Source organism: Anomaloglossus baeobatrachus, chromosome 9, assembly GCF_048569485.1.
Source record: "Anomaloglossus baeobatrachus isolate aAnoBae1 chromosome 9, aAnoBae1.hap1, whole genome shotgun sequence".
Taxonomy (NCBI): domain Eukaryota; kingdom Metazoa; phylum Chordata; class Amphibia; order Anura; family Aromobatidae; genus Anomaloglossus; species Anomaloglossus baeobatrachus.
Genome location: NC_134361.1, coordinates 11654449 through 11798627, shown reverse-complemented (window position 1 = coordinate 11798627; position 144179 = coordinate 11654449).

Here is a 144179-nt window from a genome sequence, read left to right as displayed (position 1 = left end):
CAACATCATTAGCCTCAGCATCATCATAAGCATCAGCCTCAGCATCAGCATCAGCATTATCAGCATCAGCATCATCAGCCTCTGCAACAGCGTCATCAGCAGCCTCAGCATCATCAACCTCAGCTCATCGTAATCATCAGCATCAGCATCAGCATCATCAGCATTATCAGCATCAGAAACAGCGTCATCATCAGCCTCAGCATCATCAGCATCAGTATCAGCATCATCAGCCTCAGCATCATCAGCATCAGCAACAGCGTCATCATCAGCCTCAGCATCATCAGCATCAGTATCAGCATCATCAGCCTCAGCATCATCAGCATCAGCAACAGCGTCATCATCAGCCTCAGCATCATCAGCATCAGTATCAGCATCATCAGCCTCAGCATCATCAGCATCAGCAACAGCGTCATCATCAGCCTCAGCATCATCAGCATCAGTATCAGCATCATCAGCCTCAGCATCATCAGCATCAGCAACAGCGTCATCATCAGCCTCAGCAACAGCGTCATCATAAGCCTCAGCATCATCAGCATCAGTGTCAGCCTCAGCATAAGCATCATCAGCCTCAGCAACAGCGTCATCATCAGCGTCAGCATCATCAGCATAAGCATCAGTGTCAGTGTCAGCATCATCATCATCAGCCTCAGCATTATCTCTACAGCAAATATAACGATCTCCTCTGAATGTGGGTTCACAGCCAACATTCACAGGATTTTGATGACAGACACAGGGGTCATCAGCTGACCTCTGGCTGTCATAACAACCCATTGGCACCCTGCAATCACGTAATGGGGTGCTGATGGGCAGGATAAGTCATGCACTTACTGTCAGCATGTGTTAATTGATGCTGTCAGAGACTGATAGAGGCATTTAACTGGTTAACAGCAGCAGGTGGATTTCAAACCCACCCGCGGTTGTTAGAGGCACTTGATGGCTTATCAGACGCGGGCACCACATTTGAGCTTGCATCAAAGGCAGGGACACGGCAGATGATATATATGTAAATCATCATTCGTGAAGGGGCTAAAATGTATCAACTCTAATGATTTATTATTTGACTTAGTGATTTGCTCCTCTGCAGCGCCCTCATCCTTTACTGTACCCCCATAAAGTTCCCACACGGCACAAATATGGTATCATTGTCAGCCGTCCGTTATCAGGACGTAATATCCAGTCTTTATTGCTCTTACATCCTCAGACAGCCAGAGCGGCATAATTAGTAGTAACGAGATGTGTCAGTTATTAGACAGCGGGGCTTTGCTCTTCTTTGGTATTTAATATTGCACTTAACACTTTAGAAACTGAAATCCCTGTAAATGTAAAATCGGGTGACGTGAGCTCCTCTGTCCCAGCCGAGATCCAAAATCCAACGCAATGAAGATCGGGGAAATCGTCACATTACTTTGTTTCCTTTCTCTGTTTTTCGTGGTTGACGATGATTCTATTTTTTATGGTTACATTCAACAATCCTCCTTCCGCCGCGGCGCGGTAATGTCAGCCGCGGCGCGGTAATGTCAGCCGCTCTGTGAGAGCTTTCACAGGCTTTCTTGGTGCGAAATTCCCTTCACCTTTGGACAATTGCCTATAATGAGCCGGCACTTATAGTTATTCTCCGTATATATAAAAGAACAGTTTGCAATAATATATTGTAATAACAGATGGACGACGGTGTACACAGCACTTAGAGGAGAAGTAATGGCCTCCAAATAGGTCGTATGTAGGAGGGCGTCATGTCATTTATATTTATATAGAAGGGGAAAAGTCATTTACTTCTGGTACATACAGTACCGCTCTTTATATACCTGGATCCAAAGCAGAGGAGGATTTCTGAAATCTGCACTTCACATATTTTGTTTTCCAGTCGATAATGAAGAAAAAGAAAAATTAATGGCCGAATTGATAATATGAGATGAATGCAAACTAGGAAAAGTCACAAAGTGATCTGGAATGTCAAAGCCATAGCTAACAATAAAATATAGAAATCAGTAATGGTGGAATGTGCACGGCACTACTGGGTACTGGATGGAGCATTAGTGTGCTGGACACTGCTGGGTACTGGATGGAGCATTAGTGTGCTGGGCACTGCTGGGTACTGGATCGAGCATTAGTGTGCTGGCCACTGCTGGGTACTGGATGGAGCATTAGTGTGCTGGGCACTGCTGAGTACTGGATCGAGCATTAGTGTGCTGGGCACTGCTGGGTACTGGATCGAGCATTAGTGTGCTGGGCACTGCTGGGTACTGGATCGAGCATTAGTGTGCTGGGCACTGCTGAGTACTGGATCGAGCATTATTGTGCACGGAACTGCTGGGTATTGGATTGAGCATTAGCTTGCTCGGCCGCATAGGATTATCAGGTCTATATAAGCCCCAGAGATGCCATGTTTGCTGCACTCTACACTGAAATAGTGTAGGAACTAGGAAGAGATTCTGCTGGAGGGACAGTGTGTTATATCGTGGCAGTGCCTCCTGGTACAACAGTGAAAACAGTCTTTTTCAGGGCTAATTGAAAGCTGTTCTATTCTCCAATAATACCATTCTTATTCTGCAATTAGTGTAGGGCGAGCTGCTGGAGTAGGGGTAGTGTATAAGAGGCCTGTAGGCAGGGATTCTAGCCTTACAGACCACGAGCAGCTCTGGCTGTATATTTCTAATCCTTACCTAACTGTCCCTGTACAATAGCATAGATAAAGAGATCTATAGAGAAAGTATTTCTAAAGATCCTTCATGATATGCTAATGAGGCCAGAGACTAATCACAAGGGCATTAGTTTGTGTGCTTAACCCACCCTTTTAGCATGTTTGTACATCCACAGGGGCTATGTGGGGACATTATTCTGTATGGAGGGCTATGTGGGGCCCATTATTCTGTATGGAGGACTATGTGGGGCCCATTATTCTGTATGGAGGGCTATGTGGGGCACATTATTCTGTATGGAGGGCTATGTGGGGCCCATTATTCTGTATGGAGGGCTATGTGGGGCACATTATTCTGTATGGAGGGCTATGTGGGGCCCATTATTCTGTATGGAGGGCTATGTGGGGCACATTATTCTGTATGGAGGGCTATGTGGGGCACATTATTCTGTATGGAGGACTATGTGGAGCCCATTATTCTGTATGGAGCGCTATGTGGGGCCCATTATTCTGTATGGAGGGCTATGTGGGGCCCATTATTCTGTATGGAGGGCTATGTGGGGCCCATTATTCTGTATGGAGGGCTATGTGGGGCTCATTATTCTGTATGGAGGGCTATGTGGGGCCCATTATTCTGTATGGAGGGCTATGTGGGGCACATTATTCTGTATGGAGGGCTATGTGGGGCACATTATTCTGTATGGAGGGCTATGTGGGGCCCATTATTCTGTATGGAGCGCTATGTGGGGCCCATTATTCTGTATGGAGGGCTATGTGGGGCCCATTATTCTGTATGGAGGGCTATGTGGGGCCCATTATTCTGTATGGAGGGCTATGTGGGGCTCATTATTCTGTATGGAGGGCTATGTGGGGCCCATTATTCTGTATGGAGGGCTATGTGGGGCACATTATTCTGTATGGAGGGCTATGTGGGGCCCATTATTCTGTATGGAGGGCTATGTGGGGCACATTATTCTGTATGGAGGGCTATGTGGGGCCCATTATTCTGTATGGAGGGCTATGTGGGGCACATTATTCTGTATGGAGGGCTATGTGGGGCCATTATTCTGTATGGAGGGCTATGTGGGGCTCATTATTCTGTATGGAGGGCTATGTGGGGAACATTATTCTTTATGGAGGGCTATGTGGGGCCCATTATTCTGTATGGAGGGCTATGTGGGGCACATTATTCTGTATGGAGGACAATGTGGGGCCATTATTCTGTATGGAGGGCTATGTGGGGCACATTATTCTGTATGGAGGGCTATGTGGGGCCCATTATTCTGTATGGAGGGCTATGTGGGGCACATTATTCTGTATGGAGGACTATGTTGGGCCCATTATTCTGTATGGAGGGCTATGTGGGGTCATTATTCTGTATGGAGGGCTATGTGGGGTCATTATTCTGTATGGAGGACTATGTGGAGCACATTATTCTGTATGGAGGACTATGTGGGCCCATTATTCTGTATGGAGGACTATGTGAGCCCATTATTCTGTATGGAGGGCTATGTGGGGCTCATTATTCTGTATGGAGGGCTATGTGGGGCTCATTATTCTGTATGGAGGGCTATGTGGGGCCATTATTCTGTATGGAGGGCTATGTGGGGCCCATTATTCTGTATGGAGGGGTATGTGGGGCCCATTATTCTGTATGGAAGGCTATGTGGGACCCATTATTCTGTATGGAGGGCTATTTGGGGCCCATTATTCTGTATGGAGGGCTATGTGGGGCCCATTATTCTGTATGGAAGGCTATGTGGCACCCATTATTCTGTATGGAGGACTATGTGGGGCCCATTATTCTGTATGGAGGGCTATTTGGGGCCCATTATTCTGTATGGAGGGCTATGCGGGGCGCATTATTCTATATGGAGGGCTATGTGGGGCGCATTATTCTGTATGGAGGGCTATGTGGGACCCATTATTCTGTATGGAGGGCTATGTGGGGCCCATTATTCTGTATGGAGGGCTATGTGGGGCACATTATTATGTATGGAGGGTTATGTGGGGCCCATTATTCTGTATGGAGGGCTATGCGGGGCGCATTATTCTATATGGAGGGCTATGTGGGGCACATTATTCTGTATGGAGGGCTATGTTGGGCCCATTAATCTGTATGGAGGGCTATGCGGGGCGCATTATTCTATATGGAGGGCCATGTGGGGCGCATTATTCTGTATGGAGGGCTATGTGGGACCCATTATTCTGTATGGAGGGCTATGTGGGGCCCATTATTCTGTATGGAGGGCTATGTGGGGCACATTATTATGTATGGAGGGTTATGTGGGGCCCATTATTCTGTATGGAGGGCTATGCGGGGCGCATTATTCTATATGGAGAGCTATGTGGGGCACATTATTCTGTATGGAGGGCTATGTTGGGCCCATTAATCTGTATGGAGGGCTATGCGGGGCGCATTATTCTATATGGAGGGCTATGTGGGGCGCATTATTCTCTATGGAGGGCTATGTGGGACCCATTATTCTGTATGGAGGGCTATGTGGGGCCCATTATTCTGTATGGAGGGCTATGTGGGGCCCATTATTCTGTATGGAGGGCTATGCGGGGCGCATTATTCTATATGGAGGGCTATATGGGACCCATTATTCTGTATGGAGGGCTATGTGGGGCCCATTATTCTGTATGGAGGGCTATGTGGGGCCCATTATTCTGTATGGAGGGCTATGTGGGGCACATTATTCTGTATGGAGGGTTATGTGGGGCACATAATTCTGTATGGAGGGCTATGTGGGGTCCATTATTCTATATGGAGGGCTATGTGGGGCCATTATTCTTTATGGAGGGCTATGTGGAGCTCATTATTCTGTATGGAGGGCTATATGGGACCCATTATTCTGTATGGAGCGCTATGTGGGGCCCATTATTCTGTATGGAGGGCTATATGTGGCCCATTATTCTGTATGGAGGGCTATGTGGGGCCCATTATTCTGTATGGAGGGCTATGTGTGGCCCATTATTCTTTATGGAGGGCTATGTGTGGCCCGTTATTCTTTATGGAGGGCTATGTGGGGCCCATTATTCTGTATGGAGGGCTATGTGGGGCCCATTATTCTGTATGGAGGGCTATGTGGGGCCCATTATTCTGTATGGAGGGCTATGTGGGGCCCATTATTCTTTATGGAGGGCTATGTGTGGCCCATTATTCTTTATGGAGAGCTATGTGGGGCCCATTATTCTGTATGGAGGGCTATGTGGGGCCCATTATTCTGTATGGAGGGCTATGTGGGGCCCATTATTCTGTATGGAGGGCTATGTGGGGCCCATTATTCTGTATGGAGGGCTATATGTGGCCCATTATTCTGTATGGAGGGCTATGTGTGGCCCATTATTCTTTATGGAGGGCTATGTGTGGCCCATTATTCTGTATGAAGGGCTATGTGGGGCCCATTATTCTTTATGGAGGGCTATGTGTGGCCCATTATTCTGTATGGAGGGCTATGAGTGGCCCATTATTCTTTATGGAGAGCTATGTGGGTCCCATTATTCTGTATGGAGGGCTATGTGGGGCCCATTATTCTGTATGGAGGGCTATGTGGGGCCCATTATTCTGTATGGAGGGCTATGTGGGGCCCATTTTTCTGTATGGAGGGCTATATGTGGCCCATTATTCTGTATGGAGGGCTATGTGTGGCCCATTATTCTTTATGGAGGGCTATGTGGGTCCCATTATTCTGTATGGAGGGCTATGTGGGGCCCATTATTCTGAATGGAGGGCTATGTGGGGCCCATTATTCTTTATGGAGGGCTATGTGTGGCCCATTATTCTGTATGGAGGGCTATGTGGGGCCCATTATTCTGAATGGAGGGCTATGTGGGGCCCATTATTCTGTATGGAGGGCTATGTGGGGCCCATTATTCTGTATGGAGGGCTATGTGGGGCCCATTATTCTGTATGGAGGTCTATGTGGGGCCCATTATTCTGTATGGAGGGTTATGTGGGGCCCATTATTCTGTATGGAGGGCTATGTGGGGCCCATTATTCTGTATGGAGGGCTATGGGGGGCCATATAATTGGTTATGTACGTTTATTATCAGTCTGTTAAAGAGGAATAATACTCTGACAACATTGTTTTCAGTAGGGACTTGGGAGTCAGAGGTGTGTTGAAGCATCCTCCCCATGCTGTTCCCTTTCCATTTTAGCTGTTCTTTCATCCATGTCATTGATTTTTCAGGCCCCTGTCAGGCCTCCCGGGGGCTGCCGGAAAAATGCTTGAGTTTCCCATTGACTTCTATTATGCTCATTACTCAAAGCCAGCACCTTAGTATTAGAAATTGGTCAACCTGAGTAACGAGCACCCGAGCAATTTAATGCATAACAGAAACATAACATGTGCATCATCTGAGTGCGCCGGATACACTTGTTATTGAACTTTAATCCTGTTACAGTTGCAAGAAACTTTTAACGTTTTCCAAACAGGTTTCAGCATCAGAAAGAAACAAACAAGTCACAATCTGATACACCAGTGACATCGGGATATCATCACTGGAAATTTGCATCAAAAGAGCTTCAGTTTCCTGCGGGTCCAATCACACAAATCTGGAAAGTCACAGATTCTCTCTATATTTCTTTACATTTGTAGCAAAACTGTCACTAAGATGAGGCACGTTGCACATCAGCGGTAACACGGCACGGAAATGATATAAGCTATTTCTATAAAGAAATCAATCAGAAAATCATCTGTTACTTATATAAGTGAATGTGAAAAGAATTCTACAAACTACATGAAATTATCGGACGTCACCTGATGCTTCCTCTGTCGCTGGAGAATATCGCCTGTGATAAAACATGTCACAGTGACCGCGATCTAAACAGAATGTCAACCCTTATAAATAAAACTGAGAAGTATCGTAGACACATTATTATCAGAGACTCCGCGTGTTCTTAATAATGGCAGTAACAGAACAAAGAAAAGCAAAAGATTCTAGGGAAATGATAATCTTTAGGAGACAATATTATAGCAGTTATATTCTTGTACATAGGGGCAGTATTATAGTAGTTATATTCTTGTATATAGGGGGCAGTATTATAGTAGTTATATTCTTGTATATACGGGGCAGTATTATAGTAGTTATATTCTTGTACATAGGGGCAGTATTATAGTAGTTATATTCTTGTACATAGGGACAGTATTATAGTAGTTATATTCTTGTACATAGGGGCAGTATTATAGTAGTTATATTCTTGTATATAGGGGGCAGTATTATAGCAGTTATATTCTTGTATATAGGGGCAGTATTATAGTAGTTGTATTCTTGTACATAGGGGCAGTATTATAGTAGTTATATTCTTGTACATAGGGACAGTATTATAGTAGTTATATTCTTGTACATAGGGGCAGTATTATAGTAGTTATATTCTTGTATATAGGGGGCAGTATTATAGCAGTTATATTCTTGTATATAGGGGCAGTATTATAGTAGTTGTATTCTTGTACATAGGGGCAGTATTATAGTAGTTATATTCTTGTACATAGGGAGCAGTATTATAGTAGTTATATTCTTGTACCTAGAGGCAGTATTATAGTAGTTATATTCTTGTACATAGGGACAGTATTATAGTAGTTATATTCTTGTACATAGGGGCAGTATTATAGTAGTTATATTCTTGTATATAGGGGGCAGTATTATAGTAGTTATATTCTTGTACATAGGGGCAGTATTATAGTAGTTATATTCTTGTACATAGGGGCAGTATTATAGTAGTTATATTCTTGTATATAGGGGCAGTATTATAGTAGTTGTATTCTTGTACATAGGGGCAGTATTATAGTAGTTATATTCTTGTACATAGGGAGCAGTATTATAGTAGTTATATTCTTGTACCTAGAGGCAGTATTATAGTAGTTATATTCTTGTACATAGGGACAGTATTATAGTAGTTATATGCTTGTACATAGGGACAGTATTATAATAGTTATATTCTTGTATATAGGGGGCAGTATTATAGTAGTTATATTCTTGTACATGGGGAGCAGTATTATAGTAGTTATATTCTTGTACATAGGGACAGTATTATAGTAGTTATATTCTTGTATATAGGGGGCAGTATTATAGTAGTTATATTCTTGTACATAGGGACAGTATTATAGTAGTTATATTCTTGTATATAGGGGCAGTATTATAGTAGTTATATTCTTGTACATAGGGGGCAGTATTATAGTAGTTATATTCTTGTACATAGGGGGCAGTATTATAGTAGATATATTCTTGTACATAGGGGCAGTATTATAGTAGTTATATTCTTGTACATAGGGGGCAGTATTATAGTAGTTATATTCTTGTACATAGGGGGCAGTATTATAGTAGTTATATTCTTGTACATAGGGACAGTATTATAGTAGTTATATTCTTGTACATAGGGGGCAGTATTATAGTAGTTATATTCTTGTACATAGGGGGAAGTATTATAGTAGTTATATTCTTGTACATAGGGGGCAGTATTATAGTAGTTATATTCTTGTACATAGGGGCAGTATTATAGTAGTTATTTTCTTGTACATAGGGGGCAGTATTATAGTAGTTATATTCTTGTACATAGGGGGCAGTATTATAGTAGTTATATTCTTGTACATAGGGGGCAGTATTATAGTAGTTATATTCTTGTACATAGGGACAGTATTATAGTAGTTATATTCTTGTACATAGGGGGCAGTATTATAGTAGTTATATTCTTGTGCATAGGGGCAGTATTATAGTAGTTATATTCTTGTACATAGGGACAGTATTATAGTAGTTATATTCTTGTACATAGGGGGCAGTATTATAGTAGTTATATTCTTGTATATAGGGAGCAGTATTATAGTAGTTATATTCTTGTACATAGGAGAAGTATTATAGTAGTTATATTCTTGTACATAGGGGGCAGTATTATAGTAGTTATATTCTTGTACATAGGGGGCAGTATTATAGTAGTTATATTCTTGTACATAGGGGGCAGTATTATAGTAGTTATATTCTTGTACATAGGGGCAGTATTATAGTAGTTATATTCTTGTACATAGGGGCAGTATTATAGTAGTTATATTCTTGTACATAGGGGGCAGTATTATAGCAGTTATATTCTTGTACATAGGGGGCAGTATTATAGTAGTTATATTCTCGTACATAGGGGCAGTATTATAGTAGTTATATTCTTGTACATAGGTGCAAGTATTATAGTAGTTATATTCTTGTACATAGGGGGCAGTATTATAGCAGTTATATTCTTGTACATAGGGGGCAGTATTATAGTAGTTATATTCTTGTACATAGGGGGCAGTATTATAGCAGTTATATTCTTGTACATAGGGGGCAGTATTATAGTAGTTATATTCTCGTACATAGGGGCAGTATTATAGTAGTTATATTCTTGTACATAGGTGCAAGTATTATAGTAGTTATATTCTTGTACATAGGGGGCAGTATTATAGCAGTTATATTCTTGTACATAGGGGGCAGTATTATAGTAGTTATATTCTTGTACATAGGTGCAGTATATTATATTAGTGATATCGATGACATATTGATGGTACACTGATTGAATACACTGATGACACTTGCACTGGTTGTTCAGGTATGTGTTTCATACGCATGTGTGAATGAGGCCTAAGATTGTGCAACAATTCACTATATACCTCTCACTTACATTTTACAATGTTTCTTTTCCATAGGACATACGGTAAATGCTTTCGCACCTTTCACCCATCCATAAAGTAAAGCAGCGCGTCCTGACAACACGCGTCTATCTGAGCGCATTGTATCTTCTGCTCAGTGATATAGACCGCACTGATTGAGCCGTTGTATCCATGTATTTAAATGTAGGTCAAAACCAGAACAAAGAGTTTTGCAAGTGGCAGGCGGCCAGACAGAAATTACTGCTGCGGAGGTGATGTGGAAATGTGTGATATTTAAATTGGGTCAACATCATGTAAAGAGTTAACGTTTCTGCTCATGTCGTGCCGGAATCTCTAGAACGCCAATATTCTCTTTTTATTGGATTTATTAAACTATATACTATATATTTTTATATATAAACTATATTATTTTTTTAAGGCAAAAATTGACCAGCAGAATCAGAACCTTGCAAAAACAAAAATCACCCCTGAATCACTTCACATTTCTGCATTCTGTGGTAGGTTATAGATATGAGCAAATTAATTCAATGACAATCACATTTGTGTAAATTTTTAGGAATTCCCTGAACATTGCAAAATTCCAATTCAAATCATGCGAATTACCAAAAATCCCTGCATCTATTTTACACTTTGCAGAAGATTGCATCAGCCAATAATGGTTCTCATAATGTTGGGCGTGACCTGGCAGGTTTACCCATAATGCCTTTCATCTATGGGTTCACATGGTATAGGACAGCCAATCACGAGAGACTGCTATAGCCTGTATAAAAGCTGAAGCAGGGAATGCAGCTGCCATTGTGTGGTGAATCTGGGTATTGAAAGTATATCACAGCTTAAACATAGAGAAAAGAAGAGAAAGCCGTAAAATGCACTGGAGAAACTGAGCAGACAGTGTGTGACAGCACCGCAGTGAGGATGGTTTAGAGCATTTTTACAATAAAGAAGCTGAAGGGGGTTGGAACCACTTCTAGGACACCTCAGAGATACACATATCTCTTCAGGATGAACCTGTAGATGTTCAGGTTCAGAGAGTCCAGACGGATTTTTTTTTAAAAAAAAAAAAAATCATTCCGAACCAGACTTGAACCCGAATATCTACCTGGATGCCGAACCCCATATAAGTCTATGGGGACCCAAAGATTGTGCTGTAAAATGGTGGTGGAAAGGGTTAAAGGGATTAGAGCAGGAGTGTTATACTTACACTATTTCCAGGTCCGCTCATTAACCTTCATACATATTCACTGCTTCCCGCACCCACCATCAGTCGCAGCTGATGTGATTGGTTGCAGTCAGACCGCGCCCCCATCCTGTGATTGTTTGGAATCACACACTCTGTTTGCGTCCCTATAGCGTAAAAATAAATAAATTGTCATACGGTCCCCCTATATTGTGATACCCAGAACAGATAAAGCATATGGCTACAGGCTGCAGCCCCCAACCATGCTCTTATCTTGGTAGTGTATCAAAATAGGAGTGACATATGCTGATTTTTTTTTTTTAATTATTTAAATAAATAATTTTAAAAAAGTTGAGCTGTCCCCCCAAAGTTTGATACTCAGCCAAGATAAAGCCAACAAAAGGGGGCTTGTATTCCCAGGCTGGGGAGGCCCATGGTTATTGGGCCCTCACCAGCCTACAAATAGCAACCTGAGTTGCCCAGAAGTGTCCTATCCTTTAGATGTGACTGACAATTACAGCACTTTATCAGCTCATCCCGATTGCTCTGGTGCGGTAGCAATCGGGGTAATATAAGGGGTTAATGACAGCTCACAGCTGCCACTAAGCCTTAGATAAGTAATGGAAGGCATCTATGAGACACCCCCCCCATTATTAATACTGTAAGTGAAGATAAATAAACACAAACACAAAAAAATCCTTAATTTAAAATAAAATACACCCCCTTCTTCAATTTATTATCCCCAAACACCCAGTTCCGACATAATCCACATGAGCTCCCACGACGATCCTGGCTCTGCTACATACTGAAGCTGCAGAGCACAGACACATAAAAAAACGTAACCACACGCTGTAGCTTCAGTCAAAGACAGACTGAACCGCAGCTGTGATCGATGAAGTCACTCAGTGTATTTGTAGTCACAGCTGTAGGTTCCCACGGTACCCCACCTGTGACCGCAGATAAACTGAGCTCAGGTGACCTCGTTGAACTCAGTGACCTCACCTCAGGTGAACTCATTCAGTTCAATGAGACCTGCATTTCCTGGCAGGAAACCAATTTTTTGCCAAGAGATGCAGATATGGTGCTGAAATTTATACACCAAACTCCTGCACCAAATCTGCATCTTGTAGTAAAAAATCGCATCACAACACGATGTAGTGTTGAAGCAGTATTTTGACAGGAGATGCAGATTTGGTGCTGAAATTTATACAGTAAATGACTGCATCAAATCTACATCTTCTGGCAAAAAAACACATCACAATGTGATGCAGTGCTCAGGCGATAGTTTGCTAGGAGATGCACATTCAGTGTTGACATTTATACACCAAATTACTGCACCAAATTTGCATCTTCTGGTAAAAATATGCATCTAAATCCGCTGCGGTTTTGAAGTACTTTTTTGCCAGGAGATGCAAATTTGCTGCAGACATTTCAGCACCGAATGTGCATCTCCTGGTAAAAACCACGCTGCAAATATCGCTGTCTTTAGAATGATATTGAGACTTTACGTGCAATTTTTACCCCGTCTAAAGCTGGGGTCACACTAAACGACAGCGACAACGACGTCGCTGTTACGTCACCATTTTCTGTGGCGTAGCAGCGACCTTGTAAGTCGCTGTTATGATCGCTGCTTAGCTGCCAAACACAGCAGCCAAAGCAGCGATCATAACGACACGCGTCGCTGTTCTGCAACATGTGCAGAGAGCAGGGAGCCGCGCACACTGAGCGCTGGCTCCCTGGTCTCCTAGCTACAGTACACATCGGGTTAATTACATGATGTGTACTGCAGCTAAATGTGCAGAGAGCAGGAGCCGGCGCTGGTGTGACGCCCTGGACAAGTTAGGTTAGGCACATCAAAGCTAGACCAGAAACCCTTATTGCCCTCCCCAGGGGCTGATGTCCACACCAAGGGGTGGAGCCAGGCGGTTGGTCTCCACCCACCAAGGAGTTCACAGCCCTGGAGGAGGGAAAACACAGGCAGAAAAAGAGTTAGAGTTTGGAGGAAGAAGTCGGAGGGAGAGTTGAGCTCAGGCAGAGCTTGAGTGATAGAGGAGCAAGTGTGAGGAGAAAAGTGACAGCAACAGAGCCTGAAGTGAGTTCGGGTGTGTGCCCCGGACAGAGACAGCAAGGTTAGCAGACGGCGGTGACCGTCTGCAGGAGTGGCCTATCGGAGGTGCTGTGAGGACCGTGGAGGGGTGGTGACCCGGCCGTACCGGACCGGTACACAAGGAGAAGCCAGCATCATTGGCAGGGGCCTTTCGGATCCCGGCAAGGCTTGGAGTCGCCGTGAATTTGCCAAATCCGTCAGTGAAGGGGACCTCCGGGTTTCCAAACAACTAAGTCCCGATTGAAGGCAACAGTCCAACCGTATGAGAGAGACACCGCCACCGCCAAGGCACCAGTTTCTCAGAGCCAGCGCCTGCGGGCAAAGAGGGGCTCCTCCGGCCCATATCCAAGTCGGGGAGCGGGTTACCGGTGGGAATCCATCGCAACCAACAGAAGTACTAGGTGCAGGGAAGGAGACAGTCACCGTTAACTACCGGCCCGGGGAAAAGCAACAGCAGCCGTCTGTGGGAACCGTCTTTCCAGCCGTGTGTTTTACCGAGAACTGTGTCAACGTCTCAGGCTGAGTGAGTACCACCGTGCCGTGCGGCACAGCGCTGCCCCCTGCGACCCTGCACCTCACCAGGCCCTGCACCCGCCTGCCATCCACCCCTACCCCATCACCGGGCCCCGGGACAACCAACCCCCTACCCACGGAGGGGAGAAATAACAACAAAGCTGCTCCCTGTCACCGCTCCCGGGATCCCCGTCCAGAGCAGCGGTGGTGTCCACACAATCACCACAACCGTGGGTGGCGTCACGGACAATATCCCCAAAACCCAAACCACCCCTTTTCACTCACGGGTGAGGAGCGCCGCTCGAGTCCCCGGGATCCGGCCCATCGCTCGAGCCGCCGAGCAGCAGCGGCCGCAGCAGCAGCGGCAGCCGGACCCGAGCAGTGGGAGAGCGCAACGTCCCCTCCTCCGCCCGCGACACTGGCAGCGTGAGAGCGGCGGAGGCTGGTAACGAAGGTAAATATCGGGTAACCACCTTGGTTACCCGATGTTTACCTTGGTTACAGCTTACCGCAGCTGCCAGATGCCGGCTCCTGCTCCCTGCTCGCTTAATTTCGTCGCTCTCTCGCTGTCACACACAGCGATCTGTGCGTCACAGCGGGAGAGCGACGACCAAAAAATGAAGCTGGACATTCAGCAAGGAGCGGCGACCTCACAGCAGGGGCCAGCTCGTTGCTGGATGTCACACACAGCGACAGCGACGGGACGTCGCTGCAACGTCACAGAAAATGGTGATGTAGCAGCGACGTCGTTGTCGCTGTGTGTGACACCACCTTAATAAGGGCTTTAGCTCAGTTTTTCTATGATTGTTTGCTAATTCTGATAAGGACACACTTGCCCAAATTCCAAGCAATCATTGGAAACAATCTATGCGATTACCTCTTACCACCTTTATTGAAGGCTCCAATGCATTTGTTGCACTCTTTGTTATCCGCACTCTTCATGAGAATGAAGGGAAAATAATAGAAGACTAGTTCTTAGGTACTTAGCTCTTTCTGTTTTTTTCAAGGTACTGTCAGTGTAGTTAATTTAGGATTAGACTGAAATAATCTGATTTGTAATTCACTCAGGTTTCTCTATTTGGTAAGACAGAGCTCTGAACAGAATGAGAGAGGCATGGAAGTAACCTATCTGCGGTATAACACTTTATACACTGTCAGGAAGATCGGATAGAAATCCCACCACTACCAACAATAGTCACAACTATTGATGGACGAAGCAATGGCTACTGATACTACAAGGCAGGTTCTTGGGCGCCTTCACACTGAACGTATAGTATATACACATCCGATTCTACCCTTGACCAGCCCCTGTCCAGGGACGATCCAAAACATGGGTACACATATATAAATATATACATCAGCATGGTCACCGCCAAGCTCCACAATAACCAAAGAAAATCTAGCTGCCACCATCAACCATTTATACAGGCTGATTGGACACCCGCTAATGGTAATGTGTGGCTTCACGAGGCTTCAGGCTTGCGATTTATAGAGCAAGAGAAACAAAGCTATTGTATCTTATATATTTAATCAAACAAATAGGCAATGCTTCTAAAAATACACAAGAGATTTACAAAGTGGACAGGACAATACAGTATCATAAAAATATAATGGATTTGTGATGCCCTGGCCTATCAGGTCGTCACAGGGTATTGTGCAATCTGCCCTTCTGCATAATATCCATCTCCTCCTTGGTTACGAATCCCTGACCTTTGGTGTTGCTAAGAACAAGTTACTCAAAATCCTAAAAACACTCTGCACCACACCCATCAGACACACCATTGGGTAGCCTGAAGGGAATAGGGCCGCCCACTTTTGGGGTTGGAAGGGTGGGTCAGGAGTGTCAGGAGACAGTCAGTCAGTGAGTGTGTAGTGTTGGAGGTGAAAGTGTGAGGAGGTCAGGAGCTAGGCTCCTTGTATACTAGGTGGCAGACGTTAGTCTAGGCCTGGTAGGAGCTGGACCCTGGTCACAGGGGATCGTGACAAGGGGCACGGACTGTCAAGGAAGACAGCTGGGTGCCTTGTGCCATCACGGGGCGGGGGCCAGGGCACGACGGGGTACGTGGACCCCAGGCCAGGAAGCAGCTTCAGGCGTCCTCGTAATTGACCCGACGGGGACGGAGCCTTCAAGATCCGTTCTCCACCCACTCCAAAATCAGGGTACTAGCGCAACGAAAGGGATAGGACTTTCCCACTGCCTAGTCCAGAAGATCCCAAGTGTCAACTCTGAGAGCAAGCTCACTCCGTTAGCCATACGGGTGAGCGGGACATGTTTAGTTCCAAGTTGAAAGGGACCAACTACAGAAAGTGTGTCAAGGTTAAAGTCACAGTCTAACAAGTAACACTAACGGGCACGGGATCCAGGCGTGCTCCCTCCCTGCTGCTGTGGCATCAAGAACTTTGGTTTACTACAGTTGTCGGCATCAGCATTATTGGACTGATTGAGTACGCAATTAACCCTTACCGGCCCGATGACACTTCCCTAACACAATCACCGAGTCCTGGGGCATCCCCCCTACCCGTGGAGGGGTTAAACACCTGGCTGCCCACACCTTCGCAACCGGGTACTCCCAGGCGCAGCGGTGGTACTTTACCCTTACCACACACCATGGGTGGCGTCACGAACTTTACACACCGTCCCCTGTACATATCTCCCCTGAATTGGAGTGGCCGCACGACCACCGGGTCTGGAGACCCCTTGAGCCACCGCGGATCCGGATCCAAGCAGCCCGGCTGCTGACGTGGGGGTGGCACAGATGAACAAAAGGAAGTTACTAGACCAGGACTGGCGCAAATCTTATGGAGCACTCAGTTTAAAAAATGGTGCAGTTCATTCAGCACGCTGTATCTCCCAGCAATGAACATGGGTTTTACCAGCTATCAACCTCTCCCACCTCTCTCCTGGTGACTTCAGATGGGGGAGTCAATAAATTAGATGTAGTTCAGGTATCAATATTTATGAGATCCCAGCAGAAAAGATATCTGCCCCCCCTCCTGGATATCCCAAGTGAGAGATAATAATACCATGTTAACTATCACAGTTTTAGCACTCTACACATATGAGACATGGCGCATGCAACTTTGTCCACCTGACCCATATTTTTTCTGGTCTAATAGGCGGCTGCACTGCACCATGATACCGAACATATGTCTCCCATATCTATAGAATGTGTACTCATCACTAAATGATCCAATATTCATATCTTTTAACATGGAACAACAAAGTCTTGGACATCGGCCATGTTGCTCTATTGTTGCTTTGAAGTTAGTAAGAGCCTAATTACAAAGACAGAAAAGTGTCACCGCACAAATCTGTGTTCCATATTCATACTGACCATATCAAACGAGGAGCCTACATTACAGACCCTCTGTTCAGCAGGGGAGGGTCATTGAATAAACAGGCAGATGAGATCATCAACTCTTCCTCCCAAGACCCTGATTCATAGTATAGCCGTGCTCCTATGCTCGATATCTGGGTGACTAGTGATAGGTGAACCCTGAGCATGGTCTATTTTACTGTTTAGATTCAGCCACCCGGATAAAAATAAAAAAATGTAAAAAAATGTTAAAAGGAAGCAGAATAGGGATTAGAGAAGGACAGTTATACTTACCAAGTCTCCGCGCAGCTGTCACATTGCTTCTGGATCCACTCTTTAGCTCTCATGCATATTCACTACTTACCCCTCCCACCCTCTGAGACAGCATCTGTAATTAGTTGTAGTCAGACTGCCGGCATCTGTGATTGGTTGTGGAGTGTAAACATAAATAAATAACTGGAAAAGATGGCGTAGGGTCCCCTGTATATTGATACCCAGAGCAGATAAAGAAAACAGGTGGAGGCTGCAGCCCCCAACTGTGTGTCTTATCTTGGCTGTGTATCAAAATACAAGGGACCCCATGCAGCTTTTTTATTAATAATTTAAATAAAAATAAAAAATAAAAATGGCGTGTGGTTTTACCCATTTTGATACCTAGTAGGATAAAGCCTGACAGCTGGGGGCTGGTATAATCAGGCTGGGGAGGCCCATGGTTATCGGCTTTATAACTAAAAATAGCAGCACACAGATGACCTAGAATTGTCACATCTATTAAATGTGCAAATTCTGGGGCTTTACTCGGCTCATCCTGATTGTCCTGGTGTGATGGCAATCAGGGTAATATAAGGGGTTAATGACAGTTGTGGTTTGTCAAAAAATCACAGCTGTCATCAAGCCTGAGGCTAGTAAAGGGAAGGGGACTATGAAAGAGATCCCCCATTACTAGATCTGTAAATCAAGAGAAATAAACACAATACACAGAGAAAAATCCTTTACTTAAAAAAATAAATAAATAAATCACCCTCTTTCTCAAATTTATTAAGCTCCCCCCCCAAACACCTCTGCAGGTCCAATCTAATCCACATGAGGTCCCACGACAATACCGATGATCCTGCTACATCCTGAGGTTACAGTGCATGATCAAATTAGAAAATGTGATCTCTCACTGCAGTGTCAGGAACACATTGATGGAGAGCAGATATGAGCGGTGATGTCATTGAGTTAAACTGAAGTCAGAGCTGGTAGTTCCCATGGTACCCCAGCTGTGACCTCAGATGAACTAACCTTAGGTAAACTCATTGAACTCAGTGACCTCACTTCAGGTGCAGTCATAGAACTCAATGCCGGATTACCAGATTTGTTTATATGCTCACATTTAGTATTTGGCTACATACATTTCTATACCAAATTTGCATAACTTGGCAGACAAATGTATGCAATTTCAGTGCTTTTTTGCCAGGAGATGCAGATTTGATGCAGAAATGTCTGCAACCAAATACTCAATGGGCAGACATTGCATAATCTGACACTGAGTTTAGTAAGTTCACCTGAATTCACAGCTGGGGTTATCAAGGTACCTCAGCTGTGACCTCAGGTGAACTGACCTCTGGTGAACTCATTGAACTCAGGGACCTCACCTCACGTGAAGTCATTGAACTCAATATCAAATTACCGGATTGGGCAAAGTATATTTGACACTCTTCTTCCTGCTCCAGAAAGGCTTCTGCTGCTGACTGGAGGACACAGTCAGGAAACATAGAGTCACAGCTCTAATCTTGCCCCCTAGTATTGGGTTTTTGTGACCACCAACTAAGTCTTTGCATTGTGATGCCTATGCCGGCAGACTCGGATACCGTGCATATAAACATTTTTTTGGGTGGTAGGTGGCACAAAGGTGGCAGTATTACTTTTTGAGGGGACATAAATGCTTTCTATCAGGGGCATTATTTCTATTGTGGGGGACTCAGTGGACATTATTACTGGTCCCGATGCTTGTCGAGCCTCTAGTGCTGGAAACTTGTCTGCCGGTGCCTAGAGAACACATTGTATCGGGGCAATGACCTTGGTGCCCTGAGGGGTCTTCTCACAGGTCTCGGTTCCTTGTAAACTTTGTTTCCTTGGCTGATCCAGTTCCTCGGGAGACTTGGGGGGGCGGCAGAGTTGCTGATACAGTATGCCATCGCTGTCTCACTCATCACAGCAAATTAGTTTCTTTGTTTTAGAACTAATCATAAATGAGACGCCAGATGTTGGCATCTTTTGTATGAAAATCTAAGCCGACTCTAGTGTAGATTAAATAATTTTCTTTCCTTTTGGGACTCATTTAAATCTTGCAAAAGGGGAAATTATGCTTTTGAAAAGCTAATTCTGTGTTTGCGAACACGGCGTAGAGGGAAACGGAGGGGGAGGGCCAGGCGCTTGCACTAATTTTTCAGCTAATGTATACAAAATAGCAAATTCCTTTTATTCGCAATACGTTTTACTTTAAGCTTCGCGTTTAGACAAATTTACGTTTTGAACTGAAGCAAAACGAGCGGTAATTGTTAGAATTTGTCAATTTTTGCAAGTTAATATCAGAATGTATTCAGACTGTTAATTGGTTTTATTATAAAGGCTTGCCAGAGAAGCCGGGCTTACCGGATGATATAGTGGGGAAGGATACGCCATATCATGGAGTCAGGAATCAGCAGTCATTAGACGGCTTCTCCCTAATGTGACGGCTCTTGTATTCTCAAGTCAATGTTCCATTCAAGGCATTTACGGCAATAAGCTGCAAGTTTACAGATTGTTTGATAATAGCCATCCTTCATACTTAGATCTGCTCTTCTTCTTTGCTGGTCCTTTCATTGATGCATACAGTAAACTTCATACTGAGCGTGACTCTGCTCTCCCCATCAGGGGCAATACTCAAGCAATCAATATTAAAGCAAAATGAGCCAATGAGCCACCCTTCCCTCTGATTACAAATAATGTGAGCAAATTTGCACACTATCTATTGTATATCCTGCAGGTAATATAGGGGCACTGCGCTGAGCGGCAAAAGTGAAGAATGCCAATGCTCTCATACCTGATCATGTTACTGTGTCTAATACAAACTAATGATAAGCATCACTCCCCAAACCTTAAAAGGGTGGTTCAGTAATAAAGTGCTCAATATTAACAGTGCTCAGTGATAATAATGCTCAGTGATAGAGTACAAAATGATGATTGATCAGTGTTAGAGTGCTCAATATTAAGAGTGCTTAGTGATAGAGTGCTCAGCGATTAGAATGCCCAGCGATAGAATGTTCGGTGATAAAGTGCTTAGTAATAAGAATGCTCAGTGATAGAGTGCTCAATAATAAGAGTTATTTGTGATAATTGTGCTCAGTGTTAGAGTGTTCAGTGATAAACAAGTAGTCATAGAGTGCTCGGTGACACAGTATTCAGTGATAAAGTGCTCAGTGACAGAATACTCAGCAATACACTTCTCAGTTATACAATGCTCAGAAATACAGTACTCAGTGACAGACTGCTCAGTAATACAGTGCTCAGTGTTAGAGTGCTCAATATTAAGAGTGTTTTGTGATAATAGTGTTCAGTGATAAGAGTGCCCAGTGATAGAGTGCTTGGTGATAGAGTGTTCAGTAATAAAGTGATCAGTAATAATAATGCTCAGTTATAAGTGTGCCCAGGATAGAGTGCTCAGTGATAAGAGTGCTCAATAATAAGACTGCTTAGTGATAATAGTGCTCAGTGTTAGAGTGCTCAGTGATACAGTACTCAGTGATAAAGTGTTCAGTGGGAAATCTCAGAGAGAGAATGCTCAGTGATACAATGTTCAGAATTAAAGTACTCAGCGATCAAGTGCTCAGTAATACAGAGCTCAGTGGTAGAGTGCTAAATGACAAACTGCTCATTGAGAAGAGCGTTAAGCATTTAGACTGCTCAGTGATGAGTGCTCAGTGATAGAGTGATCACTGACAGAGTGCTCAATGATTATTGTCGCCGGTAAAGTGCCCACTTATAGCTAGCTGAATGATCGATTGTTCACGCATACAGAGCTCACTGATAAGTTGTGCCCATGCCACAGAGCATCAGTGGTAATAAAATGATGTGATAGATGGCCATACAGCATAGTCGCTCCATTGTCAGTGTTCCTGGGTCCATGGTAAGGCAGCATACAGATGGTGTGAGTATTTCTCTCTGATCTTCTGTTTAGTTTTCTCTTAAAATCACAATAAATTCTCACTCTTACTAAACCATTAGACAGCGAATTATTATTTGATGTATAATTAACCTCCCAACTTCCCCATTCACAAGGACGCTTGGATTGGCTGATCTTTCATTTGTTGTCAATGGAGAATTAAGTAAAACCTTTTGCCAGAAACCTTTGGCTCTTCAAGACCCTTCAGTTCCCCAAAGACCCCTCTGTCACGACAAGATCCTTCTGGCCACTCTGGACGCCTTTGTCCCCCAGATATCTCCTTCCAGTCACCTCCAGACTCCTATGTCTTCTCCTTCTCCTGAGGTGGTGGCTTATCTCCCAATTCTCATCGTCACATGATTTGGACAAAATTAACACAAAATAAAGAAGAATCCAGTATGTAGTAAGAAGATCCCGTGCCCATCGGTCCATCTAACTTCTGTATCCGAGATTCCGTTGTCACGCTGTACTGTGAGGCAGTGTAGCTTCAGAGAGCAGTTAGCAAGCAAACCACCAGAGGGCAGTAGAGTAGTCAGTGAGCCAGGTCAGCAGCAGGAGGTCTCGTGAATAGTACAGGGATAATCAAATCGTGGTCAGGAGATCGCCAAGGGTCGTTAGCCAGGACATCATGTATACAGCCAAGGGAGAGACGGAGCCGAAGTCGGGAACAAAGATACAGGTCAGATGCCGAGAAGTTTTAGAAACATACAAGGGTGGAGGGGATGCAGATCAGGATCGGGATAAGGCAGACAGGGCTAGGGGAATGGGCAGACAAGACCAGGTAGTCAGGGAATGGGACGGACAGACGGATGGAGCAAGGAACGGACAGGACAAGGTAGCAGGGAGGCAGAACAGATCAGGTACTCACAGGAGCCAGGAACACACGCTGCTGAGCATAAACTATCACTGGCACTGAACCGGAGGCGCAGTGCCAGGATATAGCGTCCTGACATCCGGGACAAGGCCAGATGGGATTAACCCCTCACATGACCTGTAACCCTGAGCTACAAAACCAGTCATGAGTCAACCGCGGCTGACAGAGACATGGATCATGACATCTGTGGTATAAAATATTGTATCAATTTATGTTACATTTTATCCACTCGCCACTGTGGTCAGATTTAGTGTGAAAAATAAGTTTCCAACATATTCCATGTCTTTCTAAGAAACCTGACCGATAATTTCCACAATCTCATGTCTTCGATCATCATCTAAAATTAATAAAAGACCTCCAGAAATAACCCCAAATCCCACAAATGAAGAGAACTAATGAGTGGTTCTAATTTCTATCTAGGTATAGTCTGCCTCACGCCTGATACAACAATCAATTATTCACTGCCATGGTTGAGGTTATAATTGGATAGATATGTAAAGCAGTCTGCAAATGTGATTGCCATCAGAATGAGCTCGGGCACAGATGGCTTGTCAATGCTTTGACCATAACTGTTAACTATTGTAAAATATTAATGTTATGTGTATATCGATGCGCTACACATGGACAAAAGTGACTGCTGCAAAATGAGGCATTGAAGTAGGACATTGTCCAAGGGAACGGGATTAACTCCTCATTGCCTGGGACAAATGCATACCTAGGCCTTGATTGGTTGTGAGCACCACTCAGGATGACATCACATGTGACACAGTGACGAAAACTGGGGCAAAATTGGGCAGTTTGACTCTCCACCCACACACAGCCAGCCATAAACAGAGCATTTCTGACAGAGGGGGGGCGGGGGATTTTTTTGGACAAGCTACATCTGAAAACAATGTTTTTATCTCCAGTGGGAGCCGTTCAGAGGCTGCAAGAGCTTTGTGTTTGATGTCTCACGAATGACACATCCGAGCACCCACAATATTCGGCTGATAACCGAGTGCACCCGAGCACCCCAATGCTAGATTAAGTATCCAGGAGTGGCGAGCACGCTCGCTCATCATTATTCCAGATGAAACATTCCCCAAGTGTCTACATCACATTGCATTTATACCAAGTAACATTTTACTCACTGAGTAGAAATGCAACTGGTTTTACTTTTTTTGTCATGGGAGTCAGATATTGTGGGGTGTTCCCGGTATACGGAGGGTCTTGTGGGGTGTTCCTGGTATACGGAGGGTCTTATGGGGTGTTCCCAGTATACGGAGGGTCTTGTGGGGTGTTCCCGGTATACGGCAGGTCTTGTGGGGTGTTCCCGGTATACGGCGGGTCTTGTGCGGTGTTCCCAATATACGAAGGGTCTTGTGGGGTGTTCCCAATATACAAAAGCTCTTGTGGGGTGTTCCTGGTATATGGCAGCTTTTGTGGGATGTTCCCGGTATACAGTGGGTCTTGTAGAGTGTTCTCAGTATACAGAGGGTTTTGTGGGGTGTTCTCGGTATACGGCAGATCTTGTGAAGTGTTCCCGGTATACGGCAGGTCTTGTGAAGTGTTCCCGGTATACGGCAGGTCTTGTGAAGTGTTCCCGGTATACGGCAGGTCTTGTGAAGTGTTCCCGGTATACGGCAGGTCTTGTGGGGTGTTCTCAGTATACAGCAGGTCTTGTGGTGTATTCTTGGTATATGGCAGGTCTTGTGGGATGTTCTCGGTATACTGAGAGTGTTGTGGGATATTCTCGGTATACGGCAGGTCTTGTGGGGTGTTCTTGGTATACGGCATGTCTTGTGGGGTGTGCTCGGTATATGGCATATCTTGTGGTGTATTCTTGGTATATGGCAGATCTTGTGGTGTATTCTTGGTATACAGGATGTCTTTTGGGGTATTCTTGGTATATGGCAGTTCTTGTGGGGTGTTCTTGGTATACGGCATATCTTGTGGGCTGTTTCCGGTATACGGCAGGTCTTGTGGGGTGTGCTTGGTATACGGCAGGTCTTCTGTTGTATTCTTGGTATACGACAGGTCTTTTGGGGTATTCTTGGTATATGGCAGGTCTTGTGGGGTGTTCTTGGTATATGGCAGGTCTTGTGGGCTGTTTCCGGTATATGGCAGGTCTTGTGGGGTGTTCTTAGTATATGGCAGGTCTTGTGGGCTGTTTCGGGTATATGGCAGGTCTTGTGGGGTGTTCTTGGTATATGGCAGGTCTTGTGGGCTGTTTCCGGTATATGGCAGGTCTTGTGGGGTGTTCTTGGTATATGGCAGGTCTTGTGGGCTGTTTCCGGTATATGGCAGGTCTTCGAAGGTGTCTAAGTTTAAGTATTAGCACTCAAGAATAAAAATTGTGCTCAGAAGGAATGAAGCACACCAGACATAGAAAAATCTTCAGCACTGGAAATACGATACTTGAAACGTTTTGTCACTTGATGAATTTATTACAACACCTACATGAACGGACGACAGAAATTCCCAACATTTTGGCTAAACTGCCTTTATCAAGGGTGTCTGTGATATTGATACTGGTATCCCGGAGGGGGTAATGCTGTGGTGTAGGTGTGTGACAGCAGTAGACGGGGGTATGTTGGATATTACAGCTGAGTTCAGGCTGACGTATTTCACAATCCGTATACTGACCACAATGCCCCGACTGACCATGTGTGTCCAACGTGAACTGAGACATTGCGGTCAGTTGTCCGGGCATTGCGGTCAGTTATTTGGACATTGCGGTCAGTTATTTGGACATTGCGGTCAGTTATTTGGACATTGTGGTCGGTTATTTGGACATAGCAGTCAGTTATTTGGACATTGTGGTCAGTTGTCTGGACATTGCGTTCAGTTATTTGGACATTGCAGTTAGTTGTCCGAACATAGCGGTCAGTTATTTGGACATTGCGGTCAGTTGTCCAGACATAGCGGTCAGTTATTTGGACATTGCGGTCAGTTGTCCGGACATAGCGGTCAGTTATCTGGACATTGCGGTTAGTTGTCTGGACATAGCGGTCAGTTGTCTGGACATAGCGGTCAGTGTTTCGGACATTGCGATTAGTTGTCCGGACATAGCGGTCAGATCTTTGGACATTGCGGTGAGTTATTTGGACATTGTGGTCAGTTATTTGGACATTGCGGTCAGTTGTCTGGACATTGCAGTTAGTTGTCCGGACATAGCGGTCAGTTATCTGGACATTGCGGTTAGTTGTCTGGACATAGCGGTCAGATCTTTGGACATTGCGGTGAGTTATTTGGACATTGTGGTCAGTTATTTGGACATTGCGGTCAGTTGTCTGGACATTGTGGTCGGTTATTTGGATATAGCGGTCAGTTATCTGGACATTGCAGTTAGTTGTCCGGACGTTGCGGTCAGTTATCTGGACATTGCGGTTAGTTGTCCGGACATAGCGGTCAGTGTTTCGGACATTGCGGTTAGTTGTCTGGACATTGTGGTCAGTTGTCCGGACGTTGCGGTCAGTTATTTGGACATTGCAGTTAGTTGTCCGGACGTTGCGGTCAGTTGTCCGGACGTTGCGGTCAGTTATCTGGACATTGCGGTTAGTTGTCCGGACATAGCGGTCAGTGTTTCGGACATTGCGGTTAGTTGTCCAGACGTTGCGGTCAGTGTTTGGGACATTGCGGTTAGTTGTCTGGACATTCCGCTTTACCCCCGAGGAGACAGCATTATTGTGGGGTGAGTTACTATTGTGGCCGATCGGTGAATATAACGAGGCAGGTTGCAGACTATAACTTTGCAGTGACTTTCGGGAAGTTTAATAATCATATTCTGCGGAGCAGGAGGAGATGGAAATGACCTGTGTGACGAGGGAGCTCTGGACATTCACCCATGCGGTTATGTTCGGCCCAGATCTCTGACTTCTCACAAAGCATCTTTGTAGCCGGTTAATGTGCGTTGGTCTGGCATTGTTCTCGCTGTTTGACTGCGGCTTCCAGATTTGCATGTTTGGCAGAGGCTCCGCTCTGGGGGAAAGTGTTGATTCTGTGTCTGTAAATGAGTGTATTTAGTTTCAGATAAACATGCTAATTTAAAAGGGTTTTAATTCCCACTCCCAGAAAATGCACCTTGTGATGGGGCCTACGTGGCTTTGCCGCACCTGGAGTGGCTGCACTTCTACGCGTCTGCCCGGTATTCTATTACTGGGACCGAAGAACAATGGATAATTGTAGAGAATGCGGAGATATTCCCAGCCGCCGACACCAGCATCCACCGAGACCTGCCGGATACTAATACACTGCATAATATATCACAAAAACCGGGAAGTGAAACAATGCGGATGAGATGGAGAGATGGATGGATGGATGGATGGATGGATGGATGGATGGATGGGGATAAACTGTTTATATTGTGCTGAGTGGTAGTCACTTCCTCATACCTGGAACCAAGGCCTCATCCCACCCATCCACAAGAATGGGGACAGGTATGACCCTGACAACTACAGAGGCATATGTGTCAGCAGCAACTTGGGAAAACGGTTCTTTATCATCCTGAACAAGAGGATCCTCAGTTTCCCTGAGCACAATGTCCTCCGCAAGAGCCAAGCAGGATTCATGCCAAACCACTGCACCACGGTCCACATCTACACCCCGCGCAGTCTCACTCAGAGCCACGTCGACAATACTAAGTACGGGAAGATATACGCCTGTTTCGCGGACTTTAAAAAGACCTTTGACTCAGAAAGAGAACTATGATAAGCCATGGACTTCCATATCCCCCACCCTAGTTATGCCCCCTCAGTCCCCACCCTGGTTGTGGCCCCATCCATCCTTCCTACAGTCCCCACCCTGGATGTGCCCCACATCCATCCTTCCTACAGTCCCCACCCTGGTTGTGGCCCCATCCATCCTTCCTACAGTCCTTACCCTAGATGTGCCCCCCATCCATCCTTCCTATAGTCCCCACCCTGGTTGTGCCCCCATCCATCCTTCCTACAGTCCTCACCCTGGATATGCCCCCCATCCATCCTTCCTACAGTCCCCACCCTGGTTGTGCCCCCATCCATCCTTCCTACAGTCCCCACCCTGGTTGTGGCCCCATCCATCCTTCCTACACCCCACACTGTATGTGGCCCCATCCATCCTTCCTACACTCCTCACCCTGGTTGTGGCCCCATCCATCCTTCCTACAGTCCTCACCCTGGTTGTGGCCCCATCCATCCTTCCTACAGTCCTCACCCTAGATGTGCCCCCCATCCATCCTTCCTACAGTCCCCACCCTGGTTGTGGCCCCATCCATCCTTCCTACAGTCCCCACCCTGGATGTGCCCCACATCCATCCTTCCTACAGTCCCCACCCTGGTTGTGGCCCCATCCATCCTTCCTACAGTCCTTACCCTAGATGTGCCCCCCATCCATCCTTCCTATAGTCCCCACCCTGGTTGTGCCCCCATCCATCCTTCCTACAGTCCTCACCCTGGATATGCCCCCCATCCATCCTTCCTACAGTCCCCACCCTGGTTGTGCCCCCATCCATCCTTCCTACAGTCCCCACCCTGGTTGTGGCCCCATCCATCCTTCCTACACCCCACACTGTATGTGGCCCCATCCATCCTTCCTACACTCCTCACCCTGGTTGTGGCCCCATCCATCCTTCCTACAGTCCTCACCCTGGTTGTGGCCCCATCCATCCTTCCTACAGTCCTCACCCTAGATGTGCCCCCCATCCATCCTTCCTACAGTCCCCACCCTGGTTGTGGCCCCATCCATCCTTCCTACAGTCCCCACCCTGGATGTGCCCCACATCCATCCTTCCTACAGTCCCCACCCTGGTTGTGGCCCCATCCATCCTTCCTACAGTCCTTACCCTAGATGTGCCCCCCATCCATCCTTCCTATAGTCCCCACCCTGGTTGTGCCCCCATCCATCCTTCCTACAGTCCTCACCCTGGATATGCCCCCCATCCATCCTTCCTACAGTCCCCACCCTGGTTGTGCCCCCATCCATCCTTCCTACAGTCCCCACCCTGGTTGTGGCCCCATCCATCCTTCCTACACCCCACACTGTATGTGGCCCCATCCATCCTTCCTACACTCCTCACCCTGGTTGTGGCCCCATCCATCCTTCCTACAGTCCTCACCCTGGTTGTGGCCCCATCCATCCTTCCTACAGTCCTCACCCTAGATGTGCCCCCCATCCATCCTTCCTACAGTCCCCACCCTGGTTGTGGCCCCATCCATCCTTCCTACAGTCCCCACCCTGGATGTGCCCCACATCCATCCTTCCTACAGTCCCCACCCTGGTTGTGGCCCCATCCATCCTTCCTACAGTCCTTACCCTAGATGTGCCCCCCATCCATCCTTCCCATAGTCCCCACCCTGGTTGTGCCCCCATCCATCCTTCCTACAGTCCTCACCCTGGATATGCCCCCCATCCATCCTTCCTACAGTCCCCACCCTGGTTGTGGCCCCATCCATCCTTCCTACAGTCCCCACCCTGGTTGTGGCCCCATCCATCCTTCCTACACCCCACACTGTATGTGGCCCCATCCATCCTTCCTACACTCCTCACCCTGGTTGTGGCCCCATCCATCCTTCCTACAGTCCTCACCCTGGTTGTGGCCCCATCCATCCTTCCTACAGTCCTCACCCTAGATGTGCCCCCCATCCATCCTTCCTATAGTCCCCACCCTGGTTGTGCCCCCATCCATCCTTCCTACAGTCCCCACCCTGGATTCGCCCCCCCATCCATCCTTCCTACAGTCCCCACCCTGGTTGTGGCCCCATCCATCCTTCCTACAGTCCTCACCCTGGTTGTGCCCCCCCATTCATCCTTCCTTCAGTACCCACCCTGGATATGTCCCCCATCCATCCTTCCTACAGTCCCCTCCCTGGATATGCCCCCCATCCATCCTTCCTACAGTCCCCACCCTGGTTGTGGCCCCCATCCATCCTTCCTACAATCCCCTCCCTGGATATGCCCCCCATCCATCCTTCCTACAGTCCCCACCCTGGTTGTGCCCCCATCCATCCTTCCTACAGTCCCCACCCTGGTTGTGGCCCCATCCATCCTTCCTACAGTCCCCTCCCTGGATATGCCCCCCATCCATCCTTCCTACAGTCCCCACCCTGGATGCGCCCCCCCATCCATCCTTCCTATAGTCCCCACCCTGGTTGTGGCCCCATCCATCCTTCCTACAGTCCTCACCCTGGTTGTGCCCCCCATTCATCCTTCCTTCAGTCCCCACCCTGGATATGCCCCCCATCCATCCTTCCTACAGTCCCCTCCCTGGATATGCCCCCCATCCATCCTTCCTACAGTCCCTACCCAACATCCCCACAGTCCCTATCCTTACTGTACACTTGTTTTGGCATAACTAATGTGTATTTAGTCCTGATCATAAAGCTTCTTTGAATTTGAAGCTTCTTTGAATTTGATAGATTGAAAATAGATCAATAGATCGGCACAATGGCTCAGTGGTTAGCATTGTATAGTGGCTCAGTGGTTAGCACTGCAGTCTTGCAGCGCTGGGGTCCTGGGTTCAAAGCCCATCAAGGACAAAATCTGCAAGTAATTTGTGTGTTCTCCCTGTGTCTGCATGAGTTTATATACTGCAAAGTAAATGCACAGTTGAACACAATGTCATACTTGTGATAACTGTTTAGATTGTTTGGGGTATTAGCTCTCTGCTATCTCTGCTATTGTAAAACAAAATATGGGGAGATATTGTGACTTGTGCCGGGTGATTCATTGTTTGCATAGTTAGAGATCTACAAATTCCGGTCACACCTAGCGAGGGCTGCTGAGCGGGCGAGGCTGCAATTTGAGTGCTGGCTGCAAAGTAAGTGCATAGCATAGTTGAACACAATTTCATAGTTTGACACAACAGCATAGTTTGGTGTTACCTTTCTAGTTTTCCATTATTTTTATCTGTACAGTTTATCTCCATTTAGTATGAGCTCCATGTATAATGCTACCAGGTGTGAGTCTTATGAGATGTATGCATGCCTTGAACAGCCGTTCGAGGGTGAATATGTCTGCACTCAACGTCAGCATGTTATATACTTGGAAGCCCAGGTAACTGATCTAAATATGCAGCTTGCAACACTACAAACCTGGAGAGGAGTTTAGAGCTCACTGAGCTTTCTCTGGCTGAGGCCAGTACTATGGAGGAGTGTGGAGGTGGGAAAGATCAGGACCCCGAGGTAGGTAGCTGGGAAACAGAAGAAGGGGTAGGGGGAAAAGTATAAGGGAACCCAATCCTGACCTGGCACAACCTAGTAAATATGCCTGTTTGGCTGATATTAGGAATACAGGCCCAGGACTAGGATCACTACAGCAGGACGTTGCTCCAAGCCACCAAAAAAATGGCTGCTGTAGAAAGGAGGGAACTGTGACGACCTGGACTCTGTCAATGCTTAGCATGGGTTAACTTTCTTAACATTCAGCCAGACATGAAGACAGTTTATTTATAGACGGGGGATAAGCCCTCATTGTTTTTACAAGACTCTTGTTGACTCATGTAATTGTTTTGGCCACTGAAGGCCAGACACCCAGAAAACTCAATTATGAGAACTTCCCATTGTATTACTAAGTGAATTGCTAGATGTGATGTAATTTACCTGTCTCACCCTTGTCTCTGGATATTTGAATACAGCTTGAAATTCATCCAATAAGAGAAGTAACCTTGTACAACCAATCCGATAAGGGCACAGTATATACTAAGGGAAGGCGATGGCTATAAAAAGGGACTTCTTTAAGTCACCAGTTGTTGATGGATGTTGCATGATCTAGTCTAAGCTCTTAGGAGCTGGTTAGGGGATCAGAACCAGAATGCCTTGTGGACTCGGTCTAGGGACTTTGGCTCCGACTAGAGGATCACTTGGGTACATAGCTTCAATCTAGGGACTTCGATTCCGATTGGAGACCATATCCACAGTCTAGGGATTTCGACTCCGGCTGCCAGGATTATATCACATCATCCCACCAGAGACTACGTAAGGAAGGAACCCAGGTTGGGACAATTTGGTCACCTGGCTACAGACTTTGCAGACCTCAGCCAGCTTCCTAAATCTGGCGTTATTCCATTCTCGGTTGGTGCCCACCGAAAGCAGGGTGCTGCTGGATTGGAGTAAGTAGCCCTGGAAGCTCTGAGGCACGGACATTCTAAATCCCTGGTGAGCCAGCGGAAGGGTGAGACTCTGTTGCCAGTTACATTTGTGTGTTTTGCTGGTTATGTGCCGTTAATTGTTTGGGGATCCAATAAAGTCTTACTATTGTGATTCCCTCACCCTGTGTTGTCTGAGTAGTGTTCCCCCCACGGTTAAGGAGGTCGGCGTTCAGTTGGGATGAGCCCTGGGCCATGCTGTCTTTCTAAAGGTGGCCAGACCAGTGGACGAGAGCACCTACTGACCCCCGTGTCTCCACGGGAAATAGGGGAGGAGGATAGGCCAGAGAGATGGCAGTAAGGGGCTCTATAATTAGGGGACAGACAGGTGGTGGTGGTATAAATAGGTGGACACATAGGGTCATCTGTCACCAAGACCGTGAATGTCGAACAATGTGTTGTCTGCGGAGTGATCATCTTCAGCATATTGTGGATCGGATAGACAGATTGCTCGGTGGGGCTGGGGAAAACCCAGTGGTCATGGTGCACATTGTACTAATGACAAAGTTAGAGGCAGGTGGAAGGTCCTAAAAAAACAATTACAGGGAACTAGGAGAGAAGCTGAAGTCCAGGACCTCCAAGGTGGTGTTTTCAGAAATACTACTGGAGCCATGAGCTCTACGGTAGGGACGGGCTGCACCTCAATGGGGAAGGTGCAGCTGTGCTGGGGGAGAAAATGGTCAGATGGATGGAGGAGCTTTTAAACTAGGATCTGGGGCAGGGAGGGTAGTGGAGCAAAAAAGGGAATAGAGCAGACAGAGAGAGTGAGACAGTAGGCATTTAGGTTTAGGTGTGGCAGGCACATTCAGGGGAACTTGGGAGGCTAGGAGTAAGAAATGTGCTTAAAGTATTAAATGTCTACTGGCAAATGCAAGACGTTTTGCAAACAAAATGAATGAATTGGAGACTCTTATGTCAACCATGGAATACAATGTGGTTGGCATTACGGAAACCTGGCTGGATGAGATCCATGACTGGGTGACAAACGTAGAGGGTTATACTACATTCAGGAAGGACAGAAAAGACAAAAAAGGTGGAGGGTTGTGTATATTTATCAAATCTAACTTAAGACCTGTGCTCAATGGAGCGCTGCAACATTGTAGAGTCAGTATGGGTAAATGTACATGGGGAGGGCAATAAGGGAAAGCTGCTAAATGGAGTTTGCTATAAGCCTCCTAACATACCTGACCAGGTAGAGGATGAAATGCTGCAACAAATGGAAAAGGCAGAGAATAATAATAATAATAATAATAATAATAATAATATTAATAATCGGGTCCTTATTATGGGAGATTTCAACTATCCAGACATTCAGTGGACAGAGAATCTGCGGGTTGTGCTTAAAGTTGTAAGTTCTTATCTACAATTCAAGACAATTATGTCTCTCAGATGGTAGATGAACCGACCAGGGGAGATAATTTGCAGGATCTGGTCCTATCACATCCCTCAGATGTACAGGTCCAGGAGCACTTGGGCAGTAGTGACTATAATATGGGAAGTTTTAATGTAACATTCGATAGAACATTTGAAATGGGAAAAGCTAAAACCTGGAATTTTAGGAAAGCTGATTTCAACAAAGTAAGGTAAGAGATTAATCATGTAGATTGGGACTATGTTATGGTAATTGGGGATACCGAACATAAATGGGGTAAGTTTAAGGATATACTACTAGAGTCCTGTAAAAAACTTATACCCTCTGGTAATAAAATGCCCAGGAATAAAAAGAAACCACTATGGATAAATAAGACTGTACAAAGTATAATAAAACAAAAACAAAGGGCACTCAAAATCTTGAAGGCTGAGAATACAGAAATCGCATTTCAGGAGTATAAAGATCTCAATAGGAAATGTAAAAAAGAAATCAAGCAGCAAAATTAGCTACTGAAACAAAAATCACTAAAATAAACCCCAGAATTTTATAAATACATCAATGCCAAAAGGAAAAAAGGGATGGTATCAGCCCCATAAAAGATTACAACATGATAATTGTAGAGGACAAAGGAAAGGCTGAGATATTAAACAGGCACTTTTCATCTGTGTTCACCAAGGAACTGACTGTTCCAGTGATCATTCAACAAGGAAAAAAATCACATTCCCCCTGATATAACTGATTTAACACTAGATGTGTCTCAGTAAATTAAACATTGACAAATCCCCTGGACAAGATGGCATGATTCCACGGATATTGAGTGAATTAAGCTCAGTAATTGACGGACTGTTGTATCCTATCTTCTTAGACTCTCTTGTAACAGGGTTGGTACCTCAGGATTGCAGAATAGCTAACATGGTACCGATATTTAAGAAAGGTAAGAGGGTTGATCCAGGCAACTATTAAAACTTATTTGCTACTATGACATCATTTTGTGCTTTGTCCCTCAACTGTGACATCACTATATGTATTATCCCTGTACTGTGACATCGCTGTGTGTATTATCTCTGTACTGTGACATCACTGTGTGTATTATCCCTGTACTGTGACAACACTGTGTATATTATCCCTGTACTGTGACATCACTGTGTGTATTATCCCTATACTGTGACATCACTGTGTGTATTATCTCTGTACTGTGACATCACTGTGTGTATTATCCCTGTACTGTGACAACACTGTGTATATTATCCCTGTACTGTGACATCACTGTGTGTATTATCCCTATACTGTGACATCAATTTGTGCATTATCCCTGTACTGTGACATCACTGTGTGTATTATCCCTATACTGTGACATCACTGTGTGTATTATCCCTGTACTGTGACATTGCTGTGTGTATTATCCCTGTACTGTGACATCACTGTTTGTATTATCCCTGTACTGTGACATCACTGTTTGTATTATCCCTGTACTGTGACATCACTGTTTGTATTATCCCTGTACTGTGACATCACTGTGTGTATTACCCCTGTACTGTGACATCACTTTGTGTATTATCCCTGTACTGTGACATCACTGTGTGTATTATCCCTGTACTGTGACATCACTGTGTGCATTATCTCTGTACTGTGACATCACTGTGTATATTATCCCTGTACTGTAACATCACTGTGTGTACTATCCCTGTACTGTGACATCACTGTGTGTATTATCCCTGTACTGTGAAATCGCTGTGTGTATTATCTCTGTACTGTGACATCACTGTGTGTATTACCCCTGTACTGTGACATCACTGTGTGTATTACCCCTGTACTGTGACATCACTGTGTGTATTATCCCTGTACTGTGACATCACTGTGTGCATTATCCCTGTACTGTGACATCACTGTGTGTATTATCCCTGTACTGTGCCATCACTGTGTGTATTACCCCTGTACTGTAACATCACTGTGTGTATTATCCCTGTACTGTGACATCACTGTGTGCATTATACCTGTACTGTGACATCACTGTTTGTATTATCCCTGTACTGTGACATCACTGTGTGTATTATCCCTGTGCTGTGACATCACTGTTTGTATTATCCCTGTACTGTGACATCACTGTGTGTATTACCCCTGTACTGTGACATCAGTGTGTGTATTATCCCTGTACTGTAACATCACTGTGTGCATTATCCCTGTACTGTGACATCACTGTGTGTATTACCCCTGTACTGTGACATCACTGTGTATATTATCCCTGTACTGTAACATCACTGTGTGCATTACCCCTGTACTGTGACATCACTGTGTGTATTACCCCTGTACTGTGACATCACTGTGTGTATTATCCCTGTACTGTAACATCACTGTGTGCATTACCCCTGTACTGTGACATCACTGTGTGTATTATCCCTGTACTGTGACATCACTGTGTGTATTATCCCTGTACTGTGACATCACTGTTTGTATTATCCCTGTGCTGTGACATCACTGTGTATATTATCCCTGTGTTGTGACATCACTGTTTGTATTATTCCTGTACTGTGACATCACTGTGTGTATTATCCCTGTACTGTGACATCACTGTGTCTATTATCCCTGTACTGTGACATCACTGTGTGTATTATCCCTGTACTGTGACATCTCTGTGTGTGTTACCCCTGTACTGTGACATCATTGTGTGCATTATCCCTGTGTTGTGACATCACTGTGTGTAATATCCCTGTACTGTGACATCACTGTGTGTATTATCCCTGTACTGTGACATCACTGTGTCTATTATCCCTGTACTGTGACATCACTGTGTCTATTATCCCTGTACTGTGACATCACTGTGTGTATTATCCCTGTACTGTGACATCACTGTGTCTATTATCCCTGTACTGTGACATCACTGTGTGCATTATCCCTGTACTGTGACATCACTGTGTGTATTACCCCTGTACTCTGACATCGCTGTGTGTATTACCCCTGTACTGTGACATCGCTGTGTGTAATTTCTCACAGTACATGGAATATCACTGTTTTTTTATTCTATTGTTTTCTACTCTATTCTATTCAATTCTATATTATTGTTTATTATTATTTATTGTTATTGGTTGTTATTATTATTATTAGTAGTAGTAATATTTATGAATATTTATAGTTCTACTGATGATAATTTTCTAATAAATATGTAAAGAATGTGGATTTTTTCCAAGCTCGGTTAATTGCTACTTTTCGGTGAGAGCAGATTTCTGAATTATTTAGGTTGTCACATCTCCTGCGTTTTGTTTGTCATTACTCTGTTGATTTTTCAGGAAGCAAAAAAAAAAAAAAATAATAAAAAAAATTCTTTTTCAGAGCTCACTTCAGACTGATTGTTTTCCAAAGAGCATCAGTGTCACAAATGAATGCATTGTGTGTACAAACAATGCGGCTTAAAAGAAGCTTTGGTTCTGGAGCAGGACAATGTTATCACCGCACTCTGCATTGCAGAAGGAATTGCCTTCTTACATACACAAAAAGCGAGAACTATTAAACGCGTTTTACTTTGAACCTTCTGTTGGTTGAAGGTTATCTCCGGCGACAACATCCTCTGAAGTTAATGGATATTTTGTTGTGCTAAATTAATTGCACATTTTAGACTAATTTTTGACTCCTTGGTGAAGCGTTTTAGTTAATTGTCGCATTCAAAGTTGAAGAACTAAGCTTTTAATATGCGAGTATTCAGAAATGAAAGCCGGCAAACACAGTCAGGTCTCATTTACTTAGAAAATGGAATATTTGGCTATTTCCCAAATGTGCAGATATAGCAGACGCCAGTCGTGGGGCCCCCTGTACCTGCAGATAGTGCCCCGGTGTCACATTGTATCCCTTATAGCTGAGGACTGATGTTACATATATTAGTGTCGGTGCTGCAGGCGGCATTGTCTGCAACATTAGCTGTTATTATGTTCACACTGAACATATTGTGTTCTTAGTTATTGTGTTATTTGCTCTTTGCAAATTTACCTCATTAGACTTTATCTGTATTTATCAGTTTTCTCTTAGCTGGAAAGTAGATACTCACTGCTACATTGTCTCCCATAAACAGCACACAGCAAAGTAGATACTCACTGCTACATTGTCTCCCATAAACAGCACACTTGTCTATAGGTAACACATGTTCTGAAGAAATAGCAGCAGCATGGAGGACATTATTCAGCAGGACTGGGCAGTGTAGCTGTGAATCCAGCACTGGGGTGAGATAAACACTTACTAGAAAGATCAGCAGCCTTTGGGACATGGTACAACAGTGTATCTGTGAATCTTGCATTGGAATGATATAAAATTGTTGCTAGAAAGCAGCAGAATGGAGGACATTAAATAGTACTGGGCAGTGTAGCTGTGAATCCAGCACTTGGGTGTGATAAAACACTTACTAGAAAGATTATCAGCCTTTGGGACATGATACAACAGTGCATATATGAATCTTGCAATTGAATGACATAAAATCGCTGCTAGAAAGCAGCTGTATGGAAGACATTAAATAGTACTGAGCAGGGTAGCGGTGAATCCAGCACTGTGGTGAGATACAACACTTACTAGAAAGAGCAGCAGCTTGCAGGACATGATAAAACAGTGTATCTGTGATACTTGCATGGAAACTAATAAAATTGTTGCTAGAAAGCAGCCGTATGGAGAACATTAAATAGTACTGGGCAGTGTAGCGGTGAATCCAGCACTGTGGTGAGATACAACACTTACTAGAAAGATCAGCGGCTTGCAGGACATGATACAACAGTGTATCTGTGATACTTGCATGGAAACTAATAAAATTGTTGCTAGAAAGCAGCCGTATGGAGAACATTAAATAGTACTGGGCAGTGTAGTTGTGAATGCAGCACTGGGGTGAGATAAAACACTTACTAGAAAGATTATCAGCCTGTGAAACATGATGCAACAGTGTATCTGTGAATCTTGCATTGGAATGATATAAAACTATTACTAGAAAGCAGCAGCATGGAGGGCGTTAAAGAGTACTGGGCAGTGTAGCTGTGAATCCAGCACTTCCCAGCAGCAGCACAGGGAGGGCTTTCTGCCTTTCCCTCACACTTTGCCTCTTACTTTGCTCCTTCTTTTCTACACGCAGCTGTAATTTAATCCTTCAGTGCGTCTGGACTAAGACAGAGTTTATTTTTTATTTTTTTCAGGAGGAATTTTAATCTAAGAGGCAGGGCTGGGAGGAGAAGTGGCTTCTAAGTGGAGAAAGAAGCAGAAATCTCTGATGAGATCTAATACAACGTTTCTTATGTTCGCCTGCTCTGTTGATTTGGGCAAAGTTTCTTTATAAGACAGTGACAGTATAGTTTTGGAAAAGTCGTATATTTCATACGACTATTGGTAAAATCCTCCAAAGTGGGACTCAAGCATTGAAAAACATTGCAGACACTTCCTAATCCCCCGTAAACCGCTCATTGTCTCGCTGAGACAGGTCATGTTCAATATTGGATTCAGCTGGACATCGACCATCAAAGGCTTCTTACATCTGCAGGGATTGTCAGCCACATTTCCACGGGATGTGAAGATTTGCAATTACTTTTTGTTTTCCAGTAACTGACTAGAAGAATAAGAGTGAAAAATATAATATAATATAGCCTCTAAAAAAAGAGGACACTCTATAGACGAGAGAGGGCGATCTCAGGAGCCGCTGCACCTAAAAATCTCAAAGACATTAACAATAGAAATAGTTCATGAATTTTTACATCTTTTCTTTTTCTCCTTGTTGTTATTCCAGGGTTTTCTCTTTTCCAGCCCGTCACAGAACACAGTCACTCAGACCTACACTGCAGCTGCATCTCCCTCCTCCCCTCCGCTCCTCGTCTTCTATTTACTTCTATACATTAGATCAACTCTTCAGGGACTAAATAGATTTGTGGAACTTTTCAGAGATCCCGCAGAGAGAGAAAGTGATTCCACAGAAGTAAAGGATACTGGAAAACAAGGAGCAGGAAACCATTTAAAGTCTTCAAGTTAGAAGTAATGGAAGGAGGAAAAGCAGGTGAGAAGGAAGGGAACGACTCTGAAATTGGGATTGCTCGATGACTGGGTCCGAGAGTCTTCAAGACATCAGGTCATGGATGTTTCTGACATACGGCAGGTCTTGGCCAGTATTCCTGATATACCAAATGTCTGGTGTGGTCTTCACACTATGTTTTAGGTTTTGTAGGGTGTTTATGAGTCTTATGCATTACTGATCTTTGGAGGGTCTGGTTGGGTGTCCGCTGTATGCATCAGATTATGTGGGGCGTTTCCAGTATTTGGAGGGACTTGTTGTGACTGAGAGTTACTGATATAGGTCAGGTCTTGTACAGTGCTCCCAGTGTACGGCAGGTCTTGAGAAGTGTTCCTGGTATACAGAGGGTCTTCTGGGGTGTTCTTAGTATGCAAAGCATCTTGTGGGGTTTACCCAGTATACAGCAGATCTTTTGGGGTGTTCTCAGTATACAGAAGGTCTTGTTGGATGTTCCTAGTATACAGAAGGTCTTGTTGGATGTTCCTAGTATACAGCAGGTCTTGCAGCGTGTTCCTGGTATATGGCAGGTCTTTTGGGGTGTACTCAATACATAGAGGGTGTCGTTGGATGTTCCCAGTATAAAGTAGGCGTGGTGGGGTGTTCTTGGTATACAACAGATTTTGTGGGGTCTTCCTGGTATGTGGAGGATCTTATGGGGTGTTCAAAGTATACAGAGGGTCCTGTTGGAAGTTCCCGGTATACGGAAGGTCTTGTGGTGTGTCCTCACTATATAGAGGGCCATGTTGGATGTTCTCGGTATACAGTAGGTCTTGTGGGGTGTTCTCGGTATACAGAGGATCTTATTGGGTGTTCTCAGTATATAGAGGGTCATGTTGGATGTTTCTAGTATACGGCAGGTCTTGTTGTGTTCTTGGCATATGATAAGTTTTGTGTTGTACTACTGGGGGTGTTCCTGGTAAACGGCAGATCTTGTGGGGTATTCCCTGTATACGGAGGCTCTTGTGGGGTGTTCTTAGTATATAGAGGGTTGTGTAGGATGTTCCCAGTATGCGGAGGGTCTTGTGGTCTATCCTCAGTATACAGTAGGTATTGTGGGGAGTTCTCAGTATTTAGAGGGTCTTGTGGGGTGTTCTTAGTATATTGAGGTTCTTCTTGTTGAATGCTCCCAGTATGCGGAGGGTCTTGTGCTTTATCTTTAGTATACAGAGGGTCTTGTTGGATGTTTCTGGTATACAGTAGGTCTTGTGGGGTGTTCTCAGTATTTGGTAGGTCTTTGTGGGGTATTCCCGGTATATTGAGGGTCATGTTGGATCCTCTCTGTATATGGTAGGTCTTGTGGTGTATCCTCAGTATACAGAGGGTCTTGTTGGATGTTTCCGGTATACGGTAGGTCTTGTGGGGTGTTCTCAGTATTTGGTAGGTCTTTGTGGGGTATTCCCGGTGTATTGAGGGTCATGTTGCATCCTCCCGGTATATGGTAGGTCTTGTGGTGTATCCTCAGTATACAGAGGGTCTTGTGGTGTATCCTCAGTATACAGAGGGTCTTGTTGGATGTTTCCGGTAGACGGCAGGTCTCATATTTTTAGCATATGATACCTTTTGTGTGGTATTCCTGGGGGTGTTCCTGGTATATGACGGGGGGTTAGTTCCCACCTAAAATGGACCAAGGAAAGGGGAATGGTGACACGATCATGGGCCCTGGGGTTCATTCACACTGGTAAGACTCGAGGGGTTGCAGTTATATTCTATATTTCTTGCCATGGAATAAAGTATTCATTTCCTGAAATAACCTGATTAATAATATTAGCACAGCCCTGGTTTTATGAATGTTGTTCCCTGGCTATTTCGCAGGTCATAAAATGTGTCTTTTCATCATTTTCTTGGCTTAACAACAAAGTCTCTTTCAAATGTGCTGCATTTTCATAGAAAATAATATATCCAAAATGTCATCTGCACAAAACAACTGGCCCCGAATGAATAGCGCACCGCGGCACATGTGGGAATATCCGGGGAAGTTTTTCTGATGAAATCAATAACACTTTAATATGAAGTAAATGTCACAAAAAAGTTTATTTCATCACCTGTTCCACAAAACTTCACGTCAGGAAAAAGTCTGGGAAATAATTGTTCTTTTAAAGAAGACTCCCCCTCCCCCCCCCGCTGTGTCCTATAATCCCGGTCAAGATGACATTGACCACAAGGAGGAAAAGACTAATAATGGACAGACCTAAGATTCACATGGATCACAGTACAGGCCCATGACCAGCCGACCTGCAGTCATCAGAGGTCCCAAAGTCTCCAAAAGTCATCCCTGTCCTTAAGGAAGAATAGCTACACTACTCACAAACAGTTATGGATATTTGCCTTTCGGGTGAAATTTATGGAAAGTGTAAAGTTCCCGCTACAGTGATATTTTATCATGACAGTCGGGCATGGAAGTAGAAGCAACAATGGAGATTTCCTCATCTCAAAAATGTATTGAAACAAAAGCCAACATTGGTGGTTATACCCTTCAAATGTCAATGTCTCAATAACTAGTCCTGTGGCCTTCAGCATCAATTCCAGCTGACGACGACACCTCCTGCTTGTCACCAGTGGAGTTATTGTCTGCGGAGGCCGACATCTCACTCTTCTTGAATGGTGGCCCTCAGGTAATTGAGGTTCTGGGGTACAGAGTTACGGGCTCTACATGATGACTCAGCTGATTCCATGGGTTTTCTATGGGATTCTGGTCTAGGAAAAGTGCAGCTGCTCCATTTGAGGTCCCTCAGTCTCCAGCAGCCATTTCCTAATGATGTGACCTCGATAAGCTGGAGCATTGTCCTCCATGAAGATATTTGGCCTGTGTTGTTCCTGCAGAGGCACAAGGACTGGATTAACAATGTTATTGCAGTAGTCAGGGCTGTCACTGTACCATTCACACAGTGTAGGGTGTTCTGTACTGGCGAGAAACACCGGCCCACACTGTAACCACCACCACCAAAGTCTCATCTGGTGACAACAGTGGCTGATGGACAGCGCTCTCCTTGACATCTCCAACATCATTCGTGGCCGTCATTTCTGCTCAGCGTGAATCAAATTTCATCAGTGACCAGCACTGAGGCTGCTGGTCCATCATCCAGCGTAGATGACGCCTGTGCCTGGTGCTGCAGTCAGGTACCTTGCAGGTCATCTACCATGCAGACTACACTGATGTAAACAGTTTTGAATGGTCTAATGTGGCCCTTGGGCACCTCTCACCTCCATTAAATGTGCCTGGAGTTGTGTAACATTCATCATCTGGATCTAAAAGGCATTGCTCAAAATGAAGCGGTCATCAGTGTGGGATGTGACCAGAGGACGTCTACTTCTCTGTCTCTCTGACTCTTCCACTCTCTCTGTGTCTCTGTACAACCTGCTGATGACACTCTGTGATGCTTTAAGTTCAGTGGCAACGTCTCTGCTTTTCTCTGACTCTTCCAGTCTCTCTGTGTCTCTGTACAACCTGCTGGTGACACTCTGACCCTCTAAGCTCAGTGGCCACTTCTCTGCCTTTCTGTGGTCTCTCTGTATCTCTGTACAACCTGCTGGTGACACTCTGACCCTCTAAGCTCAGTGGCCACTTCTATGCCTTTCTGTGACTCTTCCAGTCTCTCTGTATCTCTGTACAATCTGCTGGTGACACTCTGTGATGCTTTAAGCTCAGTGGTCACTTCTGTCTGAGAACATCCTGCTTGAGCACACTTTAAATAGTCTGCAGGAGGAGGTGGGGGTCACAGAGGAGGAGGAGGAAGTAGAGGAAGATGAGGAAGGGATACCATTTCCTGTAAGGTCCGGACATTCGTTGAACAGGTGGGTGTCACGGGAGCGTAGAGCCCATCAATTGAGGTGGGCTCAAGGTAACAAAGTGTAGTGAAGGTGCAGGAGACAAGGAACAAATGGAGGAGGAAGAGGTGATGGGCGCAGAAAACTCCGGAGACAAAGAAGATATTGGTCCCGTCTCATTTGTCCGTGGTTGGTGGGAGAGGACAACGGAGGCAAACTTGAGCGTCACCCTGCCTCCAACACAACATGGACTTGACCGCATGGAAGCGTTCGACACATGAGCGCCTTCTTGCTTCACTATTTACAACATGATGTCCATATCATTACTATTAGAAATAGTGCTGACTACTGGGTCGCCACTCTGTTAGATTCACGGTACAAGAGTCAATTTAGCAAGATATTTTCCCCCCAGGAAAGGGACGCGCGGATCCTAGAGTATAGAAACAAGCTTGTAGACCATCTTGACAGTAGTTTTACACAAGACAGCAGTGAGGCACACAGCGTGTGTCGCGGGCGGGGAGGACGCCGCTGCTGCGCTCCCACTAACGCTCGGGTCAGGCGCTGCTGCGGCTGCTGCTGTTCGGTGGCTCAAGCGGTGGGCCGGATCCGGGGACTCGAGCGGCGCTCCTTGCTCGTGAGTGAAAGGGGTGGTTGGTTTGGGGGATTTAGTCCGTGACGCCACCCACAGGTTGTGGTGAAGATGGGCACCACCGCTGATGGTGACGGGGATCCCGGGAGCAATGGTAGGGAGCAGCTGGGATGTTGTTTTCCCCCTCCGTGGGTAGGGGTTGGTGGTCCCAGGGCCCGGTGATGTGACGGGGAGGCTGGGTTGGTGAGGTGCAGGGTTGCAGGGACAGCGCTGCGCGGTGCCGGATGGCACAGGTGTACTCACTCAGAAAGAAACGTACAAAGTCCTCGGTAAACCAAACGGCTGGATGGACGGGTCCCACAGTCGGCTGCTGTGTCTCTCCCCGGACAGGTAATGGCGGCTGTCTTTCCCTGCACCTTGATGTTCTCGTTTGACTACTATGGATCCCCAACGGTAGTCCGCTCCCCGGTGTATGGGTACCGGAGGAGCCCATTTGCCCGCAGGCGCTGGTCCTCGGGTCTCTAGCCTTAGGCGGTAGCTGTATACCCTCACGGTGTGGGTGGTTGCCTTCTATCGGGTCTTTGTCTGTTAGGAAACCCCTGGGGTTCCGGTCACATTCGGATTTGACTATTGTTGGCGGCTCCAAGCCTGGTCGGGGTCCGATGGCCCTGCCTGTGTGTGCTAGCTTCACTTCGCTCCCCGGTCGGTACCGGCGGGCCAACGCCCGACCCCGGTCTTACGGTTCCACGTTGCTTCACCACTCCTGTAGACGGCCACCACCGTCTGCCAATCTTGCTGTCAGTGCCTGGGCCACAAACCCAGACACTCAAGCGCTTGCTCCTCTCACTTCAAACTCCAACACTACTCAGCCATTTTTCCCGCCACCAGGCCTGTGAACTCCTCGGTGGGTGGGGCCAACCGCTTGGCTCCGCCCCACCTGGTGTGGACATCAGACACTGGAGGGAGGCAACAAGGGTTTTGTGTTTGGCTAGTGTCACTGTCTAATGGGGGCGGGGTGTTTGAGTGTTATTTGTGACGACCTGGCTAGGCCAGGGCGCCACACGTGCATCGCAGTTCTAGAATTCCAACCACAGGAACGTTGCGTGGTCAATGCAAAAACATTAGCAGCAGCAAGAAGCAATTTCTGTGACTTGTGAAACACATTTTTTACACCATTGCATTCACCAGAAAAACAGAGCAGACGTCAGACACACAGTGAGAGGGGGTGCAGGAGTATCTAGAGCTCAACATCAATGCCATAAGGGGGTGCAGGAGTATCTAGAGCTCAACATCGATGCCATGAGGGGGATTGGACCCTTTTGCATTTTTGTATTTAAAAATGGAACACTGGCCTGATCTCGCCAGTCACGCCTTGGTAGTTTTGGCCTGCCCGGCCGGCAGCATTCTCTCAGAACATGTATTCAGCATTGCCGGCAGTGTTATGGCAGATAAGCGCATCCAGCTGTCCCCTGAAAGCTTAGACCGCCTAAAGATGAACAAGCCGTGAATATCCAGGGACTTTGCCACCCCAGTCCCAGACTGTGCAGACTAGGCGATGATGTACTGTCAGGCTTCTGTGACCAAGAGGCCTACGCCTGTCCATCATGTATCTCATAATTTTGCCCACTCATCACTAGTTATGAGTACCGAGCACACGAGCATGGTAGTGCCCACTCAACACTAGTTATGAGTACCGAGCACCCGAGCATGGTAGTGCCCGCTCATCACTAGTTACCAGTACTGAGCACCTGAGCATGGTAGTGCCCGCTCATCACTAGTTACCAGTACTGAGCACCCGAGCATGGTAGTGCCCGCTCATCACTAGTTACCAGTACCGAGCACCTGAGCATGGTAGTGCCCGCTCATCACTAGTTACCAGTACTGAGCACCTGAGCATGGTAGTGCCCACTCATCACTAGTTACCAGTACTGAGCACCCGAGCATGGTAGTGCTCGCTCATCACTAGTTACCAGTACTGAGCACCCGAGCATGGTAGTGCCCGCTCATCACTAGTTACCAGTACTGAGCACCTGAGCATGGTAGTGCCCGCTCATCACTAGTTACCAGTACAGAGCACCTGAGCATGGTAGTACCCGCTCATCACTAGTTACCAGTACTGAGCACCTGAGCATGGTAGTGCCCGCTCATCACTAGTTACCAGTACTGAGCACATGAGCATGGTAGTGCCTGCTCATCACTAGTTACCAGTACTGAGCACCTGAGCATGGTAGTGCCCGCTCATCACTAGTTACCAGTACTGAGCACCCGAGCATGGTAGTGCCCGCTCATCACTAGTTACCAGTACTGAGCACCTGAGCATGGTAGTGCCCACTCATCACTAGTTACCAGTACAGAGCACCCGAGCATGGTAGTGCTCGCTCATCACTAGTTACCAGTACAGGGCACCTGAGCATGGTAGAGCCCGCTCATCACTAGTTACCAGTGCTGAGCACCTGAGCATCGTAGTGCCCGCTCATCACTAGTTACCAGTACAGAGCACCTGAGCATGGTAGTGCTCGCTCATCACTAGTTACCAGTACAGAGCATCTGAGCATGGTAGTGCCCTCTCATCACTAGTTACGAGTACTGAGCACCCGAGCATGGTAGTGCCTGCTCATCACTAGTTACCAGTACAGAGCACCTGAGCATGGTAGTGCCCGCTCATCACTAGTTACCAGTACAGAGCACCTGAGCATGGTAGTGCTCGCTCATCACTAGTTACCAGTACAGAGCACCTGAGCATGGTAGTGCCCGCTCATCACTAGTTACAAGTACTGAGCACCCGAGCATGGTAGTGCCCGCTCATCACTAGTTCCCAGTACTGAGCACCCGAGCATGGTAGTGCCTGCTCATCACTAGTTACCAGTACCGAGCACCCGAGCATGGTAGTGCCCGCTCATCACTAGTTACAAGTACTGAGCACCCGAGCATGGTAGTGCCCACTCATTAATAGTTACAAGTACTGAGCACCCGAGCATGGTAGTGCTCGCTCATCACTAGTTACGAGTACTAAGCACCCGAGCATGGTAGTGCCCGCTCATCACTAGTTACGAGTAAAGAGCACCTGAGCATGGTAGTGCCCGCTCATCACTAGTTACGAGTACAAAGCACCCGAGCATGGTAGTGCCCGCTCATCACTAGTTACCAGTACTGAGCACCCGAGCATGGTAGTGCCCGCTCATCACTAGTTACAAGTACTGAGCACCCGAGCATGGTAGTGCCCGCTCATCACTAGTTCCCAGTACTGAGCACCCGAGCATGGTAGTGCCTGCTCATCACTAGTTACCAGTACCGAGCACCCGAGCATGGTAGTGCCCGCTCATCACTAGTTACAAGTACTGAGCACCCGAGCATGGTAGTGCCCGCTCACCACTAGTTACGAGTATTGAGCACCTGAGCATGGTAGTGCCCGCTCATCACTAGTTACCAGTACTGAGCACCCGAGCATGGTACTGCCTGCTCATCACTAGTTACAAGTACTGAGCACCCGAGCATGGTAGTGCCCGCTCATCACTAGTTACAAATACTGAGCACCTGAGCATGGTAGTGCTCGCTCATCACTAGTTACGTACTGAGCACCCGAGCATGGTAGTGCCCGCTCATCACTAGTTACGAGTACTGAGCACCCGAGCATGGTAGTGTCCGCTCATCACTAGTTACCAGTACTGAGCACCCGAGCATGGTAGTACCCGCTCATCACTAGTTACGTACTGAGCACCCGAGCATGGTAGTGCCTGTTTATCACTAGTTACGAGTACTGAGCACCCGAGCATGGTAGTGCCCGCTCATCACTAGTTACGAGTTCTGAGCACCCGAGCATGGTAGTGCCCGCTCATCACTAGTTACCAGTACTGAGCACCCGAGCATGGTAGTGCCCACTCATCACTAGTTACCAGTACTGAGCACCCGAGCATGGTAGTGCCCGCTCATCACTAGTTCCCAGTACTGAGCACCCGAGCATGGTAGTGCCTGCTCATCACTAGTTACCAGTACCGAGCACCCGAGCATGGTAGTGCCCGCTCATCACTAGTTACAAGTACTGAGCACCCGAGCATGGTAGTGCCCACTCATTAATAGTTACAAGTACTGAGCACCCGAGCATGGTAGTGCTCGCTCATCACTAGTTACGAGTACTAAGCACCCGAGCATGGTAGTGCCCGCTCATCACTAGTTACGAGTAAAGAGCACCTGAGCATGGTAGTGCCCGCTCATCACTAGTTACGAGTACAAAGCACCCGAGCATGGTAGTGCCCGCTCATCACTAGTTACCAGTACTGAGCACCCGAGCATGGTAGTGCCCGCTCATCACTAGTTACAAGTACTGAGCACCCGAGCATGGTAGTGCCCGCTCATCACTAGTTCCCAGTACTGAGCACCCGAGCATGGTAGTGCCTGCTCATCACTAGTTACCAGTACCGAGCACCCGAGCATGGTAGTGCCCGCTCATCACTAGTTACAAGTACTGAGCACCCGAGCATGGTAGTGCCCGCTCACCACTAGTTACGAGTATTGAGCACCTGAGCATGGTAGTGCCCGCTCATCACTAGTTACCAGTACTGAGCACCCGAGCATGGTACTGCCTGCTCATCACTAGTTACAAGTACTGAGCACCCGAGCATGGTAGTGCCCGCTCATCACTAGTTACAAATACTGAGCACCTGAGCATGGTAGTGCTCGCTCATCACTAGTTACGTACTGAGCACCCGAGCATGGTAGTGCCCGCTCATCACTAGTTACGAGTACTGAGCACCCGAGCATGGTAGTGTCCGCTCATCACTAGTTACCAGTACTGAGCACCCGAGCATGGTAGTGCCCGCTCATCACTAGTTACCAGTACTGAGCACCTGAGCATGGTAGTGCCCGCTCATCACTAGTTACCAGTACTGAGCACCTGAGCATGGTAGTGCCCGCTCATCACTAGTTACCAGTACTGAGCACCCGAGCATGGTAGTACCCGCTCATCACTAGTTACGTACTGAGCACCCGAGCATGGTAGTGCCTGTTTATCACTAGTTACGAGTACTGAGCACCCGAGCATGGTAGTGCCCGCTCATCACTAGTTACGAGTTCTGAGCACCCGAGCATGGTAGTGCCCGCTCATCACTAGTTACCAGTACTGAGCACCCGAGCATGGTAGTGCCTGCTCATCACTAGTTACGAGTACTGAGCACCCGAGCATGGTAGTGCCCGCTCATCACTAGTTACCAGTACTGAGCACCCGAGCATGGTAGTGCCCGCTCATCACTAGTTACCAGTACTGAGCACCTGAGCATGGTAGTGCCCGCTCATCACTAGTTACAAGTACTGAGCACCTGAGCATGGTAGTGCCCGCTCATCACTAGTTACGAGTATTGAGCACCTGAGCATGGTAGTGCCCGCTCATCACTAGTTACTAGTACTGAGCACCCGAGCATGGTAGTGCCCGCTCATCACTAGTTACCAGTACTGAGCACCCGAGCATGGTAGTGCCCGCTCATCACTAGTCTTTAACACACATTTTGACAGCATGGTATGCTTCTATCATGTGGTCATATAGAATGTCACACGTCGTACCATCAGAACGTTTGTCTGCAGCAAGAAAAAAAAAACAGTGAAGGGTGAATCAGAGACCGATGCCAAATGCAACCTAGGAAGCCATTTTTGTTGGATTTGCACAAATTGAATTCTACAATTACTGTATCTCTAGAATGCACCTATTTTGGGAAATTCTCCTTGAATTTGATTAATGTAGAATCCGTTCACTCTTTGTTATTGATCTTTCCAATCAAGAGATAACAAAGCAAAGGTGATAAATCTTGCTGCATCGGAATCTGAACTATGAACGTCACCATGGAGAAATCTCCTTTGTATCTTTAGTTGTTGAACAAGACAAGATCCGCCATCTCTGGCTTCCATTTTTTTTTAGAAAATGGATTGTGAGTCTATAAATAGAGAGAATGGGAAGTTATCTCCTCCAAAGTCAACTTTGTGAACTCATTTTGTAGATCTCAGTGAATTCCCCTCTGTATAGATGTCCCCGACCGCGAGATGTGGGGACTGGTTACAGCAACAATCCGAGTATTTTGGTTTCTGGGTGGAGGAATGAAAGAGATGGAAGAAAAGCGGCATTGAGCTAAGCACATTCTGCTCCCGTGAAGCGCGGTCACATGCAGACAGGAGACGAGATGTTGTTTTGTTATCCTTTAGGTTGAAAGATTTAGAAGTTGCAAGAGAAATACATAACTGCTGCCCCCGAGGGATCCGCGGCGCATCAAAAAGAAATGAACTCAGCAGCTGACGTTCAGGACCGAGGAGGAAAACTGGAAACATTGTGATGTGGGAGAGTCGGGAGGTGAAAACTGCCCCATCATCTCCGGCTCCTACTGAGACTGGTCCCACACGATGGCTGCACCGGGCACCGCGATCAGGGAGGCCGCCACATTCTGGATCCATGGTGCAGGCGGTCAGTGATGAGAGCCCATTACACCTCCAATATAATATCAAGGGATTCGGAGACGGTCATTCTATCTGGACAGGTAGTCACAATATTGGCTAATGTGCAAGGTGGTGGTCGATTTCCTGCCCCTGAAGACAACAAATGTGTTCTTACAAATATATACAGTATGTGATAAGATATAAAGCAATATTCTGTAGGAATGCATAAGATGTATAAGATGTAGCAGAGTAGAGAATGTTACTATGTGTTACGGGGGGACCTCCTGGTGTAGGAATAGATGAAGATATACCACTAGCAGTGGTCAGGGTCCACCGTGCAGTGACGGCAGAACTGCAGCTGGGGGCACAAGGCCCTACTGAAACCCCGCAGTACCCCGGTCACTAAGGTACTGTATGTTACCGGTCACACAGAGGCACCAGCAGATGTAGAGACTCTGCCCCGTCACAGAGGAGCGGTGCATGCAGTAACCCGGTCACTAAGGTACTGTATGTTACAGGTCACACAGAGGCACCAGCAGATGTAGAGACTCTGCCCCGTCACAGAGGAGCTGTGCACGCAGTACCCCGGTCACTAAGGTACTGTATGTTACCGGTCACACAGAGGCACCAGCAGATGTAGAGGCTCTGCCCCGTCACAGAGGAGCTGTGCATGCAGTAACCCGGTCACTAAGGTACTGTATGTTACCGGTCACACAGAGGCACCAGCAGATGTAGAGACTCTGCCCCGTCACAGAGGAGCTGTGCATGCAGTAACCCGGTCACTAAGGTCCTGTATGTTACAGGTCACACAGAGGCACCAGCAGATGTAGAGGCTCTGCCCCGTCACAGAGGAGCTGTGCATGCAGTAACCCGGTCACTAAGGTACTGTATGTTACCGGTCACACAGAGGCACCAGCAGATGTAGAGGCTCTGCCCCGTCACAGAGGAGCGGTGCATGCAGTAACCCGGTCACTAAGGTACTGTATGTTACCGGTCACACAGAGGCACCAGCAGATGTAGAGACTCTGCCCCGTCACAGAGGAGCGGTACATGCAGTAACCCGGTCACTAAGGTCCTGTATGTTACAGGTCACACAGAGGCACCAGCAGATGTAGAGGCTCTGCCCCGTCACAGAGGAGCGGTGCATGCAGTAACCCGGTCACTAAGGTCCTGTATGTTACCGGTCACACAGAGGCACCAGCAGATGTAGAGGCTCTGCCCCGTCACAGAGGAGCGGTGCATGCAGTAACCCGGTCACTAAGGTACTGTATGCTACCGGTCACACAGAGGCACCAGCAGATGTAGAGACTCTGCCCCGTCACAGAGGAGCATTGCATGCAGTAACCTGGTCACTAAGGTACTGTATGTTACCGGTCACACAGAGGCACCAGCAGATGTAGAGACTCTGCCCCGTCACAGAGGAGCGGTGCATGCAGTAACCTGGTCACTAAGGTACTGTATGTTACCGGTCACACAGAGGCACCAGCAGATGTAGAGGCTCTGCCCCGTCACAGAGGAGCGGTGCATGCAGTAACCCGGTCACTAAGGTACTGTATGTTACCGGTCACACAGAGGCACCAGCAGATGTAGAGACTCTGCCCCGTCACAGAGGAGCGGTGCATGCAGTAACCCGGTCACTAAGGTACTGTATGTTACAGGTCACACAGAGGCACCAGCAGATGTAGAGGCTCTGCCCCGTCACAGAGGAGCGGTGCATGCAGTAACCCGGTCACTAAGGTGCTGTATGTTACCGGTCACACAGAGGCACCAGCAGATGTAGAGACTCTGCCCCGTCACAGAGGAGCGGTGCATGCAGTAACCCGGTCACTAAGGTACTGTATGCTACCGGTCACACAGAAGCACCAGCAGATGTAGAGACTCTGCCCCGTCACAGAGGAGCGGTGCATGCAGTAACCCGGTCACTAAGGTACTGTATGTTACCGGTCACACAGAGGCACCAGCAGATGTAGAGGCTCTGCCCCGTCACAGAGGAGCGGTGCATGCAGTAACCTGGTCACTAAGGTACTGTATGTTACCGGTCACACAGAGGCACCAGCAGATGTAGAGACTCTGCCCCGTCACAGAGGAGCGGTGCATGCAGTAACCTGGTCACTAAGGTACTGTATGTTACCGGTCACACAGAGGCACCAGCAGATGTAGAGGCTCTGCCCCGTCACAGAGGAGCGGTGCATGCAGTAACCCGGTCACTAAGGTACTGTATGTTACCGGTCACACAGAGGCACCAGCAGATGTAGAGACTCTGCCCCGTCACAGAGGAGCGGTGCATGCAGTAACCCGGTCACTAAGGTACTGTATGTTACAGGTCACACAGAGGCACCAGCAGATGTAGAGGCTCCGCCCCGTCACAGAGGATCTGTGCATGCAGTAACCCGGTCACTAAGGTACTGTATGCTACCGGTCACACAGAGGCACCAGCAGATGTAGAGGCTCTGCCCCGTGACAGAGGAGCGGTGCATGCAGTAACCCGGTCACTAAGGTACTGTATGTTACCGGTCACACAGAGGCACCAGCAGATGTAGAGGGTCTGCCCCGTCACAGAGGAGCGGTGCATGCAGTAACCCGGTCACTAAGGTACTGTATGTTACAGGTCACACAGAGGCACCAGCAGATGTAGAGACTCTGCCCCGTCACAGAGGAGCGGTGCATGCAGTAACCCGGTCACTAAGGTACTGTATGTTACCGGTCACACAGAGGCACCAGCAGATGTAGAGACTCTGCCCCGTGACAGAGGAGCGGTGCATGCAGTAACCCGGTCACTAAGGTACTGTATGTTACCGGTCACACAGAGGCACCAGCAGATGTAGAGACTCTGCCCCGTCACAGAGGAGCGGTGCATGCAGTAACCCGGTCACTAAGGTACTGTATGTTACCGGTCACACAGAGGCACCAGCAGATGTAGAGACTCTGCCCCGTCACAGAGGAGCTGTGCATGCAGTAACCCGGTCACTAAGGTCCTGTATGTTACCGGTCACACAGAGGCACCAGCAGATGTAGAGACTCTGCCCCGTCACAGAGGAGCGGTGCATGCAGTAACCCGGTCACTAAGGTACTGTATGCTACCGGTCACACAGAAGCACCAGCAGATGTAGAGACTCTGCCCCGTCACAGAGGAGCGGTGCATGCAGTAACCCGGTCACTAAGGTACTGTATGTTACCGGTCACACAGAGGCACCGCAGATGTAGAGACTCTGCCCCGTCACAGAGGAGCTGTGCATGCAGTAACCCGGTAAGTAAGGTACTGTATGTTACCGGTCACACAGAGGCACCAGCAGATGTAGAGACTCTGCCCCGTCACAGAGGAGCGGTGCATGCAGTAACCCGGTCACTAAGGTACTGTATGTTACAGGTCACACAGAGGCACCAGCAGATGTAGAGACTCTGCCCCGTCACAGAGGAGCTGTGCATGCAGTAACCCGGTCACTAAGGTACTGTATGTTACAGGTCACACAGAGGCACCAGCAGATGTAGAGGCTCTGCCCCGTCACAGAGGAGCGGTGCATGCAGTAACCCGGTCACTAAGGTACTGTATGTTACCGGTCACACAGAGGCACCAGCAGATGTAGAGACTCTGCCCCGTCACAGAGGAGCGGTGCATGCAGTAACCCGGTCACTAAGGTACTGTATGTTACAGGTCACACAGAGGCACCGCAGATGTAGAGACTCTGCCCCGTCACAGAGGAGCTGTGCATGCAGTAACCCGGTAAGTAAGGTACTGTATGTTACCGGTCACACAGAGGCACCAGCAGATGTAGAGACTCTGCCCCGTCACAGAGGAGCGGTGCATGCAGTAACCCGGTCACTAAGGTACTGTATGTTACAGGTCACACAGAGGCACCAGCAGATGTAGAGGCTCTGCCCCGTCACAGAGGAGCTGTGCATGCAGTAACCCGGTCACTAAGGTACTGTATGTTACAGGTCACACAGAGGCACCAGCAGATGTAGAGACTCTGCCCCGTCACAGAGGAGCTGTGCATGCAGTAACCCGGTCACTAAGGTACTGTATGTTACAGGTCACACAGAGGCACCAGCAGATGTAGAGGCTCTGCCCCGTCACAGAGGAGCGGTGCATGCAGTAACCCGGTCACTAAGGTACTGTATGTTACAGGTCACACAGAGACACCAGCAGATGTAGAGGCTCTGCCCCGTGACAGAGGAGCGGTGCATGCAGTAACCCGGTCACTAAGGTACTGTATGTTACAGGTCACACAGAGGCACCAGCAGATGTAGAGACTCTGCCCCGTCACAGAGGAGCGGTGCATGCAGTAACCCGGTCACTAAGGTACTGTATGTTACCGGTCACACAGAGGCACCAGCAGATGTAGAGACTCTGCCCCGTGACAGAGGAGCGGTGCATGCAGTAACCCGGTCACTAAGGTACTGTATGTTACCGGTCACACAGAGGCACCAGCAGATGTAGAGACTCTGCCCCGTCACAGAGGAGCTGTGCATGCAGTAACCCGGTCACTAAGGTCCTGTATGTTACCGGTCACACAGAGGCACCAGCAGATGTAGAGACTCTGCCCCGTCACAGAGGAGCTGTGCATGCAGTAACCCGGTCACTAAGGTACTGTATGCTACCGGTCACACAGAGGCACCAGCAGATGTAGAGACTCTGCCCCGTCACAGAGGAGCGGTGCACGCAGTAACCCGGTCACTAAGGTCCTGTATGTTACAGGTCACACAGAGGCACCAGCAGATGTAGAGACTCTGCCCCGTCACAGAGGAGCGGTGCATGCAGTAACCCGGTCACTAAGGTACTGTATGTTACCGGTCACACAGAGGCACCAGCAGATGTAGAGACTCTGCCCCATCACAGAGGAGCGGTGCATGCAGTAACCCAGTCACTAAGGTACTGTATGTTACCGGTCACACAGAGGCACCAGCAGATGTAGAGGCTCTGCCCCGTCACAGAGGAGCGGTGCATGCAGTAACCCGGTCACTAAGGTACTGTATGCTACCGGTCACACAGAGGCACCAGCAGATGTAGAGACTCTGCCCCGTCACAGAGGAGCGGTGCACGCAGTAACCCGGTCACTAAGGTCCTGTATGTTACAGGTCACACAGAGGCACCAGCAGATGTAGAGACTCTGCCCCGTCACAGAGGAGCGGTGCATGCAGTAACCCGGTCACTAAGGTACTGTATGTTACCGGTCACACAGAGGCACCAGCAGATGTAGAGACTCTGCCCCATCACAGAGGAGCGGTGCATGCAGTAACCCAGTCACTAAGGTACTGTATGTTACCGGTCACACAGAGGCACCAGCAGATGTAGAGATTCTGCCCCGTCACAGAGGAGCGGTGCATGCAGTAACCCGGTCACTAAGGTACTGTATGTTACCGGTCACACAGAGGCACCAGCAGATGTAGAGACTCTGCCCCGTCACAGAGGAGCTGTGCATGTAGTAACCCGGTCACTAAGGTCCTGTATGTTACAGGTCACACAGAGGCACCGCAGATGTAGAGACTCTGCCCCGTCACAGAGGAGCGGTGCATGCAGTAACCCGGTAAGTAAGGTCCTGTATGTTACCGGTCACACAGAGGCACCAGCAGATGTAGAGGCTCTGCCCCGTCACAGAGGAGCGGTGCATGCAGTAACCCGGTAAGTAAGGTCCTGTATGTTACCGGTCACACAGAGGCACCAGCAGATGTAGAGGCTCTGCCCCATCACAGAGGAGCGGTGCATGCAGTAACCCGGTAAGTAAGGTCCTGTATGTTACCGGTCACACAGAGGCACCAGCAGATGTAGAGGCTCTGCCCCATCACAGAGGAGCGGTGCATGCAGTAACCCGGTCACTAAGGTCCTGTATGTTACAGGTCACACAGAGGCACCGCAGATGTAGAGACTCTGCCCCGTCACAGAGGAGCTGTGCATGCAGTAACCCGGTCACTAAGGTACTGTATGTTACCGGTCACACAGAGGCACCAGCAGATGTAGAGACTCTGCCCCGTCACAGAGGAGCGGTGCATGCAGTAACCCGGTAAGTAAGGTCCTGTATGTTACAGGTCACACAGAGGCACCAGCAGATGTAGAGACTCTGCCCCGTCACAGAGGAGCGGTGCATGCAGTAACCCGGTAAGTAAGGTCCTGTATGTTACCGGTCACACAGAGGCACCAGCAGATGTAGAGGCTCTGCCCCATCACAGAGGAGCGGTGCATGCAGTAACCCGGTCACTAAGGTACTGTATGTTACCGGTCACACAGAGGCACCAGCAGATGTAGAGACTCTGCCCCGTCACAGAGGAGCGGTGCATGCAGTAACCCGGTCACTAAGGTCCTGTATGTTACAGGTCACACAGAGGCACCGCAGATGTAGAGACTGCCCCGTCACAGAGGAGCTGTGCATGCAGTAACCCGGTCACTAAGGTACTGTATGTTACCGGTCACACAGAGGCACCAGCAGATGTAGAGACTCTGCCCCGTCACAGAGGAGCTGTGCATGCAGTAACCGTGTTCTAGGCCGCACTATACTGCAGTGTGTATACTGAACTCTATTAATGACAGTCAGATAAGGAAATAATATTATAGTAAATAAGCAGAGCTCTGGTAATCACAGAGTGTATATGGCGCATTACACATCTGTTCCTTCACAGAAGGTAATATATATGTTGCATACACGGTATGTATAGGAGCGGACAAGCAGAGCACTAGCCGTATCCTGCTAGCAGGGCTCAGGGTATATGCAGTGGTGAGTATACATGTGGCGCCCTGGACAAGCCAGGTCGTCACAGGAACTACACCAACACACCCCACACCCCGGTCAGGTACACCGAAGCCAAACACAAAACCCTTGTTGCCTCCCTCCAGGGGCTGATGTCCACACCAGGGGGTGCGCCAGCCGGTTGGTCCTGCCCACCGAGGAGTTCACAGTCCTGGAGGCGGGAAAAGAGCTCAGATCAGTTAGGAGGTTGAAGAGTGAAGTGGTAAAGGAGACTGACCGTGTCCGGGTGTGTGGCCCGGGCACAAACAGCAAGGTTGGCAGACGGTGGAGAGGCTAATTGGAGCAAACCGAAAGGACCGTGGACGGGCGGTGGCCCGGTGGTACCGGATCGGAGAGCAAAGAGAAGCCAGCACCATTCGGCAGGGCCTACGGACCCCGACCAGGCTTGGAGTCGCCGTAAAACCGGTCAAATCCATTAGCGAAGGGAACCTCCGGGGTTTCCCAGCAGCCAAGACCCGATTGAAGGCAACGGCTCAAACCGTAGCGGGAAACACAGTCACCGCCAAGGCTACAGTTCCCAGGGCCAGAGCCTGCGGGCAAAAGGGGCTCCTTCAGCCACCCAAGCTGGGGAGCGGGTTACCGGTGGGAACCCATTGGAACCATATACACTACACAGGTGCAGGGAAAGGCAGTCACCATCAACCGACCGGGAGGAGAAACACCGTAGCCGTCTGTGGGACCCGTCCATCCAGCCGTTTGTTTTATTGGAGACTTTGTATTCATCATTGGCTGAGTGAGTACCACCGTGCCGTGAAGCACAGCGCTGCCCCCGCGACCCTGCACCTTGCCAGGCCCCGTAACCCGCCTGCCAACCATCCCTAGCCCATCACCGGGCCCCGGGACAACCAACCCCCTACCCACCGAGGGGAGAACCAACATCCAAGCTGCTCCCAGTCATCGCTTCCGGGATCCCCGTCCAGAGCAGCGGTGGTGTCACAACCTCACCACAACCGTGGGTGGCGTCACGGACAATATCCCTAAACCACAAACATTCCCCTTTTCACTCACAGGCGAGGAACGCCGCTCGAGCCACCACCGAGCAGCTGCAGCAGCAAGCCGGACCCGAGCAGTGGGTGAGCGCAGCGTCCCCTCCTCCGCCCGCCACAATACAGGGTACTTGTCCTATATCGGCTTGCTATATGATACAGCCGGTTAGCCACCAGTCCCAAAGCCTCCCAAGCCCGATATCACTGGAGCCTAGCTTCTCCAGCTACTGACACTAACCCGGTCAACAGATATGATTGCAACGCCTCACCCTAACCTGCCTCCTCACCCTCAATCAGTCTGGTGGGACTTTACCACCTAACCCTATCTAAGATGTGTACAGCGGTATGCACAAAGACGAGTGCGCACCTCCATGTGGGCGTCAGGGCTAGTTATCACCTCTGTACCGCCCACAAGAGGGAGGAACCACGTGTAGCCAGCCCCTTTGGCCAATGAGAGCCCTACACATCACTGATGATGTTACGGTGGCCAATGGGGACGTGCCACATCACTGATAACACTATATGGAGATAAGGTATGCACACCAGTGACTATGTAAGGGGAATACATGAAAAGCAGAAACTGCTGTGTGAATACTGGCCTGAAAAATCCAATAGCTATATGTAAGAGTGAAAATATGAAAATGGAATCTGCATTACTGCCATGAACATATGAATCAAGAGAAATTTAGCTACTAAATTGATCAATGCAACAGAGCCCCAACACTACGCCAAAGTATTTCTCTACGTTGGGGTCCCTAGCTTGTGTGTGTCCTCTCATGCAGTTAAAAAACTTACCGTGTATGGGAAGCAGAGACCCAGGCTATATATGTATAATGTGGACTGGTGATAGGTGTGGGAAGCTGAGACCCAGGCTATATATGTATAATGTGGACTGGTGATAGGTGTGGGAAGCAGAGACCCAGGCTATATATGTATAATGTGGACTGGTGATAGGTGTGGGAAGCTGAGACCCAGGCTATATATGTATAATGTGGACTGGTGATAGGTGTGGGAAGCTGAGACCCCGGCTATATATGTATAATGTGGACTGGTGATAGGTGTGGGAAGCTGAGACCCCGGCTATATATGTATAATGTGGACTGGTGATAGGTGTGGGAAGCTGAGACCCAGGCTATATATGTATAATGTGGACTGGTGATAGGTGTGGGAAGCTGAGACCCCGGCTATATATGTATAATGTGGACTGGTGATAGGTGTGGGAAGCTGAGACCCCGGCTATATATGTATAATGTGGACTGGTGATAGGTGTGGGAAGCTGAGACCCCGGCTATATATGCGTATGATGTGGACTGGTGATAGGTGTGGGAAGCTGAGACCCCGGCTATATATGTATAATGTGGACTGGTGATAGGTGTGGGAAGCTGAGACCCCGGCTATATATGTATAATGTGGACTGGTGATAGGTGTGGGAAGCTGAGACCCCGGCTATATATGTATAATGTGGACTGGTGATAGGTGTGGGAAGCTGAGACCCCGGCTATATATGTATAATGTGGACTGGTGATAGGTGTGGGAAGCTGAGACCCCGGCTATATATGTATAATGTGGACTGGTGATAGGTGTGGGAAGCTGAGACCCCGGCTATATATGTATAATGTGGACTGGTGATAGGTGTGGGAAGCTGAGACCCCGGCTATATATGTATAATGTGGACTGGTGATAGGTGTGGGAAGCTGAGACCCCGGCTATATGTGTATAATGTGGACTGGTGATAGGTGTGGGAAGCTGAGACCCAGGCTATATATGTATAATGTGGACTGGTGATAGGTGTGGGAAGCTGAGACCCCGGCTATATATGTATAATGTGGACTGGTGATAGGTGTGGGAAGCTGAGACCCCGGCTATATATGTATAATGTGGACTGGTGATAGGTGTGGGAAGCTGAGACCCCGGCTATATATGCGTATGATGTGGACTGGCAATAGGTGTGGGTGGGGCCGGGTTCACAAACGAAAGACTACAAATCAATCAAGAAATAACGTTTGGAACTCCATTCTGAGTTCCATATAGTGTCGATTTTTTTAGGTTTTAGCACCCAGTTCAGACTCAGAATGGTGTTCCAGACGTTATTTCTTGATTGACATTACTGATAACGTCACCGGCCAAAAGGAATGTGCCACATCACCGATGATGTCACGGTGACCAATGGCGACGAGGCACATCGCTGATGATGTCACGGCGGCCAATGGGAACGTACCACATCACCGATGATGTCACTGTGGCCAAAAGGAATGGGCCACATCACTGACATGCTCAGATAGTGGCAAAACACACATAGGAATCCCGCACATGCTCAGTAGGCTCTTTTCAACACAGTGTCAGAATGTCAAAAAGTCCTGGTCAGCATCTGTGGCTCAGGCTGGACCGAGCGACTTCAGGTACGGGGAGGAACTGCTCCAGAAGGCAAACGAGGAGCCCCCGTACCCCGGTTCGTGACACTATGTAGAGGTGTAGCAGTGCTCACGATGTAATGTTATGTAGTATATAATATATGCTGCTTAATGCAGTTTTAAAAGTGTTAAAGGTACTAAGTCTGCCGGCAACAGACAGGTGACCGCTTGGGATTTTGAGATTAGCCTATAGGGGAGGAGCTAGTGTTGAGGGAGAGGGACAGTTTCTGTGGTATCGTCAGTTAGGGCCTGGCTAGTGACAGAGACAGACCTCAGGTGTGAGAAGCAGCAGAGCCGCATGACGTGGGTGTACAGAAGAGAGGGCGACTATTACATAGGATGGCGTGACCGAGGAAAAGAGGGAACAACTGAGAAAGAGAAGGAGGTGACCATGACCTGGAGGGATGTAGTGGAGCCTGATAACTGCACTGACCGAAGGAACGAGTGACCGAGAGAGACGGGTCCTGCTGCAAGAAATAGCAGGACAAAGAGCAAAGTGAGTGTCCTGAGCGAGTGTCCCCGAGGCGTCTTCAGTAGCTTATAGCTCAGTCCAGCCATATTGGCCACATCCCTCTAAGAGGGAAAGACGTGGAACTGCTTGAGGTGAAGAATGTCTGTCTTCTAAGGATGGTGATGTGGAGCCAGGCCGGGGAGTGCTGGGAAGAAAAGGACTAGATGGAACAACTGACGTGAAGACTGTGAATGGTGCAGGGAGATCTGTGTCGCTGTGTGATGTCCATTGTTCTTACCAGGATTATATTCAGTAAAATTACGTTTTTTTATGAGCCAGCCAAAACCACCGGCAACATGCGGCCTACAAAAGCGCATCACCTCCGGAGTGCAGAACCACACACCCAGCTCCAGAGTGCAGCACCACACACCCAGCGCCAGAGCCCAGCAGCACACACCCAGCTCCAGAGCGCAGCACCACACACCCAGCTCCAGAGTGCAGCACCACACACCCAGCTCCAGAGTGTAGCACTACACACTCAGCTCCAGAGTGCAGCACCACACACCCAACTCCAGAATGCAACAACACACACCCAGCTCCAGAGTGCAGCACCACACACCCAACTCCAGAATGCAACAACACACACCCAGCTCCAGAGTGCAGCACCACACACCCAACTCCAGAATGCAACAACACACACCCAGCTCCAGAGTGCAGCACCACACACCCAGCTCCAGAGTGCAGCACTACACACTCAGCTCCAGAGTGCAGCACCACACACCCAGCTCCAGAGTGCAGCACTACACACCCAACTCCAGAATGCAGCACCACACACCCAACTCCAGAATGCAGCACCACACACCCAGCTCCAAAGTGCAGCACCACACACCCAGCTCCAAAGTGCAGCACCACACACCCAGCTCCAGAGTGCAGCACCACACACCCAGCTCCAGAGTGCAGCACCACACCCAGCTCCAGAGTGCAGCACTACACACTCAGCTCCAGAGTGCAGCACTAAACACTCAGCTAGGACCTCCATCCACCCCCAAGCCACGCTATAAATGCTCCTGGAATAGCTAGGACGCTCTGGTTAAAAATTGCAAACTTCAGGGCGCTGAAACGTTCCGGAAAGCAGAACCAGGGTTTTTTTGTACGCAAAACCAAGATTTTCCATCATGGGGCTAAACCCCGTGTGCAAACAAAAGGTGAAGGGTACACGACAGAGCTGTGGAGGAATGTGGCCGCCGTCCATTACCGCCCACGAGGATCTCCATAAAGGTAGGGAGGTGTTCACATCTTGTTAGGAAAAACGGGGTCACTCTGCTGAGTGTTTATGTTGCGGGCGGAGGAGGGGACGCTGCGCTCTCCCACTGCTCGGGTCCAGCTGCTGCTGCTCGGCGGTGGCTCGAGCGGTGGGCCGGATCCCGGGGACTTGAGCGGCGCTCCTCCCCCGTGAGTGAAAAGGGATGGGGATTGATTGTGGGGGTGTTTGGTTATTGTCCGTGACGCCACCCACGGTTGTGGTGATATTGGTGACACCACCGCTGCTCTAGACGGGGATCCCGGGAGCGGTGACAGGGATCAGCTTGGTTGTTATTTCTCCCCTCCGTGGGTAGGGGGTTGTTAGTCCCGGGGCCCGGTGATGGGGTAGGGATGGATGACAGGCGGATTACAGGGCGCCTGGCGAGGTGCAGGGTCGCGGGGGCAGCGCTGTGCCGCACGGCACGGTGGTACTCACTCAGCCCAATGATGAAGACACAGTTCTCGGTAAAACACACGGCTGGATGGACGGGTCCCACAGACGGCTGCGGTAGTTTTTCCCCCTGACCCCGGGTTGGTATTGTAAGTCCTTTCTTTCGCCTCTGTGCACGCTCCTCCTGCGCTCCGGTTTCCAGCTGACTCCCCGGTTCGGTACCGGTGGGCCACCGCCCAGCCCCGGCTACCTACGGTTCCACCAACTGTCTTCCCGGCTCCCACAGACGGCCACTACCGTCTGCCTCACTCTCTACCCGCGGGTCCTAGGCTCCAACCTAGGCCCATGTCTGCTTCTGTCTCCCTGCAGACCTCCTCTCTTCCTCTGCCTGGACTTGTCTGGACCTGCTTCCTGCCTCAGGCCAGCTAGACTCCTCGGTGGGCGTCTCCATCTCCTGACTCCGCCCACCTGGTGTGTCTGTCTGAGCCCAAGGAAGAAACCAGGTCTCACTGGGGATGTCTGTGTGAACTGCTGAGGGTGGGGGTGTGTGTGTGTTGTTCTCTGTGGCCCCTGGCTTGTCCATGGCGCCACATTTACAGTGATAAGCCTTGTTAGGGGCTAATATAAACTTGTTCTTTTCTAATAAATAAGCTGGTGTCACCGATCATAAGTTTATCATAATGGAGCAGAGATGTAGTATAAAGCATAGTGGAGAGGTGCATTTTTGGTTATTACAAAGTATTATATCTATGGAGTGGAGATGTAATATTATAGAGCTTAGTGTAGAGTCAATGATCACAACTGTGCCATAACAGAAACGAACTGCAGTGTAAAGCATGGAGGGGTCAGAGCAATAGCCGATCCCCCAATGACACAAAGTGGAGGGCTTGTGAGCCCCATTGATGATGCAGCCTTGGCCGGGCAGCGCAGGTCCTCAGTGGTTACCGTACCAGTGTTTCTGGACTATTTCCTACACAACGTCCTCGTCTTTCTTATGTCACAGACTGTAATTCTGCAGACACCAAGAAAGGACGAGACAGAACGCAGAGACTGAGCCTGAAAATGAAGTTCTGCAGCAGCTGCGACCGGGTGCAGTGCACAAATCGCATGGTGTGATCAGGGGCAGATGGGGGGAAGCTGGCACCTTCGGCCTCCACACCTCGCCTCTTCATCACCTTCTTTTTTCAGGGGTGTCAATACTTTTGCTTTATTTTCTTTGCTGCTGTTTCTTATTTCCACAGAACATCACAGAATCATTTCATTCTACAAAGAGTAAAGAAATTGAAGCAGGACTCAGCCGATCGATTTCTCCGCAGTCGTCTCAATGGAGTTCAGAGACGTGAAAATAAAAACAAGACGATGCGAGAGCAAAGTTCTCCCAAGAAGCAGGAATTTCTCTGCTGTGAAAAGGTTGACACTCAGATATGAAAAAATCATCTATATGTTTGTACAGAGGGAAAGGCATCGATTGCATTTGGTGGACAGGTTAATTTAGAGCTGGAGATATGCGCCCCCTGTGGGTTCAGGCAGAGCAGTGCGTGATCGGTGGTCACAGTGCCAGGAAGCTGCTGAAAAGCCGCCTGCACCTTGCTGCTTCTGCTGGTGTGCTCAGGCCTCCTGCCCCATAAATGCGCTGTCAGGCTGCCCTCTGTCGGTAACACTATTGGGTGTTTCACTTTTTGTTTTTGGACTAATATATTTGTTCCATTGCATTGATGCCGTGTGTGAATGATGCTTTAGGGAAACACACAGTGCGAAAGCAAAGTGCACATATGGTGCTGGCGGCTCGGCTTTGGACCCTTGCGGCTGGGCTTTGGACACTGGCAGGATGGCTTTAGACACCAGCGGCACACCTTTGGACACTGGCAGGATTGCTTTAGACACCAGCGGCTCAACTTTGGACCCCGGCGGCTCGGCTTTAGACCCTGATGACTCGACTTTGGACCCCGGCGACTCAGCTTTTTACACTGACAGCTCATCTTTGGACCCCGACGGCTTGGCTTTGGATCATGGCGGCACAGCTTTAGACACCGGTGGCACAGTTTTGGACACCGGCAGGATGGCTTTAGACGCCGGCGGCTCAACTTTGGACCCCAGCGGCTTGGCTTTGGACCCCGGCAGCTCTACTTTGGACCCCAGCGGCTCAGCTTTGGACCCCGGCGACTCAGCTTTTGACACTGGCAGCTCATCTTTGGACCCCGACGGCTTGGCTTTGGATCATGGCGGCACAGCTTTAGACACCGGTGGCCCAGTTTTGGACACCGGCAGGATGGCTTTAGACACCGGCGGCTCAACTTTGGACCCCAGCGGCTTGGCTTTGGACCCCGGCAGCTCGACTTTGGACCCCAGCGGCTCAGCTTTGGACCCCGGCGGCTCAGCTTTGGACCCCAGCGGCTCGGCTTTGGACCCCGGCAGCTCGACTTTGGACCCCAGCGGCTCGGCTTTGGACCCCGATGGCTTGGCTTTGTACCCTGGTGACTCGGCCAAATATGTTTGTATTTTATACATTTTCATCTTTTTATTGCACATTTTTCCATTTCTGTGCAGGATACAGCCGGGTCCTTTAATGATGGGGGGTATATTGAGGGGTTTGTTCTGTGTGAGGCACTTACATAGTACTGGGCGGCCGCCTGATCTAACAGTCCGGGTGTCATTGGCTGTAAGTCGGGCTCTGTGCACCACACGTACCTCTGTGACTGCGGCCCTATCTGTTTGAATGTCTAATACTAGTAGCCACCTCCTCTATGAATTGGTCGATTGCCAGTGGTTTCCTCATCAGTATTTTGCACCGGTGCTGCCCCCGTCTTTATCATGGTGGCTGCTGCATCCTGCAGTGCACTGGTATTGTGATCTGGTGTTAGTAATGGCTACTTCTTCTTCTGTGATGTTTGTTTTGTGCAAAAGCATCAGCACGATTCCAATATATCTTGGTGTATCCATATGTTTTCCTGCACCCGGGGCAGAGGACATCTGTGCTTCGTTAGAGTCTGTGCTTTGTATATACAGCAGTACATAGTGCAATATGACGCCTCATTACAGGGGAGGTGACTGTCTGGGGTGGGGAATACTGAGCCTGAATCAAAGAAAAACCCCTAGAAACTAGTGAGGCTGAGGGACAGCAGAACCAGATCTAGAGTGGTGGCCACACAAGGATGTGATTACTGAGAGCAAGTGACCATGAAGCCTCCATAGTAAGCTGGGCCTTGTTTTGTGGTGCCTGGATGTGCCCATGATGCCTCCATAGTGAGCTGGCCCTTGGTGTGAGGTGCCTGGATGTGACTGTGATTCCTCCATAGTAAGCTGGGCCTTGGTGTGAGGTGCTTGTGTGACGCCCTGGACCCCAGGGGTCACAGGTAACAAGACCTACCACATTACACACACACCCCCATCCCTTCTGAGGACACACCCGTCACCCGAAAGGGAGACCTGATGCCTCCCTCAGGGCCAGTAGGGCACACCAGGTGGGTGGAGTCAGGCGGAAAGGCACGCCCACCGAGGAGACTACTGTCCTGAGGCAGGAAATACAAGTCAGTTGAGTTTAGAGATGAAGTTGTACAGTGACAGTGACAGGAGGTGAATAGGAGCAGCGCTGTGAGGGACCCGGGTTGAATCCTGGGATCCCCGTAACGTCAGGCAAGCAGACGGTAGTGGCCGCCTGCAGGAGTACCGGTATAGCAACCGGCGGAACTGTAGGGACCGGGCCAGGGTTGTAGCCCGCCGGCCATGAACCGGGGAGTCAACCGTTTACCGGAGCACCAGAAACCGGGTACTCAGACCCCGTCCTAGCTTAGAACCCACTGAGTATAGGCAAATTAATTGATTGCAGTCTGGACCTCACGGGTTCATCCTCACCCAAAGTCCCGAAAGAAGGCAACAGCCCACCGATACTGGATGAGAGCCACTGCCAAGGGCCAAACATCTGATGGGCCAGCGCCTGAGGGCAAGCAAGGGCTCTTCCGGCAGCTAAACGCCGGGGAGCAGGCTACCACTGCCCAGGCAGGGGAGCCGAAAACCACAACAAGAGGTGCAAGGGAAAGGGGCCACCATCAGCCTCACAAGGGACACAAGCAGCCGGCTGCGGGACCCGACCATACCCGAACTTTGGATTACCAGTGACTCTGAGTGTGAATTAATCGTGAGTACACCAGTGCCATCCGGGCACAACACCACACCGCAGTACGGCACCTTGCACCCCGACACCATCGTCGCCAGTCCCGCTGGGCCCCGGGACATACCGCCCCAACCCACGAAGCTGAGGTGGCACGGGGCCAGTGGCCTCCAGGGACGGCGGCGTGGCTGGAAAGAAAGTTGGCGCAGTTCTGTATCCAGGTACGGGTCGAGTCAATGCAGCAGGCTGTGAGCTGGAAGCAGGGGATACGGGAGATGGCAACTGTGGTGCGGGTGAACGAGAGGCCCGCCTCGGATAACGTGCCCCAGCAAGATCCAGCCTCCCTAGACCCGCCGGCCCGGCAGGATGCCGGACCCGTTTGCAGTGAGATTCGTGCGCCGACCCACGATGAAGAGTAGGCAGCGGACCCCCCGTTGTCACGAAAGACAGTCCCCGTTGGGATCTACAGTGTTCACCTGATTAGGTTATAAAAGCACCCGTCCCCGTTGGGACTTGTGTGAGACCCCAGTTTAACCCTGTTGCGTGAGTGACTGCTCATGGACAAGGCCGTGGACTTGCCAGCCACCCAAAAACTTTTGGGCTTGTAAATATTGCCCTATCTTCCCCTTTTTACATGCCTTCCCGTTCCGTTAGCCTCCGGAGAGGCAGATTGGAGGAAGGACCCACAGCAGAGCAGGCTGGGGTCCGGTCACCACCGGGACCGGTGACCATCCTCCGGGGAGCCCTTTGACATCTGCCGGGTGCGCCGCACCGTACCTGTTCCCGCCTGGGTGATCTGGCCATGGTCCTGTTTCTGGAATGGGGAAAAGGGGTGCTGCCCTTTTCTTAGGGGCAGTATCAAGGCTAGGTTGTTAGGGTGTGAAAGGCGGAAGGACATGAACCCGTTCAGTTAATAAAGTTATGCAACATTAAAGTAAAATGCCTCCCGTTATGGGAAGACCTGCAGAAATATTATATTTTGTAAAAATGTTATTATACCTGTAAAAGTGTTTCCCGTTTTTACAGTTTAAAAAGAAAAATAAAAATAAACTGGAGTGGGTCGGGCAACCCGCGTTACGGTCTGCATTAAACCAAGGGGGAATGTGACGCCCTGGACCCCAGGCGTCACAGGTAACAACACCTACCACATTACACACACACCCCCATGTGAGGACACACCAGTCACCCAAAAGGGAGACCTGATGCCTCCCTCAGGGCCAGTAGGGCACACCAGGTGCGTGGAGTCAGGCGTAAAGACACGCCCACCGAGGAGACTACTGTCCTGAGGCAGGAAATACAAGTCAGTTGAGTTTAGAGATTAAGTTGTACAGTGACAGTGACAGGAGGTATAGAAGAGCAGCGCTGTGAGGGACCTGGGTTGGATCCTGGGATCCCCGTAACGTCAGGCAGGCAGACGGTAGTGGCCGCCTGCAGGAGTACCGGTATAGCAACCGGCGGAACCGTAGGGACCGGGCCAGGGTTGGAGCCCGCCAGCCCTGAACCGGGGAGTCAACCATTTACCGGAGTACCAGAAACCGGGTACTCAGACCCCGTCCTAGCTTAGAAGCCACTGAGTATAGGCAAATTAACTGATTGCAGTCTGGACCTCACGGGTTCATCCTCACCCAAAGTCCCGAAAGAAGGCAACAGCCCACCGATACTGGATGAGAGCCACTGCCAAGGGCCAAACATCTGATGGGCCAGCGCCTGAGGGCAAGCAAGGGCTCTTCCGGCAGCTAAACGCCGGGGAGCAGGCTACCACTGCCCAGGCAGGGGAGCCGAAAACCACAACAAGAGGTGCAAGGGAAAGGGGCCACCATCAGCCTCACAAGGGACACAAGCAGCCGGCTGCGGGACCCGACCATACCCGAACTTTGGATTACCAGTGACTCTGAGTGTGAATTAATCGTGAGTACACCAGTGCCATCCGGGCACAACACCACACCGCAGTACGGCACCTTGCACCCCGACACCATCGTCGCCAGTCCCGCTGGGCCCCGGGACACACCGCCCCTACCCACGGAGGGGCTGACATCCAGGCTGCGCCTTCAACACCGATCCCGGAAGCCCCCTTCACTCCAGCCACAGCGGTGGTGCATCCCTTCACCATGACCCGTGGGTGGCGTCACGACCCGTACGACGACAACGCGGCCCCCGGCTGCGGACCTCGTCCCACACCACCACCCCACTGCCTCCCCTTAACAGAGCGACGTGGCCCCCGGTCCGGAGGCGCTCATGCCACCGACAACCCAAGCCCGGACCTTGAGCGGCTCGGCCCGAACAGCGGAGCGGCCGAGCCCCTCTCAGGGCGGTACACCTGGATGTGACTGTTGTGCCTCCATAGTAAGCTGGGCCTTGGTGTGAGGTGCCTGGATGTGACTGTGGTGCCTCCATAGTAAGCTGGGCCTTGGTGTGAGGTGCCCGGATGTGACTGTTATGCCTCCACAGTAAGCGGGCCGTGGCGTGAGGTGCCCGGATGTGACTGTGATGCCTCCATAGTAAGCTGGGCCTTGGTGTGAGGTGCCTGGATGGGACTGTGGTGCCTCCATAGTAAGCTCGGCCTTGGTGTGAGGTATCTGGATGTGACTGTGATGCCTCCATAGTAAGCTGGGCCTTGGTGTGAGGTGCCTGGATGTGACCGTGATTCCTCCATAGTAAGCTGGGCCTTGATGTGAGGTGCCTGGATGTGACTGTGGTGCCTCCATAGTAAGCTGGGCCTTGGTGTGAGGTGCTTGGATGAGACCGTGATGCCTCCATAGTAATCTGGGCCTTTGTGTGAGGTGCCCGGATGTGACTGTGATGCCTCCATAGTAAGCTGCGTCATGGTGTGAGGTGCCTGGATGTGACTGTGGTGCCTCCATAGTAAGCTGGGCCTTGGTGTGAGGTGCCCGGATGTGACTGTTATGCCTCCATAGTAAGCTGGGCCTTGGTGTGAGGTGCCTGGATGTGACTGTGATGCCTACATAGTAAGATGGGCCTTGGTGTGAGGTGCCTGGATGTGACTGTGATGCCTCCACAGTAAGCTGGGCCGTGGTGTGAGGTGCCCGGATGTGACTGTGATGCCTCCATAGTAAGCTGGGCCTTAGTGTGAGGTGCCCGGATGTGACTGTGATGCCTCCATAGTAAGCTGGGCCTTGGTGTGAGGTGCCTGGATGTGACTATGATGCCTCCATAGTAAGCTGGGCCTTGGTGTGAGGTGCCTGGATGTGACTATGATGCCTCCATAGTAAGCTGGGCCTTGGTGTGAGGTGCCTGGATGAGACCGTGATGCCTCCATAGTAAGCTGGGCCTTGGTGTGAGGTGCCTGGATGTGACTGTGATACCTCCATAGTAAGCTGGGCCTTGGTGTGAGGTGCCCGGATGTGACTGTGGTAATGTGGCGCCCTGTGCTAGCCAGGTCGTCACAGGGACTACAACACGACAACCCCACCCCGACATAGGTACATCAGTCAGACACAAAACCTTGTTGCCTCCCTCCAGGGGCTGTTGTCCACACCAGGTGGGGTGGAGCCAGGCGGTTGGCCCCACCCACCCATGGGGTCCGTCCCCTGAAGTGACAGTCGGGTGCGAGACACCGTACCCATTCCCGCTCGGGCAGCCTGGATCTGGACTGGGGTCAAGGGGTGCTGCCCACTTCTTAGGGGCAGCATCAGGGCCAGGTTGTTTGGGTGGGAGAGCGGAAGCCGACCGTTATTAATAAAAATGTGTTTGCAACGTTAAAGTACCGTGCCTCCCGTTAAGGGAAGATTCATAAATATGCTTTTGTTGAATGTTTTCATATGTTTTCTACCTTTTACAGTTGAAAAAAAAAATAAATAAAACCGGTGATGGACGGGCAGCCCGTGGACGGTCTGCATTTAACCAAGGGGGAATGTGGCGCCCTGGGCTAGCCAGGTCGTCACAGGGACTACAACACGACACCTCCACCCCGAGATAGGTACATCAGTCAGACACAAATCCTTGTTGCCTCCCTCCAGGGGCTGATGTCCACACCAGGTGGGGTGGAGCCAGGTGGTTGGCCCCACCCACCGAGGAGTTCACAGTCCTGGAGGCAGGAAAAGGAAAACAGATCAGTTAGGGAAGTGGAAGAGTGAGGAGTAAAGTGGTAGTAGAGGAGTAAACTGATTGTGTCCGGGTACGTGGCCCGGGCACCGAGAGCAAGGTTGGCAGACGGTGGTGGCCGTCTGCAGGAGAGGCAGATCGACGCGGAACCGTAGCACCAGGGACGGGCGGTGGCCCGCCAGTACCGAACCGGGGAGCGAAGTGAAGCCAGCACAAACTGGCAGGGCCTGCGGACCCCGACCAGGCTTGGATTCGCCGTTAAACAGGTCAAATCCGTTAGTGACCGAAACCCCAAGGGTTTCCTAACAGCCAAGACCCGATTGAAGGCAACTGTCCAACCAGCAAAAGGGAAATACAGCTACCGCCACAGCTAGAGTTCCCAGGGCCAGAGCCTGCGGGCAAAAGGGCTCCTCCGGCACATATACACGCTTGGGAGCGGGTTACCGGTGGGAAGCCATCGGGACCGAACATACACAAAAGGTGCAGGGAAAGGCAGCCACCACCACCCGTCCGGGAGAAACCACAGCAGCCGGCTGCAGAACCCGTCCATCCAGCCGTTTGTTTTACCAGAGACTTTGCATCCATTTGTGACTGAGTGAGTACTATGGTGCCATCCGGTACCGCGCTGCGCAGTCCAAGCGACCCTGCACCTCACCAACCCTGCCACCCCTTCACCTCACCGGGCCCCGGGACCACCAACCCCCCTACCCACGGAGGGGAGAGAAACATCCCAGCTGTTCCCTACCATCGCTCCCAGGATCCCCGTCAATAGCAGCGGTGGTGCCCAACCTCACCACAACCCGTGGGTGGCGTCATGGACCAAATCCCCAAACCAAACTATCCCTTTCACTCACGGGCGAGGAGCGCCACTCGAGTACCCGGATCCGGCCCACCGCTCGAGCCACCGAGCAGCAGCAGCAGCGCCGGATCTGAGCGTGGTGAGCGCAGCACCCCGCCTCCCGTGACAAACTTGGCGTCCTGAACAGGATCTTACCGTTCTACCGGCTGGTAGAAGTGTGCCTTGTGTCCCGCCGGCGGTGTCCGGCCAAAAATTTCAGAATCCGCCATCTTGGGCGCGAAGAGTTTCCCGCTCGAGCGTCTTCTCGAGCAGTGGAGGCGCGAAAGCCGAAGCCCCGCCCCTGAAGAGGAGGTGCTGAGAAACGACCAAGGGGGGCGGATGGCGTCTGGCCGCATGTAGACCGAGGCCATAAAGGCAGGGACGCCAGGACAGGACAAGAGACCGCTGCCAACATGTCCGCCCCGTCCGGCCACGCAGAAATCCCGGAGCCGGTGCCCGGAACAGCGGCATGGATCAGGGCCCGAACGGCGGGGATCTGTCAGTGCTACCGGAATCAGATATGTCTTCTGATGGAGCAGTGGACCGCGGAGGTGGAGGAGTTAGCTGCGGTCGCCCGGGTGTACGCGATGGAGGCCATGATGGAGGAGCTGGTGAGTGACCCACGCCCCTGTGTCCCTGAGGGACCGGCCGCTGCGGCTGAGGGACCCAGTCTGCCCCTGGCCCCCATACTGCCTCCGTCTTCCCTGCCCGCGTGCTCCGCCACTGCTGGTCCGTCTGGCTGGCGCCCCCCTGCAGCGGCAGCCGAAGGAGTGGCGAGCCCAGAGACTGCGGCCGCTGGCGGCAACCCGCCTGGCACAGGAACGGATGATAGTGACTCCGGGCCTGACACAGAGCCTGTCTCGGAGGAGGAGGGAGTCGTCGGCTTGCACGACATGGATGCCACTTACATCCCACGGAGCGGAAATAATGGATATCGGGCGGCCCTTCCCCGTCGCGCCTGCCGTGCGCTGGAGGGGCTGGTACCCGTGTTTTTCCACCCGGGGCCGGGTGAGGAGTATGAAGGTGAGCAGTGAAGGCAGCGGTCCCTCCGTTGCACCGTTGTCCCCGTTGGGACCTCCAGTACCGTTAACCTGTTAAATGAAAAGTAATTAACTGAAGTTTTACCTGATTGGCACTGTGATTGATCCGGCCGTTGCCGGCAAGTAGTCCCCGTAGGGACTCTTTGTACCGTTGCATAAGAAACTGCTTATGGACATGCCTGAGAACTTGCAGGGCACCCACAAACTAGTGGAAATGTAAATATGTTGGGCATAATTCCGTTGCCACCTCCGGAGAGGCTGATTTGGAGGATGGCCCTGGAGGAAAGAGATGGCCCAGGCCCGCCACTACCGCAACCGGTGGCAATCCTCCGGGGGTCAGGGGTCCCCCATGGACGTGGGGTCCCCTGAAGTGACAGTCGGGTGTGTTACAGGCGGCTGTCTAATAATAAAACCTAAAAGGAGTATCAGACAGTCAAGGTCCACCGTGCAAAGACTCTGCTGCAGACTATGGCAGAGTGCAATACCTCTGTTAAACTCACAGAGGAATATAATTAGTAAATAAGGCAATTCCTCCCTTACTTGGAGGGTGCGAGGAATGGTCTCTGTTAATAATCACAGAGACAAAGGCAGTGAGTGTGAAATGGCACCTACCTAGGTCCGCTCTTCTAGTGGTGCCAGGAGACGGACAGCAGCGTAAGCCGCACAAAGCTCCTACCTGCGTTCGCTCCACTAGTGTGCGGGGACACGAACCACTAGATATGGCACCTGCCTAGGTCCGCTCTTCTAGTGGTGCAAAAGAGACGGACAGCAGCGTAAGCCGCACAAAGCTCCTACCTCTGTTCGCTCCCCTAGTGTGCGAGGATACGAACAACTGCCAGACGCAGTATAAGGAACGTTATCCTAGCACCAACGTCCACCTACGAGTAGAATCACAAGGCCCAGCCGGACCATGTGCCTCAGGCACCTGCCTATATCCGCTCCCCTAAGAGGTAAGGATACGGACTGCAGCCGAAGCTGTAAGGTATAAGAACGCTACCCTGCCGGTAGCGCTCACCTAGCATAGACAGAGAGATTCCTAGAGGAATGTGCACAGAGCGTCTACTCTCATGCATGAACCAAGAGGACTGAGCGCCGTGCGGCGTGCGGCAGGGTCTTATATAGACTCTGTGCCTCATCCAAGATGGAGGACACCAGAGCCAATCCGTTGCCAGAACGACAGGAATGACGTCACGCTGGCCTATCACCGAGCAAAGCGTCACAAGCACATGACCAGCGACCAATCGGCATAGAATGTGTCAGAGACATGTGACCACGTGTCACAAGCACATGACCAGCGGCCAATCGGCATAGAAGGTGTCAGAGACATGTGACCTCGTGTCAGCGATGATGTCACCCGCACATGTGCAATGGCTCCAAGATAGGACTTAGTCTCCAGCGCTTGCACATGTGCAGTAACAAGAAATCTGGACATAGTCTCCAGAGCCACAGCAACCGTAACAGGGTGCGAGACACCGTACCCATTCCCGCTCGGGCAGCCTGGATCTGGACTGGGGTCAAGGGGTGCTGCCCACTTCTTAGGGGCAGCATCAGGGCCAGGTTGTTTGGGTGGGAGAGCGGAAGTGGAAGCTGGGGTGCAGGTTACCGGTGGGAAGCCATCGGGACCAAACATACACAAAAGGTGCAGGGAAAGGCAGCCACCACCACCCGTCCGGGAGAAACCACAGCAGCCGGCTGCGGGACCCGTCCATCCAGCCGTTTGTTTTACCAGAGACTTTGCATCCATTTGTGACTGAGTGAGTACTACCGTGCCATCTGGTACCGCGCTGCGCAGTCCAAGCGACCCTGCACCTCGCCAACCCTGCCTCCCTGTCACCTCACCGGGCCCCGGGACCACCAACCCCCCTACCCACGGAGGGGAGAGAAACATCCCAGCTGCTCCCTACCATCGCTCCCGGGATCCCCGTCAATAGCTGTGGTGGTGCCCAACCTCACCACAACCCATGGGTGGTGTCACGGACCAAATCCCCAAACCAAACTATCCCTTTCACTCACGGGCGAGGAGCGCCGCTCGAGTCCCCGGATCCGGCGCCCGGCTCGAGCCACCGAGCAGCCATCGCAGCAGCGCCGGACCCGAGCGTGGTGAGCGCAGCGCCCCGCCGCCCGCGACACCTCCATAGTAAGCTGGGCCTTGGTGTGAGGTGCCTGGATGAGATCGTGATGCCTCCATAGTAAGCTGGGCCTTGGTGTGAGGTGCCTGGATGTGACTGTGATGCCTCAATAGTAAGCTGGGCCTTGGTGGGAGGTGCCTTGATGTGACTGTGATGCCTCTATAGTAGCTTGGCTGCACACTTATTGTATCACTTCTTTTTCTTTTTCCTGCGGTTTAGTATTATACACTGGGATACGTTTGTCATTTTATAGTATAGAAGTCATTTGGGGAACACTGCAGTTTTCCAATGTTTTTCATCACTCGTATCCAGTAGAACTGTAGATCATCATCACAGACAATTATCCCAGTTTTCGGGTCAATAGTTGAAAAATATGGATGTCGCAGAAACGCTCATTTCCCTTTGTATTCTTTATTTTCATTCATTGTACCCTCAATGCAAAGGAAGATCTGCAGCCGCCCGGGAACCACAGAAGGATGAACAGACGAACACTCCGGCCGCCAAAATAAAAATCTGTTATTTAAAAAGCAAATTTATTGTAACGTTTTTGTTAAGAATCCTCGTCATCAAGATGTGAATATTGAAAAATAGAATATAAATCCACCCGGCATTTCAGATCAAGTGTGATCAATCCTCCTCCTAGAAATTGCCCATTTACTAGACTCACAAGGCACTTACCCGGAAAAACCTTTTCTGAAACTCAAAAACTGTGATGTCATCACCAGGTCCCATAACACCGCGTCTCCGGATGAGCTGTGGAGAGGTCTATGTATTCTATGTATAGTGTTTCCGGATGAGTTGTGGAGAGGTCTATGTATAGTCTACGTATAGTGTTTCCGGAAGAGTTGTGGAGAGGTCTATGTATAGTCTATGTATAGTATTTCCGGATGAGTTGTGGAGAGGTCTATGTATAGTGTTTCCGGATGAGTTGTGGAGAGGTCTATGTATAGTCTATGTATAGTATTTCCGGATGAGTTGTGGAGAGGTCTATGTATAGTGTTTCCGGATGAGTTGTGGAGAGGTCTATGTATAGTCTATGTATAGTATTTCCGGATGAGTTGTGGAGAGGTCTATGTATAGTATTTCTGGATGAGTTGTGGAGAGGTCTATGTATAGTGTTTCCGGATGAGTTGTGGAGAGGTCTATGTATAGTGTTTCCGGATGAGTTACGGAGAGGTCTATGTATAGTGTTTCTGGATGAGTTGTGGAGAGGTCTATTTATAGTGTTTCTGGATGAGTTGTGGAGCGGTCTATGTATAGTGTTTCTGGATGAGTTGTGGAGAGTTCTATGTATAGTATTTCCGGATGAGTTGTGGAGAGTTCTATGTATAGTGTTTCCGGAGAGTTGTGGAGAGTTCTATGTATAGTGTTTCCGGATGAGTTGTGGAGGAGTCTATGTATAGTGTTTCTGGATGAGTTGTGGAGAGGTCTATGTACAGTATTTCCGGATGAGTTGTGGAGAGGTCTATGTAAAGTGTTTCCGGATGAATTACGGAGAGGTCTATGTATAGTATTTCCGGATGAGTTGTGGAGCGGTCAATGTATACTGTTTCTTGATGAGTTGTGGAGAGTTCTATGTATAGTGTTTCCGGATGAGTTGTGGAGAGGTCTATGTATAGTGTTTCTGGATGATTGTGGACAGGTCTATGTACAGTCTATGTATAGTGTTTCCAGATGAGTTGCAGAGAGTTCTATGTACAGTCTATGTATAGTGTTTCCAGATGAGTTACGGAGAGGTCTATGTATAGTGTTTCTGGATGAGTTGTGGAGAGGTTTATGCATAGTCTATGTATAGTGTTTCCGGATGGGTTGTGGAGAGGTCTATGTGTAGTGTTTCTGGATGAGTTGTGGAGAGGCCTATGTATAGTGTTTCTGGATGATTGTGGACAGGTCTATGTACAGTCTATGTATAGTGTTTCCGGATGAGTTGTGGAGAGGTCTATGTATAGTGTTTCCAGATGAGTTGCAGAGACGTCTATGTACAGTCTATGTATAGTGTTTCCGGATGAGTTACGGAGAGGTCTATGTATAGTGTTTCTGGATGAGTTGTGGAGAGGTTTATGCATAGTCTATGTATAGTGTGACGACATGGACTCTCATGGGTTAAAGTTTCTTAAAATTCAGCCAGACAGCATGATAGATTGCTTATAGACGGGGGAGAAGTCCCTCGTTGTTTTTACAAGACTCTTGTTGACTCAATGTAATTGTGTTGGCCACTGAAAGCCAGAAGTATTGTTCTCCAGACTCTTCTAGTAACCATTGCATTGTAGTTGTGTATTGCTTATGTGATTACCTTAGTAGCCATTGTTGAGTCTGTGACTTGCAGTCTCCATGTTGATATCTTCAGTCTTTCTGTAGACCTCATTTGGATGAACATTGTCCATGCAGCTTGAGATTCATCCAATGGGAGAGGCGCTCTTGTCCAACCAATCGATGAGGACACAGTGTATCCAAGTGGAAGGCTGTGGCTACAAAAGGGATTTCTTTAAGCCACCAGGTTGATGAAGGTTGATGGATGCTGATGGATCCAGTCTAAGCTCTTTGGAGCTGACTAGAGGATCAGGATATCTTATGGCTTCAATCTAGGGGCTCCGGTTCCGGTTGGAGACCATATCCACAGTCTATGGATTTCGACCCCAGCTGCCAGGATTGTATCATTATACCAGGACTACCTAAGGAGGACACTCAGGTTGGGACAGTTCAGTCACCTGTTACAGACTTTGCAGACCTCACACAGCTTCCTAAATCTGGCGTTATTCCAGTCACGGTGGGTGCCCACCAAAAGCGGGGTGCTGCTGTATTGGAGTAAGTAGCCCTGGAACCTGTGAGTCATGGACATTCTAAATCCCTGGTGAGCCAGCGGAAGGGTGAGACTCTGTTGCCTGTTACATTTGTGTGTTTTGCTGGTTATGTGTTATGTGTCGTTAATTGTTTGGGGATCCAATAAAGTCTAATTTTTGTGGTTCCCTCACCCTGTGTTGTCTGAGTAGTGTTACGCCCACGGTTAAGGAGGCCGGCGTTCAGTTAGGATGAGCCCTGAGCCACGCTGTCTTTCTAAAGGTGGTGGGTTTTAGTGGACGAGAGCACCCACTGAGCCCCCCGTGTCCCAAAAATTGGTGGCAGCAGTGGGATACTACTCAGCCTGGTTTACCCAGGGGAACTGCAGCGGACTGGTGTTTTCGGACACCGTCCAGGGCTCAACAACGAGGGAGGCACATAAGCATACCCAGCAGGCCATAAGTGAAGCATTCAGGTTTCGGACGCTGCCATGTCCAACTCCACCAGCTCAGCCATGGGACAAGGACAAGAGAGGAGTTACGACCGCTGCAGTAAATGGATGCTACAGGATCTGTGCCAGAGGCGAAAGATTATCTACTGGAATGCTGAGACTCGGTCAGACTTGATCCAGAAATTAGTCCGTTGGGATGCCCAGAATGATGCAGAGGACGATGAGGATCCCGCCGATATTGACCCATAGGATTTAAACTATGTGCCCCATCATAGATCTAGTGACAATCGGGAATCAACTTTGTCCAAAATGGCCCAAGCCACAGCGTTGTTGGATGCATTGGGGCCTAGATCCTCAAGAGAAGAGAGGGCTTGGGTTCTGGAATATGTTTATGGGATTCCAGCTGCCGTACTGCTAGCACCAGCCGGTCGAGAAGGATGGTCCTGCTACCCAGCAGAAGCTGCGCCAAAACAAAGGACTACAAACAGGGCCTGTGACTCGCCCAATCTATGGCACTGTTATACATGTGGGCGCCATGGACATATAGATAGAGATTGTCTCCAAAACCGAGGCCGCATGCTTGGAGCCCATCTACCAGCTCAGCCGGTCAAGAGCCAGGGATTACGAGACACTGTTTCCTCCATTACCCTGGTAAGTCCAGTTATTGTTTCCCCAGAAGACCCTGTACCAGATTCCGAATTATCCATCTCCCTGGCTGAGGGCCAGCACTCAGACATTCCTCTGGCATGTGTGCAGTTGGACCTAAGGACCGACCAGGGAGAGGTCGAGGTGGAGCTTGTGGACAGCCTCCCCACACCTGGTATTTTGGGGATCAACCAGGAAGTGATCGATGTGGGGATTGTGAACAGCCTCCCCATACCTGACATTGTGGAGACTGACCAGAGCAAGGCTGATGTGGAGCTTATGGACACCGTCCCCACACCAGTTATTTCGGGAAAGGACCAGGGAGAGGTTGATGTGAGACTTGTGAACAGCCTCCCCACACCTGTCATTGTGGAGACTAATCAGAGCAAGGCTGATGTGGAGCTTATGGACACCGTCCCCACACCAGTTACTTTAGGTTCTGACAAGGAAGAGGTCCATATGGAGTTTATGGACAGCCTCCCCACACCTGTTGTTTCGGGGACTAGCCAGAAGGAAGTTGAAGTGGGGTTCATAGATGGCCCCACCAAGCCTGTTGTTACGGATACCACTCACAGGGAACTGAAAGTGGGGCTTGTGAATTACCTGCTCACAGCAGTCATTTTGGAGAATGACCTAAGACAAGGACTATTCAGTCAGTTTGAAGCAGCCATCACCCACCTCCAAGCCAAGCAGGACCCTGATGTGGATCTTTCTAACATCTTTTCCAGGGATGGTTTGCATTCCCGGTCTCCATCATCCACTTCTGAGCCAAGAACCGTGAGTAAGCCTAACCACACTGTGGCTATTGACTGGGGGAGGATTGATAGTGGGAGATTTGTGCAGGCCCAACTCATGGACCCCACCTTAGTGCTTGTCCACAATATGGCTGCTCAACTTGGGTGAGGTAATCAGGGGGAGGTGTATAGATGCAAGCCTCTGTTGCTGACCTCACCATTAAAAAGGACAATGCCGTTAAGAGGAGAAGGATGATCGGAAGCTTATCTTGTCTGGCTAATATTAAGAAGGGGAGGAATGTGACGACATGGACTCTCATGGGTTAAAGTTTCTTAAAATTCAGCCAGACAGCATGATAGATTGCTTATAGATGGGGAGAAGTCCCTCATTGTTTTTACAAGACTCTTGTTGACTCAATGTAATTGTGTTGGCCACTGAAAGCCAGACGTATTGTTCTCCAGACTTTTCCAGTAACCATTGTATTGTAGTTGTGTATTGCTAATGTGATTACCTTAGTAGCCATTGTTGAGTCTGTGACTTGCAGACTCCATTTTGATATTTTCAGTCTTTCTGTAGACCTCATTTGGATGAACATTGTCCATGCAGCTTGAGATTCATCCAATGGGAGAGGCGCTCTTGTCCAACCAATCGATGAGGACGCAGTGTATCCAAGTGGAAGGCTGTGGCTATAAAAGGGATTTCTTTAAGCCACCAGGTTGATGAAGGTTGATGGATGCTGATGGATCCAGTCTAAGCTCTTTGGAGCTGACTAGAGGATCAGGATATCTTATGGCTTCAATCTAGGGGCTCTGGTTCCGGTTGGAGACCATATCCACAGTCTAGGGATTTCGACTCCGGCTGCCAGGATTGTATCATCATACTAGGACTACCTAAGGATGACACTCAGGTTGGGACAGTTCAGTCACCTGTTACAGACTTTGCAGACCTCACACAGCTTCCTAAATCTGGCGTTATTCCAGTCACGGTGGGTGCCCGCCGAAAGCGGGGTGCTGCTGTATTGGAGTAAGTAGCCCTGGAAGCTCTGAGGCATGGACATTCTAATCCCTGGTGAGCCAGCGGAAGGGGGAGACTCTGTTGCCTGTTACATTTGTGTGTTTTGCTGGTTATGTGTTATGTGCCGTTAATTGTTTGGGGATCCAATAAAGTCTAATTATTGTGGTTCCCTCACCCTATGTTGTCTGAGTAGTGTTACGCCCATGGTTAAGGAGGCCGGCATTCAGTTGGGATGAGCCCTGAGCCACGCTGTCTTTCCAAAGGCGGTGGGTTTTAGTGGAGGAGAACACCCACTGAGCCCCGTGTCCCCACATATAGTGTTTCCGGATGGGTTGTGGAGAGCTCTATTTATCGTGTTTCTGGATGGGTTGTGGAGAGCTCTATTTATCGTGTTTCTGGATGGGTTGTGGAGAGCTCTATTTATCGTGTTTCTGGATGAGTTGTGGAGAGGTCTATTTATAGTTCAAAGAGAAGGAGCCAGCACGATTTCTATACTGTATTTGTTGATAAATTAGAGATTTTTAGCAAAACATTGCAATATTTTGAGCCACCCCGCCAACGTCACGGCAAATCCCATGGGGCAGTCCTACACTAAATATTATATTTTGCTTGGGGTGCCATATGGCCTCACACATCAAATGCAGAACTGCTTGAGGCAGCACTTACCTGGTGCTTTAAAAGCACCAGGTAAGTGCTGCACTCAAGCAGTTCTGCATTTGAGGTTTAGCTATTGGTGACTGTTCACACACAGCCATCAGCCCTGTCCACAGGCTTTTTAATCTTAGCAGCACTTGCCTGGGCCTGTCCCGTCCACAGCTGTGACTCACAGGTACGGGAATGAAAAGCACTAGGTAAGTGGTGCCTCAAGCAGTTCTGCATTTGATGTGTGAGGCCATATGGCACCCCAAACAAAATATAATATTTAGTGTAGGACTGCCCCATGGGATTTGCCGTGACGTTGGCGGGGTGGCTCAAAATATTGCAATGTTTTGCCAAAAATCTCTAATTTATCAACAAATACAGTATAAAAATCGTGCTGGCTCCTTCTCTTTGTGTCTATTTATAGTGTTTCCGGATGAGTTGTGGAGCGTTCTATGTATAGTCTATGTATAGTGTTTCCGGATGAGTTGTGGAGAGGTCTATGTATAGTGTTTCCGGATGAGTTGTGGAGTGGTCTATGTATAGTGTTTCCGGATGAGTTGTGGAGAGGTCTATGTATAGTCTATGTATAGTGTTTCCGGATGAGTTGTGGAGTGGTCTATGTATAGTGTTTCCGGATGAGTTGTGAAGTGGTCTATGTATAGTGTTTCTGGATGAGTTGTGGAGAGGTCTATTTATAGTGTTTCCGGATGAGTTGTGGAGAGGTCTATTTATAGTGTTTCCGGATGAGTTGTGGAGAGGTCTATGTATAGTCTATGTATAGTGTTTCCGGATGAGTTGTGGAGTGGTCTATGTATAGTGTTTCCGGATGAGTTGTGGAGTGGTCTATGTGTAGTATTTCCGGATGAGTTGTGGAGTGGTCTATGTATAGTGTTTCCGGATGAGTTGTGGAGCAGTCTATGTATAGTGTTTCCAGATGAGTTGTGGAGAGGTCTATGTATATTCTATGTATAGTGTTTCCGGATGAGTTGTGGAGAGGTCTATGTATAGTCTATGTATAGTGTTTCCGGATGAGTTGTGGAGCGGTCTATGTGTAGTATTTCCGGATGAGTTGTGGAGCGGTCTATGTGTAGTATTTCCGGATGAGTTGTGGAGTGGTCTATGTATAGTGTTTCCGGATGAGTTGTGGAGTGATCTATGTGTAGTATTTTCGGATGAGTTGTGGAGTGGTCTATGTATAGTGTTTCCGGATGAGTTGTGGAGAGGTCTATATATAGTCTATGTATAGTGTTTCCGGATGAGTTGTGGAGCGGTCTATGTGTAGTATTTCCGGATGAGTTGTGGAGCGGTCTATGTATAGTGTTTCCGGATGAGTTGTGGAGTGGTCTATGTGTAGTATTTCCGGATGAGTTGTGGAGTGGTCTATGTATAGTGTTTCCGGATGAGTTGTGGAGAGGTCTATATATAGTCTATGTATAGTGTTTCCGGATGAGTTGTGGAGCGGTCTATGTATAGTGTTTCCGGATGAGTTGTGGAGTGGTCTATGTATAGTGTTTCCGGATGAGTTGTGGAGTGGTCTATGTGTAGTATTTCCGGATGAGTTGTGGAGTGGTCTATGTATAGTGTTTCCGGATGAGTTGTGGAGTGGTCTATGTATAGTGTTTCTGGATGAGTTGTGGAGAGGTCTATTTATAGTGTTTCCGGATGAGTTGTGGAGAGGTCTATGTATAGTCTATGTATAGTGTTTCCGGATGAGTTGTGGAGTGGTCTATGTATAGTGTTTCCGGATGAGTTGTGGAGTGGTCTATGTGTAGTATTTCCGGATGAGTTGTGGAGTGGTCTATGTATAGTGTTTCCGGATGAGTTGTGGAGCAGTCTATGTATAGTGTTTCCAGATGAGTTGTGGAGAGGTCTATGTATATTCTATGTATAGTGTTTCCGGATGAGTTGTGGAGAGGTCTATGTATAGTCTATGTATAGTGTTTCCGGATGAGTTGTGGAGCGGTCTATGTGTAGTATTTCCGGATGAGTTGTGGAGCGGTCTATGTGTAGTATTTCCGGATGAGTTGTGGAGTGGTCTATGTATAGTGTTTCCGGATGAGTTGTGGAGTGATCTATGTGTAGTATTTTCGGATGAGTTGTGGAGTGGTCTATGTATAGTGTTTCCGGATGAGTTGTGGAGAGGTCTATATATAGTCTATGTATAGTGTTTCCGGATGAGTTGTGGAGCGGTCTATGTGTAGTATTTCCGGATGAGTTGTGGAGCGGTCTATGTGTAGTATTTCCGGATGAGTTGTGGAGTGGTCTATGTATAGTGTTTCCGGATGAGTTGTGGAGTGATCTATGTGTAGTATTTTCGGATGAGTTGTGGAGCGGTCTATGTATAGTGTTTCCGGATGAGTTGTGGAGAGGTCTATGTATAGTGTTTCTGGATGAGTTGTGGAGAGGTCTATGTATAGTATTTCCGGATGCGTTGTGGAGCGGTCTATGTATAGTATTTCCGGATGAGTTGTGGAGCGGTCTATGTGTAGTATTTCCGGATGAGTTGTGGAGCGGTCTATGTGTAGTATTTCCGGATGAGTTGTGGAGTGGTCTATGTATAGTGTTTCCGGATGAGTTGTGGAGTGATCTATGTGTAGTATTTTCGGATGAGTTGTGGAGTGGTCTATGTATAGTGTTTCCGGATGAGTTGTGGAGAGGTCTATATATAGTCTATGTATAGTGTTTCTGGATGAGTTGTGGAGCGTTCTATTTATAGTGTTTCTGGATGAGTTCTGGAGAGGTCTATTTATAGTGTTTCCGGATGAGTTGTGGAGAGGTCTATGTATAGTCTATGTATAGTGTTTCCAGATGAGTTGTGGAGTGGTCTATGTATAGTCTATGTATAGTTTTTCCAGATGAGTTGTGGAGTGGTCTATGTATAGTGTTTCCGGATGAGTTGTGGAGCGGTCTATGTATAGTATTTCCGGATGAGTTGTGGAGCGGTCTATGTATAGTATTTCTGGATGAGTTGTGGAGCGGTCTATGTATAGTATTTCTGGATGAGTTGTGGAGCGGTCTATGTATAGTATTTCTGGATGAATTGTGGAGCGGTCTATGTATAGTATTTCCGGATGAGTTGTGGAGCGGTCTATGTATAGTATTTCCGGATGAGTTGTGGAGCGGTCTATGTATAGTATTTCCGGATGAGTTGTGGAGCGGTCTATGTATAGTATTTCCGGATGAGTTGTGGAGAGGTCTATGTATAGTGTTTCTGGATGAGTTGTGGAGCGGTCTATGTATAGTGTTTCTGGATGAGTTGTGGAGAGGTCTATGTATAGTATTTCCGGATGCGTTGTGGAGCGGTCTATGTATAGTATTTCCGGATGCGTTGTGGAGCGGTCTATGTATAGTATTTCCGGATGAGTTGTGGAGCGGTCTATGTATAGTGTTTCCGGATGAGTTGTGGAGCGGTCTATGTATAGTATTTCCGGATGAGTTGTGGAGCGGTCTATGTACACTGCCAGAGTATCGGAGCCTCTACAATCAGATGTGGAGGACGGATGTATTTATAGTTGCAGGTAATGGAGCTCATGGAAGGCTCCGGTATGATCAGCAGTAACGCAATGCACTTGTAGTGTAAATTAAAACATTAACAGCTCCGTCTGTGGAGAGGAGACAACAGTTCGGTTCTGTCTGTTCACATCTTCGGGAGGCTCGGTAAGGTGTCTGACGATCACAGCTGCTGCAGAGTTATACAAAGTTCAGAACTTCAAAACTTGAGACATTCTGCTAAATTTATGTTCAATTCATTTTATATTCAGCCGGTGTTCTCATACATATAACCAGGGGGAATAAATCAGATTTTGACTCTTCTCAGACATTTTTTTTTTTTTGCTTCTTTCTGTCTGCATCACCAAAATATATCAGAAATTTACATTGGAAGTGTCCCTGCAATGGAGAGAATAACAAGAAATTGGGGTATATACAGTTGAAACCAGAAGTTTCCATCTACTGTCAATAAAGACACATCTGCAGATTTTTCCCACCGCTCACTATACAGACACATCTGCAGGTTTTCCCTCCGCTCTCTATACAGACACATCTTCTCTATAGACACATCTGCAGGTTTTTCCCTCCTCTCTCTTTACAGACACATCTGCAGGTTTTTCCCTCAGCTCACTATAAAGACACATCTGCAGGTTTTTCCCTCCACTCTCTATAAAGACACATCTGCAGGTTTTTCCCTTCGCTCTCTATAAAGACACATCTGCAGGTTTTTCCCTTCGCTCTCTATAAAGACACATCTGCAGGTTTTTCTATGTCAATGTAACAATATGGGACAGCCCATCTGATGATATCATATCTTTCGAAGCTTCTGATAGGCAACATTGGCAACATCTGAGGAAATTAGAGACACACCTGTGGATGTATTGTAATGCACACCTGAAACAATCTGCTTCTTTGTGGAGCATCATAGGAAAGTCAAAAGAAATGAGCCAAAATCTCAGGAAGAGAATTGTGGACTTGCACAAGTCTGGTTGATCCTTGGGTGCAATTTCCAGATACCTGAAGGTGCCTCGTTCATCTACACAAACAATTCTATGTAAGTACAAAGAAGATGGGGATGTCCAGCCATTATACCGCACAGGAAGGAGATGGGTTCTGTGTACCAGAGATGAACATGCTTTGGTCAGAAATGTGCATATCAACCTAAGAACAAAAGCAATAGACCTTGTGAAGATGCTGGCGGAAGCTGGTAAAATTGTGTCATTATCCACAGAGAAACGAGAACTGTATTAAAATGGGCTGAAGGGCCGCTCTGCCAGGAAAAAGCCATTACTCCAAAAAAACTGAAAAAAAACAGATCCATGTTTGCAAACACACACAGGAACAAAGACCTTAATAATTGGAGACGTCCTGTGATCTGACGAAACTAAAATTGAACTGTTTGGCCACAATGACCTTTGTTACATTTGGAGGAGAAAGGGAGAAGCTTTGAACCCTAGGGACACCAACCCAACTGTGAAACACGGGAGCGGCAGCATCATGTTGGGGGCTTGTTTTGCTGCAGAAGGGACTGGTGACTTCACAAAATAGATGGCATCATGAGGAAAGAAGATTATGTGGCAATACTGAAGCAACATCTCAAGAAATCAGCCAGGAACTTAAAGCTTGGGCAGAAATGGGTCTTCCAAATGGACAATGACCTGAAGCTACTGCCAAACTGGTTACAAAGTGGCTTAAGGAGAACAAAGTCAATGTTTTGGAGTGGCCATCACAAAGCCCTGATCTCAATCCTATGGAAAATGTATGGGCAAAGCTGAAAAGGCCAATGTGAGTGGCGACCTCCAAACATGGCTCAGCTACACCAGATCTGTCAGGAGGAATCGGCCCAAATTCCACCAACTATGGTGAGAAGCTCCTGGAAGGATCCAAAACATTTCCCCCAAGTCACACAGTGTAAGGGCAATGCCACCAAATACTAATGACGGAGAGGAATCTTCACTGTGCAGAAAGGAATAAAAATACCTGAAAATATTTGCGTGCTCTCATTATTCTGGCATTTGTCAAATAGAAATAATTTTGGTTCCTAATTGACCGAAAACGGGAAAAGTTTATTCTGATTTCATGTCAGATAGTGAGAAAAACCTGCAGATGTGTCTATATAGAGAGCGGAAGGAAAAACCTGCAGATGTGTCTATATAGAGAGCGGAAGGAAAAACCTGCAGATGTGTCTATATAGAGAGCGGAAGAAAAAAACAGCAGATGTGTCTTTATAGAAAAAACGGGAATCCGTCTGCATCCAAGAATAATTTTCTGTGTACGGACCACTATGCATGGACCGGCCACAATCCTGAGACCGTCCAGTTTGGAGACCCGTGGCTGGTCCTTGCTCCGACATCTGTACTCGAGCAATGATACATGAACATCTGAATTTCACTGAAGATATTGAACTTTTTTTTTAATCCTTTGACTTCATATCTCACTAGAAGTTTCCTCTATATTGAGGTCTCTTCAGATACAGAGAGGAACTGGATTATGTCCGCCATCCACCTGACCATATTGATTAAAAATCTGTTTCTATAAGGGATTTGTTTCTTTTTGTATCAAGTTTAGACGACACAAATAACGAATCATGTGACGTTACTCGGAGATGATCTGTAAGAAGCGCTGCGGTCTCAGATCCCGGTGGTGAGAGTGAAGTCTCTGCAATGTCGCAGTTAATTATGACTTGGAACAACCTGACATTTCTTCATGGAACAGATGATTAATATTCAACAGATCAGAACAGAAAAGTTTATTTCTCCAAATAGAGATAATATTCAATTCAGGAAACCATAGTGACAAGGCCAACGGAGATGTCTCCTCGATGATTAGTGATGGCGGATGATGGCATAAAGCCAACTGACCACAAAAGACAAGGAAGGGAATGAAGGCGGTGGTGACAACCCTGGTCCAGTATCAACCTCAGCAGTCCATGTCCACCAGACGAGTGACCTGCAAACCTCCTCCTGGCATCACTCTTCTTATTAGGCCCTGGTCATTTGTGCATCTTATGATAACAATAATGACATTGCTAATGAGAAGAGGTTCCGGATACCAGCTGGTAGGATGAGTCTTTTGGCGCACCATAGTCTAAAGACGAGGCCACTGGATGAGGGTCTTTTGCTTATGGCAGTAGGCCATAACTGAAGTATTAAAAAGTCATATATTTTGTGCACAATCAAATGTTTTTGTTACTTTTCACCCTTTTTTATCCATCTTTGCTTGTTTTTTTATTAAGTAGATATTGCTTGAAGAAATAGGAAAGGACCCCCAGCTCTACAGCTTTACAGAGATTGTCATCTTCTAGCAGAAACCAATGATAACTCACCGGTGGCAAATTTAAAAGGTAGATAGAAATGTACGGAAGACTGAAGGTCCTCCTGCATCCATTTAAGAGGTAGATAGTAACCTACGGGAGACTGAAGGTCCTGCTGCATCCATTTAAGAGGTAGATAGTAACCTACGGGAGACTGAAGGTCCTCCTGCATCCATTTAAGAGGTAGATAGTAACCTACGGGAGACTGAAGGTCCTCCTGCATCCATTTAAGAGGTAGATAGTAACCTACGGGAGACTGAAGGTCCTGCTGCATCCATTTAAGAGGTAGATAGTAACCTACGGGAGACTGAAGGTCCTCCTGCATCCATTTAAGAGGTAGATAGTAACCTACGGGAGACTGAAGGTCCTCCTGCATCCATTTAAGAGGTAGATAGTAACCTACGGGAGACTGAAGGTCCTCCTGCATCCATTTAAGAGGTAGATAGTAACCTACGGGAGACTGAAGGTCCTCTTGCATCCATTTAAGAGGTAGATAGTAACCTACGGGAGACTGAAGGTCCTCCTGCATCCATTTAAGAGGTAGATAGTAACCTACGGGAGACTGAAGGTCCTCCTGCATCCATTTAAGAGGTAGATAGTAACCTACAGGAGACTGAAGGTCCTCCTGCATCCATTTAAGAGGTAGATAGTAACCTACGGGAGACTGAAGGTCCTCCTGCATCCATTTAAGAGGTAGATAGTAACCTACGGGAGACTGAAGGTCCTCCTGCATCCATTTAAGAGGTAGATAGTAATCTACGGGAGACTGAAGGTCCTCCTGCATCCATTTAAGAGGTAGCTAGTAACCTACGGGAGACTGAAGGTCCTCCTGCATCCAGGATTCATGATGAAGAGGAAGGTTGTCTGCCACAGAATGAATAACCCTCGGGTTGGAACTGGCACCGGTAGAATGTGTCACGGCGAGGATGGTGATCTATGGGCTGATAGCACCAGGATGGTGGACATAGTGAGAGCCCGAGAAAGCGAGGACTTCGGTGGGACGCGGTGTCCATGTGAGTGAATAAGAATTAGACATACTTTATTGTAAAAAAAACTGTTAAATACTTTTCAAGAATTTTACAAAAATTGTCCCTAGAGTAATGAATGGGAAAAATCAATAGCTCAGAATAACTTACACTTAGGTTCCTCACCGGTTTCCATCAGTTCTTCATTGATGAAGACTTTTCCATCAGTCGTCTAACCCCCGTGGCCACACACCGGCCTCAGCAGTGACGTTTGTAAATGTGGCCCCCGAGGCCGGTGCCGGCTGCAGTCAGGTGACTGATGGATGGGTCATCTCTGTAGAAGAACGAGGAGGTTTCAAAGTGTAAGTAATCATCTTATTACCTTCCTCACGCAAAAAAAAAAAAAATAGCAAATTCTTGGAAATCCTTAAAGCAACAATGACCAAAACACGTTCTGTAGCTCTGGATCTGCAGGAATTCATTGCTCTGCAATCGTCTTTGTTTTATTGGGGACCATTTGTGCAATCCCCACCGCACAAGATGCCGACACTCCTGGGCCATTAACGTAATCGGCACGTGCACCAAAATGGGGGGGGCGGGGTGGCAGCTATAAGGCAAAATGGTTGTTGATTTTCTCTACTACTAGAGATCAGCGATCAAGGAAAATGAAATCTGTAAAATTTCACAAAAAATATAAATTGTATTTGCAGAATGTACGTTCTTGGTAATTCAGTTTAGGCATCCGGATGCCATTATCCTGGATTCTAAAGAGCCATGAAGAGGTAACAGAATATTAACCCCCCGCGTACCCTGCCGTCCTCTATCGCTGGTTCTGCTGTTCCTTTCATGTTTTTTCTTATAGATATTGTATTATTAACTTTTAATATTCATGCTTGTCTGCTGCTGCCCCTGCTGGACAGAACCTTGTACTGCTCCCTTCTTTCTTTTTTCTGTGGGAGTGTTTGCAGCCCTGGTGTGACCTCACTTCCTTGCATCCATTTTAGTTCCAGATCACCATATGAGAATCATACATCTCTCTTTTGGGCTACTGAAGGCCAATGTTTTTTGACCAGTAGTGGCTCCAGAGGAAAACACCCACAAGACAACCTCAGTACCAGCTACTCGGACCACTCCAGTATTGTACCACTGCATGTGTGACGCCCTGGACTAGCCAGGTAGTCACAGATAGCGACCCGCACCCCACCAGTCCCACACAAGGTAACACCAGCCAAACCATAAACCCTAGTAACCTCCCGCAGTGCTTGATGGACACACCAGGGGGCGGAGCCAGGTGGTTGGCCACGCCCACCGAGGAGTTCAGAGGGCCTGAGGCAGGAAACAGACAGACAGTTCAGTTTGAGAGTGCAGTGGAGGAGGTCAGGCCTGTAGTACAGGCCTGTGACAGACTGACAGGTGCCAGGGTCGGAGCCCTGGTACCTTGGCTAGGAGGCAGATGGTGGCCTAGCCTGCAGAAGCTGGGAAGATGGCTCGGTGGAACCGTGGTGGACCAAGACAGGGTAGTGGCCCGCCGGTACCGACCCGGGGAACCGACTCGGAAACCAGAGCACACAGGGGGGTACTCAGACCCTGAAACGAGGTCCAGAATCCACTGGACTGAGTTAATTCACTGATTGCGGTCTGGACTATAGGTCCTTTCCCACCCAAGTCCCGACTGAAGACAACAGCCCACTGAGGGGGATAGAAAGCCACCGCACAGGCAGAGAGATCCGACGGGCCAGCGTCTGTGGGCAAACAGGCTCCTCCGACATATACAAAGCCAGGGAGCGGACTCCCGTCGCTAAAGCGCAGGCAGTCTACACATACACACTACACGGTGCAGGAGAAAGGCAAAGACCACTGAACCGGGTGGGGGACCAGACGCAGCCGGCTGCGGGCACCGACCACCATCAACTTTGTTTACCAGAGACTTGTGTGTGTCAATAACAGTGAGTACAACAGTGCCATCTGGCCGCGCACCGCCCAGCTACTCTCCCCAAGGGTCCCGGGGCCATCATCCCTGCCCACGGAGGGGTTAACATCTTGCTGCATCACCATCTCCCCCGGGTGCCCCCATAACTGCAGCGGTGGTGTCTACCTTCACCACATCCCGTGGGTGGCGTCATGAACTCAAACACGGCTCTGGCCGTACACCTACCTAACCCCCCACCAAAAGCGCCAGCATCCCCTTTCAGAGCGAAGTGACCCCGGGTCTGGAGACGCTCGAGCCACCCACCAACAAGCCCGGATCCGAGCGGCTCGGCTGCAGCCCAGCGCGGGGCGGTACACATGTCTTTGGCCTATGGATCAAATAAACCACCGTTGTTTCATCTCACCGTGTGCGTGTTTGAATTCATCCACCCAGGAGCAACTCTCTGGTCCTGTCTGCCCTACTTCTTGGATATGTAGGTAGGACTTCTCACACCATTGCCTTTACTACACACGCCTTCAATGGCCTTCAGTGGGAACAGAACATTGGTTTCATTCTCACTTCCATTATCTTCAGCATTTCTGGGGCAGATGAGGCCTAATCAGTGCCGGGGACGCCGAAGATGCCGAACGAGGAGACCAAAAGAAGTGATAGGTGAGGGTCCTGGAGAGGGGGGAATATGTGCTTTTACACTCTGACGTCTGGACACTTTTTAATCCAAAAAAATCCAAGAAAAATTCAGCAATCCCAAACAATAAAAAAATTCCAAAACTTTAGTTCACATTTTAAAACTCCATAGTTAGGACTCCATTAAAAGGGAAACAGATGACGCATTTCAGATCCAACAGAACCTTACTCATATCTAAAGTATTGTAACCCCACACATCTTATATACACCTCCAACACAGACTGGCTTCCCCAAATTCTGGTGTGATCAATTACACGTGTTCTAGTGTGAACAAGCACCAGAATATATGTGGCAAAACGTCCTATGGATGGGGCACTTGCTCCTGGCCTGTCAGTCAGTGTTATGGATTAACCCTTCTGTTTCCTCTGCAATTAGTGTAATCGATCACACCAGAATTTGGGGAAGCCAGTTTGTGTTGGAGGTGTATATAAGATGTGTGGGGTTACAATACTTCAGATATGAGTAAGGTTCTGTTGGATCTGAAACGCGTCATCTGTTTCCCTTTTAATGGAGCCCTAACCGTGGAATTTTAAAATATGAAATAAAGTTTTGGCATTTTTTATCGTTTGGGATTGCGGGATTTTTCTTGGATTTTTTTGGATTGCTTCTGGTGACCAGCTGGACTGATCCGTACCTCCCTTTCTCTATACCAGGAATTGCAGATGGTGGTGAAGTGGCTAATAAATATTTTTTTTGTTTTTTGGACACTTTTTAAGACACAAGTGATTTTATTGTTTGGAATTCAATGTAATTTTCATGTGAGTGAATCTGCGGAATTGGCATTTTGGGAGATTTGTTTTCAATTGACAATTTTATTGTTTCCGTAATCCCTTTCCAGCCGATCTGTTTATTGTATTTCGGGGTCTTTTGATTAGATTTTCAGGTAATCTGCCAAATTTGAGTTTTGATTGACTCATTTCCAGACAAGTACATGAGGCAGAAGGTCGGGGTCTCCGCACATATTCTGCGCCCTTGCGACTGATCCCCCCCTCTGTTATCATCCCACCCTGCACATCCTTTGGCTTTAGCAGTTCTGCAGTCAGGTATAGGCCCCACCTGTGTACCATCGTGGGTCTCTATTCTGCAAAATATGCAACAATTGAAAGGCGGTGACCTACAGTCGTGTTCCTGCCCCTGAAGACAATAGTCGCACCATTGCATTGTTACTGTAGATTGTAGTGTAACATACAGGATGTAGCAGTGCTGATAGTGTAATATGTAATGTGTAGTGATATAAGGTATAGTGATAGGAATATTGTAAGAAATGTTACGTAGTAGTGTCATTAGATGTAATGTATAATGTAAAATGTAGCAGAGTTGCTTATTGGTCGGTTTCATAGGAATGTTATGCAGGGATAGAGCAATGTATAAGATAGGAATGATTGTATACAGATGCAGGGGAAAGGATAGCGTCTGCCCGAGCTGACTGCAGGGACTGACAGAGTACATGATTGGACCAGCCCATAGGGGAGGAGCTGGAGCACAGGGAAGAGGACAGTTTTCCTGTTAGAGCTCAGACAGGGGATGACTAGTGAGTAGGGCAGACATACAGTCGGTCAGGTCCGTCAGGATAGATGGAGTAGGAGAATCATGGCTTTTGTGATGTTGAGACCAAACAAGACACCACACAAGAAGAGTGGTGGTAACCCAGGACGGAGAACAGAAACTAAACCTGAGACTGGTAAAGAAGCCAAACGCGACCCTCGTGGGCAGGGTCTGGAGACGGACACTCAGCAGCTTACAGCTGAGGGGTAACGGGCTGGAACGGTGATGGACGGGAAATGAGTATACAGTCCTGTGCGGCACATCCAAGGGCATCAATGCTGGAGGACAGGGGAGCCGCGGGGGGACAAGAAGGACTCGTGACGCTCTGTTACGCTAGGCTGGATGGTGGAAGAAGGTCGGGGGACATCCAAGATAATAACAGCTGAGGTGGACTTGAAGGAATTATGTCCAAAGGAGCGTCGGATAAGAAGTTTGCCCGCTATGTCTTGTGTATAATTGTCATCCAGAAACTGTTACGTAAAAGACTTTTGATCAGTAAGAATCCTTGGTCTCCGTCTCAGTCTGACCTAACATCCGGTCCTGTCCTGCAACGGCAGCACGCGGCCTGAATGGTAAGACCCGGACCACACAAGTCCACCCAACCAGCCAGGACCTCACTTTTCCTGTAGAGGACCGGTGCACCTATAGGAGGGGCTGCCTCGCCCGCGGCTACCGCCAGGCACCCCTTTACACCACCACATCACGGTCTAACACGAAATTCAGGAATGAGTGCTGCTTACATAGAATTATTGTCTCAGACCCTAAGAAATGCCCAAATGATAACATAACTCAATAATAATAATGAAACCTCTAAATGTTGAATGAATAAAAAAAGACAATTGAGCTAAAAAATGAGGCATTTCCACGGCTCGATCAGTGATGAAGATTCTATGCAAATGACATTGCTCCGACTGTCAGGGATGAGGGGCTGCTACAATGTACGATCTGCCGGCTCCTGCGCTGTAGTCATGAAAAAAAGATTAGGTAACCAATGGCAGATAACAAATATATGTTAATTTCTTTTGCCATTTCCGTTGGTCATATGATGCATGTCATCTGTAACTAGGTCTAGCGCATGATTGGCGAGAGCGGGAGAACGTTAATGCGCCACTAATGGCGTCTATTATTTCATCTGAATATTCCCTTTCTATTGAAGGAATCATTCAGCAGAATGGTAAAATCCCCTGGATTTCAGTACATCACTGCCATCTCTACATTAGTGCCGCCACCACAAGCATTTACGCCAATTTGGTGGCGGAGGGAAAGGTATTACTTTTGGCTCTTGAAGTGCGAATAAAAATCTCGTAAAGTCAGCTGAGTGTGCAGAATATTTTACAATATCACTGTCTCTGAATTTTAAAGACCGTGGCCCCTCTGTGTTTTGATTATCTGGAGAAACGGGGAACTATCTTAATTTACATAATGGTTGAGATAAAACAGTAGTTATGCCTTCCACCGATGGTGTACTTAAGCTCCTCAATCATAACGCGCCGCCCGGCCTCCCCGAAGACGCACAGCAGGTGAGGCGCATTATGTGCTACACATGTTCTCAATGATAAAAGGGACATATTACCGTCCGGGGAAAAATGGGAGACATCTGGAAAGTTACAAAGAGTTACAAGAAAGATGCGAGAAAGCAACAAGAACGTGAGGATCAGAGGGAAGGAAATGGAGAAGATCACGTCCGGCACAGACGAGTCATCCAGAGGGGCCCGCGGATGTCAGAGGTCATGGACAGGATGTGGACAGATCGGGGGCACGAGACCGACGTTATACCCCCAAACCCAGTAATATATCAAATGCAGGAAAGCTCAAAGCAGTTTTTAGAACAAGATGAACTCGATGGACCTAGGTCTTTTTTCAACCCACGCAACCATGTAACTATATAACCATGTAACCATGTAACTATATAACCATGTAACTATATAACCATGTAACCATGTAACTATATAACCATGTAACCATGTAACTATATAACCATGTAACTATATAACCATGTAACCATGTAACTATATAACCATGTAACCATGTAACTATATAACCATGTAACTATATAACCATGTAACCATGTAACTATATAACCATGTAACTATATAACCATGTACCTATATAACCATGTAACTATGTAACCATGTAACTATATAACCATGTAACTATATAACCATGTAACCATGTAACTATATAACCATGTAACCATGTAACTATATAACCATGTAACTATATAACCATGTAACTATATAACCATGTAACCATGTAACTATATAACCATGTAAACATGTAACTATATAACCATGTAAACATGTAACTATGTAACTATATAACCATGTAACCATGTACCTATATAACCATGTAACTATATAACCATGTAACCATGTAACTATATAACCATGTAACTATATAACCATGTAAACATGTAACTATGTAACTATATAACCATGTAACCATATAACTATATAACCATATAACTATATAACCATGTAACCCTGTACCTATATAACCATGTAACTATATAACCATGTAACCATGTAACTATATAACCATGTAAACATGTAACTATGTAACTATATAACAATGTAACCATATAACTATATAACCATGTAACTATATAACCATGTAACCATGTAACTATATAACCATGTAACTATATAACCATGTAACTATATAACCATGTAACGATGTAACCATGTAACCATGTAACCATGTAACTATATAACCATGTAACTATATAACCATGTAACGATGTAACCATGTAACCATGTAACCATGTAACTATATAACCATGTAACCATGTAACCATGTAACTATATAACCATGTAACTATATAACCATGTAACTATATAACCATGTAACGATGTAACCATGTAACCATGTAACCATGTAACCATGTAACCATGTAACTATATAACCATGTAACTATATAACCATGTAACTATATAACCATGTAACCATGTAACTATATAACCATGTAACTATATAACCATGTAACCATGTAACTATATAACCATGTAAACATGTAACTATGTAACTATATAACCATGTAACCATATAACTATATAACCATATAACTATATAACCATGTAACCATGTAACTATATAACCATATAACTATATAACCATGTAACCATGTAACCATGTACCTATATAACCATGTAAACATGTAACTATATAACAATGTAACCATATAACTATATAATCATGTAACTATATAACCATGTAACCATGTAACTATATAACCATGTAACTATATAACCATGTAACTATATAACCATGTAACGATGTAACCATGTAACCATGTAACCACGTAACTATATAACCATGTAACTATATAACCATGTAACTATGTAACCATGTAACTATATAACCATGTAACCATGTAACTATATAACCATGTAACTATATAACCATGTAACTATATAACCATGTAACGATGTAACCATGTAACCATGTAACCATGTAACTATATAACCATGTAACTATATAACCATGTAACCATGTAACTATATAACCATGTAACTATATAACCATGTAACCATGTAACTATGTAACCATGTAACTATATAACCATGTAACTATATAACCATGTAACTATATAACCATATAACTATATAACCATGTAACTATATAACCATGTAACTATATAACCATATAACTATATAACCATATAACTATATAACCATGTAACTATATAACCATATAACTATATAACCATGTAACTATTAGTGATGAGCGAGCATGCTTGTTACTACTCGGTACTCACACGAGTATCGCTGTACTCGGGCTACTCGGCGGGGACCGAGTAATCTCGCGATACTCGCGCTGTACTCGTGGTCTTCATTTCTGCATGTTGGCGCTCTTTTGAGAGCCAGCCCTCATGCAGGGATTGGCTGGCAGACCACTGCAATGCCACAGCCCTGTTAGTTGTGGAATTGCAGTGATTGGCCGGCCTGCACAGCGTGACCGAGCCTTTATACCGGCGTGCTGTGCTCTGCACACAGCTATCCAGACAGTCAGTGCAGGGAGAGTGTCGCTGCTTCAGGGAAAGGTTTGCGGCCCTTTATAGTTATTTCCGTAGCAGGGCTGCAAACAGTGTGACCAGAAGTCCTTCTCAGGACTATTCTAGTTGTATACAGGCAGGCAGGGTATAGCCAGGTCGGAGTACAGTAGCAGAGTCCTTCTCAGGACTATTGTTGCTATATACAGGCAGGGTATAGCCAGGTCGGAATACAGGCTAGTGACCAGAAGAGTCCTTCTCAGGACTATTGTAGCTGTATACAGGCAGGCAGGCAGGCAGGCAGGGTATATAGCCATTCCTAGTGGTCACCGTATACCAGCCTTCATCATATCTGGGGCTGGTGTACACAGTCTAAAACAGTCCTGATAGTGTCAGACTTCTCAGTAATTGTCGCTCCTAAAAACCTGTTAGGTTCTTAGTGCGTCCGTGCTTGCATTTAAAAACCGCACGTGTGTGCCTGTCGGTGGCAGCGTACAGGTGCACGATTTGCACAAACTTGGATATAACGCACAAGTCTAGTGAATACACGTCAGCACAGCATTGCAAAATGCGCAAGGGCGTTGGCAAGGAACAAGTAAGTGGACGTGATGGTGGTGCAGGCAGAGGCCGAGGTCGTGGGCAAGCTCTAATTTCGCCACAACAAAGGGCCACTTCTAGTCGCTCGCACGTCCTGCCCCAAATTCTTGGGGACCGCAGCAGTACACCGCTCTTGAACCAAGACCAGTGTCAACAGGTTGTTAGTTGGATAGCGGATAATGCTTCCAGTCAGATTGGCACCACCACAAACACTCTGTCTTCCACACGGTCAAGTGTCAGTAGCCGTGATACTGCACCGCACATTTCAGAACCTGATCCTCCTTCCTACCACAAGGCTGAGTACACGTCCACGGACATTACTGATCCCACACTTGGACACTCGGAAGAGCTGTTCACGTTTCCATTCGCACATTCTGGCCTCTCGCCAGCTCATGTTGAAGTGGGTCATGAGGAGATCGTATGTACAGATGCCCAAATATTTGAGCAGCCATGTTCTCACGAAGTTGGCAACGTGTCTCAACAAGTGGTGGACGATGATGAGACACAATTGTCAGGAAGTCAGGAGGAGGAGCAGGGTGCGGAAGAGGAAGACGACGTGGTGGATGATCCAGTAACTGACCCAACCTGGCAGGAGGATATGCAGAGCGAGGACAGCAGTGCACAGGGGGAGGGAGGCGTAGCATCCCAACAGGCAGTAAGAAGCAGGGTGGTGGCCCCAGGCAGAAGTCAGGCAACCGTTCCCCGGAACAACAACACGACACAAGGTGCCTGTACAAATGTTAGGTCTTCCCGAGTCTGGCAGTTTTTTAAGTTGGCTCCAGATGATTCTAAAAAGGCCATTTGCAACACCTGCCGTGCCAGCATCAGCAGGGGTACCAAAACTAGCAGCCTGACCACCACCAGCATGATCAGGCACATGTCAGCCAAGCACCCGACTTTGTGGGAAGTACAACAGAGTCGAGGAGCAGTGCTTGCTGATGTCACTGCTACGTCTTCGCTGGTTGTGCATGCGAGCCAATCCCCTGTCCATGCTGCCTGCGAACAAGCCTCCTCCACTCCTGCACCTGCAGTTGCCTACGCAGAAATAACACCATCATCAAGCACGTCCTTGTCCCAGCGCAGCGTTCAGTTATCCATTCAGCAAACCTTTGAACGCAGGCGCAAATACACTGCCAACACCCCACATGCCACAGTTCTAAATGCTAACATTTTGCGACTGCTTGCGCTGGAAATGTTGCCTTTTAGGCTGGTGGAGACAGAAGCATTCCGCGACCTGATGGCGGCAGCTGTCCCACGTTACTCGGTCCCCAGCCGCCACTATTTCTCCCGGTGTGCCGTCCCCGCATTGCATAACCACGTGTCACAAAACATCACACGTGCCCTGAACAACGCTGTTTCACCCAAAGTCCACCTAACCACAGACACGTGGACAAGTGCTTGTGGGCAAGGCTGCTACATCTCGTTGACGGCACACTGGGTTAATATTGTGGAAGCTGGGACCCAGTCTGAGCGAGGGACGGAACACGTCCTTCCCACACCAAGGTTTGCAGGCCCTACCTCAGTCAGGGTTTCACCCACACTCTACAGCTCCGGAATGTCATGCTTTTCAGCCTCCTCCTCCTCCTGCGCATCCTCATCCACTTTACCCTCCACACCAGTCCCAAGCTGGAAGCACTGCAGCACTGCCTCGGCGAAGCGGCAACAGGCTGTGCTGAAGCTAATCTGCATAGGTGACAAACCCCACAATGCAGAAGAGCTGTGGACAGCTCTGAAACAGCAGGCAGATCACTGGCTCACACCTCTGAACCTAAAGCCAGGAAAGGTCGTGTGTGACAATGGCCGGAACCTGGTGGCGGCTTTGAGGCAAGGCCAGCTGACACATGTTCCATGCATGGCCCAAGTGCTCAACCTCGTGGTTCAGCGGTTTCTAAAGTCATACCCAGAGCTGTCTGATCTGCTGGTAAAAGTTCGCCACCTGTCTGCACATTTTCGAAAGTCACCTACTGCTTCAGCCGTCCTTGCCGGCTTTCAGCGCAGTTTGCATCTTCCGGCTCACAGACTGGTGTGTGATGTCCCCACGCGTTGGAATTCAACTCTGCACATGTTGGTCAGGATATGTGAGCAGAAGAGGGCAGTTGTTGAGTACCTGCATCACGTAAGCCGTCGGGAAATGGGTCAAACTCCACACATAACACCTGAGGAGTGGAGATGGATGTCCGACCTATGTACCATCCTCCAAAACTTTGAGGACTCCACCAAGATGGTGAGTGGTGATGACGCCATTATTAGCGTCACCATACCGCTTCTCTGCCTTCTAAAACGGTCTCTGCTCAAAAACAAACATGATGCATTGCCGGCGGAACACGATGAGTTGGAGCAAGAAACAGTAGTGGGTGTGGGTGATAACACACAGCCCAGCCTCGTCTCATCACAATGTGCAGTGGAGGACTATGACGAGGAGGAGGATGAAGACATGGAGCAACTCTCCGGCCAAATTGAGGATATGACATGCACACCAGTCATATCCTCGGTTCAGCGTGGCTGGCCAGAGGACAGGGTAGATGAGGAGGAGGAGGAGGACAGCATGTTCAGTCATCGTGTTGGTCAGGATACTGAAGTGATGGCTGTTAAGAGTCTGGCACACATGGCTGACTTTATGGTAAGCTGCCTGTCTCGTGACCCTCGCGTTAAGAACATCTTGGCCGACAATCATTACTGGTTGGTAACACTGTTAGAACCACGCTACAAGGAGAACTTTATGTCTCTTATTCCCGAGGCGGAGAGGTCAACCAAAATGCAGCAGTTCCGGAAGGCCATAGTCACGGAAGTAGGCAAAGCATTCCCCTCACAAAACGCTAGCGGCATAGGTCAGGAATCAGTGGACAACCAAGGCGTACAGCCGAGAGGGGCACAAGTCCAATCCGCCAGAGGTAGGGGAACAGTCTTTAAGATGTGGGACAGTTTTCTCAGCCCCTCACGTACCACAGCCCCTGAGGTGCGGGGTAGTGCCACAAGAAATCCTAAGTTTGCCCAGATGCTCAAGGAGTACCTTGCAGATCGAACAACTGTACTCCGACATTCCTCTGTGCCTTACAATTATTGGGTATCCAAGCTGGACACGTGGCATGAATTGGCTCTCTACGCCTTGGAAGTCCTGGCCTGCCCTGCCGCTAGCGTTTTGTCAGAGCGTGTTTTTAGTGCCGCAGGTGGAATCATTACAGATAAACGCACCCGCCTGTCAACTGTAAATGCTGACAGGCTGACACAGTGCCACACACTGTTTTCACGTAAAATCTTTCATGTAATCTCCAAAAGTAACATACACCAGCTCTATCTCACTGTTGGGTATGTGCCCTTAACATTTCCGCCATGAAAATTCATTTTGGTGTCATTTTGGAAGGTTTTCTGGTGAGTCCGTAAAAATGGCGTAAAACGCGGACAAAATTGTTCACAGCTGTGACTTTTGAGTGATAAATGCTTCAAGGGATCTTCCCCATGCTGTTGCCATGTCATTTGAGCACTCTTCTGAGACTTTTGTGACATTTTTAGGGTTTCTACATGCTGCCGGGGGTCATTTCACAAAAATACTCGGGTCTCCCATAGGATAACATTGGGCTCGGTGCTCGGGCCGAGTACACGAGTATCTTGGGATGCTCGGCCCGAGCCTCGAGCACCCGAGCTTTTTAGTACTCGCTCATCACTAACAGCTAATAATCGTCTTTTATAAGACCTGATCAGGCCGGCACAGGTCTCTGGAGTTATCTTGGCCCACTCCTCCATGCAGATCTTCTCCAAGTTATCTAGGTTCTTTGGGTGTCTCATGTGGACTTTAATCTTGAGCTCCTTCCACAAGTTTTCAATTGGGTTAAGGTCAGGAGACTGACTAGGCCACTGCAACACCTTGATTTTTTCCCTCTTGAACCAAGCCTTGGTTTTCTTGGCTGTGTGCTTTGGGTTGTTGTCTTGTTGGAAGATGAAATGACGACCCATCTTAAGATCCTTGATGGAGGAGCGGAGGTTCTTGGCCAAAATCTCCAGGTAGGCCGTGCTATCCATCTTCCCATGGATGCGGACCAGATGGCCAGGCCCTTTGGCTGAGAAACAGCCCCACAGCATGATGCTGCCACCACCATGCTTGACTGTAGGGATGGTATTCTTGGGGTCGTATGAAGTGCCATCCAGTCTCCAAACATCACGTGTGTGGTTGGCACCAAAGATCTCGATCTTGGTCTCATCAGACCAGAGAACCTTTAACCAGTCTGTCTCAGAGTCCTCCAAGTGATCATGAGCAAACTGTAGACGAGCCTTGACATGACGCTTTGAAAGTAAAGGTACCTTACGGGCTCGTCTGGAAAGGAGACCATTGCGGTGGAGTACGTTACTTATGGTATTGACTGAAACCAATGTCCCCACTGCCATGAGATCTTCCCGGAGCTCCTTCCTTGTTGTCCTTGGGTTAGCCTTGACCAAGTATGAGTGCTGCTCACAAGTTTGGGGAGGGTCTTAATTAGTCAGAAAAGGCTGGAAAAAGAGATAATTAATCCAAACATGTGAAGCTCATTGTTCTTTGTGCCTGAAATACTTCTTAATACTTTAGGGGAACCAAACAGAATTCTGGTGGATTGAGGGGTTGAATAATAAATGACCCTCTGAATAAACTTTTCACAATTTAAAAAAAAAAAAAAAAAGAAATAACATTCTTTTTTGCTGCATTTCACACTTCCAGGCTGATCATCAGTCCAAATGTCACAATGCCAAGTTAATTCCGAATGTGTAAACCTGCTAAATCTGCAGGGGGTTGAATACTACTTGTAGGCACTGTATATAACCATGTAACTATGTAACCATGTACCAATGTAACCATGTAACTATATAACCATGTAACTATATAACTGTTACGAGGGGACCAGCAGATTAGGACCAGGGGGTATATACCGCAATCGCCAGTCGAGGCCCACCGTGCTCCAGATGGCAATGGAGCTGCTGGCACCCTGTGGGTTAGGCGGAGACTATAGAGCTGATGACTCAGAGACAACCCAGGAGATCTGGGAATGGTCGCGTTTCGGTGGAGCGGGCGCTACGCCGACCACATGTGTAGGGAACACGTTAGGCCGGATGGTGACCAGTTAGCGTTGACCGAGAAGACCGCTGTGACAGTTCCCTGTCGGCCACGTCTGTAAGACACGTCAGGCCTGAGCGGTCCCCCGATTAGCGTTTCTGGTCACGACTCGACTGACCACGTGTGTGAAGGACACGACAGACCAGGTAGTCACACCAGTAGCATTTGACTGGGAAGCCGAGGAGGGAAATAGGGTTCACACCCCCAGCCCAGGAACTCCTTGCTAACGCCACAGGGGTCCTTGGGTATGCTGTCAGTGTGCAAAAGGGGCTGGACACAACATGGAGGCGCACAGTCTTCACGTTTGCTCAGACAGAGCACACCTCCATGTTAGAGCCTCATTGTGGCATAAGCATTTGTTTGGAAGCAGTAGGTAGGATTAGGCGTCCGGTGCTTGTCACACCAAGACACCTGTGGCTCAGCACGTTAGGGTCAGGCTTCCACCTCCTACCGTCCAGTCCTGCTTGTGCAGCCCAGTGGATTTAACTGGGCTGCGGCTGCTGCGCCTCCTGTCCGGTTGTGCCCCCTACGCACATGGACAGCGTATCCCAGGATCCCTGTGGTGTTAACAAGGAGTTCCTGGGCTGGGGGTGTGAACCCTATTTCCCTCCTCGGAAAAACCCAAATTGTTATAAAGAAAAAAGGTTAACATTAATAGGGGTGCCCAAACTTTTTCATATGACTGTATCTAACCATGTAACTATGTAACTATGAAACCATTTAACTATGTAACTATATAACCATATAACCATGTAACTATATAACCATGTAACTATATAACCATGTACCTATATAACCATGTAACCATGTAACTATATAACCATGTAACTATATAACCATGTAACTATGTAACCATGTAACTATATAACCATGTAACTATGTAACCATGTAACTATATAACCATATAACTATGTAACCATGTAACTATATAACCATGTACCTATATAACCATGTAACCATGTAACTATATAACCATGTAACTATATAAACCATGTAACTATGTCACCATGTAACTATATAACCATGTAACTATGTAACCATGTAACTATATAACCATATAACTATGTAACCATGTAACTATATAACCATGTAACTATATAACCATATAACTATGTAACCATGTAACTATATAACCATATAACTATGTAACCATGTAACTATATAACCATATAACTATATAACCATGTAACTATATAACCATGTAACTATATAACCATGTAACTATATAACCATGTAACTATATAACCATATAACTATGTAACCATGTAACTATATAACCATATAACTATGTAACCATGTAACTATATAACCATATAACTATGTAACCATGTAACTATATAACCATATAACTATGTAACCATGTAACTATATAACCATGTAACTATGTAACCATGTAACTATATAACCATGTAACTATATAATCATGTAACTATATAACCATGTAACTATAACCATGTAACTATATAACCATATAACTATGTAACCATGTAACTATATAACCATGTAACTATGTAACCATGTAACTATGTAACCATGTAACTATATAACCATGTAACTATATAACCATGTAACTATATAACCATGTAACTATATAACCATGTAACTATATAACCATATAACTATGTAACCATGTAACTATATAACCATGTAACTAATCATGTAACTATATAACCATGTAACTATATAATCATGTAACTATATAACCATATAACTATGTAACCATGTAACTATGTAACCATGTAACTATATAATCATGTAACTATATAATCATGTAACTATGTAACCATGTAACTATGTAACCATGTAACTATATAACCATATAACTATGTAACCATGTAACTATGTAACCATGTAACTATATAATCATGTAACTATATAATCATGTAACTATGTAACCATGTAACTATATAACCATGTAACTATATAATCATGTAACTATATAACCATATAACTATGTAACCATGTAACTATATAACCAGGTAACTATATAACCATATAACTATGTAACCATGTAACTATATAACCATGTAACTATATAACCATGTAACTAAATAACCATGTAACTATATAACCATGTAACTATATAACCATGTAACTATATAACCATATAACTATGTAACTATATAACCATGTAACCATATAACCATATAACTATGTAACTATATAACCATGTAACCATATAACCATATAACTATATAACCATATAACTATATAACCATGTAACCATATAACCATATAACTATATAACCATGTAACTATATAACCATGTAACTATATAACCATGTAACTATATAATCATGTAACTATATAACCATGTAACTATATAATCATGTAACTACATAACCATGTAACTATATAACCATGTATCTATATAACCATATAACTATATAACCATGTAACCATATAACCATATAACTATATAACCATGTAACTATATAACCATGTAACTATATAACCATGTAACTATATAATCATGTAACTATATAACCATGTAACTATGTAACCATGTAACTATATAACCATGTAACTATATAATCATGTAACTATATAACCATGTAACTATGTAACCATGTAACTATATAACCATGTAACCATATAACCATATAACTATATAACCATGTAACTATATAACCATGTAACTATATAACCATGTAACTATATAATCATGTAACTATATAACCATATAACTATGTAACCATGTAAATATATAACCATATAACTATATAAACATATAACTATATAACCATATAACTATATAACCATATAACTATATAACCATATAACTATATAACCATGTAACTATATAACCATGTAACTATATAACCATGTAACTATATAACCATGTAACTATATAACCATATAACTATGTAACCATGTAACTATATAACCATATAACTATGTAACCATGTAACTATATAACCATATAACTATATAACCATGTAACTATATAACCATATAACTATGTAACTATATAACCATGTAACTATATAACCATATAACTATGTAACTATATAACCATGTAACCATATAACCATATAACTATGTAACTATATAACCATGTAACCATATAACCATATCTATATATATAATTGCCTTATTCTGTCTGTCTGTCTGTCTGTCTGTCTATCTGTCTGTCTGTCTGTCATGCTCCGAAATTGTGTCCTTACGGTGACACAAAGCTGATTGGCCGCTGGGCTCGCCATGGCCCCGCCCCCCCACACGGATTGGCCTCTCGCCCCGGCTCTCTGCAGGCCCCGCCCCCTCACGCAATGCACGCTCGCTGTGGCCCAACTGACACGGGGCTCCGATTCCCAGGTGAGTACACACACATCAGATCACACTCACTCTCACACATCACATCCACACACTCACAACATGCTGGGATATCGCTTGCTTCTACACCGGCTCCGTCAGGATCCCGGCAGCGCCAGACATAACCTTGCGATGCTGGGATCTTAACGGAGGCAGTGAAAGCTGGTAACCATTATACACATCGGGTAACTAAGGTCCCTTAGTTACCCGATGTGTATCATAGTTACCAGTGTACACCGGCTCACACTCACACACACATCACACACACATCACATCGCATCCACACATCAAGGTCCTGCAGCTGCAGAACATACATAACATAACAGCACACACACACACACACAAATCAGATCACACTCACTCACATACACACATCACATCGCATCCACATACTCACAACATCCTGGGATATCGCTTGCTTCTCGGCGGCGATATTGTGCTGTGAGCTTCCAGGACCTGACGGAGGATCACATGGCCAGAAGCATGTGATATCCCCGGATGTTGTGAGTATCAGCGCGTATGTGCAATATCGTCAGTGTCTGTGTGTGTGAGTGTATGCGATCGGGTGTGTGTGAGTGGATGCGATCGGTTGTGTGGGTGAGTGGATGCGATCGGTTGTGTGTGTGAGTGGATGCGATCGGTTGTGTGTGTGAGTGGATGCGATCGGTTGTGTGGGTGAGTGGATGCGATCGGTTGTGTGGGTGAGTGGATGCGATCGGGTGTGGGTGAGTGTCGGCAGAGGAGCACGGCGTGCTGGAGGAGGCTGGGAGCAGAGAGGCTGATCTTGGGGAAGGCTGGGAGGGGGGGGCTGATGCTGAGGGAGGCTGGAAGGAGAGAGGCTGAGCAAACGTGCTCCATCCGCCATACTGCGCACTCCCCATCGTGCTGCATCCCCCATGCTGCGCACTCCCAAACGTGGTCCATCCGCCATGCTGCGCACTCCCAAACGTGGTCCATCCGCCATGCTGCGCACTCCCAAACGTGGTCCATCCGCCATGCTGCGCACTCCCAAACGTGCTCCATCCGCCATGCTGCGCACTCCCAAACGTGCTCCATCCGCCATACTGCGCACTCCCCATCGTGCACCATCCGGCATGCTGCGCACTCCTAAGCGGATGGATCATGATAGGGGGTGCGCAGCATGGCGGATGGAGCACGTTTGGGAGTGCGCAGCATGGCGGATGGAGCACGTTTGGGAGTGCGCAGCATGACGGATGGAGCACGTTTGGGAGTGCGCAGCATGACGGATGGAGCATGTTTGGGAGTGCGCAGCATGCCGGATGGTGCACGATGGGGAGTGCGCAGTATGGCGGATGGAGCACGTTTGGGAGTGCGCAGTATGGCGGTTGGAGCACGTTTCGGAGTGCGCAGCATGGCGGATGGAGCACGTTTGGGAGTGCGCAGCATGGCGGATGGACCACGTTTGAGAGCGCGCAGCATGGCGGATGGAGCACGTTTGGGAGTGCGCAGCATGGCGGATGGAGCACGTTTGGAAGTGCGCAGCATGGCGGATGGAGCACGTTTGGGAGTGCGCAGCATGGCGGATGGAGCACGTTTGGGAGTGCGCAGCATGCCGGATGGTGCACGATGGGGAGTGCGCAGTATGGCGGATGGAGCACGTTTGGGAGTGCGCAGCATGGCGGATGGAGCACGTTTGGGAGTGCGCAGCATGGCGGATGGACCACGTTTGGGAGTGCGCAGCATGGCGGATGGAGCACGTTTGGGAGTGCGCAGCATGGCGGATGGAGCACGTTTGGGAGTGCGCAGCATGGCGGGTGGAGCACGTTTGGGAGTGCGCAGCATGGCGGATGGAGCATGATAGGGGGTGCGCAGCATGGCGGATGGAGCACGTTTGGGAGTGCGCAGCATGGCGGATGGAGCACGTTTGGGAGTGTGCAGCATGGCGGATAGAGCACGATGGGGAGTGCACAGTATGGCGGATGGAGCACGTTTGGGAGTGCGCAGTATGGCGGATGGAGCACGTTTCGGAGTGCGCAGCATGGCGGATTGAGCACGTTTGGGAGTGCGCAGCATGGCGGATGGACCACGTTTGGGAGCGCGCAGCATGGCGGATGGAGCACGTTTGGGAGTGCGCAGCATGGCGGATGGAGCACGTTTGGAAGTGCGCAGCATGGCGGATGGAGCACGTTTGGGAGTGCGCAGCATGGCGGATGGAGCACGTTTGGGAGTGCGCAGCATGCCGGATGGTGCACGATGGGGAGTGCGCAGTATGGCGGATGGAGCACGTTTGGGAGTGCGCAGCATGGCGGATGGAGCACGTTTGGGAGTGCGCAGCATGGCGGATGGACCACGTTTGGGAGTGCGCAGCATGGCGGATGGAGCACGTTTGGGAGTGCGCAGCATGGCGGATGGAGCACGTTTGGGAGTGCGCAGCATGGCGGGTGGAGCACGTTTGGGAGTGCGCAGCATGGCGGATGGAGCATGATAGGGGGTGCGCAGCATGGCGGATGGAGCACGTTTGGGAGTGCGCAGCATGGCGGATGGAGCACGTTTGGGAGTGTGCAGCATGGCGGATAGAGCACGATGGGGAGTGCGCAGCATGGCGGATGGAGCACGTTTGGGAGTGCGCAGCATGGGGGATGCAGCACGATGGGGAGTGCGCAGTATGGCGGATGGAGCACGTTTGGGAGTGCGCAGCATGGCGGATGGACCACGTTTGGGAGTGCGCAGCATGGCGGATGGAGCACGTTTGGGAGTGCGCAGCATGGGGGATGCAGCACGATGGAGGGTGCGCAGCATGGGGGATGGAGCACGATGGGAGGTGCACACCTCCCCCCAACACACACACACACGCGCACTGCACAACACACACACACTAGGAATCACAAACAACGCCCTACACAGACACCCACACACACAGACAACGCTGCACACACAAATATACGCACATACTGCACAACACACACATTGCTCAAAACATACCTCCCCCCAAAACACACCACACACACAACGCTACAGACACACAGCGCTCCACAAACAACGCAACACACGCAACACACATACAACACCGCTCTCACCCCCCGCGACACTCAGAACATGTACAGCGCCCTACACAAACACTTGGTAACTACACACAACAACATCTATATATATAACAAAAATCATACATGAACTACACAATACGTAAATTCTAGAATACCCGATGCGTAGAATCGGGCCACCTTCTAGTAACTATATAACCATGTAACTATATAACCATATAACTATATAACCATGTAACCATATAACCATATAACTATATAACCATGTAACTATATAACCATGTAACTATATAACCATGTAACTATATAATCATGTAACTATATAACCATGTAACTATATAATCATGTAACTACATAACCATGTAACTATATAACCATGTATCTATATAACCATATAACTATGTAACCATGTAACTATTTAATCATGTAACTATATAACCATGTAACCATATAACCATATAACTATATAACCATGTAACCATATAACCATATAACTATATAACCATGTAACTATATAACCATGTAACTATATAATCATGTAACTATATAACCATGTAACTATATAACCATATAACTATATAACCATGTAACCATCTATATATATAATTGCCTTATTCTGTCTGTCTGTCTGTCTGTCTGTCTGTCTATCTGTCTGTCTGTCTGTCATGCTCCGAAATTGTGTCCTTACGGTGACACAAAGCTGATTGGCCGCTGGGCTCGCCATGGCCCCGCCCCCCCACACGGATTGGCCTCTCGCCCCGGCTCTCTGCAGGCCCCGCCCCCTCACGCAATGCACGCTCGCTGTGGCCCAACTGACACGGGGCTCCGATTCCCAGGTGAGTACACACACATCAGATCACACTCACTCTCACACATCACATCCACACACTCACAACATGCTGGGATATCGCTTGCTTCTACACCGGCTCCGTCAGGATCCCGGCAGCGCCAGACATAACCTTGCGATGCTGGGATCTTAACGGAGGCAGTGAAAGCTGGTAACCATTATACACATCGGGTAACTAAGGTCCCTTAGTTACCCGATGTGTATCATAGTTACCAGTGTACACCGGCTCACACTCACTCTCACAGACACCTCACACACACATCACATCGCATCCACACATCAAGGTCCTGCAGCTGCAGAACATACATAACATAACAGCACACACACACACACACAAATCAGATCACACTCACTCACATACACACATCACATCGCATCCACATACTCACAACATCCTGGGATATCGCTTGCTTCTCGGCGGCGATATTGTGCTGTGAGCTTCCAGGACCTGACGGAGGATCACATGGCCAGAAGCATGTGATATCCCCGGATGTTGTGAGTATCAGCGCGTATGTGCAATATCGTCAGTGTCTGTGTGTGTGAGTGTATGCGATCGGGTGTGTGTGTGAGTGTATGCGATCGGGTGTGTGTGTGAGTGTATGCGATCGGGTGTGTGTGTGAGTGCATGCGATCGGGTGTGTGTGTGAGTGTATGCGATCGGGTGTGTGTGAGTGTATGCGATCGGGTGTGTGTGTGAGTGTATGCGATCGGGGGTGTGTGTGAGTGTATGCGATCGGGGGTGTGTGTGAGTGTATGCGATCGGGTGTGTGTGTGAGTGTATGCGATCGGGTGTGTGTGTGAGTGGATGCGATCGGTTGTGTGTGTGAGTGGATGCGATCGGTTGTGTGTGTGAGTGGATGCGATCGGTTGTGTGTGTGAGTGGATGCGATCGGTTGTGTGGGTGAGTGGATGCGATCGGTTGTGTGGGTGAGTGGATGCGATCGGGTGTGGGTGAGTGTCGGCAGAGGAGCACGGCGTGCTGGAGGAGGCTGGGAGCAGAGAGGCTGATCTTGGGGAAGGCTGGGAGGGGGGGGCTGATGCTGAGGGAGGCTGGAAGGAGAGAGGCTGAGCAAACGTGCTCCATCCGCCATACTGCGCACTCCCCATCGTGCTGCATCCCCCATGCTGCGCACTCCCAAACGTGGTCCATCCGCCATGCTGCGCACTCCCAAACGTGGTCCATCCGCCATGCTGCGCACTCCCAAACGTGGTCCATCCGCCATGCTGCGCACTCCCAAACGTGCTCCATCCGCCATGCTGCGCACTCCCAAACGTGCTCCATCCGCCATACTGCGCACTCCCCATCGTGCACCATCCGGCATGCTGCGCACTCCTAAGCGGATGGATCATGATAGGGGGTGCGCAGCATGGCGGATGGAGCACGTTTGGGAGTGCGCAGCATGGCGGATGGAGCACGTTTGGGAGTGCGCAGCATGACGGATGGAGCACGTTTGGGAGTGCGCAGCATGACGGATGGAGCATGTTTGGGAGTGCGCAGCATGCCGGATGGTGCACGATGGGGAGTGCGCAGTATGGCGGATGGAGCACGTTTGGGAGTGCGCAGTATGGCGGTTGGAGCACGTTTCGGAGTGCGCAGCATGGCGGATGGAGCACGTTTGGGAGTGCGCAGCATGGCGGATGGACCACGTTTGAGAGCGCGCAGCATGGCGGATGGAGCACGTTTGGGAGTGCGCAGCATGGCGGATGGAGCACGTTTGGAAGTGCGCAGCATGGCGGATGGAGCACGTTTGGGAGTGCGCAGCATGGCGGATGGAGCACGTTTGGGAGTGCGCAGCATGCCGGATGGTGCACGATGGGGAGTGCGCAGTATGGCGGATGGAGCACGTTTGGGAGTGCGCAGCATGGCGGATGGAGCACGTTTGGGAGTGCGCAGCATGGCGGATGGACCACGTTTGGGAGTGCGCAGCATGGCGGATGGAGCACGTTTGGGAGTGCGCAGCATGGCGGATGGAGCACGTTTGGGAGTGCGCAGCATGGCGGGTGGAGCACGTTTGGGAGTGCGCAGCATGGCGGATGGAGCATGATAGGGGGTGCGCAGCATGGCGGATGGAGCATGTTTGGGAGTGCGCAGCATGGCGGATGGAGCACGTTTGGGAGTGTGCAGCATGGCGGATAGAGCACGATGGGGAGTGCACAGTATGGCGGATGGAGCACGTTTGGGAGTGCGCAGTATGGCGGATGGAGCACGTTTCGGAGTGCGCAGCATGGCGGATGGAGCACGTTTGGGAGTGCGCAGCATGGCGGATGGACCACGTTTGGGAGCGCGCAGCATGGCGGATGGAGCACGTTTGGGAGTGCGCAGCATGGCGGATGGAGCACGTTTGGAAGTGCGCAGCATGGCGGATGGAGCACGTTTGGGAGTGCGCAGCATGGCGGATGGAGCACGTTTGGGAGTGCGCAGCATGCCGGATGGTGCACGATGGGGAGTGCGCAGTATGGCGGATGGAGCACGTTTGGGAGTGCGCAGCATGGCGGATGGAGCACGTTTGGGAGTGCGCAGCATGGCGGATGGACCACGTTTGGGAGTGCGCAGCATGGCGGATGGAGCACGTTTGGGAGTGCGCAGCATGGCGGATGGAGCACGTTTGGGAGTGCGCAGCATGGCGGGTGGAGCACGTTTGGGAGTGCGCAGCATGGCGGATGGAGCATGATAGGGGGTGCGCAGCATGGCGGATGGAGCACGTTTGGGAGTGCGCAGCATGGCGGATGGAGCACGTTTGGGAGTGTGCAGCATGGCGGATAGAGCACGATGGGGAGTGCGCAGCATGGCGGATGGAGCACGTTTGGGAGTGCGCAGCATGGGGGATGCAGCACGATGGGGAGTGCGCAGTATGGCGGATGGAGCACGTTTGGGAGTGCGCAGCATGGCGGATGGACCACGTTTGGGAGTGCGCAGCATGGCGGATGGAGCACGTTTGGGAGTGCGCAGCATGGGGGATGCAGCACGATGGAGGGTGCGCAGCATGGGGGATGGAGCACGATGGGAGGTGCACACCTCCCCCCAACACACACACACACGCGCACTGCACAACACACACACACTAGGAATCACAAACAACGCCCTACACAGACACCCACACACACAGACAACGCTGCACACACAAATATACGCACATACTGCACAACACACACATTGCTCAAAACATACCTCCCCCCAAAACACACCACACACACAACGCTACAGACACACAGCGCTCCACAAACAACGCAACACACGCAACACACATACAACACTGCTCTCACCCCCCGCGACACTCAGAACATGTACAGCGCCCTACACAAACACTTGGTAACTACACACAACAACATCTATATATATAACAAAAATCATACATGAACTACACAATACGTAAATTCTAGAATACCCGATGCGTAGAATCGGGCCACCTTCTAGTATAACCATATCTATATATATAATTGCCTTATTCTGTCTGTCTGTCTGTCTGTCTGTCTGTCTATCTGTCTGTCTGTCTGTCATGCTCCGAAATTGTGTCCTTACGGTGACACAAAGCTGATTGGCCGCTGGGCTCGCCATGGCCCCGCCCCCCCACACGGATTGGCCTCTCGCCCCGGCTCTCTGCAGGCCCCGCCCCCTCACGCAATGCACGCTCGCTGTGGCCCAACTGACACGGGGCTCCGATTCCCAGGTGAGTACACACACATCAGATCACACTCACTCTCACACATCACATCCACACACTCACAACATGCTGGGATATCGCTTGCTTCTACACCGGCTCCGTCAGGATCCCGGCAGCGCCAGACATAACCTTGCGATGCTGGGATCTTAACGGAGGCAGTGAAAGCTGGTAACCATTATACACATCGGGTAACTAAGGTCCCTTAGTTACCCGATGTGTATCATAGTTACCAGTGTACACCGGCTCACACTCACTCTCACACACACCTCACACACACATCACATCGCATCCACACATCAAGGTCCTGCAGCTGCAGAACATACATAACATAACAGCACACACACACACACACAAATCAGATCACACTCACTCACATACACACATCACATCGCATCCACATACTCACAACATCCTGGGATATCGCTTGCTTCTCGGCGGCGATATTGTGCTGTGAGCTTCCAGGACCTGACGGAGGATCACATGGCCAGAAGCATGTGATATCCCCGGATGTTGTGAGTATCAGCGCGTATGTGCAATATCGTCAGTGTCTGTGTGTGTGAGTGTATGCGATCGGGTGTGTGTGTGAGTGTATGCGATCGGGTGTGTGTGTGAGTGTATGCGATCGGGTGTGTGTGTGAGTGTATGCGATCGGGTGTGTGTGTGAGTGGATGCGATCGGTTGTGTGTGTGAGTGGATGCGATCGGTTGTGTGTGTGAGTGGATGCGATCGGTTGTGTGTGTGAGTGGATGCGATCGGTTGTGTGGGTGAGTGGATGCGATCGGTTGTGTGGGTGAGTGGATGCGATCGGGTGTGGGTGAGTGTCGGCAGAGGAGCACGGCGTGCTGGAGGAGGCTGGGAGCAGAGAGGCTGATCTTGGGGAAGGCTGGGAGGGGGGGGCTGATGCTGAGGGAGGCTGGAAGGAGAGAGGCTGAGCAAACGTGCTCCATCCGCCATACTGCGCACTCCCCATCGTGCTGCATCCCCCATGCTGCGCACTCCCAAACGTGGTCCATCCGCCATGCTGCGCACTCCCAAACGTGGTCCATCCGCCATGCTGCGCACTCCCAAACGTGGTCCATCCGCCATGCTGCGCACTCCCAAACGTGCTCCATCCGCCATGCTGCGCACTCCCAAACGTGCTCCATCCGCCATACTGCGCACTCCCCATCGTGCACCATCCGGCATGCTGCGCACTCCTAAGCGGATGGATCATGATAGGGGGTGCGCAGCATGGCGGATGGAGCACGTTTGGGAGTGCGCAGCATGGCGGATGGAGCACGTTTGGGAGTGCGCAGCATGACGGATGGAGCACGTTTGGGAGTGCGCAGCATGACGGATGGAGCATGTTTGGGAGTGCGCAGCATGCCGGATGGTGCACGATGGGGAGTGCGCAGTATGGCGGATGGAGCACGTTTGGGAGTGCGCAGTATGGCGGTTGGAGCACGTTTCGGAGTGCGCAGCATGGCGGATGGAGCACGTTTGGGAGTGCGCAGCATGGCGGATGGACCACGTTTGAGAGCGCGCAGCATGGCGGATGGAGCACGTTTGGGAGTGCGCAGCATGGCGGATGGAGCACGTTTGGAAGTGCGCAGCATGGCGGATGGAGCACGTTTGGGAGTGCGCAGCATGGCGGATGGAGCACGTTTGGGAGTGCGCAGCATGCCGGATGGTGCACGATGGGGAGTGCGCAGTATGGCGGATGGAGCACGTTTGGGAGTGCGCAGCATGGCGGATGGAGCACGTTTGGGAGTGCGCAGCATGGCGGATGGACCACGTTTGGGAGTGCGCAGCATGGCGGATGGAGCACGTTTGGGAGTGCGCAGCATGGCGGATGGAGCACGTTTGGGAGTGCGCAGCATGGCGGGTGGAGCACGTTTGGGAGTGCGCAGCATGGCGGATGGAGCATGATAGGGGGTGCGCAGCATGGCGGATGGAGCACGTTTGGGAGTGCGCAGCATGGCGGATGGAGCACGTTTGGGAGTGTGCAGCATGGCGGATAGAGCACGATGGGGAGTGCACAGTATGGCGGATGGAGCACGTTTGGGAGTGCGCAGTATGGCGGATGGAGCACGTTTCGGAGTGCGCAGCATGGCGGATGGAGCACGTTTGGGAGTGCGCAGCATGGCGGATGGACCACGTTTGGGAGCGCGCAGCATGGCGGATGGAGCACGTTTGGGAGTGCGCAGCATGGCGGATGGAGCACGTTTGGAAGTGCGCAGCATGGCGGATGGAGCACGTTTGGGAGTGCGCAGCATGGCGGATGGAGCACGTTTGGGAGTGCGCAGCATGCCGGATGGTGCACGATGGGGAGTGCGCAGTATGGCGGATGGAGCACGTTTGGGAGTGCGCAGCATGGCGGATGGAGCACGTTTGGGAGTGCGCAGCATGGCGGATGGACCACGTTTGGGAGTGCGCAGCATGGCGGAAGGAGCACGTTTGGGAGTGCGCAGCATGGCGGATGGAGCACGTTTGGGAGTGCGCAGCATGGCGGGTGGAGCACGTTTGGGAGTGCGCAGCATGGCGGATGGAGCATGATAGGGGGTGCGCAGCATGGCGGATGGAGCACGTTTGGGAGTGCGCAGCATGGCGGATGGAGCACGTTTGGGAGTGTGCAGCATGGCGGATAGAGCACGATGGGGAGTGCGCAGCATGGCGGATGGAGCACGTTTGGGAGTGCGCAGCATGGGGGATGCAGCACGATGGGGAGTGCGCAGTATGGCGGATGGAGCACGTTTGGGAGTGCGCAGCATGGCGGATGGACCACGTTTGGGAGTGCGCAGCATGGCGGATGGAGCACGTTTGGGAGTGCGCAGCATGGGGGATGCAGCACGATGGAGGGTGCGCAGCATGGGGGATGGAGCACGATGGGAGGTGCACACCTCCCCCCAACACACACACACACGCGCACTGCACAACACACACACACTAGGAATCACAAACAACGCCCTACACAGACACCCACACACACAGACAACGCTGCACACACAAATATACGCACATACTGCACAACACACACATTGCTCAAAACATACCTCCCCCCAAAACACACCACACACAACGCTACAGACACACAGCGCTCCACAAACAACGCAACACACGCAACACACATACAACACCGCTCTCACCCCCCGCGACACTCAGAACATGTACAGCGCCCTACACAAACACTTGGTAACTACACACAACAACATCTATATATATAACAAAAATCATACATGAACTACACAATACGTAAATTCTAGAATACCCGATGCGTAGAATCGGGCCACCTTCTAGTAACTATATAACCATGTAACTATATAACCATGTAACTATATAATCATGTAACTATATAACCATGTAACTATATAATCATGTAACTACATAACCATGTAACTATATAACCATGTATCTATATAACCATATAACTATGTAACCATGTAACTATATAATCATGTAACTATATAACCATGTAACCATATAACCATATAACTATATAACCATGTAACCATATAACCATATAACTATATAACCATGTAACTATGTAACCATGTAACTATATAACCATGTAACTATATAATCATGTAACTATATAACCATATAACTATGTAACTATATAACCATGTAACTATATAACCATGTATCTATATAACCATATAACTATGTAACCATGTAACTATATAATCATGTAACTATATAACCATGTAACTATATAACCATATAACTATATAACCATGTAACTATATAACCATGTAACTATATAATCATGTAACTATATAACCATGTAACTATATAACCATGTAACTATATAACCATATAACTATATAACCATGTAACTATGTAACCATGTAAATATATAACCATATAACTATGTAACCATGTAACTATATAACCATGTAACTATATAACCATGTAACTATATAACCATGTAACTATATAACCATGTAACTATATAGCCATGTAACTATATAATCATGTAACCATGTAACTATATAACCATGTAACTATATAATCATGTAACTATATAACCATGTAACTATATAACCATGTAACTATATAACCATGTAACTATATAACCATGTAACTATGAAACCATGTAACTATATAGCCATGTAACTATATAATCATGTAACCATGTAACTATATAATCATGTAACTATATAACCATATAATCATGTAACCATGTAACTATATAACCATGTAACTATATAACCATGTAACTATATAATCATGTAACTATATAACCATATCTGAACCACTAAAAAATGTTGTATAGAGTAGTAGTTATCCAAAACACCACTATTAGATCTACTCTTAAAAATCGTTTATTATTATTAGTTAAAACAGAACAAACATTTTGTTCTACTCATAAATAGGCATAGAAACATAAAACAAAAAAATCAGGTGCAAGTGCAGGTGTCAGACAAACAGTGCCCTCGCCTAGGGACAGCCCCAGACCATGTGGCTAGGTGAGTTAGGGGTATAGATTCGTCACTGTCAGAATGATACTGCTTAGTATGTGCTGTGACTCTCCCTCATAAGTTAGCTTACTTCACTTAAATGAGCCTAAGTTAGCATAGTCAGACTCGCCGTCCTTGCTCATCTCTAGCGGGGGTTACCACCACCAAATAAACGTGATTAACATGTAGTACAAATATATACAGAACCATAGACAACAGAGACAATAGGCGTTAGGTGTCCAGGGTTCTACTGTTACATAGATTTCCCTCTCCCGAGGGAGAGCTAGGAGATCCACAAGCTAAGTGGCATCCTAGACTCTAATCTAACCTTCCAGTATTGTCAAACTAGGGAAATCTATGTAACAGTAGAACCCTGGACACCTAACGCCTATTGTCTCTGTTGTCTATGGTTCTGTATATATTTGTACTACATGTTAATCACGTTTATTTGGTGGTGGTAACCCCCGCTAGAGATGAGCAAGGACGGCGAGTCTGACTATGCTAACTTAGGCTCATTTAAGTGAAGTAAGCTAACTTATGAGGGAGAGTCACAGCACATACTAAGCAGTATCATTCTGACAGTGACGAATCTATACCCCTAACTCACCTAGCCACATGGTCTGGGGCTGTCCCTAGGCGAGGGCACTGTTTGTCTGACACCTGCACTTGCACCTGATTTTTTTGTTTTATGTTTCTATGCCTATTTATGAGTAGAACAAAATGTTTGTTCTGTTTTAACTAATAATAATAAACGATTTTTAAGAGTAGATCTAATAGTGGTGTTTTTAACTATATAACCATGTAACTATATAACCATGTAACTATATAACCATGTAACTATATAACCATGTAACTATATAGCCATGTAACTATATAATCATGTAACCATGTAACTATATAATCATGTAACTATATAACCATGTAACTATATAACCATGTAACTATATAACCATGTAACTATATAACCATGTAACTATATAACCATATAACTATATAACCATGTAACTATATAATCATGTAACTATATAACCATGTAACTATGTAACCATGTAACTATATAACCATGTAACTATATAACCATGTAACTATGTAACCATGTAACTATGTAACCATGTAACTATATAATCATGTAACTATATAACCATGTAACTATATAATCATGTAACTATATAACCATGTAACTATATAATCATGTAACTATATAACCATGTAACTATATAACCATGTAACTATATAACCATGTAACTATATAACCATGTAACTATATAACCATGTAACTATATAACCATGTAACTATATAATCATGTAACTATATAACCATGTAACTATGTAACCATGTAACTATATAACCATGTAACTATATAATCATGTAACTATATAACCATATAACTATGTAACCATGTAAATATATAACCATATAACTATATAAACATATAACTATATAACCATATAACTATATAACCATATAACTATATAACCATATAACTATATAACCATGTAACTATATAACCATGTAACTATATAACCATGTAACTATAAAACCATATAACTATGTAACCATGTAACTATATAACCATATAACTATGTAACCATGTAACTATATAACCATATAACTATATAACCATGTAACTATATAACCATATAACTATGTAACCATGTAACTATATAACCATGTAACTATATAACCATGTAACTATATAACCATGTAACTATATAACCATGTAACTATATAATCATGTAACTATATAACCATGTAACTATATAACCAAGTAACTATATAACCATGTAACTATATAACCATGTAACTATTTAACCATGTAACTATATAACCATGTAACTATGTAACCATATAACCATATAACTATATAACCATGTAACTATATAACCATGTAACTATATAATCATGTAACTATATAACCATGTAACTATATAACCATATAACTATATAACCATGTAACCATATAACCATATAACTATATAACCATGTAACTATATAACCATGTAACTATATAATCATGTAACTATATAACCATGTAACTATATAATCATGTAACTACATAACCATGTAACTATATAACCATGTATCTATATAACCATATAACTATGTAACCATGTAACTATATAATCATGTAACTATATAACCATGTAACCATATAACCATATAACTATATAACCATGTAACCATATAACCATATAACTATATAACCATGTAACTATGTAACCATGTAACTATATAACCATGTAACTATATAATCATGTAACTATATAACCATATAACTATGTAACTATATAACCATGTAACTATATAACCATGTATCTATATAACCATATAACTATGTAACCATGTAACTATATAATCATGTAACTATATAACCATGTAACTATATAACCATATAACTATATAACCATGTAACTATATAACCATGTAACTATATAATCATGTAACTATATAACCATGTAACTATATAACCATGTAACTATATAACCATATAACTATATAACCATGTAACTATGTAACCATGTAAATATATAACCATATAACTATGTAACCATGTAACTATATAACCATGTAACTATATAACCATGTAACTATATAACCATGTAACTATATAACCATGTAACTATATAGCCATGTAACTATATAATCATGTAACCATGTAACTATATAACCATGTAACTATATAATCATGTAACTATATAACCATGTAACTATATAACCATGTAACTATATAACCATGTAACTATATAACCATGTAACTATGAAACCATGTAACTATATAGCCATGTAACTATATAATCATGTAACCATGTAACTATATAATCATGTAACTATATAACCATATAATCATGTAACCATGTAACTATATAACCATGTAACTATATAATCATGTAACTATATAACCATGTAACTATATAACCATGTAACTATATAACCATGTAACTATATAGCCATGTAACTATATAATCATGTAACCATGTAACTATATAATCATGTAACTATATAACCATGTAACTATATAACCATGTAACTATATAACCATGTAACTATATAACCATGTAACTATATAACCATATAACTATATAACCATGTAACTATATAATCATGTAACTATATAACCATGTAACTATGTAACCATGTAACTATATAACCATGTAACTATATAACCATGTAACTATGTAACCATGTAACTATGTAACCATGTAACTATATAATCATGTAACTATATAACCATGTAACTATATAATCATGTAACTATATAACCATGTAACTATATAATCATGTAACTATATAACCATGTAACTATATAACCATGTAACTATATAACCATGTAACTATATAACCATGTAACTATATAACCATGTAACTATATAACCATGTAACTATATAATCATGTAACTATATAACCATGTAACTATGTAACCATGTAACTATATAACCATGTAACTATATAATCATGTAACTATATAACCATATAACTATGTAACCATGTAAATATATAACCATATAACTATATAACCATATAACTATATAACCATATAACTATATAACCATATAACTATATAACCATGTAACTATATAACCATGTAACTATATAACCATATAACTATGTAACCATGTAACTATATAACCATGTAACTATATAACCATGTAACTATGTAACCATGTAACTATATAACCATGTAACTATATAACCATGTAACTATATAACCATGTAACTATATAACCATGTAACTATATAATCATGTAACTATATAACCATGTAACTATATAACCATGTAACTATATAACCATGTAACTATATAACCATGTAACTATATAGCCATGTAACTATATAATCATGTAACCATGTAACTATATAACCATGTAACTATATAATCATGTAACTATATAACCATGTAACTATATAACCATGTAACTATATAATCATGTAACTATATAACTATGTAACTATATAACCATATAACTATGTAACCATGTAACTATATAACCATGTAACTATATAACCATGTAACTATATAACCATGTAACTATGTAACCATGTAACTATATAACCATGTAACTATATAACCATGTAACTATATAACCATGTAACTATATAACCATGTAACTATATAATCATGTAACTATATAACCATGTAACTATATAACCATGTAACTATATAACCATGTAACTATATAACCATGTAACTATATAATCATGTAACTATATAACCATGTAACTATGTAACCATGTAACTATATAACCATGTAACTATATAACCATGTAACTATATAACCATGTAACTATGTAACCATGTAACTATGTAACCATGTAACTATGTAATCATGTAACTATATAACCATGTAACTATATAACCATGTAACTATATAACCATGTAACTATATAATCATGTAACTATATAACCATGTAACTATATAACCATGTAACTATATAACCATGTAACTATATAATCATGTAACTATATAACCATGTAACTATGTAACCATGTAACTATATAACCATGTAGCTATATAATCATGTAACTATATAACCATATAACTATGTAACCATGTAAATATATAACCATATAACTATATAACCATATAGCTATATAACCATATAACTATATAACCATATAACTATATAACCATATAACTATATAACCATATAACTATATAACCATGTACCTATGTAACCATGTAACTATATAACCATGTCACTATATAACCATGTAACTATATAACCATGTAACTATATAACCATGTAACTATATAACCATATAACTATGTAACCATGTAACTATATAACCATATAACTATGTAACCATGTAACTATATAACCATATAACTATATAACCATGTAACTATATAACCATGTAACTATATAACCATGTAACTATATAACCATATAACTATGTAACCATGTAACTATATAACCATGTAACTATATAACCATGTAACTATATAACCATGTAACTATATAATCATGTAACTATATAACCATGTAACTATATAACCATGTAACTATTTAACCATGTAACTATGTAACCATGTAACTATGTAACCATGTAACTATGTAACTATATAACCATGTAACTATATAATCATGTAACTATATAACCATGTAACTATATAACCATGTAACTATATAACCATGTAACTATATAACCATGTATTTATATAACCATGTAACTATATAACCATATAACTATGTAACCATGTAACTATATAACAATATAACTATGTAACCATGTAACTATATAACCATATAACTATATAACCATGTAACTATATAACCATGTAACTATATAACCATGTAACTATATAACCATATAACTATGTAACCATGTAACTATATAACCATATAACTATATAACCATGTAACTATATAACCATGTAACTATATAACCATGTAACTATATAACCATATAACTATGTAACCATGTAACTATATAACCATGTAACTATATAACCATGTAACTATATAACCATGTAACTATATAATCATGTAACTATATAACCATGTAACTATATAACCATGTAACTATATAACCATTTAACTATATAACCATGTAACTATTTAACCATGTAACTATATAACCATGTAACTATATAACCATGTAACTATATAACCATGTAACTATATAACCATATAACCATATAACTATGTAACTATATAACCATGTAACTATATAACCATGTAACTATATAACCATGTAACTATATAACCATGTAACTATGTAATACTAATTCCCTGAATCATCATTTGCAGCACGTTTCTTGTTTGACTCGTGGGACTCGCTGCCATTTTATTTACTTTTTGCACCAAATACTTAAATAATTTTGATTTATTAATTTTACTAATGATCTTTAATATTTGTCTTTAAATTTTTCTGCATGTTCACACATTGCTTATTTGCTGCATTTTTTTGCACCGTTTTTTTAATTAGCTTTGTGGAAATTAAAAGCTGATTTTTACAGTATCAGCAAAAGCGATGAAGTTCCAGAAATTGCACACACACACACACACACACTACACACACATACACACACACACACTACACACACATACACACACACACACACACTACACACACACACACACACACACACACACACACTACACACACACATACACACATACACACTACACACACACATACACACACTACACACACACACATACACACACTACACACACACACACACTGCACACACACACCACATACACACAGTGAACACACACTATACACACACTGCACACACATACACATACACTACACACACACTGCACACACATTCCACATACACACAGTGCACACACACACACACACACACACCACATACACACACATACACACAGTGCACACACACTATACACACACACACTGCACACACATACACTACACACACCACATACACACACATACACAAACACACACAGTACACACACACTACACACACACACTACACACACACAGTACACACACACACTACACACACACACACTTGCTATTTTTTCCTCACTGAAATTGAATATTGCTGCGTTTTGAAAGAAGCAGCAGGTCAGTTCTTTCAGCATTTTTGCAGCTTTTTTCCACCATTGTAAACAACAAGAAAGTGCAAAACGCAGCTGCATTTTTTGCAGTGTTTTTGCTGCTTTTGTAGTGAATGAAACAAATTTTATTTAAACATGTACTGTAGACAAATTACACAAAATAAAAAACAACTCAGCAAAAAAATGTAACAAACACGCAGTGAAACATATTTTGGAAGCAGATTTTTTTATTTGCCAAGAGAGCAGATTTTGCTGCAGGAAAAAAAGCAGCAAAAAAGCAAAGTGTGAACATACCCCAATAGAGAAAAAAGTATTTTAAAGTTTCACAAGCAACTCTAAATTTCAAGCGTATAAGAAATCACTTCCCAGGGGGGACTGGAGATCCTTTTACTAAAAACAAAGTCAAAATAGTGAAGAGAGTTAAAAATAAAAAATCAGGTAGAAAACAGACTTCCGAATAGTAGCAACGTAAAAGAAGGATTTCATTTAAAAAAAACCCTTAACTAAAACCAAAATAGGCACAAATGCAATAATGAATCTGGCATTAGGTGCTTAGACGATACATTAATTCATTAAAACTAATACCCCTGGCTCATACGCTCTGCAGTATTAATTCTTAAAGGGAACAAACCAGCAGAATTTTGCTATATAAAGTAAAGCCAGTGCCACACCGGCACTAGGAAGCTGACTGCTCTGATACCTCTAGTTTAGAGATTGGATGCTTGATTGCTACAAAATTACTAATCAAAGTTCCAGAAATGCACTGATTGTTTGACTGGCATGTGGATCGGGGTGGGACCACGTAGGTCGCCCCTTCATGTTTGCCTTTATGTTCGGGGTGCATGCAGTAGCATTGGGAAGTATTTCAGTGAATCTTCAACCTCATTTCATTCACCAAGTTCAAAGATTCCAATAACGGTTGCATGTTTGCCGTGGTCACCGTGGCATTCATGTCTCCCATGATGATGAGTAAAGCGGGCTTTACACGCTACAATATCGTTAATGAATTATTGTCGGGGTCACGGTGTTTGTGACGCACATCCGGTGTCATTAACGATATTGCAGCGTTTAACACTTATGTGCGACCTTAAACGATCGCAAAAGCAGCCAAAATCGTTTGCCGCGGAGAGGTCGTCCTAAAACAAAAATTCGTTTTCCTCTCATTAGTGATGTTGTTCCTCGTTCCTGCGGCAGCGCACATCGCTGTGTGTGACACCTTAGGAGCGAGGAACATCTCCTTACCTGCCTCCACCGACATTGAGGAAGGATGGAGGGGGGCGGGATATTACATCCCGCTCATCTCCGCCCCTCCACTTCTATTGGCCGCCTGCCGTGTGACGTCGCTGTGGCGCTGCACGACCCGCCCCCTTAGGAGGGAGGCGGGTCGCCGGCCAGAGCGATGTCGCAGGGCAGGTAAGTGCGTGTGACGGGGGTAAGCGAGGTTGTGCGACACGGGCAGCGATATGCCCGTGTCGCACAACCGACGGGGGCGGGTACAATCGCTTGTGATCTCGCTAGTGAGATCGCAGCGTGTAAAGCCCGCTTTAGTCTTGTTTTGGCATCTTGTTGATTTGTTCTTGATCTTGATTGTAGAATAGTTCAGTGTCCTCCTCCGCGGCATCTGTTGTTGGTGAGTAGGCTTGTATAATTGTGACATGGATTGGCTCCTTGTAGTCGTATCGAGATGACTCCATCACTGACTGCATTGAATTTCAGGACAGTGCCGGACAATCTTTGGTTAAGAATAAAAGTAACAATGTTTCTTCTTCTTTGGTTATCATTGCCAGAATAGTAGACCCAATGTTTGTCTTACTGGCAATATTCGGATAGAGTCCATCCTAATTCCAAGTAAGTCAAGTCCTGTTTTGTCCATTTCGGCTTTGATGACGTCGAGTTTTCCTTGGTTCATGGTTTGTACATTTCAAGCTCCAAACTTGCTCTCTGCAGCATTTGACCTTCCTTTTTAGACCAAGTGATATCAGCACCATGACATCCTTGCTGGCCCATCTTGAGACTTGATCATACTCAGGTCGACCATCGGCTCTTCCCCAGTAGTTTGTTGAGTGCTTCCTGACTAAGGGGAGCATATTACAGCACTGTAGCAAATTCTTTTAGTTCTACTCCATCAAGTTTTCTTGGCATAACATGGAAGCCCTCCAGAGACCCCAGCAGTCACCCCTGATGTCCTCACCTCTACAGAGCCGTCCAGAAACGGCAGCAACAATCTCTGATGTCCACACCTGTACAGAGCCCTCCAGACACCCCAGCAGCCACCCCTGATGTCCTCACCTCCACAGAGTCCTCCAGAGACCCCAGCAGCCATGTCTGATGTTCTCACCTCCACAGAGTCCTCCAGAGATCCCAGCAGCCACCCCTGATGTCCTCACCTCCACAGAGTCCTCCAGAGACCCCAGCAGCCATGTCTGATGTTCTCACCTCCACAGAGTCCTCCAGAGATCCCAGCAGACACCTCTGATGTCCTCACCTCCACAGAAACCCCAGCAACCATCTCTGATGTCCACATCTCTACAGAGTCCTCCAGAGATCACAGCAGCCACCTCTGATGTCATCACCTCCACAAAGGCCTCCAGAGATTGCTGCAGCCACCCCTGATGTCCTCACCTCATTAGAGCCCTCCAGAGACCCCAGCAGCCACCTCTGAGGTCCTCACCTCCACAAAGTCCTCCAGAGACCCCAGCAGCCATTTCTGAAGTTCTTACCTCCATAGAGTCCTCCAGAGACCCCAGCAGCCACCCCTGATGTCCTCACCTCCACAGAGGCCTCCAGAGACCACAACAGCCACCCCTGATGTCTTCACCTCCACAGAGCCCTCCAGAGACCCCATCAGCCACCTCTGAGGTCCTCACCTCAACAGAACCCTCCAGAGACCCCAGTAGCCACCTCTGATGTCCTCACCTCTACAGAGCCCTCGAGAGACCACTGCTGCCCCAACACTTCACATCCCTCACTGAGACCCTCAGAGACTGTCTATCACTTTCACAGATTTTATTTACTATGATTATTTCTTTATTTGATTCACATTTTATAGTTTTACCCAGATCCTGCTCCTCTCTCTTCCCGACGCCCCTGAGTATTACCCGTCATTATCTGTAAGTTATGGCTCCTGAGCCCGAGATCTGCGCTGTCTCCTAAAACTGCAGGTTGCGATTCCCAACAAAAAAAAAAGCAAAATAAAATCCCGGTTGCCATGAATCTAAAGTTAATGGCGCAGCAGTCAGCGGCAATCTGTTGGACTGTCTACTGAAACCACTGTGCTGCTAATTACAGCTCGTGAATGATTTTCCTTCAGATGGAAGCCTGAAGACCATAATATAACATTTCTCTACTTTCAGACCTTAATACACTTGTTAAATAAATGTTAGCCGTTACATTGTCTTATTTATTGCAGAGCGATTCGCACACGTGGAGATGCGCTTGTAGGATTGTTAAGGCTAATAGATCACATCCTGGATTTCTTGCTTTTTAATGGTACATATGTTACTTTAGACGTTCCTTGTCTCTCGGCACTAAGGCTGCCATTTGATGTACTGTAGTCTAAGTTTGCAGTCTAGCCGCTGGATGACAAGTATATACATAAATACAATGTATCGCCGTATACGGAGAGCGGGGATCCATCACTGACAATGAGGTGTCAGGGAAGATACATTTTATATTATTTATACTATGGTGTAAAATTGGAACGGCACAAAGGTCACACGAGGATAGAGGCGCCTCGGAGAGGCCAACAAACCTTTATAAAAAGCCAGAGCCCATTGCCCTTGGGGGCCATAGTGACCTAGATAAACATTATATCATAGATACGAGAATGGCAGAGCTGCCTATGGGTCACATTCATCTGGCACTGGCCCTAACCAGCAATGTAGATGCCATGTAATGACGGAGCATCCAATGTGAACCATACCGGCCATAAAAATGGAAGAGAGTGGAGACTGGTGAAATACACTTGGGGTGAGGACCTCTGGAGAGAGCACGGTAATAGTGATATACTCGCATGAATCCCACACAGGTGGCAGGGAAGGGGGGTTTCTATTGTCTGATGTCCAAGGGCAGGATCACTAGTGAGAGCCTGAGAGGGTCGGAGGTGAACCGGGAGAGACAGTTGTACTATGTTATGGATAAAACGCCTTGAGGACACGGCTTCTTCGGCCTCATTCACACGCCTTTTGTAAAAACGTACATGCTGCATGGTCCATTTTTTCCACCTGTGTGGCCATCCGCGTATGCGTGTGTTATTTGTGTGTCATCCTACTGCTATCCATGTAACATTCATGTGACACGTATCAGAAAAAAAATCACGATACTAAAATGAATGTTTTTGTCATGATCCAGGACCAGTATTCCCCGCTCCAGAGTTTCCCAGACCTGGCCTGGTCATAATAGGGGTTAACTCCCATCAGCCTCGTCCTGGTTTCAGAAGACGCTATATCTGGGCGCCGCACCAGCATTTCAGTGCTGGTTATAGTTTTGCTCTGCAGCTCGTGACTGGCTCTGGTGAGATTTCCTTTTTGATCTGACTCCTTGTTACCATGCCCTGACCTGTACCCTCCCCCGTTCGTCCATCTGTCCAAGTCCCTGACTTCTCGCTGCTGTCAGCTGTTTACCCATCCTGGTTCATCCTCCTTCCCATGTTTGTGTCTCCTCACCCTCCGGTCTTGTCTTCTGTTCCCTGTGCCCTTTGTGTTTCCCTCTGTATATCTGATCTCCTGATATCTCACCTCAGTTCTGTTTTGTGACTTGATCTTGATCTTCCCTCTGCAGTGACTTGACTTCCCAGCTTGACCCTGACTGCTTGACTACTCTATTGCCCCCTGGTGGTTCACCTGTGAACTGCCTGCTGAGGCTACTCTGCTGTACTTCAGCCTGCTTTCTGTTACAGTGTTACTTTGACTTTCCTTCACTACTCTGCTGCCATTTAGTGGGGAATACGCTGTACTATGTCTTACCAGCCCTTCTTACAGCATGATTTATGTATTAAAGATAGATAGATAAATAAATAGATACTTAGCTGCATAGCATGTACACAGCTATTTAGCCAAATAAGTAAATAATTAAATTAAAAAAATGACTTGGGCTCCTCTCTATTGTTGATAACTAGCAAAGGTAAAGCAGACAGGTGGGGGCTGGTATTATTAGACTGGGAAAATCCATAGCTATTCGGCCCTCACCAGCCTAAAAATAGCAGCTCACAGCCACCGCAGAAGTGGTGCAATCATTTAAATGGCTCTTCCCAATTGCCCTGGTGCAGTGGTAATCAGGATAATACTTTTGGGGTTGATGTCAGCTGTGAAATGTCATCTGGCATCAAGCCCAGGAGTTAGTAATGGAGAGGCGTCTATCAGACTCCCACATTACTAACCCAGTAAGTGTTAAGAGGAAAAAGGAACACAAAAAACTCCCCAACTTTCCCCATGGTTGACCAATTTATAAAAAAAAACAAAATAAAAATGGTTTGAAGTAGTCCATGGAATCTGACATAGTACACAATGGAAACCGGAAAGACAAAAATAGAAAGGCAAAAGAATAAAAACAAGAGGTTCCCTCTTTTACCCCTTTAAGCAAAAAACAAAAATCAGCTGCAAAATTGGAGGGAAAAAATAGTAAGGAGGTAAAGAAGCTGCAGATCTTCTCCCATTTCCTTATATAAACAGCGCTCTGCGGCTTTTTTAATAATTAATCCGCACTATTCACAGACTCAATAAAACTATGCAAGATCTGAGAGGTGGGAGACGGATGAGGCCGTCCGGTGTGATAAAGCAGCGGGGGCGCCATAATCACACCATGATTGATGGAGACAATAAGGCAACGGCTTCTTACAGTTTACAAAAATTATTCCTCACTGGAACGTTCTCAATTTCAGTTTTTCCAACAGAATTTTTGAGGTGAGAAAAACAGAGAGTGTGAAGTGTCAGGAGAAAATCTATAAGTAACATTAACCCATTATTGTCCGGTGCCCGGCAGATCAGACGTCAATGTATTGTGCAGGTCTGTACTAGCAGGAAATCTCTGCACACCCACGTCTTGCAGGTCACCGCTCGGTTGGGTGTCTATGATGCCAGTTGAGATGAACCTGGTATCTTGATGGTTAAAAAAGGTTTCCCCCCCCCAAAAAAACTTGATTTAAATCAATAGATCTTGGAATAATAATAATTTGCACAAATGGATGTTATATAACATGTTCCTGTGCTGAGATAATCTTATCTATGTGCCCCTGCTATGTACTGTGTAATGGGGGTGTCTGACCGTACAGAGACATGGTCTGATCATACTGTGACGGGGTGTACAGCAGAGCAAGGAGGGACAACAGGCCAAGGAACAATCCAAAGGGCTTTATTGGAACCACAAAGATAAAGCACCAAACATAAATATAGATCCTTAAAGTCTGCAAGGAGTCCACAACAAAACAAAAGATCCAGGGGCACCGCCTGGTATTCCGATGCCAGGGAAAATAGGGCAATGGTCCTTATATGAGTTCCTTGAGTCCAACAGGTGAACAACAAAACGCAATCCCACGTGGCCACTGATCTCCAGTCTGTAACTGTCCATACACAGGCTCTAGGATCCAGCCTCAGCTATTCCCTCCCAGAGGATCAATCTTCTTTCTTCAAGTTTCACACAGACTGACTGAATCTCCCAGGTAAGCAGAGTTTACACTAGTTGGACTCTAGGCCCACCTCCACCTACTCCCAGGGATGGAAGTGCCTCAAGAGGCTACAACCTTGCACTATAGGGGGTGATTACCTACAACAATAGAAATGTACACAGAAGTAGTTCAAATAAGACAATGAACCAAGCTTGAAATAGGAATCGGTACAGCAAGATACACCTCCCCCATATCCCACCATCACAACCTGTCCCCCCTTTTTAATAAGTGAGTATGCCACGAGGTCTACACAGACCTCTGGCCATCTCACTTACGTCCATGTTGCTCAGCTGGGAATAGTCTATGGTTCTTCTTGCTGGGACAGTCCATCAGCATTCTGGTGTTGGCTTCCACACTTGTATTGGATGGAAAAGCTGTAGGTAATCCCCTGTAGAGCGATAGGGTTGGAAGGACAAGGTTCCTTTTGTGTCCTCCCTCACTCAAACTCTGCTTCCTGCACCCACAAATCGGCATTGTATATCTCCCACATCATTGCCTAGGAGTATGTCTGCAGGAAGGCCGCTCATCACACCGATGATGCATTGTTTTGCCCCAAAGCCATAATCCAGGGTCACACTCGCTCTTGGAATGTATCTTTGAGTACCTCCAGCCAATTCAATGGCAATTCCTGGTCCCTTTTGAATTGCTTCTGGTTGAATTGCTCGGGGATCTGCTATGGTGAGAAAAGCCCCAGTGTCACGAAAGCCAACAACTTTTTGGCCATCCAGCACAACCTTCTGTAGATGTTTATGCTGAAGATCATAAGAACGGGTGGCTGTGGCCCGCACTCCATAGACTCCTGGTAGGGAAGTCAACATATCAGAGTCACTTGGCAAATCATCAGGGCCAGAATCCAGCTCTTCTCCTGCTGAGGGTGTCTGTAGATAATGGACAGGCAAAGGTGGTCTGCAGCTGTTCTGCCTTCGAACACCTGGACAGTGAGCTTGCAGATGACCAGGCTGCCCACATTGATAACATCTACGCTGCGTCTCACTCCTTCCAGTTTGCCTTCTGGAGAAGTAGGTAGGAGACCTTGGTGACTGATAGGGAGGTGCAGGTGCTGGAGGTGGTTGTCGATTTGTAGGATGACTCCACGGGATAGATGGGCATGTGGCCCGCAGATGCCCGGGATGCCCACAGCTATAACATCTTCGCTCTTCTACTTTCTCTCCTCGTCGCATTCCAGAAAATGTGGTAGAAACAACTGGAGGCACATACACACGGGTATCCACATGAGGTGGTGATCTAGGAGGTCCAGGAACATTGGACACTGAAGGACAAGGAACCTCTGGTGTTGGGGAGCTGGTCATTTTTGCTCCCTCTGCTAGCAGCTTCTTCCACTGAGGCTTGATAGTGAGCACCTCATCAGCTAGAGCAGCAGCTTCCTCCACAGTGGCTGGTCTCCTTTCACGCGCCCATTCCCGGATCTCAGCGGGGCACTTGAAGTAAAACTGCTCTTTTAGGAGGACCTGGAGGACGGTCTCCAAGGTTAAGGCCTCCTCTGCCTCCAACCAACGATGCCACAGATGTTTGAGTTTGTGGGCATACATCTTGAAGGACACTTCCTCATCACATGCTAAAGTACGGAACTGAGTCCTGTAAGTGTCTGGCGTTACAGCATAATGTTCTAGAATAGTCTGTTTATTATCCGCATACTCACAGTTCCAACAAGGGTCCATAGCTCTATAGGCTGCGGCAGCTCCACCCTCCAAGAGGCCCACCAGATGCCGGACACGCTCCCTTTCTGGGACTTCCATTAATCGACACTGATGCTCAAAGTCCTGGAAGAAGTCCTCAATGTCACCAGCAGCCTCATTAAACTGCTTGAAGTCTTTGCGGGACACTCTGGGAAGTTCCCTCATGGTGGGTGCTGGGGTTACAGTCTGTCTGGAACCTGTCGCGGCTTCCACAGCGAGCTGCTTATCCAGCAATGCCATCTCCCCCATCCTGCGCTCCTCTTTAGCTCCACGCATGACCTCCATCTTATATTCTATGGTGGTCTCCTCTCCCAACAAGGCCATCTCCTCCCCGTACCACACACCCCACTGACTTTTTTGGGAATTTACCTCCGGCTGCTGTCTTTCTTCCGTTTGCTGGGAGGATCCTTCCTCAGCGTCATTTTGCGAGCAAACTCCTTCCAACGCCTCAATCAGCTGCTCCTTGGAGAGTCCCTTGTAGCTGACTCCCAGTTCACGGGCCTTTGTTTGTAGGTTCACTGCAGTCCAGTTCTTGTACTCTGAGGTTCTGGTTCCAGCTGTTGATGGGCCGTTGTCCTCCATTCTTTCTGCTCTGATCCCACCGCTGCCAACCAGTTTGTGACGGGGTGTACAGCAGAGCAAGGAGGGACAACAGGCCAAGGAACAATCCAAAGGGCTTTATTGGAACCACAAAGATAAAGCACCAAACATAAATATAGATCCTTAAAGTCTGCAAGGAGTCCAAACAAAACAAAAGATCCAGGGGCACCGCCTGGTATTCCGATGCCAGGGAAAATAGGGCAATGGTCCTTATATGAGTTCCTTGAGTCCAACAGGTGAACAACAAAACGCAATCCCACGTGGCCACTGATCTCCAGTCTGTAACTGTCCATACACAGGCTCTAGGATCCAGCCTCAGCTATTCCCTCCCAGAGGATCAAGCTTCTTTCTTCAAGTTTCACACAGACTGACTGAATCTCCCAGGTAAGCAGAGAGTTTACACTAGTTGGACTCTAGGCCCACCTCCCCCTACTCCCAGGGATGGAAGTGCCTCAAGAGGCTACAACCTTGCACTATAGGGGGTGATTACCTACAACAATAGAAATGGACACAGAACTAGTTCAAATAAGACAATGAACCAAGCTTGAAATAGGAATCTGTACAGCAAGATACACCTCCCCCATATCCCACCATCACACATACCACATCTCCTAGGCGGGGAGGACACAGAAGAGTATACAGAGGTAGCATACTATTAGATATAGGGCTCCAAAAACAGTATCAAATGTCATTAGATTGGATCCTCAGCTCAGCACACAGTACCGTATATTGTAGGAATAGACACCATTACCATCTGAAAAACTGCCAAAATCCATACTGTGCAAGAGAAGATGTGCTGCCAGATCTGAGGAATTAAAATACTGCCTATAAAGGGTTATGGAGAAAAGAAAGGGAATGAAGATAGAGGAGCGGACTCAGACATGCAGAAATACAGATTGAGCTGCTGCTGCTTTCTAGTAAGTGTGCTATTTCACCAGCACTGGATTCACAGCTACACTGCTCAGTACTTCTGTATAATGTCCCCCATTCTGCTGCTGAGACAGGAGAGCAGGCATCCCTCATGTCTGTGTGAATGGGAGACATCAGAGGAAATAATCTCCACCCACTAGCTCAGCAACAACTGAAAGTTAGAGAAAGCACCTGCTGAGGGTAAGACTGATGTAAAAGGCAGGGTGCAAGATCACTAATGACCAGAAATGGTAGTCCTCACAGGCCCACATTTATATATAAAATTCTTCTGAAACATTTCCTGAAATGACACGTACATTGTAGTAAATCCCATTAGAAGTGTGTCATACTGGTGGGTGTAGACCCCCTTACCCAGGAGGGGCATGACTAAGGTGCTATTGGGTTTTACCTGGAGCCTCTGATGGTGAGGATCGGCTGGGGTGCCCGTAGACACCAGGTACCACTCCAGGGCAGTCCCTAGCACTGCATCAGCCAACCGGAGGGTCAGAGGTGCGGGTATGAGGCACAGGAGGGCGAGACAGGGATGTGATCAGATGGTCCAGGGTTGGGGGAGGCTGCACAGGGTCAGGGTACAAAACCAAGGTCAGGTGCGGACAGGTGAGGCAGAACTGGTAAGCAAGCCGAGTGAACAAGGGAAGACAGAACACGGAGGAATACGCTAACAAGGTGCTAGCAGGCTAGGAACAACAATTGGGCGTGGAGTGTTGGGAGGAGTTGCCTAAAATAGACCCTGCTCACATGGGATAGGTCAGGGAACCTAATCTCAGCAGGACGCAGCAGGGTTAAATTCCTGCAGAGACCGGCCATGCCACCCCAAGGCCAAATGTAAGCCACATAGAGAAGCAGCAGAGCAGAGGAGTGGTGCAACGGGCAACCCAGCGGGAAGACCTGACACGAGGAGAGGCCACGCGGGGACCAAGGTGAGGAGAGCAGCGCTGAGGAAGTACGCGAGACGTCACCGCGATAAAAGTGTCTCTAGAATATAAGGATTCTGGACATAAAGTAAGGAACCTTAACTGAAACTCAATATCTTACCTACAATAGAAATGCCCCAACAATCAACAGGAGCAAGAAAGTAGATGTGTGAACGAAAGCGTGCAACTATGTGATAGAAATGCCCCAACAGTCAATGTGTGAATGAAAACGTGCAACTATGTGATAGAAATGTGCAACATTGTGTCCTGCTCATACATTGCAGTGCCGCCCAGTGCTCGGAAAGAAAACGTGCAACTATGTGATACAAGTGTGCAACATTGTGTCCTGCTCATACATTGCAGTGCCGCCCAGTGCTCGGAAAGAAAACGTGCAAATATGTGATACAAGTGTGCAACATTGTGTCCTGCTCATACATTGCAGTGCCGCCCAGTACTCGGAAAGAAAACGTGCAAATATGTGATACAAATGTGTAACATTGTGTCCTGCTCATACATTGCAGTGCCGCCCAGTGCTCGGAAAGAAAACGTGCAAATATGTGATACAAATGTGTAACATTGTGTCCTGCTCATACATTGCAGTGCCGCCCAGTGCTCGGAAAGAAAACGTGCAAATACGTGATACAAATGTGTAACATCGTGTCCTGCTCATACATTGCAGTGCCGCCCAGTGCTCGGAAAGAAAACGTGCAAATACGTGATACAAATGTGTAACATCGTGTCCTGCTCATACATTGCAGTGCCGCCCAGTGCTCGGAAAGAAAACGTGCAAATACGTGATACAAATGTGTAACATTGTGTCCTGCTCATACATTGCAGTGCCGCCCAGTGCTCGGAAAGAAAACGTGCAAATACGTGATACAAATGTGTAACATCGTGTCCTGCTCATACATTGCAGTGCCGCCCAGTGCTCGGAAAGAAAACGTGCAAATATGTGATACAAATGTGCAACATTGTGTCCTGCCCAGTGCTCGGAAAGAAAGCGTGCAAATATGGTACATAAATGTGCAACATCGTGTCCAGCTCATACATTGCAGTGCCGCCCAGTGCTCGGAAAGAAAACGTGCAAATATGTGATACAAATGTGCAACATTGTGTCCTGCTCATACATTGCAGTGCCACCCAGTGCTCGGAAAGAAAGCGTGCAAATATGTGATACAAGTGTGCAACATCGTGTCCAGCTCATACATTGCAGTGCCGCACAGTACTCGGAAAGAAAACCGGGAAAAATGTGCAACATCGTGTCCTGTTCATACATTGCAGTGCCGCCCAGTGCTCAGAAAGAAAACGGGCAACTATGTGATAAAAATGTGTAACATTGTGTCCAGCTCATACATTGCAGTGCTGCCCAGTGCTCGGAAAGAAAATGTGCAAATACGTGATACAATTGTGTAACATTGTGTCCTGCTCATACATTGCAGTGCCGCCCAGTGCTGAGAAAGAAAATGTGCAAATATGTGATACAAATGTGTAACATTGTGTCCTGCTCATACATTGCAGTGCCGCCCAGTGCTCGAAAAGAAAGCGTGCAAATATGTTACATAAATGTGCAACATCGTGTACAGCTCATACATTGCAGTGCCACCCAGTGCTCGGAAAGAAAGCGTGGAAATATGAGATACAAATGTGCAACATCGTGTACAGCTCATACATTGCAGTGCCGCCCAGTGCTCGGAAAGAAAACGTGCAAATATGTGATACAAATGTGTAACATCGTGTACAGCTCATACATTGCAGTGCCGCCCAGTACTCGGAAAGAAAACGTGCAAATATGTGATACAAGTGTGCAACATTGTGTCCTGCTCATACATTGCAGTGCAGCCCAGAACTCAGAAAGAAAGTGTGCAAATATGTGATACAAGTGTGCAACATTGTGTCCTGCTCATACATTGCAGTGCAGCCCAGTGCTCGGAAAGAAAGCGTGCAACTATGTGATACAAGTGTGCAACATTGTGTCCTTTTCATACATTGCAGTGCCGCCCAGTGCTCAGAAAGAAAATGGGCAAATATGTGATACAAATGTGTAACATTGTGTCCTGCTCATACATTGCAGTGCTGCCCAGTGCTCGGAAAGAAAGCGTGCAAATATGTGATACAAATGTGTAACATCATGTACAGCTCATACATTGCAGTGCCGCCCAGTGCTCGGAAAGAAAACGTGCAACTATGTGATACAAATGTGTAACATCATGTACAGCTCATACATTGCAGTGCCGCCCAGTGCTCGGAAAGAAAGCGTGCAAATATGTGATACAAATGTGTAACATCGTGTACAGCTCATACATTGCAGTGCTCGGATGTCTGATTTCAGTGCATCATCTGCATCTCAATATGGCAATAATTCAATAAATAACACTTTTAGTGAAGGACAAATTCAAGCGTTAACATTTAGTAAATTTATTTTCCATGTCTCTTACATTCAGAAATTGGTGCATTTAAGAGAAACAGCAGAGATTATTGGAAGTTCTGAAGTAACTGCTCTAATATCATATATCATCATTTCAGAGAAAGTCGAGGAGAAAAGCGATTAGTAGAAAATTGTATTATTAAAACTCTTATCTTGTATCTGCATGGAGACACAGTAATGGCCTAATTGTTCAAAACCCACAAGGATAAATGTATCCAGACAGAATAATATTTTAATTATGGAAGTCATCTATGACTGTCTCTACATGGAAGTGATTCAATAACATTGCAAACGCTACAACTTACCAAGTCAATATCTGCGTGGGAAGATGTGAAACTGCAATTTCAGTCTCTTATTGAGACTTGTTATCTGTCTTCAGTTCGGTTTATGCATTTACTCAAAGTCTTCAGACTTAATGCATTAGTGGAAGGTCAGATTACGAAGAACCGAAATATTATAAATGGTAAGACTCCATTAACCTGGAGCAAAAGATCATGATTTCTGCTAATCACACATCAGAGAAAGATCCAAGCGCTCGATTAGGGAGACATTGTCTAAGTAACATTGTAACTTTTCTAGGCTCAAATGCAAAAATAGTCAAAAAAATAATGTGGGATCAAAGGAGGCGACCATCGTCAGGATGGGGCTTCAAGAGCCAAAAATACAATATTTCCAAAAGAAGGAAACTCAACAGAACTTAAACCATCCCTATCATAATAATCCCTATCTCTGGCTCATCATTTGCCCTACATTTGTCAGATTTTGCTCTTGATTATTAAGAAAGTTCTATGTGTTCAAAATTACAAAAAAAAGGTTTCGTAATAAAGTGCGCCTCCCCTGTCTGCAGGTCGTGCCTTGTATTGCAGCTCAGCTTCATGGCAGGGAATGGTGAGGAGCTGCAATATCACACACAACCTGTAAATAGGGGGTCCTAATGATTTTGGAAAAAAAAAAAGCAACTGAGTTTTCTACTTTTGGACAACCCCTTTACGGATGAGCTTATAATTTCCTCCCAAGTTTTATCATCCATCATGTTCCCATCTGTTAGCGTCTTCTATCCTATTCAACTGTTGGACACACGTGGGCGGTAATGAGCGAACATAAAGCAAAATCCAAAATTTGGAATTGTTCATTTTTGTCTGGACACTATCAAGATTCATGTTGGATCGATTTGCTCATTTTGAGGGGAATGGGGAGAGATTTAATTCAAATCCAAAAACTTTTGGTGCAAATTAAATCTGTAAGAAATAGTTAAAAGAAAAAAAAAAAAAAACGCCTTCACTTACCTTCGCATTCCTGTTCCACCAGCGCTCTCTTCTCTGGTCGGATCCTCTTCATCCTTCTTCTTCTTCCGGGTATTTCTAGGTCTTCTCCTTTCTGGTGCGGCCATAGACTTGGTCATGTGTTTATGGATCACGACTAGAGATGAGCGAATCCGAGGTTCAGTGTTCGATATTCGTACCAAACACAGACTTTTCCCAAAAAATAGTTTGGTTTCGGAGATTATGTGCTTTACATATGCAAACCACTTCCACAGGTACGCTCAGTGCTCAGCCCAGTGCAAGCCGCTTGCAGTGTTTGATTGGCTCGCACTGAGGGTAACAATAGCGTGATCAGATGTAGTGTTCACCCCAAAAAAATAATTAAAAAACCTCGCAAGCCCACCCCCAGAAGTGATCTCTTTATGGCTGGCTGCATGCAGGCAAAGACCCAAACTGCCCAATTAGTGACTTCCATTGGGGCTCAGGTCAAGTCCAGGTCCCAAACCAAAATTTACCGTATGTTTTTCAGATTATAAGACGCAGTTTTCCTCCAAAAAATTGGGAGAAAAAGGAGGGGTGCTGTCATGAAAATATAATAAGCAGATATGTTTTCATGGTCTCTGGATCAGGGGTGATTCCCCCCTCCCTCCAGAGCCCTACCAAATTAACAGCCAGGAAACGATTTCCTTGTCAGGAGATGTGCAATGCAGGGTAATATTGTGGTACCGTGTTAGCCAGAAAAATCAATTGAAATTCTATGTCCCAAGAATGGTAAAAGTATTTTAGGAGTGATACCTTTATAGGCTAACCAGAAAAGTGTCCTGCTTGTCAGGAGAAGTAACAGGTACCTTTCAATTATCTTACAACCCTCCCTCCCCAGATCTTCAAAGACCCCCTGTGTAGCCAGAGATGCTCCGATTACAATCTGTATACACAGGGGCGGAGTACAAGATTCCTGCAGGAATATAGCTTTTCTGATCAAAAGGCTAGGACAGCTGTATTGTCTCTGTTGGGGAAGTATTAATATTGCGAGATACATATGTCCCCCAGATATGGCAGGTATACCACCTCGAAATTCCATAACGCACATCTCACATATTTAAGCTTAATCGTAGGACATACGGAAGAGCCACAAATTAATATCTGCCCCCCAGAACATGCCAGATCCCCCTTGTGTGGTATCCACCTTTTGCTAAAATCCTAAAATAAAATATGACGGTAATATCGTCCCCGTGGGATGCTCCCTCACAGAGATATAAGGACCATGAGGATTCCATAATTTTGGAAGAGGGGAAAACCCCCTCCCTTACATGATGTCAGCAGAGGAGGGGGCTGCGGGTCGGACAGAGGGTAATAAAAGCCAGTGTCTTAGTACACACTGTGTCAATGCCAGAGGATATACATTCTGTGTATAGGATTGTCCATTTCCAAGGGGCTGCCTCTCCCCCTATATCTGAGCCGTAATCCGTGACCAGGTGTAGTAATCTTTCATTTTTGTTCCCTTTTATTTTTATGTAATTGTATACTGTACTTGTATTGTTCCTTTTTGTAAATTCTTGCATATTTTTATAAACACTGCCTATTTTCGGATTAAATATATAAATTTTAATAGTTTCTTTCCTCATGCTCTATATTTATGAATCTAAAACCCGAAGAGCCTTATGCTATCTGTAACGGGTGTCCGAACTTCCTGTACCAAGTTTCGGTGGTGGCAGCAGAATTATTGTTGTGTAGAATTATTGGGGTGCTATCATTAAGGGTACTGAGGTGCATATACTGTACATTCCATTAGCGGGAATCGGTGATACAGTATATACATTATCCATTACTGTGAGACCTCCAATATTTGGCATTATTAGCTCAGCAGCCTCATTTACTTATTGTCCGGCAGTTCCGAAATTGACCTGACACTAAGGGGGCGCTAGAGAGTAGTCGTGTTCTTGACAAATCTATGAACAGCTGCAGGATATCTGAGTGACCCCCCCGGCTGTTCATGACAGGTGCATCTTATAATCCAAATGTTGCCTACCAGGGATGGTGGAGAGAAGTCACAGGAGCAATGCTGCAGTCACTGTGCTGGAGCTGTGGGCTGAGGGTGCTTTGCTGTGTTGGAGCTGCAGGCGATGTGATGGAGCTGTGCTGTGCTAGGGCTTTGGGCGCCATCCTGAAAATGTCGGTAGTGTGGACTTCAAAATAGCGGTGCCCAGAGTTGGCGCATGTGCAGATGGAGCTCTCGGCTCAAAATCTCATCTGCTCACGTGCCACCTCCGGGCATCATTTCCTTAATTCCGCTGCTGGGTGATCAATGGGCCAGAAGCGGCACATGCACAGATGAGATCTTTAACCTGAGAGTCCATCTGTGTACGCACCAACTCTGGGCTCCATTTCTTTAAGTCTGCTGCTAGGAGATCAGTAGGTCAGAAGCGGCACATGCGCAGATGAGATCTTGAGCCAAGAGCCTCATCTGCGCATGGGCCGACTCCTGCCTGCAGCCCCAGCACAGCACAGCCCCCTTGACCTGCAGCCCCTTCAGAGTGCAGCTCTAGCACATCGGCCGCAGCTCCAGCACAGCATCACCCTATTTGACTACCATTGCTGCCTCCTGTGGCCACGCTCCACCACTGCAGGCAATCGCTCCCGATAAGACACCACCGGATTGTAAGATAGACCCCTTTTTTTCCCTCTAAATTTGGGGTGTGTCTTATAACCGGGGGCGACTTATAAACCGTAATATATGGTATCTAAAGTCTGATTAAACCTGCTGAACTGAACTTCCACAGGTCTGCTCATCGCTAATCACGACCAATGTGACCATGTGCGGTCAATGGCAGCTGTAGAATAGAGAAGACGTGGAAGATGCCAGTATAAGAAGAAGATTAAAGAGGAGGTGATAGTAAGGCTGGGCAGTGGTGCTGGACAGGTATAGGGGGTACTGAGGGGCAGTGAACTTCTAGCCTTTTTTATCCCCCTCCATGCGATAAGAATACAGAAATTTTATCTTGAGTTAAGGAAAATGAAATCTCAGGTTAATTTGAATCTAAAGTTTAGAGAAATTGGAGCAAAATCGCTTAGTTCATCTCTCACTTACAATATTTGGATACTTTTTGACATTACCATTATATACACATTTCAAATAAAAATAATTTTATTGCAAAAGTTCTCTAATATACCCAACTTCATCTTCACGATAATGAGACGACCAGAATTATGTGAGCAAATGAAACATTGATAGGTGCTCGGAATGACGCGGGGAACATATCGCTGATTTATATTTCCTCCGTGTGATTTTTGGCCGGCGACTCTGATTTTAATTACATATTGTTCCCAAATGAAATGTTCATTACCCGGGGACGTTATGTAAAAACTGTTTGTCTTAGAAGGTGAAGAATAAGCAGTTGCCCGTCAAGAATTGCTCCGAGACCGAGATTGCAAAACATTCAGGAATTTATTGGAGTCGTTGAGCCTAAAGAAGACGAAGAAGAAAGCGAGATCCATTGGTCTTGTACATGGAGGATTAAGGTCATAGAATAACTGAGCAGAATGCATAAAGAGAATACAAATTAAATAGATTAACCTTTAAGCCGTGATGAGCGGCAAATGATATGAGCATTGATTAGACTGATCCTTATGGACGCGGAATACCAAAGACTTTAATTACTTACTTGGCAGATGAAATAAACAAATACATCAAATTACTACCTCCAGCCTCTCCTCCCGGTGTCTTCTCTATGAAGCCTTTCATAGCTCCAGACCAATTCGCCGGCTGAGGAAGTTTAGGATTTCTTAATTGAATCAGTGGGTAATGATATTGCGATTACTCTGGTTCCTGTAAATACAATTTGGAATACTTAAACATTTCAACATTTCCTCGCTAAATTCTACAGACGCGTCTCGGGGTGAAATTACCAGAAAAGTCTTAAAGGAGCAAATATTCAATCATATCGGTGTTGACTGTTGAGGCTTTGGACAATCCCGCTGTATCATCTTGGTTTTGCCCGTTTGTGACAGTCATGCAGAGAAGCCATAGTGTGGAATTACTTTTATTGCTGCTGCGATCACATGGATTTATCAAAATCGTCTAATGTATAAATAAATGTATAGATATCTAGGTAGTCTAATGTCTAGTCTGGAGCTTCCTAGCAGTATTCTTTAAAAGGGTTATTGTCCTATCCAAAAGCTAAGAAATAGCTTGCTCATCCATGGAGGTCTAGTCTTTGGAAGCCCCAGAAATACAAAAATGGAGCTCAGGAACCTCGAGAGCGAGGATCTACAGCCTCATCCTGGATGGAGTAGAGGTCCAGATATGCTGGCTGCCTCCTATCCACGAAATAGCTCAGTGCTCGGAAATCCAACTGACAACGAATGGAGCAGAGTTTGCAGTCAGGACAAGGCTTCAGAGCACCATTCTTGGGTTCAAGAACCTCATTCCCAGGATTTCTGTGTGACCCAGTGATCGGACCATCACCAAACAGCAAATTATGGCCTATCCTTCAGATGGTGGATAACTTGATTATTTTTGAATACCTTTTAAGGAACCATAACAGGTCAGGTTTGGAGGATTTTCTACTGTGGGATTCCATTAGAAGATCCAAAGACAAAAATAACATCTTCTTCCATTCCAGTGCCCAAAGGCTACACCACCATTGGCACCTGACAAAGCCCTCAATTGCTGGAAGAAGGTCATTGTGCTCTGCAGCTAATAGATCAAACTCTGTCACGCACGGAGTAGAAGATGTCCGTATGTAATGCTCAACACACGCATTCAGACCAAGGGGCGTCTGATGCACTACAAAAATCACCACTAAAAGAGGGAACACTGGGTCGCGATACAACTGAGGTCCCTGCCGCTAGGGAGTGGGGTGAGGGGGCACCTTCGTACTCACCTCAAGCTGACTCCTGAGCTCCCTAGTGTCTCTATACGGGTTCTTTCAACCTGTCGGTGAGGAGTATTCCTTGGACCCTTAGTTGGTCCAAAACTCACCCTACCTAGTCGGTCTATGAGTACACTAGACTCACCGCTACACTAATAAGCATGGAGGAAAATACAGACGGGGGGAAATAAACAGATGGATACAAAACACCAAACTTCACCGTTGACATGGATTGAGACTTTGGTCGAATGAGAGCCATAAAGTTGGTCTTATTGTGGATTCACTTGAACAACTTTAAAAGTTGTAAATGTTGCATAATTACAAATATTTTTTTTTTACTTTATGTAAATGAGCTCTTCCAGGCTATGGGGCGGATGCTGCCTGTAAGGTAACTCCACCTCCAGAGATTATTACAAATAAAAGGGGCGCTACCAGTGTGATGTGTGATGGTTACGGGTGTTACCAGTGTGATGAGTGACGGCCGCTCTCCGCTCTCTCTGCAGAGCTGTGTGTGATTACAGCTGACACTTCTGCAGGTGCCTCTCGCTTCAGCCTCAGCTCACAGGCAGACAGGGCTGCAACATTGTTGCAATGAAGCAGAAATCAGGGAACTGCAACAAATATGTTTGAAAGACGACAAATTTCATTTCTTCTGTTCTGTGTCAGTTATTGATAACACCCCTTTTAGTTATAATAATCTCTGTAGGCGGAGTTATCTTCTGCATCCGCCCCATAGCCTGGAAGAGCTCATTTACATAAAGTGATAAAAGATGACTTTTCCACAACAAGTCACCTAATATGAGGCATAAAGGTAATTCTATTGTCAGGAGTCTATAACCTGCATGTCCATATTAACAGTGTAAAACGGTCAAAGTGGTGACACATTCCCTTTAATGATCGGCTGATTGTGGCGCACTGGAAGTTCCACAGCACCACAAATTATGTGTGGCTGGAAATGGTATTACAAGGTCTCCTGGACTCAATGATGA